Source organism: Chrysemys picta, chromosome 3 (genome assembly GCF_011386835.1).
Source record: "Chrysemys picta bellii isolate R12L10 chromosome 3, ASM1138683v2, whole genome shotgun sequence".
Classification (NCBI taxonomy): Eukaryota; Metazoa; Chordata; order Testudines; family Emydidae; genus Chrysemys; species Chrysemys picta.
The window spans coordinates 207,629,068-207,773,246 of NC_088793.1; the positions used below are offsets into that span (position 1 = coordinate 207,629,068).

General features: G+C 46.5%; 1 protein-coding gene across 1 annotated transcript; it reads left to right on the plus strand.

The window, feature by feature from the left end:
* Positions 1 to 29,822: 29,822 nt before the first annotated feature.
* On the plus strand, positions 29,823 to 79,179 carry BUB1 (BUB1 mitotic checkpoint serine/threonine kinase). The gene is made up of 25 exons (XM_008167055.4): positions 29,823 to 30,109; positions 30,612 to 30,671; positions 30,756 to 30,900; positions 33,197 to 33,393; positions 34,638 to 34,681; positions 36,269 to 36,372; positions 47,630 to 47,679; positions 47,791 to 47,981; positions 49,198 to 49,358; positions 49,720 to 50,075; positions 52,490 to 52,548; positions 52,930 to 53,067; positions 54,751 to 54,846; positions 56,331 to 56,421; positions 56,837 to 56,918; positions 57,809 to 57,989; positions 59,531 to 59,618; positions 67,937 to 68,175; positions 68,697 to 68,837; positions 74,468 to 74,583; positions 76,487 to 76,648; positions 76,887 to 77,044; positions 77,134 to 77,311; positions 78,018 to 78,124; positions 78,880 to 79,179. Exons 1-25 carry the CDS (start codon positions 30,087 to 30,089, stop codon positions 79,073 to 79,075), a joined length of 3,363 nt encoding a protein of 1,120 aa, XP_008165277.2. The 5' UTR covers positions 29,823 to 30,086; the 3' UTR covers positions 79,076 to 79,179.
* Positions 79,180 to 144,179: the final 65,000 nt, after the last annotated feature.

Here is a 144,179-nt window from a genome sequence, read left to right on the forward strand (position 1 = left end):
TTATCAGGGGTTCGACATGTGGTGATCAATGCATCAGTGGTCAATTTAGCAGGTCTAGTGAAGACCCGCTAAATCGACCGCCGATCACTCTTCTGTTGACTCCTGTACTCCATCTGAATGAGAAGTGCAAGGGGAGTCGACGGGAGATGCTCTCCCATCGATATCGCGTAGTGTGGACCCCAGGGTAAGTAGATCTAAGCTATATCGACTTTAGCTACATTATTCACGTAGCTGAAGTTGCATAACTTAGATCGATCTCCGCCCGTAGTGTAGACAAGACCTAAGAAATGTGTTACAGTTTTGTTTCATATGTAACTATTTCAGTTTCCATTAAGCAAATTCACTCTCTCTTAAACCGCAGCCTTTGATAATAAACGTAGGATTGTTTTCACTTTATTTCAGTGATGTGATGTTATAAAGGACCTGATCCTGAGTCAAGTGATGTGTATGCTGTTCCCTTGGGGCAGCAAACCTGGTAAGTTCTGTGACTGTTCAGGGACAGGGACTGGATACTACAGGGGATGCTTTCAGAGGGGATGGCTTTCACCTAGTGTTAACCTGCAAGGCAAAGTAAGGGCTGGAGCTCGGCGAAGATAGTTTGGGTGACTGAGAGTCTGGTGGTGTCAGGAAGCTGACATCCAGGTAAGCACAAGCAAATCTTCCTCTAGCTGGATGCAGGGAGTAACAAGATGACTCACAATCCTGTGCACCCCACGAAAGTGCCACAACCTACACACTTTGTTCCTAGATGTACGTTTACGTTTAGCTGTATTAGAATGCATATTGCTTGCTTGTGGCCAGTTTACAGAGCAATCTGGATCACTTGGTATCAGTGACCTGTCCTCTTCATTATTTACCACTCCAGTTTGTATGTCATCTGCAAACTTTATCTGTAATATTTTCATGTTTTCTTCCAGGTCATTGATAACAATGTTTAAATAGCCTATAGTGAAGAGCCGATCCCTGCAGGACCCCACTGGAAACACGCCTGCTCGATGATGACTCCCCGTTTACAATTACATTTTGAGACCTGTCAATTAGCTGTTTTTTAATCCATTTATGTGTGCCATGTTCATTTTGAATTGTTCTCGTTTTTTAATTAAAATGTCACATGCTACCAAGTCAAATGCCTTATAGAAGTCTAAATATATTTCATCAACACTGTCAACTTCATCAACCAAATCCGTAATCTCATCAAAAAAAGATATCAAGTTAGTCTGACAGGATCTATTTTCCATAATCCCATGTTGATTGGCATTAATTGTGTTACACTCCTTTAATTCTTTGTGGAGTCCCATACCATCTCGGCTGCTCCATTATCCTGCCTGAACTCAATGTCAGGCTGAGAGGCCTATGATTACTTGGGTCATCCCATTTACCCTTTTTAAATGTTGACACATCAATTTACTTCCAGTCTTCTGGAACATGCCCAGTATTCCAAGATTGACTGAAAATCAACATCAATGATCCAGTGACCTCCTCAGCCAGACCTTGTAAAACCTTTTATAAGCAACTGAAAACAGGCTCTTATCATAGAACGTGGCAGGCAGCCATCACCAGAGGCATTGCTACCAGCCCTGCCTAGATAACAAAGTCGCAGTTCCACACTCAATGTAAAAACCTATGTTGATGAGGATTAAAGAACTTTATCAAACCTTGTGTTGCTGGAGTTGGCCCATCACCACCTTAATCAATGACTCTCCCTAAGATGTAGGAGAGGGTCAAAATTCACTAAATATATCCCAGACTGCACTAAGTGTATATGGGGGGGAGAATCAGAACCACCAGGAGGCCGTGGACTCTATTGAGCTTGCCAACATTTTGGCCCCCACTTCGTCACGGGTTGAGCTGTGCTTGTTCCTGGAGGCCGTAGGCAGCTCTGGGAGAAAGGTGCAGCTTGCTCCCGATCAGCGGTGGGATTATGATCTTATCCTCACCTCTGTGAAGGCCTTTCTAGGGCAGGGCCCAGGGGCCAGGAGGTGGCAACGTAAGCAATGCCAGCGGGCTCGCACCTTCCATAGTGCTCTACTCAAATACAGGGTGGAGGGTGGGTTCTTGCATGGCATCGCTGGTGCAGGGGATGCCACCGTCTGTGAGGATCCTCAACCTCCTCTCTAATGAAGGGAACCTTCTTTGCCTCATTGAACATCCACAACTGTAAAGTGAGTCTCTGCAAGTGCCAGATCCTCTCCTACCTTTGGACGGAGAGTTGTTCTGTGATTTCCCTGCAGGAGACTCACATGGACCCGGACGCCAACACCAGCTGGCGGCTGGAGTGGGGTGACGGTGTATCTCAGCCATCTCATGATGTCATTGGGTGGGGTGCGACCCTGTTATCCCCAGACCTACTGCCGGTACCAGTATATAAACCAGGAAGCCACGATAGGGAGCTGTCTGAGCCACACCACGGACTGCCTGCCTGTCTCTGCTCCAGACCCTGCTGGCAATAGACCCTAGACTCCAGCTTCTGACGCTGGTATGTCCTTCTCTTTCCAATTCGATTGCTGTCTGCAACCTGGCGCTCAACCCCAATCTCCTTGTAACCTGACCCCGCCTGCCTCCTGACACCCGGCTCTCGGTCTGCCCTCTATCCTGTCTTGGACTCTGTTCTCCTGGTACCTCCCTCGGCCTGACACCCAACTCCTGCTCCAATCACTAGGTCCAACCACCCATGTCCTGATTGTGACAGAAAGACACAGCTATGGAGCAGCTGGAGTGGGAGGTCATGGAGGTGGAGAGGTGCCAAGAATCCATCCCTCTGCAGAAAGGGTTGGGAAAAGCAGGATGAGCTCTGGGCCCTTTACAACTATCAGGCCTGGGGCACATTTCTTAGGTCACATATCCAACTCCTTCAGGAGATGGATTCTGGCTCCTGCTTCTCCAAGGCTGTGGAGAAGAGGAGGAATGCCAAGAGACATATCATCTACCTCCTGATGGAGGCTGGCACCCCCCTTGCGGATCCGGAGCAGATGTGAGAAAGGGCGAAGGCTTTCTACACTGACCTTTATTCTCCAGATCCCACTGATGCCAATGCTTGCAAGGCCCTGTGGGATGAACTCCCAGTGCTAGCAACCAGGACTGGCTGGAGTTCCTCTCACTCTCACTGTTCTTGGAAGCCCTCCATCTGATGCTCACTAACAAGTCTCCAGGCATTGACAGGCTGATCGTGGAGTTCTACCGCAAGTCCTGGGGCATCCTCAGCCCAGACCGCGCCATTTTTATGGGCCGAGTCCCTGGGAGCGGGGTGCTCCCCTTGTCATGCAGGCAGGCTGTGCTTGCGCTGCTGCCAAAAAAGGGGAGGATGGGGCTTCCCCGGTGCCTTTCCCTTCAGGGGAGGGTGCTGGTTGTTAACCAGCTGGTTCTGTCCATATTCTGGCACCTGTTCAACACCCTTAACTCACCCCCAGGCACCCTGGCCAACCTCCAGAGGAAGGTCCTCGAGTTCTTCTGGCCGGGGAAGCACTGGGTCTCTGCAGGTGTCCTGAGCCTCTCCCTGAAAGAAGAGTGCAGGGAGCTGGTATGCATTCACAGCCTGGTCCATACTTTGTCTTCAGGCTCTGTGTAGTGTAGTGTAGACAAGACCTAGAAGAAGCTGAAGATACATTAACTACTTTCTCAATATTACTTTCTATATAAGTAATTCCTGTTTACAACCCTGATGAGAGAATGAGCCCCACCTGAGGGGAATCAAGCACTATCCCATAAACAGCAGAAGATGGCTGCAGGAAGGGGGAAGGGCAGGGGGCTGTAGTGAGACTGCAGAGAGGGAGAGAGGGTCCTGCAGGGAAGGCCTTGCAAGCAGGATAGGTTCCAGCTAGGAAGGACTGGGAGTTGCCTGATCAGATTGGGGGAGTGGAGGCTGTACCCAGCAGAAGGCTGGAGGGAAGACGTTTGTGTTTAGTTCTGAACTTTAAGTTAACCAATTTGATCCTAAGGAAGGCTGTTGTGATTGGACTGGAAAAACCTTGTGTGGAGTTTAGGTGGGAACCAAGAAGGGAAATGGAGGGAAGGGACTGCATACCAGGGTGCCCATTAGGCAGCCACTCCTCTACACTGTTGTTGCCGCAGAGATGTTTTGTGATTTCCCTCTTCAGTTTCCATGCTGTGAAAATGTTTGAGAACTCCTGCCACAGGGACCAGAGGACAGAAAACAATTCTGAGCACTGCTGCTCAAAACAAAAATCCCCACCTACAAGTCACATTCACTGACTGTGACAAGGCCCTCAAACTCCAGTCACTAACACAGCTCATATGAAAGCACGACACAGAATGCTTCTCTCCCCTCACTCCACCCCTTTCTGGGTTTCTCTCCCAAAGGAGATAAACTCCTGAAAAGATGAGCACATGGCATGCTTCCTGCCTGAGGACATGACTGTATCAGTCTACCTTGGAGGAATCGTAAGAGTCAGAAGGACAGGACTGGAAGGGACCACCACAGGTCATCTAGTCCAGTCCCCTGCACTGAGGCAGGACTATTATCTAGACCATCCCTGACAGGTATTTGTCCAAACTGCTCATAAAAATCTCCAATGCTGGAGATTCTACAACCTCCCTGGGCAATTTATTCCAGTGCTTAACCACCCTGACAGCTAGGAAATTTTTCTTAATGTCCAGCCTAAACCTCCCTTGCTGCAATTTAAGCCTATTGCTTCTTGTTCTGTCCTCAAGTCAAGGAGAACCATTTATGACCCTCCTCTTTATAACAACCTCGTACATACTTGAAGACTGTTGTCATGTTCCCCCTCATTCTTCTCTTCTCCAGACTGAACAAAACCATTTTTTTCACTCTTTCCTTACATGTCAGGTTTTCTATAACTTTAATCATTTTTGTTGCTCTCCTCTGGACTTTCTCCAATTTGTCCACATCTTTCCCAAAGCATGGTGCCCAGAACTGGACACAATACTCCAGCTGAGGTCTTATCAGTGCTGAGCAAAGTGGAAGAATTACTTCTCGTGTTTTGCTTACAAAGTTCCTGCTAATACATCCCAGAATGAGGTTTGCTTTTTTTTGCAAAAGTGTTACATTGTTGACTCATATTTAGTTTGTGACCCACTAAACTCCCCAGAATATTAAGTTAGCTCAGGGATCTCAAACTCAAATCACCACGAGGGTCACATGAGGACAAGTACATTGGCCCGAGGGCCGCATCACTGACACCTTTTCATATAAAGGTACAAAAGCCGCCCCCTCCATCCCCCTCTCCACCCCTACCATGAGGCTCTGCCCCTGCCCCACCTCTTCCCACTCCTGCCCCGCCCTCATTCCAACCCCTTCCCCAAACCCCCGCCCCGCCTCTTCTCCGCCTCCTCCCCTGAGCACGTGGCTCCCTGCTCCTCCCACCCACTCCTGGAAAGCACTAAACGCTGGCAAACAGCTGTTTGGCGGCAGGAAGCGCCTGGAGGTAGGCAGAGGAGTGGGGACACAGTGCGCTGGAGCGGAAGGGGGGGCAGTGGGTGAGGGGAACTTGGTGGCTGCAGGAAATAACTCCGCGTGCCGCGTGTTTGAGACCCCCTGAGGATGAAGAAAACAGCTCAGTGGTAGAAGCACTAACCTCTTGCCATCCTCACGGAGGCAGGGTTCATTGTTTCAGCTGAGTTTCTACTGGCAACTTGGTCTCGCAGAACTATGCCTGTTCCTAAAGTCAGACAATCTGGATAGCATGTAGGCACAATTTATCTTCCTTTGCCAAAACTTTTCAGGCAAGAAGTCAGCTGTCTGCCAAGGGAGTACAATATGAGGAAATTTCATTTCAACCATCTATATCATTATCCAGTCAGTAGTTTTTATCAGTAGATAAGAAACAGATTAATATAGTTTACAAAGCTACTTAACTATTACATTCCACTCCCCCAAATAAACCCTGTGACAACATACTATTTTACCTCAGACGGCATAGAACTGACAGCCACTAAATATTTGATTGCCCTAAACAACTGGGTGGTTTGCCTGTATGGCACAACTAACCCCTGAAGCAGCACCTTCTCCACCAGGGCATATGCCAGTTCTGTAGATCTGCAAGCTTCCCTTCGAGTGGGATCATCTGGCATGCCACCTCCTTCATTTCCATAGACAAGGCGCATGGTTATGGAGGGGACCTATATGCAGGAGCCTCCACAGAAGTTCATTTCCTTCACAGGAAAGAATAACTTCTACATGGCTAACTCAGCCAGTGTATTTGTGATTCTTCCTCTCAAGCTCTCACTTGCAGAGGTGTTCCATTCTAAACACGCAGGGAGAAATCTTGATCCCATTATAGTCTATAGCAGTTTTGCTATTTAGATCAACGGGGCCAGGATTTCACCCATGTTGCCTCCAAACTGACGTTCCATTAAACTATTAAAAATTAATTGTAATATACAATTCATTGCACCAACCTACACATTCTCACAACCAACACTTCCTTTATGCTAAATCAACCCACAAAAAGCCATACTATCTGTACTTTGACTAACAAAAAGCAAGTGTTTCCCTCCTTTTAAAACCTCAAAGTCTTGGCTTCAGCTCTGTTATCTGTCACAAGATATAACATTTGATAAATATCAAAGACACTGCATATGTTCTAAAGTGTGTGTCTGCCTTCAAATTTGGCAAGATTTCTACCAACATGCATACATAAGGCATTTCAAAAACTCCAGGCTCAACGTCTATTGCCAATAATTCTCCCCAGATGAAATGTAATGTTATCATTGCAACAGAATATTAGGGGAAATATATATGTGACTTTTTACATTAAAGATAACAACTGGAATGTCTGACAGCCAGTTAAATTGTTACCAGAAATCAATGGTGTGTCAGGAAATTAATGTACGGCTATCTGCCTGGCCCAGATTCTGCTTTTAAATACTGGAATACTTTGCTTTGTTTTTTGGCATGCACTCAGTTTGGAAATACATAAACTTGAAAACCAAACCCAAGTCCCATACAGTACACAGGAGCTACAATATAATGCAATTGTGCCTCTGTGAAACTGGCTGCATGATTTACCCATTTTGCCAAAAGACTCAACCGCTCGACCCTTCTGGATTTTACAGGACCCCAATCTCTGCTGTTGGAGTGCTGCCTGGATGATTTGAGCCGATGACTCTGGAGTTGAAAGTTCTATCTCCTCACAGAGTAGCCATTGGGTTCCCTTGATGCAGAGCACACAGCAGTCATGGGCTTCCAGTGTAATGCCAAGGGATGGTCTCTCCAGCAAGCCTCATCACAGTGATGCCAAGAAAGCGAACGGAGCTGAAGGCACGGTGCTGCCCTCTAGAATCCTAGGGTTTGTGGACAAATAGGTGTTTATGGCCAAGGAGCTAAGTGAGCAGTGGAAGGAGGCTACTGCTTTGTTCAAGTCTCTTTCACAGGCTCATCGCTAGGTCTGCAGATTCCTACAGGACAGGAGTAAAGCTGGAGAAACTATTCCACACCAGAAAGAACCTCTTAGTGTAGCAACTGGGGGTTTCTTTGCAGAAGGAGAAGACACAATCCATTCAACGTTCTCCCAAGTTCTGAGCCCCCTCCCTTGGTTCCTTCCCCTTGAGTATGGAAGGAATGGACTCCCTGTCACAGTAAGTCTCTTCTCTACTACAATGGCTTAGGGCAGGTCTTCACTACAGGGGGGGGGTCGATTTAAGATACGCAAATTCAGCTACGCGAATAGCATAGCTGAATTCAACATATCAGAGACGACTTACACCGCTGTGAGGACGGCGGCAAAATCGACCTCCGCGGCTCCCCGTCGACGGCGCTTACGCCCACCTCCACTGGTGGAGTAAGAGTGTCGATTCGGGGATCGATTGTCGCGTCCCGACGAGACGCGATAATTCGATCCCCGAGAGATCGATTTCTACCCGCCGATTCAGGTGGGTAGTGTAGACCTAGCCTTAGGCTCATTGAACATTAGTGCCTTTTTCATCCCAGGCCACCTTTTCTGAGGCAAGGTGGTGCTCTGCAACCTCCACAAATGCCCCTGATTTTGCCTGACTCTCACTCACCAGTCCACACCACTCTCAGAGTTTGGGGCAGAGGGTTCTGTTTCTGTTCTGCTGGAGATTCTACCTCCCTTAGCGGGGAACCTGGGGAGTAAAACTAAATTTCCAAAGGCTCACTGGTTTCAAGGAAGCAGTGTCCTCAGGGGTCAGGACTTATTCCACACTGAGTCACTGTGGTCTTGTCTCAGACAGCACACAGCCAGCCTTTGCTGAGAAACTAGCATAGACACATCCACTTACTGGTGCGCAGGACCTTTCCTGAGGTTGGAGGCGGGGCATTCACCAAGGTTACAGCTCTGTCCACTCCAAACAACGCTTATGGGCCGGAGCCCTCGGGAGAAGACTAGGAACTGAGAAAGGAGCAGCACAGGTGGCTGAGTGTCTGTGGGCATCTTATCCCTCTCACACCCCAGGTTGAGACATACACATCCCCCGTCGCCCCCCATCTGGCAGACTAGCCGAGCACTCAGGGATGCTTAACTGCAGTGGCCAGCTTGTGGGGGCAAGGAGCATTCCTTAGCGTGATCCATGGCTCCAATGCTGTCCTGTCTTTCTTTGGGGACCATGGCTCCCTCTCCTCTGTCCAGCCGAGGCACAGCCTCCGCAGAGGAGCCAGCCCACCCAGTCCACTTGCCCGTGTGCAACGCCTTCTCTGGCGCTGCTGACCACAGTCCTTAACCGTCGAAGGAGACAGACGCTGGCATGCAGTGGGGCTGCAGCACCATCCTCTCCAAATCACTCCACCCGCTGGATCCCGGAGGCTGGATCTGCCAGGGAGGGGAAGAACAGCTAGAGAAACAAGACATAAAGACCATCTGCCCACCAGGACCGGAAAGCCATATGGCTCCCAGAGGCTCTGACAGTGCAATGCCAGCTAGGCACACAGGCAGGGGATACCGTCACTGGACTTAGCTAGGCAGAGGTAGGGTCCCCCAAAACTCTTCACCTCTGTGAGCCCAGCTGGGCATGACCAGCCCAACCGAGCATTCCAGACTCACAGAGGGACTGCACAGGAGAAAGAACAATGCCCTGTGTGAAGAAAAGCATTTGCATTCACCCCAACCAGCAGAAAAAGCAGGAGAGAGCACTCCCAAGGAAGTCCCTGCAAGACTGTTTAAGTGACTTCTGGGAGGTGACACCTGCCTAGATTTAGCAGCTGGGACAGATCCACTGATCCCCTTCTCAAGTCAGGGAGGGGCTCATTCAATGCCTTGCCCCCTAGGAGCATGGAGGGACCTATTCCTCACAGCTCAGACTTGGGGAGAGCCTGATCCCCACACATGTGCTTCTCTCCCCTTCACACCAGCTGGGCTGGCTGGTTTTGCCTCTTTCAACCCCAGGGGCTGCTACAGATCTTGCCTTGCTCTGCTGCTGCCGCTTTGGGAAGAGGGTGAGCTGCTCTCCCCAGCAGAGGAGCTGAAGAGACCGGCTGGCTTTGTCGGCCATGGCTCTAGAAATCACCTCAGCCGCTGTCTTGCTCCAGTGGAGCCGTCTCTCCATGAGGGAAGCAGCAGCGCTTACAGCACCTTAGGGAAGCACTGCTGAGCAATTGCCCCCCATTAGCCTTCTGTGTTCGAGACACAAATGGGGCCAGTCGTGGCCAGGGGCCTTGTGTGTTACTCTGACCCAGGCAGTATTGAACTAGAGAACCACTGTAAAGTGGGAAAGTCCTGGATGCTGACTGGTCCTCATCCTGCCTGCCGGAGTGCTGACACAGATCCAGCCCCAGACACAAAGTTTTATAAACTCACAACACTTGAAAAATACCCCCCTTAAAAATCACCTTGGCATAGATCTCATTCTTAGCTACCTAAATTCAGGTCTGGTAAAAGCTTCTGCTTCTCAAACCCATTGTGACAACACCAACATTTCACTTGAGTCTATCTACGCAGATAAAATCAGTTTAAGCCACACGCCTTAAACAGGAGGTTTTAACTGATTCAGTTTTGAAACTTGACCTTTATTGTAGTGCAGCAGAGCAACACAGTTTAAGACAAATACTGTACCTTTTGACATGCAAGGGTATAAACAAATATACAGATCTCATGAATCATCTGAAATGCCTTAAGGATATCGCAGGAGCAAATATGAGTGTAAAAAAAATAAAGGAGATTGTTATCTGAAAGGAGGGCATTTTTCTGACATGTTTAAAGATGTGAGTGCTTTAGAAACTGAGAAAACTAATATGATGTGTGTGTGTGTGTGTCTGTGTGTGTGTGTGTGTGTGTGTGTGTAGATACACTTCCCACAGCAGCAGTCTGATGCAACAGTGCTTTTACTATCCTCCATAACCAAATGAAGTCAGCTGAAATCATAGGAAAAGCATATGTTTAAAATGTCTACTTGCTGCTTTTGGATGTTCTCGTTAAAAACACCCTCCACCTAAACTTTCTGGTTAATATCCTCTTCACAGTTGAGTACAGATGTGGCTAACAGTACCTTGTGAAATAAATGTTCAGCTGCAGGCCTCCACCACAAAGTTCAGACACCTGCAGATGACATCACCCATTATCTAGCTGACACCAGAGGTTGATTAACATGCTGGAACAGGTGCCACAAACCCCAAAACTCTTAGAAAGCGTATGCTACCTCTCCTTAATAAAATGATTTATACAGTTGATATAGATTCTGCAGGCCACTGTCTCCTTGACAGAATTTTACACGCCACTATTATATAAGCAAAAAATATAGAAAGTCTCCTTACTGAGACCACTGGGGTTTATTTCTATGTAAAATGTGTGTGCAAATGTATATGTACGTGTATGTACACAGGAGGGCCTGACTCTTACCCACTGCTCTGGAAGTAAATTCCATTTACACCCATTCGGAGGCCCTCTTTACATTGCCAGAACTGTGTAAATGGGAATCAGAACCATATGTGTACAGCAGAGGTAGAGGTGGAGATAGTATCAGCCTTTCTGATTCTTCTTAGCGTATGCACAGCGTGCCTCAGGTGGCACGTGACCAGGATTCATCCCGGAATTTGGTTCTCTGGTTGGATCATTAGCTTCCCCGGCCCAGGCCGGTACTGATGGGGAGTGTGATGTGAACGCTGATCCATGCCCCCAGCCTCTCTGATTGAGGGTGGGTGTCTGCCTTTGGTATCAGCGTGCCACAACTTAGGGATGATTTTAAAGCACACACACACACACAGCCACTGTTAGACTCTAGGATCTGCGCTGGCTTATGGGTCTCCAGATGGTGTTTATGGTGTTGGTTATAAGCGAGAAAGCCCTACATGGCCTGGAATGGGTGTACCTGCAGGATCACCTGTTTCTCAGGGCCACAGCTTTGGTCAGCAGAGGGGTGTAGGCTAGATCCCCCTTGTTATCAAAGAGAAGGGATCGTTGGTCCCTGTGAGGGCTCCAGCTTGCTGCCACTTTTGGTCTGAAATCGCCTGAATTTGATGAACTTCCAGGCACAGTGCTATCGATTTGATATGGTTTTAGGGGAAGGGATGAGATGTTCCACATGGGGAGGAGGGTGATAGGCAATTTTCTGTTGCTTTGATTTACTGAGGGGTTCCATTAATTTATCACTGGTTTCTGACAGTTTCCGGCTGGGTGAATTTGTTCTCTCTATCTGATTATTTAAGGCTGCTGTTGCCGATGTTAACATGTTACCTGTAGAGAAGAATTCAGTGCTGATAAGTGCTCATTGCTATGTTGTTGTGAGTCTAATAAACTGTTAGGGTGCATACAGCTTTGAGAATGGGCCTTTTTTATTATTGCTTATCTCTAAATAAATTCATACAGATGGAATCCATTGGGGTGTGGAAGAAAGATGTGGTTGGCGAGCAAGACTTTGGGATGTGTAAATTATTCACAAGTGGCAAAGCTACAAATGAATTATACAGGATAATACAAATGAGTACAACTATACCTTACTTATCACAGTATACCACTCTACAGACACAGTGTTACAGCAAACTACTAAAAAATGTGTAAACTTTGGCTTTGTGAAAAAAGAGACACCTACGCACCAGGAAATCTCTCCTCAGTGTGTAGGTGGTGGAGGCCCCGAGATAAGTTATCTCTAAAGGGCGACTCTGGGGATACCTAGATATCTTCACCAATGTGGATTCAGCTCACGCAGAGTGGTGGAAATTTTAACTCTGCCAATTTATTTTTAAATGATTTAACAAAAATAAATAAATATGAGACAAAAAGAATGGCCTCTCTGTTGTTCTGGTCCCAAAAAGTAGCAATTCTATCTAGCCCCACACATACTGGGACAGGCAACATGCAGTTGATTTTACCCACAAGTCACTCTTGCTTCCCCAAGAACCATATTTATTGTTTTTAAAGAACAACAAACTCACATGACCCCTGCTTACCACTTAACTGTTCATGATCACCTGACTATTACTGTGTGCTCCCCCAACCCACCTGTTGTCTTTCCTTCATACTTAGACTGTATCTGGGGCAGGGGCTGTCTTTGTGTTCTGTATTTGTATGGGGCTTAGCACTACAGGCCCTGACCGCTGATTGGGCCCTTCAGTGCCGTCATCTCTCACACACACACACCACAACAACATTAGGTTACAGCCAAATACACAAAACCAATTAGTTAAATTTAACTCCACTCTATGCAAACCAGATAATTAGCAAATACATAATCCACACACTGGGCCAGAGTTTTAAAACACAGATGCTAAAATTGCCCATCCCATGCTCTGCATGCCTCCCACCTCCCCAGTGATTCATAGGCCACAATAACGCATAGTTACTCTAAACTGCTACAATTCACTGTTGACCACCAATCAGAATTTTCTTCTGCCCTTTCACTCCACTATATTGCCATTAAGAACTGCTCCAGCCAACTATCTCCCATCCCTGCACCCATGCCTGAGGAAAGTGTTAGCCTCTCGATGTGTGTGGAAGGTTAACCTCCCGGGGCTCTGGCCCATTCCATGGTCAGGGCCTCATGGAAAAGGCCCTGCCTGCACATCTCTCCTGAGCTCAAACTGGGGCTTCTCTGCTCACTTTAACCCTAGGAGTAAGGAATGAGGTGTGGGTCAATCTCTCAACTGACCTGGACCCAGTCCTTTTAGGGCCTGATCCAAAGCCAACTGAAGTCAATGAGAGTTTTTCCATCAATATGATTAGGCTTTGGATCAAGCCCTCAGGCTTCGAAACATCACCTTGGATTCTCCTTGGAAGCCAACAAGGCAAGCACAGTTGCCCCTAGAACACTAGTGTTCTGTGCTCAAAACAAGAAGTTACATCTAAAAGATGGGCTGATTTTAACAGGCCATTTTGCCCAAATATTGTAGCATAGAAAATTGCCCAATTTTTCCAATGAACTTTGCACCACAGGCACAAAATAGGCCTGTTCTCATCATTATTTACCATTGTATTCAATCTTTGTGACCTGCAAAGCTGTAAAGTTCATCAGCAATGTGCGTGTATTTTCTACCAGGTCACCAATAACCAATGCCTGGGGGACCCACTTTAAACAGCCCCACTCAATGGAGACTCCCCATTAACAAAACCATTTTGAAACCTATCCGCTATCTGTGCACCTTTGAAAAATGCTTTAGGATCTAAAGGCAAAGTATGATTTATTATGATGATTATTAAAGTGGCACGAAAGCCTGAACTCCCCTCTCACTCCTAGGCTAGGCTATCACTGCACAGTTAACCCTGGTGATTGGCACTCAGGTCTGAGCACCCAGGTTAGCCTAGTGGGGGTGTGAACATCTCCACTGCAAAGCCCAACCGGTGTTACTGTGTCCTCACCATTTCTGCACTGGCCCATTTGTGTTTGGGGGCATAGCCAATGGTTCCTTAGGCTGAGACACCCTAGGATTCTTTCCCAGTCAATTGCAGGAAAACTTGTCTATCTTTGGGGGGAACTGTGGGAAGGCACTGGAGGACTATCAGCACTTGAGTGATTTAGTCTGTGTCCTTATTGCAAAGTGGATGGGTTCCAGTCTAATTTTAAATGGAGCCTGGGCTCTAACCCACATCCCCAGCTGGGTAAGCTAGCCCAGAGTTAAAGCACCTCCAAACCCAGGTCAGAGTTTTTCTGTAAGGACAGAAGGGCAGGTGGGCGTGAGAGGATTGGACTAAAAGCTGGGGAAAAGCCCAGGTTAATTGTCAGTGAAGACATACCCACAGATGCAGTCCCTGCCAGGTAAGGATTGATGCAGCAGTGTGTGGAAGCTTGTACTGCCACTATCTGCTCTACCTGATCTGTGTACAACAAATACCGGGTCAGCACTTGGGGTTGTCAAGTTGGCACCAGTTACAAAAACTTAGGCCCGGATCCTAAGTGTGCTTAACATCCCGCAACGTGAGCACTCCCGTTGACATGAACGCCTACAACAAGAAGACTAGTCACAGTGCGTAAAGTTAAGAATCTGTGTAAGTCTTGGCAGGACTGGGGCCTTACTCAATATTTTTACTTTTTCTTACTCAGTGGGTATATGAAGTTGGATTATGATTCAGGAGGCATGTGCTGAGTAACCAGTATGGCGAATATACTCTGCCTGGCAGACATTTTTGCCTGCATAAGGCACAGCTGGCTTTATCATAGAATCATAGAATCATAGAATATCAGAGTTGGAAGGGACCTCAAGAGGTCATCTAGTCCAACCCCCTGCTCAAAGCAGGACCAATTCGTATGAGAAAATTAAACTAAGAAGGAGAAAAACACTGAAGTTAATGTTTGCATTTCCACCAGCTACAAAAAGGTTTCTCTGGCCTCACAGTGCAACTTGGTGCAGCTGACTTGTTAACCAGATGTTTTAAATCAAGTCTGAAGGCTTTCCATATGACACAGAAAGCTTAGACAACAGGCAAACCTGACTGCATTAAAGGGTAATCTGAGAGTAATTTGTCATAAAAACATCCAGAAGAGCACCAGCTGCAGATAGATGCTTCCTACAAATCACAACATAGGCTTCATGGTTCTTTAAAAAAAATACTGCCTTAAGTTATCCTAAAAGTAAGGCAATAGTAATACACTGCTACTTTGTTTATAGTAGGCTGAGAACGTGGTGGCTGGATTTCCTGCACTACCAGCCAGGCCTACATTCAAATGCCAAGCCAAAACACATCGCACTGCTTCCTACTGGAGGAGATTCATCTTTGTCAAGGTTTGCTATCAAGAAGCGAGTGGACATAAGTGGAGAGAGCAAACATCTTGGAAGTGGCAGAGTCTAAGTTTTAATGTTCATGGGATCATAGCAACTGGTAGTAAAGTAACGGTATTTCCCTTTGATCCTGGAAGCAAAGTGCCAAGCCGAATGCTAACAACTTGCCATTCCCATTTAGATTCCATGCATTTTTCCTCTGCCTCCAAACTCTAACCTGTAAAGCATTATCTGAATATAGTAACTCTGAAAATGGCATCGGCACAAACAACTGGTTTAAGGATGAAGTTTACCTCAAATCTTAACTCTGTTGCTTTTAAGGTGTTAAAGCAACATCCTTCATATTACACCTCTACCCCGATATAACGCGACCCGATATAACACGAATTCGGATATAACGCAGTAAAGCAGCGCTCTGGGGGGGCAGGGCTGCGCACTCCGGTGGATCAAAGCAAGTTCGATATAACGCGGTTTCACCTATAACATGGTAAGATTTTTTGGCTCCCGAGGACAGCGTTATATCGGGGTAGAGGTGTATTTTAGAACCCTGTGGATTTCAAAGTGAAGGTTCATTTGGCTTCTTAACAACAATTATATAGTGAAGTTTTCAAAATAAGGACATATTGATCTGAGAGATGGTTTTGGGAACTTGAATGTCAGGGTGATGAAGAGACCAGTCTTGATCATTTTATTTGCTGTTCGATGGATCCCCTCACTCCCAGTCTAACTTATGTACTTCTCCTTTTCTTCCCTTTTAAGGAATAAAATTTTTGCCACTGCCACATTGCTCATCCTATCATTAGCCACAGGGGTGGTATTGGGTGTCTGAAGACAAATGCTTCCAGCTAAAATTTTCAAAAATGGGTAGCTGTAGTTAGGCTCCCAAGCACCTGTACAAATATTAGCACATGAGACCGAGGGCTGTACATGATAAATATACTAGGTTAGCCGTAAAGTCCAGAGAATAATACATGCTCTTCCATCAAGCACAGAACAAAAGCTCCATACACCTCTGCTGCACAATCTCCGTCTAAACTAGATACAAACACTTCAATAGCTGACAAAACTGACAACACCCTGCGTGACCTTCCTGCTAAACACAAAAAGACCAATAGCAGGCACTGAGGTGCTTTGAAAATCTGTTGTTTGCTACCCTCTTGTGGATAAATGCACAATTCAACTTTCTGGATTGGGAGATCTGTTGGCTCAGGAGATTGGTAGAGGGATGATGTGGAGATTTTCATTTCTAGGCCCTGGTCCCAGATGAAGTGTATGGTAATAGGGATGCCATCCCTTGGGTATTTGGTAGCCATGTGAAAGGAGCTGATGTGGCTGTTAGGGAAAGCATACAGAAAATGCCTATGCTCTATTTTATAGAGAGGAGTTAATTCTCCAGGATTGTCAATTTGAATGGACTGATTTCATGAGCACAGTGTGGCATGGATTTACAGGATCTGTGCTACCCCGGTCTTGAAACAGCCTCAATACCTGTCTCCTAGCACCCCTGTTTCTCACACTGAGCTCTGCCCTGAGAGTCCCACTGAAGGAGACTCCTGTTTAGAGACTTTTATTCCCTTCAGGGATCAATGCAATTCAGCAAGTATCTGCAGCAACTCCATGCAGCCTTTTCAAAACAGAACAGGCTTCATTAGTCAGCTGGAACACAGCGTTGGGAAAACCTCAGGTTAGCACAGAGAAGCAATAGAACCAGGTCTTTCCCTTCCTCTGTTGTTTCCAACTGATGAGACCCAGCTTATAGCAAAAATTAGTCCCTATGTGCATAACCTTGCATTTTATAGCATTACATTGCATCCCATTTCTATTACTCCAGTTCTTACTGCATAATATTGATCCTCCACTGTATCGACAATGCCTCCCAACTGAGTCATCAACAGATTTCATTAGCACTCTCCTAATTTTGTGCCAAGGTAATTAATGAAAATATTAAATAAGATTGGTCCAAGACATATCCTTGAGGACCCTCACTACTAACTTTCATCCAGTCCAGTAGTTCTCCTTTCAGAACAACCCACTGTCATCTCCCCTTTAGCCAGTTCCTTATGAGCCTTACAATTCTTGTACTAATCCCCATCTTCCGCAGTTTAACTAATAATTTCCCATGGGGTACCATATCAAATGCCTTACTGAAGTCTAGATAGATTAGATCTACTGCATTTCCTTTGCCACAGTGCAAATGCAGGGACCTCCAAACCATCACACATTGTGAAGAAGTGCCTCATTTCATTCCCAGGAGGTATAGCAAAGCTGCACTCTGCATCTCTTGAAGCCCTCAAATGGATTTCATACCTTTCGATTAACTTGTAAATGTTGATATTTCCACACAACAGAAGGCAGGCAAAATCTACCTGTGGTAAATCCAGGTTGCCTTTTATCCCATTTGCTATTTACCTCCATGTCATTTATAATGCTTTCCTTGAGACTTTGTTCTAGACCCTTGGATGCTATTGCAGTCTGTAGTCTGGTAGGCCTGTCTACCAGCCTGGGGACAAAACAGTCAGCCACACCCAAGCTCTGTTTTAGCCTTCAGGCAGACTCTTTTAGTCTTCAACCACACAAAAGCAAGAAATAAAAGGGACAGTCCTGAGCTGGGCTGGAACTGCAGTGGCCTCTGCCCCCCAGGGGCTCACGAGTCCCTTAGCCTCAGGGGGACCATAGCCCTGTTGCAGCCTTCCACCATTGCTTGGGAAAGGGTTTGTCTCTCCCAACCTCCCCACCATTACAGTGGTGGGTCCTTACTTGTATCTTCCAGCTTGGAACCAGAGCCAATCATTACTGCTGCTCAGCTGGGTCAGCTGGTTCCCCACACATGCCTGCTGGGCTTCTCCTTAGGCCAGGCCTTGCCGCTCCCTGGCTCTGTGGGCCTTTAAAGGGTCTGACCGCCCTGCTCCAAGGTCAAACTAACAGGTCTATAGTTGCCAAGAGCACTCGTTTCCCCTTTCTCACAAATATCTACTATGTTTGCTATTCTCCAGTCATACAGGACCCCCCCAATTTGATAGATTTAGTCAAAATCCTTGCTAGTGGACTTGCAATGCCATAAAGCAGTTCCTTCCGAATTCTGGAATGGAGATTATCCAGCTCTCTCTGATTTGAGCACATTAAACTCTAAGTTTTGCTTCCACCATGGATGTGGTCACTTAGATTTCTAGAAAAAAGAACGAGGAGTACTGGTGGCACCTTAGAGACTTATTTATTTGAGCATAATACTCATATAGATATGTAGATACTCATTTCCATCAGCCATCCTGCCTTTATTCCCCTCATTGAAAACTGAGGCAAAGTATTCATTTAGGTTTTGGGTCATACGTAGATTATCTTTAATCTCTATCCCATTTTCGCTGCACAGGAGCCCCACTTCTTTTCTTGTTCTCTTTTTATTTATGCGGCTATTTGTTCTAATTTCCTTTGCAAGGTCTAACTCAATTCTCACTTTGTCCCTATCCTTTCTGACCTCCAAGAGGTAGCATGCTTTGTTGATCAATTCCTTTTTCCATTTCTTGTAGGTTCCCTGCTTGCTCTAGACATCCTTTCTGAGGCAGTTATTAACCAAGTTAGGTCTGGAGCACCTTCCCTACAAATATTTCCCCCCCTTGCTTGGATGTTAATTCCAGATCATTTTTTTCTCCTCTGACTTAAAGAAATTCCAAGTCTTCTCCACATTTAAGACCCTGAACTCTTTAGTCCAGTTGACTTCACTAACTAGTTCCCTTAATTTCTCAAAGTTTGCCCTTTTAAAATAAAAAACCTTAGCTGATGACCAGGTTTTGTTTATCATTCCATTTAATTTAAACTCAATTCATGTTCACTTGATCCAAGGTTATTTCCTATGGCTAGCTCTTTTATAATGTCCTCATTATTTACCAAAACCAAGTGTAAAACCGTATCACCTCTTGTTGGTTCAGTAACTCTGGTGCAGAAATCTGTCCGTTATTACATCCAGGAATAATTTATCCCTACCCTTATTAGTGTCATCTGTTCTCCAATCTATACCTGGAAAGTTAAAGTTTCCCATAATGGCACAATTCTGATAGAATTTATCTTTCTAATGTAATTCACATACCTCTTGGGTGTGGTGCTCTGTCCCAGCTAATGGCACTGAGACCACTTAGAGGGAGATTAATGAGTCTGTTCTACAGCCTTAATTATGGGCCACATGTTTTTTTAGCTCAGAGAGTAGAGGCTCATGCATTTAGCTCCAGAGGTTCTAGGTTCGATCCCGCCCGCCCATGACCGGGGTCTGTCAGTGTTACACTAACAATATAAAAGAGCTCTCTGTCCTTATCCAAATCTGACCCTGCTGTATGGTCTACAGCAGACCCATAGAACCTCTTTTACAATCCTCTCAAGTGATTTTGACCCAAACTGATGCTGTTTTATCCACGTTGTCACTTCTATTTCTTTACGGTCAACTGCATCACTGATGAAATTTTGAGTTTCAGGGCCATATAATGCAACTGACCATGCCAGGAGATACAAGGACAAGACATCAACACTGAATGTTCTTAAGGCCATAGTGACTGAGACCGCTGTCAGTCACAGTAGGGCCAGGGAGCCTGGGCAAAGCTAGAGAAGGGAAAAAGTCTCCTGACGGGAGTGCGTCGCTGGAGGTGAGGACTCTATACAGGGTCTCAGATACCAGTGATCCCTCTCTAAGAGCTGAGCCAAGACAGCTTGTAAAGCTGCGGCAGTGGCAGCCGTGGCAGCTTCGAGGCGATGGACAGCGCTGAGAGGTGGTGGCTGGAGCAGAACTGGGCTAGCTTGATCTGAAGCCACAGAAGAAGCAGCAGTCAAAGGGACTGTGGGGTGGACCTCCCTACCTAGCAATTAAGGCTGGAATCATCTGAGCTGGGTCAGGTGGTTGAGTCCTCAGGGCAGCCCAGGCAGTGCTCACCTGCCAGCCTCCTTGGACTTCTCCAAGCCATGGCAGCTAACTGTAAGTGGGTAACTGGGGAGGAGGGAAGTGGCTAAATGCCCCAGCCATTCACTGTGGCCAGGAGGACTGAGGTTGGGACTATGGTTAAGGTACACTGGGGGGAGGAGGGGGGGAGTCTTACCTCACAGAATTTGTTTTTTAATAGCTGGTTTTCCAAAGTTTATTGTGTCGTCTCCCCCTTTCCCCCATAAATAAAGTTCTTGTGTTTTCAACCCCAGGACTCAGTACTTACGACCGGGGAAGAATTGCCTATTGGGGCACCCTGGGTGATGTACACAGTTTCTCAGGTTTCTGGGTGGGAGCTTGAGCCAGTATTAATTACATCTTTAAGAAAACCCCTCAGAAATTGAACCCAGGCTTTTTTGCTGCTGACAACACCTGACAGATGGGTTACGCTAGTATTATACTCTTCTTATCAGGCACGCCAGCCTTGATTCCTAGATGGTTAGTACCCCAGGTACTCAAATGGAATCCATCGGCCAAGAAGAGTCCACTCTCTGTGAATATCTCTGTCCTAGGGGGTGTAACCCCACACCCATCATGAAGGGGTTAACTGGGCGCTGAGAAGGAAGTGGTGAACACCTGAGAGCTCTATTAACCTCACTTGGCACACCTGGAGAGGATGTGGTTGGCTGAGCCAGGAGATTAAATACAGACAGTTCAGGCAGCCAGAGGAGAGAAGGCAGTGATAGGGGTGGAGGTGCTGGATCTACTCCGGGAGAAGAGAGCTGGCAGGAGCCAGGGATAAGGGGACTAGTGAAAGACCCCAAGAGGGGCAGAAGACATTCTGAGTTAAATTGATATGATTTAGTAGTTGTGGTGACTTTGGGGATTTTAAAGACAGTGTAACTCTGGAATGGAGGTGGGGAACTCTAGAAGATCAAGCTGGAAAGCAGGTCCCTAACACATAACAATGTCTGTGGGATGGGTTTGCCATAAGGGGGCCCTCCAGTACAGCAGCCACCCCAGTACAGCCTCCCAATGATCTTCATTGTCTTGTCAGACCTCCACCATACTCCTCTAGCAACCGGAAGAATTCCGCAAAGATCACCTGATCTTTGAGTGCTCATTCTTTGAGCATCTTCCCCACCTGTCCGCAGTCTGTTCCAATCGGAATCTGACAGTGTCATCTGTCCCAACATGAAGACTAATCAGTGGATTTTTCACCATTCGCATCAGGATCCTTTTCAGCCTCAGGTTAACATCTCGTATCCCCATTCGTGGTAGACAGTACACCCTCTGTCCTCTCAATTCTTCTTAGGCCTGGTCTACACTAGGCGTTTATGTCGAAGTTAGCGCCGTTACATCGAATTAACCCTGCACCCGTCCACACTGCGATGCTATTTAGTTCGACATAGAGGTCTCTTTAATTCGACTTCTGTACTCCTCCCCGACGAGGGGAGTAGCGCTAAATTCGACATGGCCATGTCGAATTAGGCTAGGTGTGGATGGAAATCGACGCTAATAGCTCCGGGAGCTATCCCACAGTGCACCACTGTGTTGACGCTCTGGACAGCAGTGCGAGCTCGGATGCTCTGACCAGCCACACAGGAAAAGCCCCGGGAAAATTTGAATTTGAATTCCTTTTCCTGTCTGGCCAGTTTGAATCTCATTTCCTGTCTGGACATCGTGGCGAGCACAGCAGCACTGGCAATGATGCAGAGCTCTCCAGCAGTGATGGCCGTGCAGTCTGTGAATAGAAAGAGAGCCCCAGCATGGACTGATCGTGAAGTCTTGGATCTCATCGCTGTGTGGGGCGATGAGTCCGTGCTTTCCGAGCTGCGATCCAAAAGAAGGAATGCAAAGATCTACGAGAAGATCTCTAAAGACATGGCAGAGAGAGGATACAGCCGGGATGCAACGCAGTGCCGCGTGAAAATCAAGGAGCTGAGACAAGGCTACCAGAAGACCAAAGAGGCAAACGGACGCTCCGGATCCCATCCCCAGACATCCCGTTTCTACGAGGCACTGCATTCCATCCTCGGTGCGGCCGCCACCACTACCCCACCAGTGACCGTGGACTCTGAGGATGGGATACTGTCCACGGCCGGTTCCTCGGACATGTTAGGGGACGGGGAAGATGAGGAGTCTCCAGTCACACAGACCTGCCTCTTCCTGATGTGATGTGAACCTCAGGTTCCCTCTCTCTGTTCTTCCTTCTGTCTGCAGACCATTCTCTCACAGTCCCCTGTATATTATCCTCCTTCTTCGCACGCACATACCTCCTTCTTCCTAGGGCTCCGGATCCATCGTCTCTTCCTCTTTTCTGCGAGAACTGGCTTCCCTTTTCTTCTTTCTTGCCACCCCATCTTCTACCTGCTTTTCCTCCCTGTTCTCCAGTGCAGCACACCTGTTCCTCAACTCTGTTCCTTCTCCATTAGCTGGTCTCTTCCTCTGCCTTGCCCTTGTGATCATGTTCTTCCATGGTTCCTCTCCTCGTCTAACCGTCTGCTGTCCAAGTCCTCTTTGTTGGCAGGTGTCTGTAAATTGTGAGTTGTCTGTGCAGCCTCCTCTCTCTTCTCTTGCATCAGACCTCAAATCCCTGACTGAACTCCACCATCGACGCCAGCTAGTCCTTGTATCTTCTCCGCCAGGAACTCTACCAGGAAATATTTCATTCATAAGTGTGTTGCCCCTCACTATGTGTAGCTGGCACAGTCCAGCCCATAGTCTTGGGTTGACAGGAGCAAACCTCACAGTTGAAGCTGGGTGCCTAGTTTACTGAGTAGCTCATGTTTTTAAAGGGAGTTAAACTTCTGCTGGAGTTTTTTGGCTTAGGGGCAGGCCAAAAAGCAAGACCAATAAGGGGTTAAATGAAGCTGGCACATTCAGTCTACAGAAAAGGGAGATGTAAGCAGTTGTACTTGCTGCCATAGCACCCTCTGGTGTCGGAGTATGGCACTGCGGGGATCTTCGCCTCTAGGACCCCCTGTTGACTGCCACTTTGGCCCAGCAATTACCTGTTTCTCTCCAACACTTAGTCAAAGGCTAAGTCACGTATGGCTCAGGACCCCTTCCAGGGTAACAACAGTCCAATTAGAAGCCCAAACACGCAATGCTTCTGCCCCTCAGGGGCTACTCCCCAACCCCATCCTCTGAGCTCAGTCCTGAGTCCCACCATGGGCTCAACAGTCCTTGTGTTGGGGCTTTATGCCCCTTCCTTGGGGCTAGTAGGGGAACCCTGACCCACCCTCTGTTCGGGTGTCCTCTGATCCTTTAGCTGTGCTGCTGTTTCCCTGGGCCATTTCCTACCTCCAAGCCCCTTGTGCTGTTTCCCATAAGCCTGTGGTTAGCACAGCCTCCCCTCTGGATCCCAAGCCTCTCCCTGGGTCCTCCCAGCTCCTTGCTCCAGCCCTGGGACACTGAGCCACAGGACTGCCTTTTCCAGTTCCAGGTGAAGTGGCCCTTGAAATACGTGTTAACTTCTTACACTAAAGAATTTGTTCCACATTGTATTTAGCTGCGACGCTCTGAGTAACATTTCCCAGATCTGAAGAAGAGCTCCATGTAGCCCGAGAGCTTGTCTCTCTCACCAATAGAAGTTGGTCCAATAAAAGATATTACCTCACCCACCATGTGTCTCTAATATTACAAAACCAACGTGGCTACAACAACACTATATTTTTAAATAAAATTTTCCCCAGAAATGGAGTTTGTGGGGAAGTTGGTGGCTGCTTTGTGCTACAGAAGCCTTCTCTCTCATTTCAGGCATTGCAGATTTTGGAGGCCATATCAGTTCTTGTGGTGCCCGACTGGCGAAGAGAAATGTCATTCCAAACTGCCGATGGGAAACCAGGTATGTATGTCACTGAAGTTTCTGAATGTATGGTGACTAAACAGTACATCTTACAAGTGGAGTGGATTGGTGAGCTAACAAGGTGGCCCCGAAATACATGCCCTTCCCTAAAATGTGACTCATAAAGCTGGAGTTCCTGCTACGGAAAAAGTTTGCAGCTATCGGCACCTGGGATTGGGTCAGAATAAACGAGGGAATCAACAGGATGCTGTGTTAGCATCCACATAGGTTAGTGCCTCCACGTGGCTTCCGACAGAGCCTGTTAGGACTGCATGCAAACATGCATAACCCCACTGTCAGCCCCCTTCTCCCCCTGGCAAATTTCTGGGCTGAATTCAAACCCCCAGTCATATTTGTGACTGATTTTGTTACCCATGGAATGCATGGACGACATTTAACAGAAATGAACTACATTTGAACCTCTTCCCCCTCCCTACCCCACATTGTTCAGTCTTTTCAGGCAGCTCGTTACACCGGGGATTTGTACGGAATGGCATACATACAGGGAAGATAATATAAGGTTCTTACTATAACATACTGGTCTGAACTAGCAAATATGTAAACCTTCCCAGGCTTGTAGATGCCTGTTTACCGATTGCATTTCCTGGTCTCCATTTTGAATTCCACGTTGTGGTGGGAGGTGATGTGAAGGCACTGGGATTCACTCCACCATTACTGGACACACGCTGCTAGCTGGGGCTTGTAATAACTTTTGCATTGGTTCATAGAGCAGAAATCCGTTCCATTCTTATATGAATAAACATAAAAATTGAGCCAGAAACTTACCAGGTTTTGGGACAGCTTCTCCCTCTTTTGTCTCTGCTGCCAGTTCCTCGGGGGGAGCGGGGAAAGGGGGGCATCAAAAAGCTCCTCCAAATATGGCATCAGGAGGTGCTGCAGCTGCCTCCTCTAGGACCAGTTTCATCAGTAGCGTCACTTCATTTGCCTCATTTGGCACCTGCTGCTGGCTCCCTTTGATTTCCATGCTGTCTTCTGGGGCCAGCAGAGCACCAGCCTGGCTGACCAGGTTATCATGCACCACCATGCTCGGTGCAGTTCCCAGCACTCGGTCGAACTCATCATAAAATAAGCATGATGTTGGCGAGCTGCCAGAGGTGTGGTGGTGGTCACTGGTTGTCCGGTGCTCGGTCTTGAGCCTCTTAATCTGTTCTCTGCACTGGTCACCGGTCTGCTACATTTCCAGCACCACTAGCTTCTTCGCTATTTGCTGGTATGCATGGTCATGCCTGGTACTCTTACTAAAATCAATTGTTTTGCTGGACTTGCACCAGAGATGAACCAAAAGCTGGCTGTGCTCCCATGACCACAGTGCAGCGCGCTTTGTAAAGGACTTCTGGTCGATATCTAGTGCAAATGTCAAAGGTTCTCCTAAGGTCTGTTTGCAGTTCTGCAGTCAGAATAAAATGGAAGGGTTAAACACCAAGCTGCTGTAGTAGAACAAGGTGAAGGGGGGTGCGTCAGTTTCCTGAGAGTTGATTGGAGAGTCCTGGGAGAGAGAGGACAAAGGAAGTCGGCCTGTAGCATTGTGGGATACTTTTATTGGACTCCAAGTACCCAAGTCTGGGGGCGGGAGTGAACTGCTTCTACACTGTAAAACGATAGGGCTTGAACCCTGGGTCCTGTCTTGACTCAGGCTCTGACTCTCCACCATCTGAGCCCAAGTCCAAAATATTTGTGTATAGATGGAAGCCAGGTTAGGGCTTGAGGCTGAGTCTCAGCCTGGGCTTACATCGCAGTGCAGATATAACCTGAGGCTCATCTGATGGGTATAAGAACAGCTAGTCCATCACTAAATATGTCACATTTCCTTGTCATGGGTGAATGATACTGTCCATCTGGAGCAACAGAGCCAAAACTGAAAGGAAAAAAATAGATCAAGAGCAATTTTATTGGTCAACGCAACGCAAGTTGGTTGGTGGGTTTTAGGTTTGGGGGCATTTTTTTGGTCATAGTTGCTTAGACCCCAGTTCTGCTAAACCTGACCCATGTGAGTAGACCCACCGAAGCATTACAGAAGACCCATTAAAAAAATCTTGTTATTTCTTGTAGTGGGCAAAAACTGAGAATTCCCAGCAGATAGAAGGTCAATGAGCCTAGTCATATACCTAAAGTTAAACACATGCATAAGTCTACAGAACAGGGCCTTGATTTGGAATGTCTCCACCCAATTTCAGAGTGCATATTCCTATAAAAATAAAATACATGGATTATTTTCATTTATGAAGAAATCCTATTTTTGTATTATGAGTAGTTTGAGTTGGCTAGATCTGACCACTTTTGTTATGTGTTGGGTTGGAGTGTTTATAACTTTGCTAACTATGGTAATAAGCTATTACAGAAGGTTTTTCCTAAATGTGAGTGTTGCAACCATGCACACTGGGGTTCCCAATCACAGTAATTTTAATAATACTGGTTCTGAACTTTGGACAAGAACCTACCAAATCTCAGAGAGCTAATTGGGAACTCTTAAAAAAGTTGAAATTCCGCTAAATTGTATGTATTTTTTTTAATAAAGGATGAAATGATAGTAGGAACTTTGGAGTAGGAACCAAGTATTTTATGGGGGGAATCATTATGTACTGAGCGTGATCAACAGATGTGCACGAACAACCTGATCAGCAAAAACGCACGCACATACCATCCACGTGGCTTGCACCTGGAGCCTGGCAGGCAAGCCAGCAACACCTAACAGTACAATTCTCAGCAACAAGCTAAGTGTTATTGTTACTTAAAAAGTCTCTGATACCATTTCTTATGTTGTAATAGCAAGTTGGCAACAGCTATTACAAATTCTTTATCTCTAAAACACTTCTCACTCTTTAACGTTTCAAGGAGCAGGGGTGCACTTTGTCTCAAGGTACTCTTAGGAATATGGTCCCTATTATTTCTAGTGTTTGATTTGACTGGGACTAGTTGGAAACATCAAAAGCAATTGCTTGAAGTTATTGTTTGAGGCTCTCTTACATCAATGCACTTGGACTTACATGGCCTTACAAAAGAGAAACATGCTGTGATGGGTGTACCAGTCGCCTTCCTGGCCTCCTGCTAAAGGCCCTGCAGTCCTGCTATACCCTCCTCCAGGACTGCCTAGAGAGGCCCTGTGGAAGCAGCCAATCAGAGCCCAGCAGTCTTAGCTAAAAGGAGCTGCAGGGCCATCCCTTGCTGGGACTGGGTTCCTCCCTCCCGCACAGGAGCTCAAGCCAGAGTTTGTCTCTGGCTGCAATTACTTAAGCTGGAGGAGAGAGGATCTGAGAACTGTAACCCTGAGCTAAGGGGTGACGATAAAGGGGCCAGGTGGGAAGAGGCCCAGGGAAGTACCAGTAATGAACTGATGTGAGCAGTACGTGACTGCTGTCTATAGGGTCCCTGGGTTGGAACCTGGAGCAGTGGGCAGGTCCAGGTTCCCCCACCTGCAAAGTGGTGTAAACCCTGAGAAGGTGACGAGGCCCGTTCGGAAGCCTAAGCGAAGGACTGAATTTAAAAGACCCAGAGCTGGGGCTGTAGACTGATGAGGGCAGTTAAACAGTTCGGTGGGATTTTTGTTACTTTGGAAGGGGTTTGTTTTGAGTGTGTGACCTGGCTGAAGGGCCAAGCTATGGAAAACCCACCAAGTGAAGTTGACACCCTATGGGATGCCAGGAGTGGGAAAGGGCCTGCAGTACTGCAAGTAGCAGCAGGAGGTGCTCAAGAGGTGAGTTTCCCCCATCACATGCTTATAGCATTGTTCAATTGAAAATATGGTTCCTGGAAGTCTCACTAGGTAACTTTCTGTTAGTGATTGTAGAGAACAAAGAGAAAAACAATCCTTGAGATGAAATCTCACCACTTCTTTTCAGCCCTGATAACCTTGGAGTAAGGGTGAGCTGTCCACAAGTCTGACAGCTCTTCTAGAGTCTACAGCTTCCATTGCATAGAATATCAGGGTTGGAAGGGACCTCGGGAGGTCATTTAGTCCAATCCCCTGCTCAAAGCAGGGCCAATCCCCAGACAGATTTTTACTCCAGTTCCCTAAATGGCCCCTTCAAGGATTGAACTTACAACCCTGGGTTTAGTAAGCCAATGCTCAAACCACTGAGCTATCCACTCAGCAAACTCTGAGATCTCAGTGATGACTTCAGGCATCATACACTGTTTTCAAGGATCTTTGGAAGGCAACACTTAGGGCTTGTCTACACTGGCACTTTACAGCGCTGCAACTTTCTTGCTCAGAGGTGTGAAAACACATATCCTTAGATGCTTGCCAATGGGATCTCAGATTCTTTGCTACCTCTATCAATATCCAGTAGGTGGCAGTAGTATATAGCAAATGTTGATCCTTAGAAGCAGAAGCTTTTTGTATTTTATTAATTTATTAATAGTTTCTTATTTACCTGGACTCTTAATTGGAATTCTCCCTCTTTTAAGCAACTTCTCTTAATATTTCAAAGTCGTACACTGGTTAGGTGTATCTTTCAGTATTCATTTTCCTTCCTGTACCATACATTTATGTCTCTTCTAGAATGCAATAATCACTTAAAAAGAAAGCAATCCTTTTGATAGTTTCCCTGCATTTAGTGGACATGGGCCCAGATTCACAAATGATTTAGGTGTTGCAGTGCTGAATATTGCAGGACCTAACTTTTATGCATCTAGAAAATCACAGGAACAATACTGTATGCAGTGTCTGTTGTAGTTGTGTTGGTCCCGTGATATTAGAGACAGGGTTGGTGAGGTAATATCAGTTACTGGACCAACTTCTGTTTGTGAAACAGACAAGCTTTTGAGCTTACACAGGAACAACACTGTGATCCACGAAGCTGAGCTCCGGGAGGACCCAGGTTCCCTATACAATGAACGGGGAAAGACTGGCGTCTAAGAATGGGTGCCACAAAAGCCAGGCCCTAGATAGGGAGCAGCCTAAACTAGCCAATGGGAGATGGGAACAACAGGTGTGTGTGCTAAGCCCTGCCCCTTTCTGCATGATGTATGTGTGTTTAAATCCTGGCTGGAGTGAGGCACTTATTTCTACACAGCTGTCCACAAATGAGCACCTGCAGTCGGGCAGCTTAGGCCATGTCCACACTACAAGAACAAAAAGAATGAGTACTTGTGGCACCTTAGAGACTAACACATTCATTTGAGCATAAGCTTTCGTGGGCTACAGCCCACTTCATCAGATGCACGCAGTGGAAAATACAGTAGGAAGATATATATATATATATGTATTTTCCACTGCGTGCATCCGATGAAGTGGGTTTTAGCCCACAAAAGCTTATGCTCAAATAAATTTGTTAGTCTCTGAGGTGCCACAAGGACTCCTCGTTCTTTCTGCTAATACAGACTAACACCGCTGCCACTCTGAAACCTGACTCCAAGAACAGTGCAACTTACATTGGCATACAGCTGCTGGAGCTTGTATACTGCTTGGGGGTGTGCATGGCTGGCTGCTTGTGTTGGCGCTGCCTGGAGCCACTAAGCATGCTGGTGTCGATGCAAAGTGGGGCTCACCCAGGGTTGGTAGCTCACTGTGCCACGTGCTGTTGTCTGGTGCCCAGCTTCGGGTGGGTGCCTGGCCTGGGGGTGGAGACTGGGGGGGCGGGTCTGGGCAGGTGCTAGGCTGGAGGGGACGGGACTGGGCCCTGGGGGAGGGGGTGCCAGGACTGGGCAGGTGCTAGGCTCTGGGGGGGGCGGGACGGGACTGGGCCCTGGGGGGGGAGGTGCCAAGACTGGGCAGGTGCTAGGCTCTGGGGGGGGGCAGAACTGGGCACTGGGCAGGTGCTAGGCTGGAGGGGGCGGGACTGGGCCCGGGGGGGGGGTGTGTGCCAGGACCGGGCAGGTGCTAGGCTCGGGGTTGGGGGGGCGGGACTGGGCCCGGGGGGGGGGGTACCAGGACTGGGCAGGTGCTAGGCTGGAGGGGGCGGGACTGGGCTCTGGGGGGGGGGGGGTGCCAGGACTGGGCAGGTGCTAGGCTGGAGGGGGCGGGGCCTGGTTGCCAAGAGGCGGGGCCCGCGCGCGCTCGCGCACCGCCCGGCGCGCTCAGAGTCCCGCCTCCCGCTGTGTGCTGGGCAATGGGAGCACTAACCCCGCTCCCTCTCCGTGGCCACCAGCGCTCCCTGGGATTGGCTGCCCGGCTGGAGGAGCCCAGCCAATCCGAAGGCGCCGTGGGCGGCACTGCGCCTGCGCGGGGGATTTGAAAAGTCCGGCCCGGGCCGTTGAGCACGGAGTTGGGAGGTGGCTCTCGCTGACTGTTCCGTGCGGCCATGGAGCTGGCGGCTCGCGCGCGGTGAGGGGCTGGCGGGGGCGCGCCCGGCCGGCGCTGGGGGGCCGGATCTCCCGGGGGGGCTGGAGCAGAGCTGCTGCCCGCCGGCCTCGGCCCCAGCGATGGGAGGGAGCGGGCCCGCCCGGGGAGGCTGCTGGGGGTCCTCTGAGGAGGGGAGGAGCTGAGGGGGAGGCTGCCTGGGGGGAGGGGCTGAGGGGGAGGCTGCCTGGGGGGAGGGGGGCTGTGGGAGTGGGGGAAGGGGACCGGCTTCCCTGGAGGGAGGGGCTGAGGGGGAGGGGGGCTGGCTGGCTGGGGGGAAGGAGCTGAGGGGGAGGGGGCAGGCTGCTGGGAGGTGGGGGGCTGAGGGGGAGGAGGTGGGGGGCTGTGGGGGAGGGGGGCTGTCTCTCTGTCTGGGGGGGGGAGGGTCTGTCACATCTCTTTGTGTTGTGGGTGCCTGACCCCCTGGGTTTTCCCTTGCCCCTCTCCTTAGTTGCTGCTCTGTGCCTAACTTTTGTGCATGTTGCAGGATGTTTGAAGCCCAGATACAGAGCTATCAAGGAGACGACCCCCTCGATCCCTGGGACAGGTTGGCATTTGCATTGCTTTCCTAATCGCGTGAATCCTAAAACACTGCAGGTGCCACATCAGTGACATGTTCCTCTTGTTCCAGATACCTGCAATGGGTGGAAAGTGCTTTCCCGCTACAAGGCGGACAGGGATGCTTGTCCGCTTCATTAGAGCAGCTTGTGAAAGTGTTTATCAGTGAGGAGAGGTACCACCAGGATCCGAGATTCGTTAAGTACTGCATTAAACTAGTAGGTACACTTAGATATGTACTAAGAAGTGAAAATATGTGGGGAATTTACCGGTGTCAGAAATAATTTGAATTAAGGCTGTTGATTAATTGCAGTTAACTCATGTAATTAACTCAAAATTAATTGGAATTAAAAAATTAATCTGTTTTAATTGCACTGTTAAACAATAGAATACCAACTTAAATGTATTATATATATTTTGGCTGTTTCTCCATGTTGATATATATATATATATATATATATATATTCTGTGTTGTAATTCAAATCAAAGTATATATTATTTTTTATTACAAATATTTGCACTGTGAAAATGATAAACAAAAGAGAGTATTTTTTAATTCACCTCATACAAAGACTGTAGTACAATCTGTCATGAAAGTGCAACTTACAAATGTAGATTTTCGTTGTTGCATAACTGCACTCAAAACCAAAACCACTTCAGAGCCTACAAGTCCACTCAGTCCTACTTCTTGTTCAGCCAATCACTAAGACAAATAAGTTTGTTTACATTTGCAGGAGAAAATGCTGCTAGCTTTGTATTAAACAAAGAGCATGAGTTAAGTGAGTTCAAGGAAATAAAGATAGACTATTTTGTTTTACTTGTAATCCTTTCCAATAGCTAAGACTTAACAAGCTACTATTTTGGTTCAAAATAAATTCCTTATCACGTTTCCCACAAGATGACTCAAAATGGCTAACCGTACTTTTTGACCAGGACCTCTTCCCAGAATAACAAAGGGTTGGCTTCCCATGTCTCCCCAAGTGAAAGATCTTAGGTGCTCTCTTTCCCTTACTGTATAGTCCAGTCCCAGAGACTCCAACTGTCCCCATGGTTGGGTTCAAGGACTCATCTTTCTCAGCTTGCAAAGCACTTCCCTCCTGCACTCGTCCAGTGATGGATGCCTAAAATGGCTCTCTGTCCTTGCGTATCTCTCAAAGTTTGATGACCTTGCTTCAGAAGGCAGGAACCCCTCCTCTGTACGCGGCTTGCTGTGTGCATGAGGAAGCTGAACTCAAGCTGTTCTTCCTTTTCTGTGGGCTTCCCATCCCCCTGTACGTAAATGGAGCTTCCATTATTTTGATTCCACCATGCTTAATTTACAGATGAGACCAGTAAATAGCTACCCACAATCCTGTCTGGGTGGGAATTGTTCCTTCTTGTGTTTGGCGTGCACAAATCTTAAAACAGAATATCAATGAGTATTAATGTCATTGTTCAATGTATGCATTAATAACCAATGTTACAGGCATTCATAATAGACCTTACATGATACACTAATATTGTATGCAATCAGGTTATTCAGTTGCTTATTATCTGAGGGTCAGACACCCTCCACCCCACGCCACCCCCACCTCCCTTATAGCTCAGGTAAAGTTTCTCATCCCTGCTGGAGTGTAGACACACTTTCTCTTCCTCCCATACTTATCAGATAAACAAAGCTAACATGTAAATGCATTCTCCTTGACTTACTTTCAAACTGCCTGGTGGATAAACCCTAATCCCTTTGTTTAGGGAGGGATAACTCCTGTTTGACTAGAAAATACACTTCTTCAGTTATGTCCATAGCTTTGCATCAGTTGCTTGCACCTACCTTACACAATATTAATAACAGTGAGCCATATGCTTTCCAATGAGCTATTACATGACACATCTGTACTCACAAATAAAACCTACAGAATTTTAACATTGTGTGCAGAATTCTTAATTTTTTGGCACACAATTCCTCAGGAGGAACATCTCAGATATAGATTATAATAGTGAGTTGGGGTACACTGGGCTAGTCAGGCCAGCTGAAACTCACTGCTAGATATCAGGGTGCCTCTTGCCCTGTGTCCTTGAGCTGTTCTTAATGTTGCACTAACATCGCATTTTTAAATCCTAGTGTAGATGAGGCCATCGGGGGGCAGGAGTCCACACAACAACACTGACTTCAAATGTTAGTCTGTCTTAATGAAGCTTGAGAGGGTTTTTCAGTTTTGTTCCGTTTATATGATTGGAGAAATACCCTTTCTACCCACCAAGTGCTTGAGAGGTGGGCTTCTGGGCAGCATGGCTTACTTCCTCCTTCCTCAAAGTTTTCCTCTGTATCAGAAAAGTGGCTCAATTGTGCTACTAGAAAAAAGGATAGTCTTTCATGTGTAATGTATGGGATTTCTAGGTATGCCATAGACTTAAGAAACAAACAGTTTTGTAATGGGGAAGGCTGAATTTATAGACAGGAAAAAGTGATGCGCTTTTTTTTTTTTTTTTTTGGTCTTTTAATGTGCCAATGGGTATGTATGTTATGTTCTGTAGGCAGAATTCATCAGTGCTCCTAGTCAATTTTTTGACTATATCTACAGCCAAGGAGTTGGTACTAGAACATCTGCTTTGTACATTGCTTGGGCTCAACAGCTTGAAACTGAAGGGAATATACAGCATGCTGGTGCTGTTCTTCAAAAGGGTATTCATAACCAGGCAGAACCAATGGAAAATCTGCAAGAACAATACAGGTAATTTTTATTATTTGCTCTTTCTTGGCGCGCACATCTTGCAAATAGGAACTGTTCAAAATGTGGTATTCAGTGAAATACTGAACCTGCCTAAATATACATCTTCCAGCAGGGTAAAGACAACTGAATTTCCTGTAAAAAGGTTCACATAAGCTAAATATCAACACTGCCTCACTGTTCAATATGTCTAGACTTGTGGGTTACCTTTTTCTACTGACACTGAAGAGAGTTGGACTGCAGTGTCTTATTTTTGAAGATACAAGGGGTCAGGAACTTAAGAACATAAGAACGGCCATACTGGTTCAGACCAAAGGTCCATCTAGCCCAGTATCCTGTCTTCCGATAGTGCCCAATGCCAGGTGCCCCAGAGGGAATGAACAGGTAATCATCAAGTGATCCATTCCCTGTTGCTCATTCCCAGCTTCTGGCAAACAGAGGCTAGGGACGCCGTTGATGGATCTATCCTCCATGAATTTATTTTGTTCTTTTTTGAACCCTGTTACAGTCTTGGCCTTCACAACGTCCTCTAGCAAAGAGTTCCACAGGTTGACTGTGCATTGTGTAAAGAAATACTTCCTTTTGTTTGTTTTACACCTGCTGCCTATTAATTTCATTTGGTGACCCCTAGTTCTTGTGTTATGAGAAGGCATAAATAACACTTTCTCCACCCCAGTCATGATTTTATAGATCTCAATCATATCCCCCCTTAGTCGTCTCTTTTCCAAGCTGAACAGTCCCAGTCTTATTAATCTCTCCTCAAATGGAAGCTGTTCCGTACACCTAATAATTTTTGTTGCACTTCTTTGAATGTTTTCCAGTTCCAATATAACTTGTCAAGGTTTTTGTTTCTCTTATTGTTGGCATGTGGCTGATCCACTGGTCTGCCCTGTATGGTGTCATTTTTACTGCATAGGTCCATTTTAAAGAACAAAATAGCCTGGTCCACTTCAATTAACAAGCTTTGGAAGTACTCTGTGGGACACTTCCGTTATAATGGAGACTCAACAATTGGCTAATCTAGTGACACATGACTTATCATGCTGTTACAGTCCAGCTTTTCCTTTACCATAATCTTGCTATGAAAGGCCTAGTTCATCACTACTATAAGCAGAGATACCTCTTGTGAAATCAAAGGTGTGGCGTCCACGTATGCTAGTGGTGAATTTGGCCCTTAATCTTTGATTTTTGGTCTATTAGTCTATTAAAAATCAACCTTAACTAACTTTCATCTCTCTTCAATCTAGACTGTTCCAGAGTCGTATCCCTCAAAGTCATCCATTGACGCAAGGTGAGGCTAATGCTGAACTATCCATGAACTACACTCACTTAAATGGAATATCTTGCCATAGTGTTTTTAATGTAGGTTTGGGTAAACCCCAAGATAGATTCAGCTTTTTGGAACTCTAAGGCTTATTTCCCTTATAAGATACCTGCATAAGATGTGTAGCCATGTTTGTGGCTTCTGCTTCTTCCTCCCCTAATTGTTTCATAATCTTAGGGAGTTTTGCTCCCCCCCCACCCCCCCCCCCAAAAAAGTGTGTGTGTGGCGGGGAATTACTGCAGGCTTCCTTAGTACCAACTCATCTGAGAGCAGGGCTATACTTCAAATTTACAATGGCACAGCTGCACCAGTGCAGCTGCGCTGCTAGAGTGTCTTCACCAGACAGAGAGAGAGCTCTCCCATTGGCTTAATAACCACCTCCGCAAGAGGCAGTAGCTATGTCTGTGAGAGAAGCTCTCCCCCTGACCTAGTGTTGTCTATGTGGGTGGGTTATGGTTGGTATAACTGTCACTCATGCAGTGAGGATTTTTCACAGTCCTGACCGACTTAGTTATGCTGAAGTAAGTATGTAGTGTAGACCAAGCCTGAGGCTTCCACTGGCAGGAACTCTTCAGTTACTAATGCTTTATGTGGAATACTGATTTGTATTGATTCTGTTCAATAAAACACCACATATTACAGCTGTAATAATAACATTGCAGAAGGTCAGCCTTCAGAAGCTTCCAGTGATGACCTAATGCAGTAAAGCACTAACTGGCTAGAGCACAGGTGGGCAAACTACAGCCCAGGGGCCACATCCAGCTCTCCAGACATTTTAATCCAGCCCTTGAGCTCCCGCTGGGAAGCAGGGTCTGGGGCTTGCCCCGCTCCAGCCAGGGAGCAGGGTCGGGGTCTTGCCCCACTCCACATGGCTCCCAGAAGCAGTAGCATGTCCCCACTCTGTCTCCTACACATAGGGGCAGCCAGGAGGTTCCTCATGCTGCCCCCACCCCAAGCGCTGCGCCCCCCCCCCCCGCAGCTCCCATTGGCCGGGAACCACAGCCAATGGGAGCTGTAGGGGTGGCACCTGAGCACAGGGCAGCGTGCAGAGCCTCCTGACCGCACCTCCGCATAGGCGCCGGAGGGGGGACATGCCGCTGTTGCTGGGAGCTGCTTGAGGTAAGCGCTGCCCGGAGTCTGCTCCCCCTGACTCCCTCCCGTGCCCCAACCCCTGCCCCAGCCCTGATCCCCCTCCGAACCCCTCAGTCCCAGCCCCAAGCACTCTCCTGCACCCCCAACTCCTCAGCCCGCACCCCCAGCTGGAGCCCTCCTGCACCCCAACCTCCAATTTTGTGAGCATTTGTGGCCCACCATACAATTTTTTCCATACCTAGATGTGGCCCTTGGGCCAAAAAGTTTGTTACTGTAGTCACTTGAGTATGTAAGGTTGTAGAAACTACATTGTCAATGTATTTTTCTGAGACCTCTATAGAGGTTCGTAGGTTTCAGACTGGGGATTTGATTCTTGCTATTGTTAATGGATAACAAAGACTTTTTTTTTATAGCTTAGTAATGTCCTTAAATATAAAATATCATCTATGTTGTCTGTTCTAGTTGCTGCCTTAAAACAACTTCACAATTTCCAGACTCCAAATCAAATGGCTCCTAGAAAAGATGTCTCAGAATCTGATGACCCAGCCTGTCTCTCCAAAAGTCAGGTATCTCTCAACTTCTAAAATCAAAGACTTGAGAAAAGATCATCTTGGTGATTCCCATGGCCAGTGCATGATCATGTTAATAAGAGCTGAACAACTGAAGTCTGGATCACAAACTATTTTAGAGGCCTACAGGATAAATTCAAGATGGTGAAATCTGAGTAAACGGACCACCCTCTGCCACCTCCAACAAACATGGTATTTAGGATACATGGGGAGCAATAGTGCCTTAACATAAATGTATAGACAAGCTAGTATCAGGACACAATTCCTAGCCACCTTTAACCCACAAATTTCCATATATTAGACGCAAACAGTGATCTAGCCAGTATACTTCAGTAGTAGGGCAGGTTACATAAATTGCAACAGCTACATAAATTTTGATTCTTGGTATAAAGATCAAATAAAAGTAATTCCATGTATTTCAAATATGAAAACTTCTGACAGGGTTAAGAAAATAGTCTTTGCCTTCACAACCACCTTTTGGCAAAGAGTTCCACAGGTTGACTGTGTTGTGTGAAGAAATACTTAATTTGTTTGTTTTTTTTAAACCTGCTGCCTATTAATTTCATTTGGTGACCCCCTAGTTCTTGTAAAGTAAAATCTAATTTATCCAATAAATGGTTGAGGTGACTCAACTATGTTCTACAAGTACCTATGTGGGAAGAAGACTTCTGATAGCAGAAGGCTCTTTAATCTAGCAGAGAAAGGTATAATAAGACCTGATGGCTGGAAACTGAAACTAGACACATCTTGTCTAGAAACAAGGTGTTATGAGGGCTTGTCTACACTTACCGGGGGATTGACGTGTGGCAATCAGTGCCCGCTAAATTGACCGCAGATCACTCTCCCGTCAACTCCTGTACTCCAGATCGAGAAGAGTAAGGGCAGTTGATGGGAGAACGTCTCCTGTCGACATCGCCTAGTGTGGACTCCGTGGTAAGTAGATCTAAGTTACGTCGAATTGAGTTACGCTATTCACGTAACTCAAATTGCGTAGCTTAGATCGACTTTTCCCTTTAGTGTAGACAAGGCCTTAGAAGTGGTGGATCACCATCACCTGGAATCATCATCACTACTTGGAATCTTTAAATCAAGGTTTGAGGTCTTTCTAAAAGATGCTGTAGCTTAATCACTAGGAATGGGCTTGATGTAGGGATCACTAAATGAGATTCTATGGGCTGACTTTGAAGGTCAGACTAGAAAGATGATCCTAATGCCCTTAAAATCCATGGGTTTGAAAAATGCCGAGGTCTTTCCTGAGTTCTATTTGATCTACAACCTACCTACCTAACCCAGTAATCAAAATTACTACCTTAGTTTACCTTGTATTGTCAACAGTGAATCTAATTTGCCATCATGCTTCCCATATTATCTAGCTTGGTTAGGTTCCTTTGGTCTTGACCAACCTAATTTTGTCCTTGGCAAGCTTTGCTCCCTCACTGGCTGCCCCTGCTTCCAGATCACTGCTGATCCTAAAACAGAACTTTGTGCACCCTGCTGTTAGCCTCTTGCATAATGAAAACTTGACCTGTTTTCCTACTTCGTTTCTTAGATTGGTATTGGATTCATGACAGTACTTTACTTGTCAGGTGCTGACTAGTTCTCTTCACAGCCTCTTGTGAATGACTCCATCAATTGGTTTTCCATAATCCACTATTAAGTCCTTTCTGCATGCACTACAAAACCGAGTTGGTTATATTTTCAACCTTTCTCTGTGGTAGGGGAAGACTCTGGCAGCAGGACACTATGCAGAGTAGACTGGGGAGGCAGTGCATGGGTGTGTGGGGAGCCATATCTGGTACATACTCTAAGGGTTGAGATGTATCTTTACTTGCCTAAGCAGTGCCTCACTGTCTGCACGGCTACTTATAATCTTGCCTGGAGGGCCGTGTAGTGCACATACTCAATACCTTGCTGTAAGGAGTGTTCAGTGTAGATATACCCTTATATTAAATCTTTATTTGCTATTACAAGCTTCTGTGAACTGTAAAATGATCATACTCTTAACTGAAATAATCGCATGCTATTTGTGTGTCCCGGTTGGGTCACAAGAAAGGACTCCGTGTAGTAACTGTGGCCCTGGCACTAGCACCTGCTGCAACTGTGGTGCAGCAGAGTAGAATGCTGTCTGGGGGTGGGGAGCCAGTGAGGGGACAGCTCGAGCTGAGGGGTAGGAGGCAGCTTGGAACGTACTCCAAGGGGGCAGTTGGAAGGTGGTTGGAGAAGGGGTGAAGAGAGGCTGGGCTGGGGTGAAAAGAGGATTGGCTAGAGGAAGCTGGACCATGAAGGGCACTGTGAAAGGAGCTCAGCCGGGAAGGGCACAAAGCCTAGGGCCAGTATACAAATCCCCCTCTTTGCACACTGAAGCTATAAGTTCTGGAACTGGTGCATAACCAACTATATCCAGATTTTCAGCAGCTTACTTTCTAGGCATCCAGAATACCATTGCCAATGTCCTCAGCAGACACTTGTCCCACATCTACAAAGGAGACTTGGACACTCGGGTCCTCCAAGACATATTCTAGAGATGGGGATGGCTACAGATCAATCTCTTCACCACCTCTGAAAACACTATGTCCTCTTCTGTTGGGGGGAGCTGGGTCACCACTCCTTGGGGATGCCTTCCCTTTATTGTGGACGAGGAGTATGTTCTATGCCTTTCCTCCAGTGCCCTTAATTCTAAGGGTGATGAACAAAATCAGGCAGGCCAAAGCTAGAGTTATTCTCCTAGGACCTACCTGGCCAAGCTTGGCACCGTCCGTTACATGCTTAAACTTTGTATCCAGTCATCAACTAAGCTCCTGACCATTCCTCATCTCCTGTCTCAGGAGGTGGGGTGTCTCCTTAACCCCCAGCCTGGTGGTTTTGTCTCTCAGAGCCTAGGTCCTGGATGGACCTCCACTATAGAAATTCCCTGCTCTATGGAGATGCTGCAGGTGTTACTAGACAGTAGAAAAACATCAATCCACGCTACTTAAGTGCAAAAACGGAAGCTATTCACCCTCTCATGCGGTCATTACAATTTCTGGCCTGAATTGGTTCCCCTTTCTGGATTACTTGTCAGAGCTGAAGACATCTGGTTTATCCCTCAGGTTGGTCAATATACACCTGGCTACCATATTAGCCTTTCATCCCCCAGTCAAGAGATTCTCTACTTTTGCTCATTTGGTATTGAGAATTATTAAGGGTCTGAGTAATCTTTCCTCACATTAGACAGCCCCCTCAATCCTGGGACTTCAATGTGGTTCTCAGCCACCTGACAAGACCTCTGTTTGAATCAATGGCTACTTGCTCCCTTAATTTATTTATGAAGTTGGCCTTCCTAGTTGCCATCATGTCAACCATTGGGTCGGGGAGATTAGTTAAGATGAACATCTGCTGTAACCTTAGGTAGGAACCTGGGCTGTGGACATAGAGACCTTAAGAACAATGGGGGGGAGGTTAGGCGGGGGGAGGAGGAATCTGCCATCAAAGCTCCAATCTGTCCATCTACTGGGGGTGTGGGGGGGAAGTTCTCCCCAAAACCTCACTGTTCTCAGCAGGAATCCTATATCTATACACTGGGTTTTAGAATGGCCTCAGCCTTCTACTTGGATAGGACTAAGCAGTTTAGGAGATCAGCTAGACAGGTCTAAGGGGACTCCCGTTTCTGCTCAGACTTTTGAAATGGGTATCTACATCTGTTATGAGTGCAGGTGCTCAGCCCTCCAGGGCAGCAGTACATGCAACCAGATCGCAAGTGACCTCAACTGCAATTTTTGAAGAATATTCTAGTTTGAGAGATGTAGACCCCCCTACCTATTCTTCAGTCCATACGTTTTGGAAGCACTACACCCTGCTCCATATCCGATCTGCTGCAGCACTTGGATTTGCAGTACTGTCTTCAGTTTTGGATCTCGTTCTGAAGTCTCCTTGGGATACTGCTCAGAAGTCAACTGAAGTGGAGCACCCACGGGGACACTACAATATTACTCCCCCTGTGCAGGAGCTGTAGTTTCTTCAAGATGTGTTCCTGTGGGTGCTCCACTCCTGCCCTTCTTTCTCTCTGCTTTGGTTGTGTGTCACAGCACACTATTACTGAAAATTGCTTACTTTCTCATTTTTACCATATAATAAAATCAATTGGAATATTTAACATTGTACTTACCTTTCAGTATATAGAGCAGTATCAACAAGTCAGGGTGTCTGTATGAAATTTTAGTTTGTGCTGACTTTGCTAGTGTTTTTTATGTAGCCTGTTGTAAAACTAGGCAAATATATAGATGAGTTGATGTATCCCCTGGAAGAACTCTACATCCCCCCAGGGCTATGGGTACCCCTGCTTGAGAACCATTAGTTTAAAACCAACAGCCAGTTGTGGTGGTAGATTACTCATTTGCCACACAGTTGTTCTGGAGGTGTTGAAAACCTGACTTTCACTCAAGTACATGAGGCTTTGTGATCAAATGGCAGACTTGTGCTCCACTTGCTTACAGTCCTGCTTGCTGGTGCTGAAGTCACTATGCCCCCAAAACACCACTTAAAGAAGTACAGGCCACATGGGGTTTGGGGTGTGTGGTTTGGGGTGGTGTGGTTTTTTTTTTTTTTTTATTTTTTTTTTATTTTTTTATTTTAAAGGTTTGGCAGCAGCTAGGAATCCCTGAAATTCTGTATTGCAGGACACAATGCTTGCCATTATTAATAATAATAATAAAAAAAGGCAGCTACCACCAGTCATCTTATGATGTTGACATCCATGCTTTCTTCTGATTTGATAGTGCTGTATCTTTTGAATTATTTTTTTTAAGGATATGTGCTGTACCGGTCTGTCGCACCTTACGCTGAGGTTACGTTCTGCAGTCAGTGCGTAAAGTGAAAATTGCGTAGTCAAAATTGCATTGAGTGTAATTGTGGGCGGAATCACCCGCACTACGGGTACAGTATTAAAATTGTTGTTTTTCTTTGTTTTTTTGTTTTTGTTTTTTGCCGCCCGCGTAAAGCTGAAATCGTGCATGTTAAATGCACGTAAGATGCGACAGACCTGTAATTCACTTCTGGGGATAGGACTGCTTAAAAACTGCCTGTATCCCCCAGTTCATCTTTAGTAAGTGCTTTAAGAGCCTTTCCGTTAACCATTTGTTCCTCTTCAATCCCATTCAAAACTCTGCATTCGCCATTGCCACCACTTTCCCAACCATTAGAGCCTCTGTGAAGTAGTTTATGAATGCCAGCTGAGTTGCATTGTTTGCAGTAATAAAATCATTTGTTTCTGTTGCTTTTACCATTAGACGCATCATTGTACGTACATATATTTTTGGTGTAGTACTCACTGTGATAGTGTCATGTGCGCAAGTGTCTTTTGGGCTAATGCACCTACTTTACTTTCCATGCAACATTCTCACTAAGTGACTGCTTCATACAGTTTCTCACCAGTCTCATATGTGAAAACTGCTTACGGGATGCCCTTGGGCTTCCGGCTTACCACAGAAGAAGCAGCTGTTCTTGAAAAATGTATCATGGGACCTAGTATAAGGGGAGTCTTGCCCACAGCTGGCACTTGTCCCAGCATCTTCACATTTTTTTTCTTATGCTCCATGTACTTCTTCTCCAGTCTTGCCCAATTCAGTTTATGGGTGCAGTTCTTATAGCATGTAAGGCACCACCAAGTGTTTGGTTAACCAGGCCCTCCGTGGTGGTATTCTCCAAAGATTCAGCTCCTAATCAGTATTCTTTGTCTCCCCAGTTGATGCCTAAGAACAATGACCAAAGTAAATGGATTTTGTTATAATTACGATCCCCATTTAATTTTTACGTAAGGATGTGCATGGATTCCAGTAACTGCTGTGGCGTGCTGATGTCTTAACCATTGCCTCATTACAACTTTTTGGCATAATAAACAAAACCAATAATTAGGGCTGTCAAGCAATTAAAAAAATTAATTGTGCTGTTAAACAATAATTAGAATACCATTTATTTAAATATTTTTGGATGTTTTCCACTTTTTCAAATATACTAATTTCATTTACAACACAGAATACAAAGTGTATAGTGCTCACTTTATATTTTTGATTACAAATATTTGCACTGTAAAAAAAGAAACAAAAGAAATAGTATTTCAATTCACCTAATACAAATACTGTAATGCAGTCTCTTTATCATGAAAGTTGAACTTACAAATGTAGAATTATGTACAAAAAACATGCACTTTAAAAACAAAACCATGTAAAACTTTAGAGCCTACAAGTCCACTCAGTCCTACTTCTTGTTCAGCCAATCGCTTCAGCCACTATTCCAAAGGATGAGTGTCCATGCTGATGACGGGTTCTGCTTGACAACAATCCAAAGCAGTGCAGACAGACACATGTTCATTTTCATTATCTGAGTCAGATGCAGAAGGTTGATTTTCTTTTTTTGGTGGTTCAGGTTCTGTAGTTTTCTGCATCGTAGTGTTGCTCTTTTAAGACTTCTGAAAGTATACTCCACACCTCATCCCTCTCAGATTTTGGAAGGTACTTTAGCTTCTTAAACATTGGGTTGAGTGCTGTAGCTATCTTTAGAAATCTCACGTTGGTACCTTCTTTGTGTTTTGTTAAATCTGCAGTGAAAGTGTTCTTAAAATGAACAACATGTGCTGGGTCATCATCTGAGCCTGCTATAACATGAAATATATGGCAGAATGTGGGTAAAACAGAGGAGGAGACATACAATTCTCTCCGAAGGAGTTCAGTCACAAATTTAATTAATGCATTATTTTTTAATGAGCATCATCAGCAGGGAAGCATGTCCTCTGGCATGGTGGCCAAAGCATGATGGGGTATATGAATGTTTAGTGTATCTGGCATGTAAATACCTTGAAATGCTGGCTACAAAAGTGCCATGTGAACGCCTGTTCTAAATATCAGGTGACATTGTAAATAAGAAGCGGGTAGCATTAACTACTGAGTGGATTTGTAGGCTCTAAAGTTTTATATGGTCTTGTTTTTGAGTGCAGTTATATAATTAAAAAAAAAAACCCTTATGTTACTAAGTTGAACTTTCACAATAAAGAGATCGCACTACAATACTTGTGTGAGGTGAATTGAAAAATACTATTTCTTTTGTTTATCGTTTTTAATGTAATCAAAAATAATACTAAGTGAGCACTGTACACTTTGTATTCTCTGTAATTGAAATCAATATATTTGAAAACTTAGAAAAGAGCTTTTCCATGATACCCAGCTTGCCCCCTTTGTCACATTATATTATCAAAATTTCCACCCTTTGGTGGAGGAACTGGCAGCTGGGGCCTGGAGGCATCAAGTCCTCCCTGAGTTACCCCTTCTCCCTGTGATTGCACAGAGGGGGACACCATTGATTAAAATTATGATTCTGTAGATTTTTATCAACCAAATGATACTTTCCTTACCTTTCTATCGTTAACCAACCCATGAAATTACACATGTTCCCAGACTAAGAAGGTTTGTGACTGAATCTCAAGTGGAGTTAGGTACTCAGCTCTCTTTGAGAGGTGGGGCTTAGGCCACACCCCTCCCCTCAGCATTTACTATTAACTAGCTTAACCAGCTCCCTGTGCTCAGTATGCTGGCTTTTATGAATCCCATTCTTAGGCACCTGACTCTTCCCATGCATTGCATAGGGAGCCTGGGTGCCTAACTTGGGGGTTGTGAATTACACTAAGGTCTGGTCTGCACTTAAAATTTAGATTAACATAGCTACAGCGCTCAGAGGGGTGAAAAATCCAACCCCCCTGAGCAAGGTAGCTGTCACGTCTACACAGGGAATTAGGTCACAGCTAGCTTGATGGAAGAATGCTTCCTCGTGACCTGACATTGTACGGGGAGGTGGTGTTCCTACAGTGACTGAAAAACCCCTTCTAGCGGTAGCATTGCATCTGCATTATAGGGTTCTGCCAGTATAGATATGACACCATCGTTCTGCTGGGATAGTGTAGACATAAGCGGTGCAGTGCTAAAGTGTCCCTTGTGAATCCCACCCTCTGTATGATAAGTAACTGTAGCTGTTCTTAACTAATGACTCGGGCAGGTCTGAGCCCTTCTCCCTACCCCCCACGTGTGCCAGGATCTGGGGAAGTCTTGCTCCTCTGGGTGTGAAGCTAAGTAGCATACCGCGTGGAGTTGAGGGTGGTATGTAGCATGCACATAGCAACTGTGTGGTCTAGTGGAGAGAACAGTGGACTGGGACTCAGCAAACCTGGGCTCTATTTCTGGCTCGGCCACTGATCTGATGACTTTGGCCCAGGCATTTTAACCCCTGTGTGCCTCAGTTTTCCCCATTGGTACATTGCAGATAATGTTTCTCTCCTTGAGATCTACTGATGCAAAGTGCTAAGTAAGAGTCAGGTAGTATCATTACCCGGCCACAGTAGCATCTGAAGTGCACACTTACATGATGATTACACCTGCCTAAATGATCACCGCCTCCTATGGATGTTACTTTCTGTTTTAAAAAAAAAAAAAAACGCTGAGTAAACTAAATGACAAATCTTTAACACAGAGTTACGGTTGCTGGGTGGTATTTTGTGTCCTTCAAGGATGTCAAGTTCAGCAAATTCAAACTTGTGAAAACCAGGAAATAGAGAATTACGGTACATACTCATGCCCTCTTTGAGCAGTGTCCCATTATGCTCATAAAACATACTCCTACTCTGCCTTTGCAATGGTCTGAACAGAAGTTACCTAAACCTGCTCTTCATTGAATTTGGGGAAGGGGAAGGGAACGTATAGTGTTAAATGGTGCATAAGGGGGAAGGATTTGTAACGGGTTTAAAACTTAGTAGATGTGGTGTTGGTGTTGGCTAAGTGCAAGTCACACTCCTTTTCCACCTAACTGCTGACAGTCCCTAGGGCAAGAAGTCACCTGTACCCTGCTAGTGACACATCCTACACAACACAGCGCTGAAATGAAGTGTACTGGATCTCTCAAGGTTTGCATGCACTGCTTTTTCCTTTGATCTCTCCCACACGCAGGGCTCAGAGGAGGTGCTCATATATTACTCCTGAAGGCATTCTGTGCAAAAAAATAAATCTGTGCACAATGTTTTAAAATTCTGCAAATTTTATTTGTCAAAATAACACTCCATAATCACACCAGTTTCAATGATTTTGGTAATTTATTTCAAAATATCTGTTAGCAAGTATGTCTGTAACAATACAGAGACACACAAAAATTCCCCCAGGACTCAGAGTTTTAAAGAAACCGCTATGACTACCCTTTCCTGTTTCTCTGCCCCTTCCCCCCAAGACAAGCTGGGGGGCCAGACACCCACAACCCCTCCCGCACAGAGCGCAGCCACAGTGCCACTCCCCCAATACATCCAAAATCCCTGCCCCCTAGAGCCCAATTGTCCGGGGGGGGGCGGGGGGCAGCCCGGATACCTGCACCCTCTCCCCAAGTCCAGCCATGGGGCCCCCCCTTGCCCAGATACCCTCTCCCCCCGAACCCAGACCACCTGTCCCTTCTCCCTCTCTCCCCCCCCCCCCCCCCCCCGAGCGCAGCTGTTTTCTCCCCAGACCAGACACCCGAGCCCAGGGACCCAGAGGGAGAAACAGCTTGATGCTTGGTCTCATGCTTTCATGGAGTTTCCTGCGTGCTGCCGTCTCCTTCCCTCACGGTGTGCTGGGAACTGCAGCTGCCAGGAACCCTCTAGCTCTCTCCCCCTCCTCCTGACAGTATCTTCTATGTGGGAATTTGGGCTCTGCCGGGCCCAGCAGCCCCTAGTGGTGGCCAGCAGCACTGCAGCCCATTTCTGTGCGGGAAAGGATATTCTGCGTGCACAACGTCAATTTCTGCAAAATTCTGCATTATGCAGTGGCTCAGAATTCCCCCAGGAGTAACAAATGCCCCCAGAGAGCTACAGCTCCCCACTTTGCCTCATATCACAATCACAGCTCTTCCAAACTGCTCTAATTAATCCATCCACCATTCAATACAGCTACACCTAACAGGGAAAGCTGCTAGAGGGCACGGAGATAATTCCCAATGGCTATTGCCAACTCCATGGGGGTTGTGGGCATGTACCCTAACGCTATATTTCCTGTTTTTCACCAATTTGAGGTTTGCTAACTTGACTTCTGGAAGGGTATGGCAATCTTAACTGTTAACTAAGTTTTTTTTTCCTTTCATTTAATGAAGTTCTGCATAGTTGTAGCTAATCAGTATTGGAATTGTCTTGGCCTATTCACACTTGTCAGCTAGACCGTTATAACTGAGGTTCCATCCATATTATGGGGGGGCTATGGTTATACTACACTCTGTCCCTAAAAAAGAAACCTCTAGATATGCATATAAATTGGATATGCTCTTCAGCTCAGTCATGCATGCTACACTCTTGCACTTCAATGGTTCAGCATGGGAACATGGTTAAAAGATGACTTGCTTCCACCTGCAGTGAAAAGCTTATGGACTACTTTGTGTTGAACTCCATTGTCGTAAATGGCTGCTGCAGCATGATGTAGTGGTTGTGAATGGCGCTCGAGACTAAATTTTGCAACACGGTAAATCTCTGAAGGCCAGTGTAGGTGGGGGGTCCTCTCTCCACAGGGAGGAATAATGGTAGTGTGGTCAATCATCACTGTCTCACATCACTTGATAATGACCTTTGTGTCTCATAGGAGCAGAGTTGACTGGTTCTAAAAAGGAATCCGGTCTGGCTGGAAGACTGATGTGTGATGTAGAACCCTGAATGTAGTAATATAGAGGAGAAGCTGTGCAGTGGCAATCCTCTGCTCTGTCAGACCCATGTGCATTTCCAGTGTAGGGAGGGGATGAGGGAGCCATCACACTACCACACGGGGGCAATGAGAGGTAAACAAAATACAAGAGTGAGATTTGAGATTAAATGATCGAGGAGAAGAGACTGAGGAGGCTTCTGCTGCCCCCACAAGTCCCTCACTTAAACTAAGGTTACTAATCAAACTTGAGGCTCTGGTGAGGGGAACAAACCATGAGTCTGTTTTCTAGGTATCATGCTGTCCATTCACTGATGGAATGAACCCCTTAATAGCTGGTATTGCTTTAATAACATGGCTAATTTTATAGCTCTACCTATGTCTGTTATGGGTCTTCAACTAGCTCAGAGTCATCAAAATTTGTAGCTTGGGAAGGTGGGGAGATCAATATGTCTTACATCTTTCAGGTTTTGTATTCTGGGCATCACAAAGTGTTCAACAGTGAAAAAGTGGATTTCCTGAATTCTTGGCTGAACAAAATAGGTGGACATTTTAAGACTAGGCTCTCAAAGCTTCTTTCTACCTTTTAGGATCCAACTCTTTCTGCAGCTCAGTCCTCTCAGGATGGTGCGGGAAAAGTGTAAGTAGCATTAATACACACTCAATTGTGCTAGACAAATGTGCTTTAAAAAAATATTCAAAGTTCTTCATAGTGAACTTGAATGCATCTTTCACACTTTTTTCTCCACAGAGAGTATCTTACCTACATTTCAAAGTCAGCAGTTCTTCCAAAGCTATCTTCGACCTCCAATGAATTTGAGCAAGTGGCGATGTACAATAAAAGTATGCTCATCTGTGAAGGCTCAGAGCTTTCATTTGAGGAAGTGAGAGCGAAGATTGTTTACCGAAAACAAAAAAGATTGAGACGACAAAAAGAATGGGGTACTCTATCTACTTCCCTTCAGAAATGTCCTTGTCCTTATCTCCAGGGAAAACTAGTTGGTTAAAGTAACTCTTCATCGCTGTCCCTATTTAGAGGCCTGCATACACTCCCTAGGCCAAATCTGGCATCCCCTCTCCTCTCCAAAGAGTAGAAAAGACATGTATGGGACCCTGTAAACATCAGTGAATGTGTCAGATGAATTCCTCTGTGACTTGAACTTTCTGGGAGGCAGTGCCATTCAGCCCGCCTGCTAAGAGAGCAAGAGAATGGGACTAGGGTAAAACCCAGGATTCCCTAAACTAACTTCAGTGGCAGTGTCCAGTCAATCTTCTCAAACCCAGTCTTTCCAATATAGTACAGCACGCTCTCTCCCTTCTCCCCTGAGGGGGGGAAGGAGTGGCACTTGAGAGGCCAAGCGCAGCCTATCCCACTGTGATCTAGCAGCTGATTACCTTCTCACAAACCACAGGAGGCTCGACTTTCCCAGATTTACTGGAGACAGTGAAGGGAGCCAGGAGGTATTTGTGAACAGCTTTAAACTTGACACTCACTCTCTCTACATCTCTCACATGGCCATTTTAAAATATTTGAATTTTCCTTTCTAAATTGAAAATTAAGAACAAATTCCACTCAGCACCAGAAAAGTCATACAACTGCATATATCACCTCACACCTACGCCATCCTTATCGCAAACAAATCCGTGCTCAATGACAGTAATGGAAACGACACCCAGACAACCTTAATTCTTCCTTCTGCCATGCAAAACACACACATGTACTGTACCTTTGCCTAGCAAACAATAACTACTCTACAAACCATGCAACAAACATAGTTCACAAATCAAATTTAGAGAAATACAGAATCCTAAAAGGGAAAACACCTAAATAAAATCACAAGCAAGGAAACAGTCACCCAGTACAAACATTTACCCCGAGAAGGTAGAGTTCTGTGACACTGGTTGTCTATTGTTGACTAGCTCAAAGTAGGGCTGTTGGGAATGTGAGAAGCTGATGTATGTAGCTGTATGGTTTTATTCTTTTTCCTGATTAATTTAGTTTTGAACACATTATTTTCCTGTAGCAACCTAAATTGTAACAGCTTTTTATGTATCTGCATTTTATTTAAACTAAAGCACTCATATCTGGGGTGGGGAGAGAAAAGCCTAAATGGACATTCATTGCCTGTTTTGCTTATTATGGTCTTACCACCTTCAGAAGAGGAAGAGAGGAACTATGCAAAGAGAAAAGAATCTGCCATCCTTGAAATGCAGTTCTTGCAGCAGAAGCTGGAACAGCTTAGTCAGCTGACCAAAGACTATCCAGAAGCTAAGCTGGAAGAGGCGTCCGTGCTACAGTCTGTTCCAGATAGAATGGTGGTAAGTCTATACTGTGAGCAGCAGCAGCACTTTTGTATCAAGTAGTAAAGTTTAACCTTTTTGCTATGGGTGTCTAACTTCAACCCACATGTTTTGCTAATTTAACTTAGAAAACAAGATTCACTGACGTACCTATTTTCCTGTTTTGTATTTGTCTGACATGGCTTTCAATATGCATTTTTTAAAACACTCTTTGTAACTATTAAACCAAAAACCTACTTAGACCACCAAGGGTTTATTTTTAGCTACACATGAAAGTTACCATTGTATGGTAAGACTGATTTCTTTTTTGTTTCTGGATGGCTACAAGAGCAGTTTAGCAATGATACAAGAGTTTGCCTGTATGTTTTTTCTTGCAAAGGTTGATCCATGTGTGAAACCAGTTCCTGCTCTACAGCAAGATTGGACAGCACCTTCTCAGACGACAAATCTGCAAACCTCATGGTGCCTGGGGCCAGACCAGCTGCAATCAAGGGCTGCAGCAAGTACTTCAACAGCAGATAATTCTGTACCAAAGCCTGTTGAAGCTGCTAGCCATCAGTCTGTGTCCGCGTCACTATCAATGGTAACATATGAAAAGGTCACAGGCAAAGCTAATCTAGATCTTAGAGAACTCCAGAACACTCTATCACAACTTGAGCTCAACAGTGGTGATGCTGTGTCTCAGCCTATTAAGGAACATTCCACATTCAGTCATGGCCACTCCACTGGACAGCAGTAAGTACAAATAGCCTTTCTAATTCTTGTTTCAGATGTTGTTTAGACTCTTTATAATTAGACTACATTACTTTAGCTGTGTATTTTTGCTCCTATCCTTGGTAGGTTGAAACTCTGCAGCTAGTCCCACTGTGAAACTATTGACAGCACTAAAGGAAGTCAGCTGGTCTGAATTAAGTGTTAAATATCCAATTGGCCTCTTTTATAACCCAACTTCTTGTCATATGTCTCACCCAAATTCCCTAGTGAGGATTCTTTTTGTGGGACTAATACCCACAATACTGAATATTACTACAAAGGATCTATCAAGGATAGAAAACTGTGACATCAATGCTTTATAGAGATCCATTTTAGAAAATGCAATTATGCTAATATGTATAATATAGTCATTGAAATATCTAACTCTTCCAAGTCTCAATTTTAACTTGAAGTACTACTTCTACTTCCTCTCTGCCACAGTCTGTATCTAAGTTGTGGTAATCAAAATGCTAGAGTAATCTTCAAGTACACCGTTAACTAATTATTCAGCCCCAATATCCCTAGCATGTCTAAAATACACCAATTTGGGGACAAACAGGGACAAGCTGGGTGAGTAAGCAATGCCCTCCTGCTGTACAGCTCTGAGGAGGAAAAAACCTCCATTGTTCTCACAATCCTGTCTTCACTTATGGTATGCCAAAGAATTAATTATTGGCTCATGTAGCGTTGAGTAGAAGCTTAAGTATGCAACTGAATTAAAAGAAGAAGGAAAAATGAGCTGGAGAAGTAAGGTGGCCCACCACAATGCAACGAGAAAAATTAGAAAGACTTGCATGGGATGGTGACAGACTGAACCTAACCATATTGCAGAATTGTCGTTGGATTCAAGCTACATCTAATAAAACTTAATAACTGGTCACACTCCCATGTAAACATCCCATAAGGCATCAAAATGCCTTAGAATCATAGAAGATTAGGATTGGAAGAGACCTCAGGAGGTCATCAGGTCCAATCCCCTGTTCAAAGCAGGACCAATCCCAAATAAATCATCCCAGACATGGCTTTGTCAAGCTGGGCCTTAAGAACCTCTAAGGATGGAGGAAGAGCAACCTGTTGGAGCTAGCTAGAGGGGGCTTGGAACCAGGGTGGTCTGGCAGCCCCCCTATCAGCTCTCCTAAATTCCCTGTGCAGCAGCTGTCCAGCAGGCTATCAATTGCTGGGCAGTCCAGGTGTCCCTCCCCCCACTGCCGTGTGCTGCTCCTGCCCTCTGCCTTGGAGCTGCTCCCAGGAGCCTCCTGCTTGCTGTGCAGGGGGTGGGAGGGAAGAGGGCTACTGATGTCAGGGTGTCCCCATCCCCTCGCTCCTGTACCCCATCTCCACAGAGCGGGGGACACATGACAGGTCTCAGGATAGAGGGAGCTTGCTGGCAGCAGCTGCTGTCTCAACTTGCGGATCTACTTAAAAAGGCAATGTGCTTAGAGTGGGGTCAGCAAACTTAAAGGGTCAGTGTGTGTGTGTGTCTGTCTGTCTCTCTCTCTCTCTCTCACACACACACACAGTGTGTGTCTCTCTCACACACATGCACCCCCGGCACTTTCCAAAGTGGGAGTGGTACATGCCAGTGAGATAGCGTGGGTTCATCATCATGTTCAGTTTCGGCAGGGAATGTTTGCAACCACTGCCATGCATCTATTGTGTCTCCTCCCTCCATGCTGCCTTGTAGAGTGTGAGGCTACATTAACAACAGCGTGTTAACCCTTGAGAGCTCAGCCAAGTGCTAGTTCATCATTTAGCAGCAAGGCATTCCCTGGGAAATATCCCTCCCTCTGACGCCACCACCTCAACCAAGCTTCATGATCATCATTGCTGTGTACAGTATTAAACTGTTTGTTTAAAACGTATACTGTGTGTGTATGTGTGTGTGTGTGTGTATATATATATATATATATAAAATGTATTTTGTCTGGCAAAAAAAAAAAATTCCGTGGAACCTAACCCCCCACCCCAATTTACATTAATTCTTATGGGGAAATTGGATTAGTTTTACATTGTTTTGCTGAAAGTAGCGTTTTTCAAGAACATAACTACAACGTTAAGCGAGGAGTTACTGTACAGTAGTCTGGAAAGGTTGAGAGCTACTGTCTTAGTGGATCTACTTGTTTGACTGCAGCTTTCCTGAAGAAAGCACACTTATAGTGTGAGCATGGGGATATCACTGTCTGGGAACAGCCCATCATGAAACCACTACAATTCTTATTTATCAGAAACTCTCCTCGGGGAAAGACAAACATCTCTTAGTTCACACAAGCTGGAAGAGATGATGCTCAAAAAGCTGAAGTGTGTTACTGGAAGTGTCTGAAATGAAACTAGAATTCATTTAAAGAGGTTTTTTTTATTAACCTCTCAGACTAACACTCTTACCCTTTCCTTTGAAGGCACTCAAATGTGAGCACTCCTGGTCTCAAATTAGATCACTGCACAGCGATGAAAGAAGGTAATTACTGAGCAGTTTCAAAAACAGTGATCCCATTGCATGTGTCTTATTTATTCTGTCTGCAGATGCATACTATGTAGCTCTTCAAGTGTCAATGAGTCAAGTCTTCTTATTTGGAAGTTACCAATATTTAATATAGATATTTAGAGGTCAGTTTATGTTGCAGCTATACATAATGCCACTGTATGCACTTGAGACAAGTTTAATTGATTGACATGCATAGAACAGCACTGTACTCCAATCTTTGTGTCTGCAGATCATAATGCTAGTTGCACTAAATAGTATTAGAACGTTGGTGCTTACCACCAAACCATGGGAAATCATAAGCTCCAGAATCTGCTTTCACATACTCAAAAGTTGTTTAAACTCTTCTGTTTTTAGCACCTAGAATTGGAAATGCTTCTGTCAGCTTTGGAAATGCTTCTCAAGCCACCCCGAATACCTCCCTGGGAGGAGTGATGCAGGCAACTCCGTTCAAAGTGCAGCCCTCACCCACTGTTCATACTAAAGAAGCACTGGGTAAGTATGTAGGGTAAAATCCTAGCTCCACTGGGCTCCTTTGACATAGACTCCAATGGAGCCAAGATTGCACGATAGCCTCTTAAAAACAAACCTACGTACTAGAAACTGGCGTTAGGATACCTATGCCTTTGTTGGCAAAGAGAAACCATATGACTACTAGCACAATATGAATTCTTTCCCATTTGGATGATGATTTGGAACAACACGATATGTCCCTTTTTAATGTTTTGTGTTGGGGGATGGTACAAAGCTCTCCACTTACTGAGCAGCCTAAGGACCGAAAGAAATGCCCATGATCTTAATAGAAACACTCTCTGGATCTAAATTACTGTTGTTATCCTGCTGTGGTTCTGTCTGCAACAAAGCCTGAGATCCTTTGTGTCTAATGCTGTTGCCAAGCAGTTTCTGTTTCCAAGTCAAGAGGAGCTATAACAGACTAGTAGAGTGGAGAGCTAAGGAATGGATCATTGAGCTGTGTAAATGGTCGCCTTTGGTCTTCAGCAGCTCCTTGTGACAAAACTGGGCAACAGCAAGTGTGCCTTGGATTTTAGCCATCTCTGGTGGAGCATTGGCTGCCTAGCTCGCTTCTTGGTCCTTTGTCACAACCTCAGCCCTCCGGCTGGGTTGTTGGTAGTCCTGTCCCCTTTCAGGGTGCTAAAAGGTCCAGTGCCTCAGGAGGCTAGCCTTCATAGCTAGGCAATGCAGCTCTTGGCCACTGAGTGGGGCTCACTTACTCAAGGCCTTAATAAACCTTCTTGTTGGGTTTAATAGGGGGACCAAGTCTTACCCACTCTCTGGGTTCCAGGCCAGGCCCCTGTATAAAGCAGTTGGTACCAATCTCTCCCAATTCTGCTGTTTCCCTGGCCTGCTTCCTACTATGTTCATACTGTAGACTATTCTTCTGGTTCACCCCTATGGTCCTCTCCTCCCAGACATTAAATATTTATAATCAGTAAACAAAGAAATACTGATCAGCCTATTGTCATACGTAGAGCAATACAATCCTGATCCCACTGTATCCCTTTGAAAACTTACTTGTCACCAGTTTTTGTCTTTCAATATTAAAGCATCTTAACCACTGACCAAAAGTAGTCTGCAGTTTAATTCAAATTGTATATATCTCAGAGAAATGAAAATTGTTCATTGGCTCAAAATGTCTTAATCTCTGCAGGTATTAGAGGGATCCACTAGGAAATAAAACTATTACAGGTCTGTCGCATTTTACGCGCATTTAACATGCGCGATTTCAGCTTTACGTGGTCGGCAAAAACAAAACAAAAAAAGAAAAATAACAATTTTAATACTGTACCTGTAGTGCGGGCGATTCTGCCCACCATTGAACTCAATCTAATTTTGACAAAACGCGGTTTTCGCTTTACACGCTAACTGCGGAACGGAACCCCTGCGTAAGTTGAGACAGACCTGTAACTACACTTTAAGCCTCATTAAAACACTAAGTAACTTCATGGTACTCAATAAGGTATAAAAGTCCACTCTTGTTTTCATTATTTGTTGTTCTATTCAACACCTGCTGAAGGTGTTTAAATACAGAGTCCTGAAAGACAGTCCAATGATTAGTGCTCTCTTTCATACCTTTGACTTTTGTTCATAATGAAAAATCCTATAACTTTTGAAAGGTGCTTCTGCAGCTGTTTTGACGTGTTTATTTGCTCTTGTTAGGATTTTTAATGGACATGTTTCAGACACCTATCCTGCCTGAAATGCCTTCTCTTCAAGAAAATCAGGAGAAATTTGAGGCCTATTGTAGAAAAAGTGGTATGTATAATTGGGCTTTTATCCACAATCACACTGCAACCCAAAATAAACATTTGTGCCCTATTTAGTTTTGGTGCAGGAGGAGAGCAGTCCTTTGGATATGCATGGGAAATGGAAGAAGCTTAATCCCACAGAATTTCTTATCATTAATCTGATTTACTGGAAGGCTCTAAATCAGGGATCGGCAACCTTTCAGAAGTGCTGTGCCAAGTCTTCATTTATTCACTCTAATTTAAGGTTTCGCGTGCCAGTCATACATTGTAACGTTTTTAGAAGATCTCTTTCTATAAGACTATAATATATAACTAAACTATTGTTGTATGTAAAGTAAATAAGGTTTTAAAAAATGTTTAAGAAACTTCATTTAAAATTAAAATAAAATGCAGAGCCCCTGGAGCGGTGGCCAGGACCTCGGCAGTGTGAGTGCCACTGAAAATCGGCTTGCGTGCTGCCTTTGGCACGCGTGCCATAGGTTGCCTACCCCTGCTCTAAATTCTTGTACAAAGGATTAGGAAAAGTAAAAGCACACTTACGTTGGCTACAAAATGCTGTGGAAGAGTGTGCATTAAATTGGGTTTAAATAATTTGTTGCTTCTTTGTAACTGTTTCTCTAGCACTTGAAACACAATTCCAGAAAAGACCTAGTTAATACTCTGTACTGATCTGCAAAATTTCAGCCTGAAGAAAGGTCTGCCTCACCCTAACTCTTCCTCCTCTCATTACTCTGAAGTTCCTGTGCAAGTCAGTTTAGCATTTTTGTGTTGGGTCGGGGAAGGAGCACATCTAGACTATGATGTGTATAGTGTTCTTCGTCAAATGTTAGTATCCTAACTGCAAGCCTTCATTAACTATATAGGTAACCTGGCAATTTAGCAGTAGCACAATGCATTGGCAAGCTGAGATTGGTATGGAGACTGATTTCCTCCAGTCCTGTACCTCTGAGCCAGCATGCTCTCAATTCCTAGTGGGGTTACAGTTCTCTGCACAATAAGCCCCTGTTTGTGGAAGAAGCTCCATTAATAAACTCCTGTAGTCTCCAGTATAGCAAAGACTAGACTGATTTGTTCTACTGGGTGCAAACTCTGAGGACACTTCTGGTAGATGGCTGAGATGTGAAGAGGCAGGACCATGTGGCCTTTCATTTTTCTTCCTTCCCACCCCAACCCCTTGCTGACCCTGTTAGCTTGCCCTTTCTTATGGCAGACAGGGATCTTCTTTAGAACCTATCAGGTTTGTCCCTTACAGCTGTCTCAGGCTGAGAGAGACCCTCTTTTGCTGCGTCCCCACCCTGGGACTGAGAATAGTCTTCTGCCTAAAGGATGCATATGTAATATGCTACTGGAACATGCTTTATGCTAGAGTAGCTAGCATTTCCATTCCCATCAGTTCTCTGATTGTGTAGGGGTGAGGATGTAGCCATTTATTATGATGCTTTTTAGGTAAAGCTGAAACAATATTGACTTAATTCTTTCTTTGTCGTCTAGAGCCTGGTAAAAGCATGAAAGCTAATGACACTGCTCCTGTTGTGTCTGCTTTTTCCATTTTTGAAGATGAGAATGAAAAAGAAAACAACAGGTAAAGAGAAGCTAGTCACAGATTGAATCTTTTGTCCCTGGGATATCATGTGGGGTCAGTAGTGCCATTCCATTTAGTCCTGCTGTGACTGCATCAGCACTATCAGTCAGTTTAGATCTTCAATTTAGGAAGTGTACAGAGGAAATAAGGTCTCCAAAGATTTGGGGAAATGCCACATGAGAAGGCCTTGGCTGCTTCTCCATGAAATGGCTGAAGTCTTCCTGAGCATAGTTACTGTGATCATGGTTCTTGTGAGGCTTGCCTGATAAGTGTGAGCAGCTTATTTTCTGAGACCATGACAGGTATCTCGGACTTTTGCAGACCAATTTTCTAGAAAGCTAATACCAGCTCTGGCCTCTTAACTTTTGTGTAGGTTGTTCTGCTAAAACGACTTCTAAACAGCAGTTTCTGTTAGGTTCCCACAGCAAAAAAACAAGCTTGCCCAGGCCAGAGCCTTCGGAGAACATCCCTTACTCAGATGTGCTGAGCAATCAAAAGTAAGTGTGTGTGTGTGTGTGCTTATTTCTAGCAAAGCTTAGCCTAGTAGAGTAATGTGGAATTGGAGGGCCTTGAAGTGGTTGCCTTTAGTGCTAACCTGTAGTGATCTGCAATTCTATTACAGCATTGCAAAATCGCTAATCTGTATCTGCACAAAGAATCCCTGGCATATTAACTTTTGTCTCCTAGAAATTTCATGGGCAGGTCACTGGACATCTGCAAAACCTTGAAGCCCCGGGGTATATTTCCAGGAGTGTGACTTCCCCATCCCATAAACACAACTTCCCTCTACTGAAATGTGTTTAGAAATGGGAAAAGTATGGTAACACATGGCCCAGATGTTACATTTAGTGGAATTAAATGTTGTCCGGTCCAAACGTCACATAGCTGGAAATGTGAATTGGAGGCCAAGACCAACAAAATTAATCCGAGGAGAGAAGTTTGTCCCTTGAAGAACGGAGCTTCACTCCTCTGAGTGGTTGGGAGCCAAGCACGGGTCTGCATGTGGATATCATGTGCATCTGTGTGGGTGGGGAGGTGAAAAAGGGGGCTTCAGTATTACGACTAGAGTAGTCGGGGTGGCTGTAGTGCCTTACTAGTCCTGCTCCTTGGCCTCTGGCCTGGGGTTATAGGTTAAGCTTTGGAATTTGGCAAAGTCCAAGTGTGCAGAGGTGGCCATGATGGCTTATTTTTGCTAGCAATGGGGAGACTATATTTCTGCCTGGAGAAGGTCAGACCAGAATACATTGGTTCTCTCATTTGTGTCAACATGTTGAGGGTATCAATGACTGTTGGCTGGGGAAAAGCACTGTGAGGTTCTGCTTGAACCGCAGGTATCACAGACTTATTGTTAGCTCCCTGGTGAACACTGCTTGATTCTTCTGTGTAGGAAGGAACTCGGACAACAGAGTTCTTGATGGATGACTCCACTGTGTGGGCTCTGCAGTGTAATAACAAAACACTGGCACCCAGTCCCAACAGCACAAGAGACTTTGCACGTGCTACACAGCTTGCTTCAACCCCATTTAACTACCTGTCAGCGCATTCATGGCAACCCATGGAGGACAAAGGTAAAGGGTATCATTATAAAATGATGTGTATTTGAGAACATGGCATCTGATTCAGCTCTGCTTTACTCCGGTCCTGTGCCAGCATCACTTCCCATATCTCAGCAGCTACTTGGAGTTCATGACACCCAACATTACAGTATGTGGGTGCTAATTAATTTCAGGAAAAAGAATAGCAGGGAGCATCAGCCTACATAGCACCAAAGCTCCTCCGGGAGTTGTAATTTGGTGGGGGAGAAGGTAGCAGTTTCCCCTTCTGCAAGGATTCTCTGATAAGCAGTTCCTAAAAACCTCCTAAACTACTGTTTCCCCTATGAATACCTTCATGGTTGCTTCCATACTTTTCTCTTGTGTGGAATGCCCTCCCTCAAACCATAAAGCTACCACGCCTTCCAAATCCCTCCTTAAGAACTGCTCCTACCATAGTGCTTACAGAGCACTGGCAACTGACTGGGTAGGCAGGCAGTGACCTGAGCCTGTTGCCACTGATTGTATGTCTCATTAACAAAACGTAGCTGTACCTACTAATTGTATACACAGCTGTTCTAAAGGAAATACAAGCTTGGATTACTGTTGCCCCTTCCCCTCGTCTTTCCACTCTGCTCTGTCTTTGTCTTTAAACTGAATTGAGGTCAAGAACTCTGTACAAACAATAAGTGAGAGCATGTCAATAACTTAAGGGTAAAAAATTTAGAGCTTGTAGTTACCAAAATCATTAGCAAGCCAAGAAATTCAGAGTTGCATTCAAACTTGAACAAAAGACATTTGGAAATGCATCTAAGATTGCCCAAAGAATCCTCTGTACCCCTGTCTAGATGCCAGCTTCCTTGTTCCCTCGATATCTGCTTTTAGATGTTGTTTTGGGGTCAAGAAACCTGTAGAGGGGCTCTAAAAACATCTCTCAGCAGGATATTAACATCTGTTGTGTCAAGTGCTGAAAAATGTTTGCAATTAACGTTCTGTGCTAAATAATAGAGAAGAAGTGTTCCTCTCACTTTTTAACTTTAGGAATGAAGAAAACTTAAACCCATGGGCTTGTACTTTGTTACTGTAAGAGCAGAAGCAGAACACTTTTCAAAATGGGTTTGGTGCCTATTTGAAAAGCTTCTCTGATTCAGTGTGCAATCAACATTCCGGAGACTCTAACACTGTCCACAGCAACATTTTTAAATTAAATGTTTAACAGTGACTTCTAGTGCACGTAGGCCACAATCGTCAATCCTGACAGCTAAAGTTAGTCATGTAAATGAATGACTTGAATTTCAGCTTTTTGAGCTTGAATTTCAGCTTTTTGCTCAGAACTCATTGAAGTTGAGGGGAAACACATTGGGTTGGGAGTTCTCACTACTTTGTTGAATGGGTTAATGTGTTCCAGTACTTCTGTCCCAAAATTTACTAAAATCTCCAATGAACTTCTTGCTAGCTAATCACACAATCCATAGCAAATCTTTGTGCTGAGTTATACTGGATTTTATTGTAATCACTTATAGTTCACAAACTGCTCTTTAGCAGAGAGACAAACTTGTCATGCACTTTTTATTCAGAAAATACAGTCCACAACAATGATGGTAAGATGGTTCTGGATTCTTCTGAGGAGCAGTACATGGAGGTGTCCAAAACCAGGAAGCTAAGGTACAGTGTGACTTGTTCAGATGTTTGAGATTGCAAATGCCTATATGAAGACTTCTTGAATGATAACAAATTCGTCACCTCACAGATGCATTTTTCTACATGCTCTAGAATCCACATGATTACTCAAATTGTCTCAGAATTTTTCTGTGCCTCATGAGGGGTCTGGGTAGGATTAGTTAAGCTTAGGGCTAGAGAGATAAAGCTCCCCGTAAATCATGTTATCAAAGTCCTGTGCACACACTATTTCTTTTTGTGCACACCTGTGGCTCAAACTGTCACTCTAATCCTTCTCAAATTAATATTGCCCACTTGGAATTGATCTAAGTTAGTACACAGTACCCACTGCCCTTTGGGAAAGCAATATTTCAGAAATTATGAGGGTAAAGTTGGGGACCGTAACATGGGTTGACCCAAACTGACCTGCCAAAGAGTGAAATGTATTTGTTCAACAAGACATCTGAGTAACTGAAGGTACATCTACACTGCAAAAAAACCAACCTTGCGGCACTAAGTCTCTGAGCCCGGGTCATCTGAGGTAAGGGAAAGGATTAATTAAGGAACTGCTGAAAGGGTCCTGAAGGAAGCAGCTGGAGAAGATTCTAGAACTGCTGTGAGCAGGAGTCACACAGGTCTATTGTAAGACCTTTTAGCATGGGAAAAAGTTGGGGTTGGAAAGCCAGAGCCAGAAGGGTGAGGGCCTGGGAGAGCAAACTCCATGGAAGTAGAGAAGATTCCAGCTAGGAAGGGCTGAGAGTAGCCTGCCAAGGCCAAGAAGAGATCCAGAGACCAGACTCAAGGGATAGAAGAGACAAGCCCCAGGGCTGAGCATTATTTTGTGTTTTATGCCAATAAATTAGGCCCTGGGAAGAAGAGGTATTAATGGACAAAAATAAAGCTTCTTCTTCGAGTGCTTGCTCATATCCATTCCATTAGGTGTGTGTGCGCGCCGCGTGCACGATCGTCGGAAGATTTTCTACCCTAGCAACACCGGCGGGTCGGCTGTGGAGCCCCCTAGAGTGGCGCCTTCATGGCGCTGAATATATACCCCAGCCGACCCGGCGCCCCCTCAGTTCCTTCTTACCGCCCCTGACGGTCGTTGGAACTGTGGAGCGCGGCATAGCTGTTCTCCACTCTCCCTAGCTTAGTTAGTCATTCGCAGTTATAGTTATAGTTGTAGTTCTAGTGTTTATAGTTAAATAGTTAAATAGTTTTAAAAGTTGTTCTAGTTGTTATTGTAGTTCAGGGGATTAAGGGGGTCGTCTCCCCCTTTCTCCCCCGGCCGCGGGGCCGGGCTCATGCCCAACGCTCCCGGCTTCAAGCAGTGCGCCTCCTGCGCTAAGCCTATGCCCACGAGCGACCCGCACGACTCCTGTCTGAAGTGCCTGGGAGAGTCCCATCAAACAGATAAGTGCAAGATCTGTAAGGCCTTCAGACCAAGGACCAAGAAGGAGCGGGACTTTCGGCTCCGGCAACTCCTGATGGAGGCGGCACTTAGTCCGGACGCTCCATCTACAAGCCAGGCCCCGGCACCTAGCGCCTCGGTGCGCAGTGCCCTGGCGGCACCGGCCATGCCGACCACGCGAGTGGCGTCGGACAAGCCTCCCCGGCACCGGACCTCGTCGGCACCGCAAGCACAGCAAGTGCCTCGGCGCCGGTCATTATCCCCGGGGCATAAAAAAGCCCATAAGACGGGGACCTCCGTGCCGAAGACGCCGGCTCCCCCAGTGCCGGGGGTAGAGCCGCGTCTGCCGATGGAGCACCGGAAACAGGTGCCTCCAGCACCGTCGACTCCGGCGCCGAGGCCGTTGAGTCCGGTGCAGATAGCGTCTCCACCGAGGCCGGCGGTGATACAGTGCCTCCCGTCGACTCCAGAGACCTTCGCGGCGGCGAGAGACTTAATAGCTCTCACGGAGCCGGCACCGCCCCAACCACCGGCACCGACGGCACCGTTGACTCGCCCGGTCCAGTCGAGGGGGAAACCTGCCTTGATGCGCCCTCCATCGCAAGGGCTGGAACCTCGGCACCGATCCAGGTCCCGAAGCAGGTCCCCACGCCGCTTGCAGTCCCGGCGCCGAATATCACCTCGGCACCGGTCGTACTCGCGGCCAAGATCTTCGTCGCGGCACCGCTCTACGTCTCGGCACCGCTATGATCGTCGGCACCGATCAACGTCGAGACGTAGTTCTCGGCACCGCTACGGTCGACGCTCGACGTCGAGAGGCCGCTCCCGGCACCGGGCATACTCCAGGTCCTCGTCGAGGTCCAGATCCGACTCCCGGCACCGACGAGGTCATCGGCACCGGTCGCGGTCCCGGCACCGATCGCCGGCACCGCGTAGAGATAGATCATCTCCGGACCGGCACCGTGCGGCACCGCAGCCCACGGGAATCGTCTCGACGCTCTCGGCACCGCCGTGGCCATCGAGATCGGTGTCTCGCTCCTCGGAGGACCTCTCGAGATCGGCATACCCCCCTCAGGGGCAAGCCGAGGAACAGGACTTGGGCCATTGGCAGGACATAACAGAGGACCATTCTCATGGCCCATCTCACTGGTCGTTTTGGACCCCGTGGGCGTACCATCAGGCGCAAGGGGCTCCAATTGCTTCGACCTCTCGCTCCGGTCACTCCGCTAGAAGGGCCCCGGAGTCCACCATCTCTCGGCCTCCGCCAGGGGGCATGGAGGCTTCTGTGTCCGCACCACCTGACGCCCTGGACCCAAGCGCAGGTGATGCTCCGGCCCAGGAACAGGGAGACCAGGACCATCCCTTGGATCCTGTTCCACCGGAGGCATCTTCCTCTTCTTCTCCGGATGAGGCAGTGGCGGGCACATCGTGCACAGGTCCACCTCCAATAGATCTTCGGGCTCACCAGGATCTTCTGCGTAGGATGGCCCGTAATATGGACCTGCAGGCGGAGGAGATAGTGGAGGTGCACGACCCGATCGTGAATATCCTCGGAGCGGATGCCCCATCGAGGGTGGCGTTACCCCTGATCCGCACGATACAAGCCAATGCATCTACGATATGGCAGACTCCTGCCTCTATCCCACCCACAGCGAGAGGGGTGGAAAGGAAATACTTCGTCCCGTCTAAAGACTACGGGTACTTGTATACCCACCCCCAGCCGTGTTCACTGGTGGTGGCATCAGTGAACGCAAGGGAGCGCCACGGTCAGCAGGCCGCAGCGCCCAAATCAAAGGAGGCTAAGCGCCTCGATTTATTCGGCCGTAAAGTTTACTCAGCCGGAGGGCTGCAACTTAGAGCGGCTAACCAGCAGGCGCTCTTGAGCCGCTATAGCTTTAACTCCTGGAACTCTATGGGGAAGTTCAAGGAGTTGGTTCCCCAAGAGTCCAGGGAGGAGTTTGGAGCCCTGGTAGAGGAGGGTAAGAAGGTGGCTCGGACCTCCTTACAGGCCTCCTTAGACATAGCGGACTCTGCTGCGAGAACCCTGGCCTCAGGTATCGCTATGCGGAGGATCTCCTGGCTCCAGGTTTCGGGTCTGCCTCAGGAACTGCAGCAAACCCTGCAGGATCTACCCTTCGAAGGACAAGGGTTGTTTTCAGAAAAGACGGACTCTCGCCTGCAGAGCCTCAAGGACTCCAGGACGATCATGCGTTCCTTGGGGATGCATGTTGTGGGCCCTCAGCGCAGGCCATTTAGACCGCAGCCTCAGCGCTTCTACCCCCCCCCCCCCCCCGCCTCGTCAGAGACAGGACTCGGCCCGGAGGCGAGGGCGAGGTGGTAGAAGAAGGTGGACCGGCCCTCAACCCGGTCAGAACCAGGGGCCACCTAGACCACCTTCAGGCCCCAGGCAGAACTTTTGAAGGTGCGGTCGAGGACGGCGCCCCAGTCATCCCCCAGGATCCAGCCCCCTCCTTTCGGGATCGCCTTTCCCATTTCCACCATGCCTGGTCCCTTATAACCTCGGACCGTTGGGTCCTTCGCACGGTGGACAGGGGATATGCTATCCAGTTTTCTTCAATTCCCCTCTCCTCCCCCCCTTCCCCGTCCCTCTTCAGGGACCCTTCTCACGAGCAACTTCTTATACAGGAAGTTTCCACGCTCCTTGCTATGGGGGCCATAGAGGAGGTTCCAGTGGAGTTAAGGGGCAGGGGATTCTATTCCCGTTACTTCCTCATTCCCAAGTCCAAAGGAGGTCTGCGACCTATCTTGGACTTGCGCGGACTCAACAAATTCGTAGTAAAGTTGAAGTTCCGCATGGTCTCTCTGGGGGCCATTATCCCTTCCCTCGATCCTGGAGACTGGTTCGCCGCCCTCGACATGAAAGACGCATACTTTCACATTGCAATTTACCCGCCTCGCAGACGCTTCCTGCGATTCGTGGTAAGCAGGGTGCACTACCAATTTGCAGTCCTTCCCTTCGGCCTATCCTCGGCCCCAAGAGTGTTCACGAAATGTATGGCTGTCGTGGCAGCGTACCTTCGTCGGCAAGGGATACAGGTGTTCCCGTACCTAGACGACTGGCTGGTACGCGGTCGCACCAAAGAGCAAGTTCGAGCTCACGTCCACATAATAGTGCACACATTCAACAAGTTGGGTATCCTACTCAACAAGGACAAATCCACTCTAGAACCTACCCAGAGAATAGAATTCATCGGCGCAGTTCTAGACTCCAGACGTGCACAAGCCATCCTGCCAGACAATCGCTTTTGCACCATCACGAGCCTCATTCAAGGACTCAAGGCCTTCCCAACTACCACGGTGAGGTCGTGCCTTACCCTACTAGGTCACATGGCTTCCTGCACGTATGTAACCAGGCATGCCAGACTTCGGCTTCGCCCACTCCAGACCTGGGTGTCATCAATATACCGCCCACATCGGGACAGCCTGAACATGGTGGTCACGGTCCCGAACTCGGTCCTGACCTCCCTCACCTGGTGGCTAGATCACAGTGTGGTTTGCGAGGGGATGCCGTTTCACGCCCCACAACCCTCTCTGCACCTGGTCACAGATGCTTCATCTCTGGGTTGGGGCGCCCATCTCAACGAGCACCATACCCAGGGCCTGTGGACTGCACCCCAGCTAGCCCTGCACATCAATGTTCGGGAACTGATGGCGGTGCGCCTGGCGTGCCAGGCATTTCTCAATCTCCTACGTGGCCGCTGTGTGTTAGTTCTCATCGACAACACCACGGCCATGTTTTACATCAACAAGCAAGGAGGAGCGCGTTCGTCAATTCTATGCCAAGAGGCCATTCGCCTGTGGGACTTCTGCATCGCCCACTCAATCCATCTCACGGCATCGTTCCTCCCTGGAGTCCAGAACACTCTGGCGGACCGACTCAGCAGGTCCTTTCAAACACACGAGTGGTCTATCCGTCCGGACATCATACATTCCGTTTTCCAGAAGTGGGGGTTTCCCCAGATAGACCTGTTTGCATCTCGAGACAACAGGAAGTGCCACATGTTCTGCTCCCTGCAAGGTCGAGCTCCGGGCTCCCTCTCGGATGCGTTCCTCCTTCCCTGGAAAGACCACCTGTTTTATGCCTTCCCTCCGTTTCCTCTGGTCCACAAGGTACTGCTCAAATTGCGCAGAGACCAGGCACAGGTGATTCTGATCGCCCCAGCGTGGCCGAGACAACATTGGTACACCACACTGTTGGAGCTCTCGGTCCAGACACCGATCCCGCTTCCATTATGCCCAGATCTCATCTCTCAGGACCACGGCCGCCTGCGTCACCCCGACCTGCAATCACTCCACCTCACGGCGTGGCTGCTCCATGGTTCACCCAGGCAGAGCAGCAGTGCTCGCACTCTGTCCAACAGATTCTGCTGAGCAGTAGGAAGCCCTCAACACGGACCACATACCTGGCCAAGTGGAAGCGGTTCTCCTGTTGGTGCGAACAACGAGCCACGTCCCCGTTGCACGCACCTATTCCTCTCATTTTGGAATATCTCCTCTCCCTAAAACAGCAGGGGTTGGCGATATCTTCAATTAGAGTTCACCTGGCCGCCATATCGGCCTTTCACCCAGGGGAACTCGCGTCCTCGGTATTCTCTAACCCGATGGTCGTTAGATTCCTCAAGGGCTTAGACCGGATGTACCCACAACAACGTCAGCCCGTTCCGACGTGGGACCTCAACCTGGTTCTCTCCAAGCTCACAGGTCCTCCATTCGAGCCACTGGCCACCTGTTCACTTCTGTACCTATCCTGGAAGACAGCCTTCCTCGTAGCCATCACCTCAGCAAGGCGCGTTTCTGAACTCAGGGCGCTTACATCCGAGCCCCCTTACACAGTTTTCCATAAGGATAAAGTGCAGCTTCGTCCACATCCTGCCTTTCTTCCTAAGGTGGTTTCTCCTTTTCATATCAACCAGGATATATTTCTCCCGGTCTTTCATCCTAAACCACATGCTACTCGCCAGGATCAACGTTTGCATTCTCTGGACGTACGCAGAGCCCTGGCCTTCTATATTGACCGCACAAGGCACTTTAGAAAGACGACGCAACTCTTCGTTGCAGTGGCCGACCGAATGAAAGGCTCACCGGTCTCCTCACAACGCCTATCCTCCTGGATTACGTCTTGCATCCGGACTTGCTATGACCTGGCAGGTGTCTCAGCACCGCACCTCACCGCTCACTCCACGAGGGCCCAAGCTTCCTCGACTGCTTTCCTGGCGCAAGTTCCGATCCAGGACATTTGTAGAGCGGCGGTTTGGTCATCAGTCCACACGTTTACAGCTCACTACGCACTAGTGCAGCAGTCCAGGGACGATGCTGCTTTCGGATCAGCGGTTTTGCACACAGCAATGTCTCACTCCGACCCCACCACCTAAGTTGGGCTTGGGAGTCACCTAATGGAATGGATATGAGCAAGCACTCGAAGAAGAAAAGACGGTTACTCACCGTTGTAACTGTTGTTCTTTGAGATGTGTTGCTCATATCCATTCCAAACCCGCCCCCCGTCCCCACTGTCGGAGTAGCCGGCAAGAAGGAACTGAGGGGGCGCCGGGTCGGCTGGGGTATATATTCAGCGCCATGAAGGCGCCACTCTAGGGGGCTCCACAGCCGACCCGCCGGTGTTGCTAGGGTAGAAAATCTTCCGACGATCGTGCACGCGGCGCGCACACACACCTAATGGAATGGATATGAGCAACACATCTCGAAGAACAACAGTTACAACGGTGAGTAACCGTCTTTTTTGTGGAGTTGGGAAACAGAGGCAGGGCCGCTGCAGAGCTATACCTGGCCAGAGGGTACTGTAGGACAGGCATGCCCATTGAAAAGATCAAATATGTCTTTGCTTGGAGTCCTGTAGTTGTCAGAGGTGCACAAGGGTGTCTTCTTGCAATGGGGATTGTCAGTAATCGGTAGGCATACTCAATAATGGTCTCCAGGTGTTGGTGAGAGGTGGGTGAAGGCAGTGTCTCAGAGGAATTCTCAAGGTAAGAGTGAAGGGGTGGTACCATTTTGCAAGTTGGGGGTGGCTTGGGCTAGGCTCAGTGTTTGAGTGTAGGCCAGGTGCAGGTCATTGCTCTCTGCTGTACCTAAAATAAACCAAAGTTTTGCCGTGACAAAGCAGGTGCTGGACACTGGGAAGGGAGCACTGTAGGTCAGTGTTCTGTATCATTTGTAAATGTTGAGTGCTTGCTAGTATGTGTTGTGGTGGGGCATTGCTCAAAGAAGGTAGGGAAGGTTGCATTACAGAAGTAGCATGTATATACCTTAACTTTATTTCCTGGGTTTTCAGATATATGACTTTAGCTACTCTCCATATTCTGTAAGGACATGAGGCAACACTAGGCAAAATTTCAACTGTATATTAAAGCCCTTTTGGGCAATTAATTAGGGCTTCCACACAACACTAGTATCCCAAATAGCTACATGGGGAACCCTGTGGATGGCAGAGGAGCATCTTGCAAAAGCTCTTGCTTTTTTCTCTTTCAGTATGAATATGCTGTCCTTCACTCTCTGGGGTTGTCCTTGCGTCTGGATAAGTGATGCTTGTTTGTTTTAAATGAAGTAGATATTCTGGACCACAACTCTGCAGCAAGGGATGGAATCTATGGCTGGGGAATCAGAGTACATGTTGGGAAAGTTCTCCTGAATCCTAGGCATTAAAGTAGTTGACTCAAGCCCTGAAGCGTGAGGATTTGTTTCACATCATTTTTTTCAAGAACATACAAAAATGCAGTGACATTCATTTAAAGGAATACCGATACATGCCATTATTGACATTGGGGCAAATGAATGCAAGCATAAGTTTATTGCTTTAAATATTTTTATCTTTTTTGGGACATCGGGAGGGCCAGTTCATTATTGACAAGTAACTTAATGTTTTTTGTGTTTAAATATGTAGCCCAGTTTTGGAGCAGAGCCCAGAACAAGGATCTCTGCCAGGAAATGCACCCTCTGCAGCTGCTTCTGTAGTATTAAACCAGCAACTAGCTCCTGAGAAGGCTGTGTTGGAGACTTTGCAAGCAGCCAGGGGATATTCAGATGAGGAAACGGTGCTAACTGTATGTAAAGAGTCAGTCAGTACTCCACAGATTCTCGTGTGTGCAGAGGACAGGACATACCAGAATGTTAACACTCCAGGTACTAAGGGTCAACAGTATCATTTCTCTGTTAAAGCTCGGATTTAGGTAGCTGTCTATACTTAGTGTTTCCTTCCAGTGTGCAGTTGGTCTGAAGCAAGCGACTATGAATCTATGAAATGTCTTGCAATTTCTCTAAAAAGTGTTGCTTATGAGTAGTGATCCAACAGCATGTGGAGGGATAAGGCTGCATATTTCCTGCATCTTGTGAGGTGCTGAGTGCCCTCAATTCCACTGAATTTATTGGAACCTGAGGATTCTCTCTGCTCCTCTGTCAGCTCAGGTCCAATGGTTTGGCTTTATTAATGCCTGTGTTTTCAGGTAACAAAAGCTTTTATATTCCTTTTATTAAACTGTTTCACCCACTCAGCCAAATCTTGGATCATCAAAGCCAAGACATACATAAGGGTTCATGGTAGGGATAATCTGTCATTCGTGCTTAGCACTAGATTGTAGACTTCTGTTCCTCTATTTACTCACATTTTACATACTGCCTACATATTCTCTCTCCCTTCCATGAAGTCATTGTTGAAAACCCTTGGGACGAGGGCTTAATTCGCAAACTTCTATCAAGGCTATCTAAGCCGCTGAGTACCTACTCCAATACATTTGAATGGAAATCCAGTCTTCCCACTATCAAACTAAAGACTGAACTTACACTGGGTAAGAACCACCATTTTGACATATCAATTGCACTCTGTCTGAAAATTGCTTTAGATACACTAGGCAGTAAAAAAATAAATTCTTAAATTCTTTTACGTTTATTCAGAAAACCTTCCAAAAATGGCTCCCAGATTGTTTAAAGATTAAAGAACTTAGGGTTCAACAGTGGACCCATTTAAAAATTCCTGTATTTGGATATTATCTGCCTCTCTGTCTCTGAGAGGGAACCAATAAAGTACTTGACATGGAATTCTGAGGCTTGTATGGAACCACAATAGTCCTATTTCAACATAGATGTTGTATGTTATAGTAATTACATCATAGCTGCATGACTTAAGTGTTGGTGTTCCCACTAATGGAATACGCTTTAGACTCTGACTACTCACATGCAGTTGTAGGCAAGCAGCAGACACCACCAGTTTGGTCAACATAATATACCCTCTCTACATACCCACTCGTCATTTGAAAGCTTATTATGTCTACTTTGAGATGAGGTCTGATGTGGAGCTGTCAAATGGTGCTGTTAAGCAGGGATAAACAATGACACCAATATGTTAAAATGACCACTTTGAAATGTTTTCATTTGTTTCTGTTAGTTTACTGACTATGTATTATTTCAAGACTTAAAATTGGATTTCTTTGTGGCCACAAAGCATCACAATAACAATCTAAATGGTAAAAACAAATCTGATGATAAATTTGTACAGGTGGTATTGAAATGTAATAGCACTGGTGACGTTTCTAGTCAACTTCATTATCATCTTGTTCATTGTTATTGTCTCTGTCAAGAATGCTTGGGTTCCCACAGTGTTCATTGCCTTAGCATGTACACATTTCTGTGCAAGTAGGATTGTTCTGACTACAGATGCAGTTGATTGTGCAGTGGCCCCTACTGGTACAGGAACAAATAAGGTCTTCTAGAAGCTCAGATGACTTTGGGCCTGGAAGAATACAGGAAGTAGTTTGTCATCTACACTTTTCCATCTGTGTTGCAATGATGATCCAATATCAGGTTTACCTATGTGCGAAGACATCCAAATCTTTGTTTTCCAAGATGCTCTTTTGACATGCTGTTCAAAACCGTCCTTGCATGGTGGAAGTTAGGCCAGTGACTTGTCCTTGTTGATGGGTAGATTGCGGTGCAAGCAATTCAAGTCTCTGTGGGTCTCCTTTTCTTTCTCAGTCTGATCATACAGCACTGCTACCAACTTCCTTGCTGCAGAAATTGCAGCTTGTCCATCACTCCCAGTTTGTCAAGATCTCTGAAGTGGTAAGCTCCTTTTGTTTTGACAGCATATTAAAACACAGATTTCCCCCCTTCATACCCTATTAATGAGTATACAGTAGGAACTATGTTGCAGAAGTCATGAGTGAGTGTATCCCAAATTGCATACATAGGTATGAAGCGATGCTTGTTAAATGTGCTGCTAATGGTGCATGTTTTCAATCCATTTGTTCTCTATATGTTCCATTTTTGGAAAATAGTGAGCAGCGAAGACCAACATATCTGTATCGGGAGACCTAATTATTATGATATCTTTGATACCAAGAGACCCAAAAGCCATATTGAGGCACACAGCATGCAGAAGCATCCTTGTATCCGTTTCATCTTGAGTACTGTACAAATCTTGGGCTTCTTCGGTGCCTGTTCTGGAGATGGACTTTGCTACTTCGCCACTAAAAAAGCCTCCAGCAAGGAGTATTTGTGTTTGATTGTGCTCCTACACTCTGTTGCCTTTTGAGCCATATATTCACAGAAGAATTTTACACGCGATTGCTTGTTAGATACCATGTTTAGAAACTTTTTTCCATGAAGGCACAGGGCATTTCTTGTGTCCAACCTTAAATCCTGTCCAGCACTGTCTTTCTCTAGTTTTCAGTTACTGTTGTCATATCTGTCAAAGACTTTGATTGTGGAATTAGCTTTCTGAAATCCTGGTAGGACCTGCCTCAAGTATTCAACAGCCAATTCTTTTAATGCAGAGGCAGATTAAGGTTTCTTGGGCCCCTGCCCCTCCCCAGTGCTTCCGCCTGCAGCCCCGCCCCTGTTCCTTCTGCCTTCCTGTGGCCCTGCCCACAGCTCCACCCCTTTCTGCCCCTTCCCCTGGGCCCCAGCCCTGTTCCACCCAGCGTCCGTCCCCTCACAGCCCCACAACCCCTTTTGCTCCTTTCTGCCCCCACTGTGGCCACAAGACGGGAGAAACTCTGTCCCTGTGCCATGGCCCCGGGCCACAGTGGGGAGTGAGAGCTCCTCCAGTCCCAGGGCCATGTCCGGGCACTGGGGGTTTCCCTGGCGCTCCACGGCTTCTTCCCGGAATGGGTGGGGGTTGCTGGAGAGTCCTCCGCCCAGTAGCTTCCAACGGGGTCAGGAGCCGGGGGGCCTTCAGCTGGCAGTAGCAGATTTTTTTCGGGGCTCCCCAGTTGGCCAAGGCATGAGCCCCCATTGGCCCAGTGGCTAATCCACCACTGATCTAATGTATGACATTTGTCTCCAGCCATCGTTTGTATGGCAGCCCTGGCACCTCTGATCTATGCTGTGGTTTCTCTGTTACATACTCTTAGCTTATGGATTCTTTCAGCTTGAGCTTCCAGCAGAGGGCCTAATTCAGCTTTGTTCTTCTCATTGTTCCATCAGCATGGAAAAGGGACAAAGGGATGGGTCCCGTTGGGTGACTAAGGCTATGTCTACACTATGAATTTCTTCGGTATAACTTGTGTCGTTCAGGGGTGTGAATGTAAGCTAGACCGACCTAAGCGCCGGTGTAGACAGCGCTGTGTCAGCAGGAGAGCTTTTCCTGCCAAGACTGCCTCTCGCAGAGGCAAGAGTTATTACGTCGACGGAAGAGGTCTCCCCCATCAGCTTAGAGTGTCTTCACTGGAAGACTACCCTGATTTAGCTGCGACACTGTAAATGAGGTAGTGTAGATTTTTTTCAATATTTGTGGAGAGTCTTTTCTCTTTGATGTAAGCTTCAAGGGGCTTGTATCCTCCATGTCTATGTGGAAGTTACACCATATGAAGTAAAATTCCCAAAGTATATTGTTAGAATTACCACCACCATTTTTCATTGTGCACAAGTATGATGGAATCCCCAGGGTATAACCTGGGACTGTGGGACCCCTGTGCCTCCTTAACTCTCCCTGTCCCACACAGTGCTTTGCTAGTGACAAGCATCAAACCCTTCCCGCCCTGTTATCACTCAATACAACAGCATGGGGAGCTCCATACCCAGCTAGATTGCATGAATGCTCCCTGAGCCATTCACGAATCACACAGAGAAAGGCAGCAGCAAATCTCCCAAGCCTCCAGCCTTGTACCCCAGGGCTGTACCGTCTTGCCCTGGTCAGAAGCCTGACCAGTGTAAGTTTATTACCCAGTCCACCCCTCCCTCAAATGTGGAGAGGACACACACCAGCCTTTGTAAACTGAGCTGAGATTTCTCAAGCACTTCAAGCAAAACACACTATTTTAGGTAAAATGTAAAACAGATTTATTAACTACAGAAAGATAGATTATAAGTGATAGGCACAAAAGGTCAGAGATAATTACCAAAGAAAATAAAAAGTAAGTGTACAATCTAAATCTGAAGCCTTATTAGACTAGGCAATATTTGGATCAAGCAATTATTCTCAACTCACTCAATGCTGCGGGTAGATTATAGTTCTTAGTACACAAGCTTCCCCTTTGAGCCTGGGACCAGTCTCAAGTCTTTGTCTTCCCAGCGTTCTTGTTGCTTCCAGTGTAAGTGGGGAAGGAGAATGGCAAAAGCGTGATGCCACTGTCCCCTATTTTATATCCTCAGCCCATGTGCCTGGACGACACCAGCCCAGACCAGTCCTGGTGGGCTTTGCTGAGTCAGAGTTGAGCCATCCTCCTTTTGTATGATGCTTGCCCAGTCCTCTTACAGCATTGTAAATCCCTTGATCACAATTCCCCTGCTGATTAATGGTCATTTAACACCCTCCGGGGAGTGGATCATCTCCTTTGTTGTCACTGGAGAACTAGCAGTGGAGACTCTCAAACTTACAACATATTTCAGTAACAACCATACAGCAAAATCTCATCACTTCATATATACTAACGATATACATATTTTGGACTATGCAATACAATTTGCTGCTACTGGTGCACAACTTTCAGTGCCAGACTGATCTTGTTAACAAACTTCAGCTGCAAATATGGATAACTTATAATCACTAGTGAGACACTTCAACAATTAAGAATATGCCACGTGAAAATATTTCATGTTGGTATACTGCAAAATGCTGCTATTTGCCATTTTTTGCCACATGCTAAACAGGTGCATTATTTCGGGGGTGGGGTCGGGGGGAGAATACTTGTCCATGCAAAACCAGTAAAAAAAATCTCTTCATACATTGTCATATGGTAGCTTTGACCAATAAAACACCACCTTAAGGTGTTGAAATTAAGCAGTAAAAACTGTAGACATAGTCACATTGCAATATTTCTGGAACTGCAAACAATGAAACTCATTTTGGATACCATTGTTTCACCTTGTTTACAGCACCCCTTGACAGCTCCGCATCATACTGTCTCTAAACATACATAAAATAAGCTTGCAAGTGATATATGATGTGGATGTGTGTAGGGTTGGACTCACCCCTGTGGCGCCTCCTGCTGGCCATCCTCTGGAATTAGCTCATTTTCCAGCCAGGAGCGCCCTTTGCAGGCCGGTGATCTGCCTTACCTCACTCTGGCCCCTGTGTCCCTCCCAGGACCCCGGTGCCCCTTCACTGGGTTTCTGCCCCCCCTTGCAGAATCCCTCAGTCTCAGGGTCTCCCGCCCACAGGGGAACCCCCACCTACTAACCCCACCTCGCCTCCGTGTACGGCTACTGCCAGTCACCATCTAGCCCCACTCCCTGGGGCAGACTGTAGTACATGCCACTCATCACAGGTAAGATTGGATTGGACCTACTGCCTCTCTCTATAGCTGGGCTGCCCCGCCGCAGCCCCAGTACTGGTCTTAGGCCCGCAGCTAGGCCCGCAGCCTGGGGGTTTTCCAGGCTGGAGCTCCTCAGCTTCTCTGGCCTTCCCCCAGCCCTGCTCCACTCCCAGTACCCTGCTCAGCTCCCTTGCAGCCAGGCCCTTCTCTCTCTACAAGCAGAGAGAGACTGTTGAGCTCCTGGCTCCCAGCCTCTTATACAGGCCAGCTGTGCCCTGACTGGGGCATGGCCCCTACTGAGCCTGCTTCCCACTCAGCCTGGGCTGTTCTCCCAGCCCTCCTCTCCCCAGGCTAGTTTTAACCCTGTCAGGGCTGGAGCGGGTGGCCATCCCGCTACAGGCGGGTACACTAAACTCCAAAATTATGGCCTTTTTTTGGAGAAAATTGCCACACACCTACTAGAAAGCATGATAGTGATTGCAATATGAGGGTGCCATGGAGCTTCTGAGATTTTAAACTTATTTAATACCTGTTTGTTACACAGCCTGAGGGTCACCGAGTACGACAGTAAAGGTGTTTATAACACACCAAAGCAATAACGTACAGTGCTGTTGTAATGTGCTTGGCCAGTTCATTCTGTCTAGAAAGCTTTGCTGAAGAGGAAGCTTTGTAACTAGAACTCATTAATTTATTGTATCTTTCATCTCCTTCCTAAACTGCCAAAGGTCCTAACTCATTCCATGTGGAGTGCTTACTTGGAGAAGGGGCTTTTGCTCATGTCTATCAGGCTTCTGTCCTGGATACAAATAACCCTAAAAATAACCAGAAAGTAATATTAAAGGTAAGTGGCTTTGGTTCTGAATAGCTTGTCATATAACTTTTAGAGCTGGCTTCGCTGAGGTCCCTTAGTAATTCAACCAGTAGTCTGAGATGTGTAACTAAGTGGATTCCTTAAAGTGCCTAACCTCTAAGGCAGTGGTTCTCAACCAGGGGTACACGTACCCCTCAGGGTATGCAGAGGTCTTCCAGGGGGTACATCAACTCATCTAGATATTTGTCTAATTTTACAACAGGCTCCATAAAAAGCACTAGCGAAGTCAGCACAAACTGAAATTTCATATAAACGACTTGATTATACTGCTCTATATACTATACACTGACATGTAAATACAATATTTATATTCCAATTGGTTTATTTTATAATTATACGATAAAAATGGAAGGGTAAGCAATTGTTCAGTAATAGTGTGCTGTGACACTTTTGTATTTTTAAGCAAGTAGTTTTTAAGTGAGGTGAAACTTGGGGGGTACACAAGACAAATCAGACTCCTGAAAGGGGTACAGTAGTCTGCAAAGGTTGAGAACAATTGCTCTAAATGGACTTTGTCTGTCTTCAGTTTCCCGCCATTGGTTCTTGTTATGCCTTTCACCACGAAGTTAAAGAGCCCTCCAATACCTGGTATTTTTTCCCTGTGAATATACTTAGGTGCTAATCAAGACAGCTCTCAATCTTTCTGATAAATGAAAACAATTGAGTTCCCGTAATTCACTGTAAGGCATTTTTCCAGCCCTTGAATACTTTTTTGTTTTGTTTGTTTAGCTCTTCTCTGTACCGTCTACTTCAAAGAATGAGAAAACCAAGTTTTTAAATGTGATTATTTTTTTTACCTGATAGTGGTTTAAGTACATAGATTCCTTGGCTCTAGTACTCAATGTGAAGTGGAAATTGGGTTTCTAGTGTTGTACTAGCCTCCTCTATGGCTGTTTGTCATAAATTGTCACTTTAAGCAAGATGTGTACTGCCTGCAGTAGGCTTAAATGCCAATTTTAATCTTATTTTAAATAAAAGACAATCTATATAGAAATAAGCTTCTAACCATATAGGCAATCATATTGCTGTGAGCTGAATGGTTGGAGCACTTTTTCAAGATCAGTCATAGAGTTCAAGGCTGGAAAGTTCTAGATCACCTAGTCTGACATGCTGTATATCACAGGCCACCAACACCACCAGGCAGAGAATGGAAGGACTAAGGTGCACCAAGATCCTGCCATCGCAGGGCATTAAATCTCAGCAAGGTGGAAGTAGTGAATTAGCCTAAACAAACATTCTTCTTTGAGCAGTGTCCCTATGGGTGCTCCACTGTAGGTGTGTCTGTGTCCCTGCACTGCTAATCAGAGCACTTCAGTAGCAGTGTCCCTTCGCCCCGCGCATGTGCTGCAACCCCTCATGCTCTGCCACGAGGCTATCCAGTGCTGTGCACACAAACCCGTCCCAACCGTCCCTGGCTAGAGGTGCAGCTTTAGCTGTCCATTAGTGGATTGTTAACTTCTTTAGAATTGTTAGTTTTTAGCTACCTTTTGGAGCTTTGCTTTAACAAAAAGAAAGAAAGGGATAAAGAGATTACTTCTAAAAAACCCCAACCCTTTATTTTAGATTTTGTTCTTTTCTTTGGGCCCCTGTCTGGGGATTTCCCATGACAGGGTATATCCTAAGTACACTTAACAGCAAGGGTATTCAGGTTTTTCCCGCCCAACTACGAAGAGGTTTCTCAAAGGCATAACAGGCCTCTTTCCCCACCCCAGACTTCCCACGCCACAACGGGATCTCAATCTAGTGTGAAAAGAAAAATGCACAAGCATTCAGGTCACTGTAATTATATGGGAAGATTTTCCCATCTTCCTTCAATTTACTAGATAAACCTATTGGATTATATCACCATTTAATATGGAGTGTTTGATTACAGGTGCAGAAGCCTGCAAGCCCTTGGGAGTTCTATATAGCATCTCAGCTGATGGAGAGGCTTAAACCAAGTGTGCGACATCTCTACATCCAGTTTTATTCTGCTCACTTCTTCCAAAATGGAAGTATATTAGTTGGTGAGCTATACAACTATGGCACTTTACTGGTAGGTGCACTAAGACTTGTGGTCTGAAGAGGTATATTTGTAACCTTTTAGGAACTGAAATACATTGCAATGCATAGTAATCCATTGTTCCTCTTTGCTTTACAAAAACACTTGTTGTAGGTTTATTTTCCACTACTCTGTTTTGCAAATATGGAGCTACAATGTATATTATGTAAAGCTATCTTTCGGTGTGGTTGACATTCTGTCTCTTTTCCTTTCCCCATATCTTTGTTTACAGAATACCATAAATATTTACAAAAAGCTTCCTGAAAAATTGATGCCTCAAGCACTAGTAATCTATTTTGCTGTAAAAATTCTATACATGGTGGAAGAGCTCCATAACTGTGGAATCATTCATGGTGACATTAAACCTGATAACTTCATACTTGGAGAAAGGCAAGTATTTCCCTTTAGCACCAAAACTACTATCCTTTTGTATTGTGGTTTTAATAATTACGTGGCAATCATTTACTCATTTACTGCAGGCTTTTGGATAATGACACCTGTGACATAGACAGTCTCTCTCATGGTCTGACAGTCATTGACTTGGGTCAAAGTATAGACCTGAAACTCTTTCCTGAAGGAACTGCGTTTACAGGAAAGTGTGAGACATCTGGATTTCAGTGCATTGAAATGCTGACACAGAAACCATGGAACTACCAGGTATGAGATTACATAGATGTAATAATCTGAGCACTTGGGCCCCAATCCACAAAGGTACATAGGCTCCTAAATCACAGATTTAGGAGTCTAAGTCCCAGTTTTAGGCTCCCTGCAATCCACAAAACCCCTGCCAAACCCTGTTGGTGCCTAAACTCACTCAGCTCTACGTTTCTGCCTCTGAGCATGTGCACTTCCACCCCATTGTAGGCGTCGGGATGCCTTGTATAGGGAGCCTAGATGCTAAACTCAGGTTTCGTGGATTGTAATGTTTATGTGGGATTTTGGATTTGTTTGAGGTTTTTTAACCCCCCTCTCTAGGTGCCTAAACATTAGGTGCCATGATGCTCAATGTTGCGATGCCTAAGTCTCTTTGTGGATCCAGGCCTAGGTGATTAAATTCTGGCCATCTGATATGAGTCCAGCACTTAAACTTGATAGGCAGGATTCTGCATGGACGTAGCAAAACAGGTTTGCATTTCTTTCTGCTGTAACTTCCACTGATAACTAAGATCACAACTATTGTTATATGAAGGCCTGATCCTGCAACTTCTGCTCACATGACTTGTCCAGCTGAAATCATAAGGTATCAAGAAAATATGTTCCACAAAATACTTGAGCAGCATGAGTTTTCAGATCACCTTTTAAGTAATAATGCTAAATCATTAATCTGGACTTCTTCACAATAGACACATCTCTCTCTTTTTAGACTGATTACTTTGGAATTGCTGGAACAATATACTGCATGCTCTTTGGCACCTACATGAGGGTGAGAAATGAAGAAGGGATCTGGAAAACTGAAGGAGTCTTCAGAAGGTTGGTCTCACTGCATCTTAAGGGGAGCTCCTCAGGAGAACCTTTTTATAAAATGCAGCTAAAACTACTCGTTTTAGATGGCTAGAGAGATTTATCTTCTACACCCAGTTCTGGGGAAGCTGATAACATAGAATTAGCTTTTAAAGTGTCTTAGTTACCCTCCTGATGATTTAAAACCCACGATTCCAAGCTGAAGTGTGGCAAGTTCATACGCACACATGCTGCTGGAGGAGGCATTGTACTTGATGCAGGAAGCCTTTCTGGCACAAACTGCTTTTCAGCAGTGGACGTGCCAGATTCCAAGAAGTTAAGGAAAATTTACAACAAATAGGCTTAACACATGACAGTACATTAGTCAGCAAGTTTGACTGGCTCCTTTGTAACATGTTGCTTAGTTAAATTGCATTATCTTGTCTAAGGAGTAAGGTCCACAAATGCCCTGGGTTGGAAGTTCCTGGGGGGATGAAAACATTGGCCTATTTAAGAAGGCAATACACTCTATGGGGAGAGGGGGGCTAGAAAGAAATTCAACTACATAGTCAAGTACGATAACAGAACAGTTGTACTTGTTGCCACTGAATGACTAGACAATACACTTGTTTCTTCCTATTACAATGGGTTTCTCTATGTATAGGTAACTTACTTGTTTGCTGTAACTGGAATAAGTGTACTGAGCAGGTCAACTGAAACTAAATATATTGAGAACAGTCTTGATATGCTGATGCTGTAATGAAGTGCTTGTTTTTCTCTTCTAGGATTCCTAATGCAGAATTGTGGAATGAGTTCTTCTGCAGCCTCCTGAACATACCGGACTGCCATCACCTTCCATCTTTGGGAGCTTTACGCAAAAAGCTAAGAGACTTATTCCAAAAGTCGTATGCTAAGGAAATAAAGTTCCTTCGTAACCGGCTTGTGGTGTTGCTCATAGAAAACAAACGTTCACGAAAATAAGCCTTGAATTTAAAGACTTCTGTTTCTCTTACTATGGAGAGAAGCTTTCTACATATACTTTTTAAATGTCATGTCTTTTCAAAATACACTTGGTTTGCTACTGATCTTTGAGTGAACTTTGTCCTTGACAACTTGAATATTTGCCTCTACTGTCATGAAGAAACTAATCTACACAAGCTACATGACTTTTTAGGAAATTCTAACTTGAATGTTTAAAGTTACTTTGGCGGACTTCAATGTGGGAGACCAGCTGGAGGTCTCATGCAGCAGTAGTAAAACCTCCTCTGCTTTCAAAAACAATGATTTTTTTTTCTACCACAAGGTATATTTTCCATAATAGTTACATCATATTGGGTACATGATGCATAAAGATGAACTGATAAACAGATGGAAGGTAGTGGCTGCTTTGAGACCAGTCATCATGACTAGTTGGGTTCATTATGGACAAATGGAAGAAAGGCCCAACCAGTTCATAGATTCCATGGCCAGAAGAGACCATTGTGATCATCAACTGACCTCCATAACATAGGCCAGAGAACTACTTTGACCTGAAACAAAATGTTTCCTATTTGGAATCCCTTTTAGAGTGTCTGACAAGGCTGTAATGCCCATTCAAATAGCTTAAAATAGGCCTTTTTTTATAAAGAAAGCAAATCTGACCTGAAAAACTGTGGCGTGCAACATAATAACTGGATTTAATATCATCTCTGACAATGCAGGAATTTATCCAGAATAGATTAACGTCTATCCTCGTGTGAAGTTAAGGCTTCTGGTCAGAACTGCTTAGAATTCTGGACCAGCTCTCTGCACAGGAATTGTAATTGTGCCTGTGAAGCTTAGTGAAGAGGCCAAGATTCTTTATCTGGTAGCTGCTGCTCAGAGGCAGAGACATTAGGTGTTACCATTGCCACTTTAGGAACAAAAAAAGAATTGTACTTCCATCATGCTTGGAGATGTAATTAAACGCTGTGTTCTTTTGTAGAAGGTCACGTGTTTCCAAACCTGAGCTCACCAGAAACACAGCATCTCCAGCCGTCAGAACACTTGTTTACTGAAAGGAATGGTATGCAAAGTAGTGACACTGCTGCTCCCTAATAGGCTGGATGCCAGTGAATAGAGGCTACACCATAACCCAGAAGACTGGCAAGCTTAGACAGACCCTGCTTTACAATTAACTCTGAAAGAGTTACTATTTAATGTAGCTTTCCTCAGGAGCTTGAGACAATAGTGCACGCAACATGCTGATGCAGACCTTCTGCTTCCTTTTGTTTGCTCAGCCTCAGAGACCTGTAGGACCTGAAGCAGGCGGTAAGCTTTCTGACCTATGTCATACAGGGCTTGAAATAAGAAGAAAGTGTTCCCTGCTACTGTAGCATAAAGGTTTAAACAATGAGAACACCCTGCTTTCCGGCTGGAATCTGTGCTGATCTTTATACACTGCTGGGAGACTGAAACAGTGTCCAGGACACCATGTGCTGCACATTATCACTTCTGTGCTTCAGAGTAGAACAGTGACCTCGAGGGAGGGCATTGCCCAGTCAGTGACTGGCTGGGTTAAGAGCACTTGATTCTCCAGCTAGCCATTCACCTACAGACAATGACCGGTGTAGAGACAATCACTACTTTACCCCAGCACACTTTCTTGTCCAGAAGCTTTATGGTGAGTTCCCGTTACAGGTGCTGTGACAGGGAAATGGATTTGTGACAGTTTGGGATGCCCATCCTGTTCATCAGACCACCCTTTCCCTGCTTTTAGACTTATACTGCCATCTGATACCCAGCTCCAGCTCCCACATCACACAGAACCAAGAGAGGTAGAGTTCAGAAAGCCAGTGGCAGCTCCAGGTAGAAGTCTCCTGTTCCAGGGCTGACAGCACTACTGGGCTGAAGACAAATTGTGGCAAGCAGAAGGCTTCCTACAATTTTAGAGGGAAGTAGGATGGAGCCGATATGGCCTGGGGAGAGGAGAACATAACTGACACAGGCTACTAATTGATAACTTAGAATGTTATGGGAATTTTAGTCACATTTGTAACTATTATGCAGCAACATGACTCAAATTGCACGCTTATTCTAGCAATCTTGCCTCGCCAAACTCACAGAAAGCCTGAGGGAAAAAAAGTAAAGTCAGTCACTAGAATCTTAATTAGATATGTGAAGGGTAACCTATTTCACATCTAGCCCAACCTCTGCCAGCAAAGGGAGAACAAAGTTTTATGGGCACCACCTTCCCTTTCAACACTGCAGCCCTCCATTGCTTGCTTTGTTCAAAACGCTCGATTCTACTGACAGAAGAACCACTGACCTACAGTATTTTGCTAGCTCTTCAGCAGGTCTAGTCTCAAATGCCTCCAGAAAGGAGGCTTTCACTGTTTTCGTAGGAGACTGTTCAAAGGATGTGCATTCCCTCCTCACCACTATTTATCTTTTGTCCTTCTGTTTGTCTCGTCTATTTCATTTCTGTTTTGTACCTTAACGGCTGTAGCCCCTCCTCTATTTAGGAGCCTCTCTACCCGCCTCATTTTCCACTGTATTGTGGAGTTTGCAAATTGAAACTTAATTAGTTGTAGTAAGAATTCCCTTGCAGCCTGTAATTAGAACATAGAATTTAGAAGAGAAATTATTGCTTCACTAAAGGGCAAATTACAAAGATTACCAATTTGCTAGCACACAACACAAATGCAGCCTGCTGGCAGAGGGCTTGCACTGAGGTTACCAAGGCATCACCCTCTGGAATGTAAAAATATGCAGAATGCTTTGTGGACTCTTGCATTGGATTCTTAAATCATTATGCTCCCGCATAAGATATTGATGCTTTCTTAGTACATTTTACAGAGCTTGTTGCCTGGAATACATTTCCAGCATAAGGAGTGACACCTTTTGTCCTATGTCAATAGAAAGGAGTTAGGGTAGTCATTTTTACCTTCATGGGGAGCAAGAATTTTTGGAAAGATTGTTCTACATTTTTGCTTCTGCAATAAGTGAAAATGTGGCTGCAGTATGTAACTGGAATAAGTATCTAAAGCACCCACATGCACTTTGCGTTATATGTAAGAGTATCTTAATTATAAATACAAAAACGGGCCTGGTCTTTTAAATAAACAGGAAGCTCAAAAAATCCAACTATAGCAAAACATGCATGCCCAGAGACCTCAAATTTAAGACTTAAAAAACAAGCGAAAAAGATCAAAAGCAATTAAAAATAATCTGTGCTTATTTTGCAATATTGTCTACACTCTGACATACTGCGGTCAGAATTTGTGTCATGGGAAAAGTCTGAAGAAGAGTTTAAGGAATACCTGCTTGTATTGTTATATTCTCTTGCAGAGGCAGGTTCGCTGTCCCATCAGGAGTAGCAGTAACTTCTTCTGCAACCTCTGCATTTATTGTTTTCATATCAGTCTCAATCTACAAAGGCAAAGACAAGATTTTGACAGAATGGATATAGTCTTCTAACTAACGAAAGACAATTGACAACTGAACACTAGCATTACCAAATCTGAGCCATCCACTTGGCTTGATGTGGAAAGTTAGAGATGCTTTCACTAGCAATGTAGTATTCTAAAATACACTTGAACAATCTAATCTGACTACGAAAGAAATCTGCTAGTTAGGCCGTCTACCAGTGTCTGCCAAATGCCATGCAGTTCAGCGGGAGCCATGTGGCATGTCTGAAGCCACAGGCAAAGCACATTTGGCACTATTTTAATCGCTAGTGGCTAATCTTTGTAAATCTGTTACTCCATGATTTCTGCGCCAGGAGAGTTGAGCATACGGGGAAGCTGTGCTTTCTGAAATAAGAACTTCAATAAAGAGCTATGTACACTGAGGTAAATGAAGCATTATTGAGCATTTAATCCAAGACAATTCAATTCATCTGCATTTTTCTGTATTCACCTCTTGTTATTTGCAAGTGTGAGGGAACTTAAGTGTGAGGTGGAATCACTTACGATTCCGTCTCTGCCCACCGCCAACCTCCTGCTTGACCCTGCACTGAATTCATAATCCTGTATTTATAACATTCTGCAGTTCTTGGAAAGTGGGATGGCACAGCTGCCCTCATGGCAAGCTGGAGCAAGGAGGGGATGAGCTGGGAGGGAAAAAACTTGGGCACAACAAACAGAATCCTCTCCCTCTTATTCTGACTGGAAAGATAATCTTGTGAACACTGAGTTTGAGAGGGTTTGTATGCAAAATAGTTGTCTAATGTATCATTCATCTTCCCCTGAAACTCAGCTTAACAGCATCTATTCTGCACCAGAAAGCTACATTTATATATTAAATATTAACCTTTATAGACTTTAGTAGATAAAGAATGGCAATACACAGGAAAAAAGTCTCTAAAATGAGTGAAAATACTATATTATAACTGTACTTAAACAAAATTAAAGCATTCACCAATTTTTTGTATAGATTAGATCCCCCCCGAGGAGACCTACTAAAAATCAATGGTATTTACAGGAGTAAGGCTTTGGAAGTTTCTGAATAGCCAATATGCTAAAGTGTCACAGACACTTTAAAACCAGGTGATAGGACAGTTTTTAAGATATATTCTTGAGTCCAGCCTAATTCTTAAAAAGTGCCATAGAACATGGTGAGAAACTCAGCGTTTGCTCACTTCCTAAATAAGATTTTGTTAAACGCCAGTCCCTCAAACTTACCCAGGCTGTGACATTCATGATTTCTTCCCATCTCATGCAGATCCAGAGATTATGATAACTGCTCTGCAATTTGGAGGTTCTGAAAACCAAATTAGGCCCTCACGATATCGGTGCAATTTGGTCGTGGGTTAGCACAGGTATAGCTCAGGGTCTAATGGGGCCTACAAAAATCTATTAAGGGTGATTATGCATGACATGCAAAGAACCCAGCTTCACAGTCAACACCTTCCAGCTGGTATGTTTAGCCTTCTGATTAGTGAGAGCCTGATAAATGTTTCAAGTTTCAGAATGCAATTAGCAGTCAGGCTCTGGCCCAAACACCGTCTGTTGTGAGGAAACGTGGGATCTCAGGAGCAAACTTCCCAGTATGAACACACACTAATAGTTTTGGGGAAAGCATAAGTGTAAATAAAATTAAGAAGAACTGAAGAAAGGAATGCGTTAAGTTATGCAAGCTGGGAAATTCCAAAACCGCCAACAGAGTGGGAAGATGTCTGGTAGAATGTTAGAAATACCTCCTCTCTCTGCTTTTCTTTCAAAGAAAATAGAAATTGTATTGGATCACTAATTTGAAGGATAGTTTCAGTGCATGGCAGGGTAGGGGGATGTCAGAGTTATCAAAATTAATCTCACATTTTGTCATATGTGTTAGAGAATTCTTGGAGCAAACTTGTAAAATATAGTTCAAGATGCTAAATGCCAAGGTGGCGTAAGCCTGGACATTGTCCAATTCCAAAGCAGCAGTTCACAATGCAAGGTGGAAATCTGGCATCCTTGCCAGTTTACAGTGTTGCAGCTGTATTGGTCCAGGATGACTTGATGTAGCTCGAAAGCTTGTCTCTCACCAACAGAAGTTGGTCCAATAGAAGATATTACCTTCCCCACCTTGCTTCTAATAGCCTACCAGTTTACACAGATGAGTTAAGAGCACCACAGTACAGAACTTACGGAGAAGTCATGGCATAGGTGATTAGAGTCATTTAAGTTAAGTTAATACATAAGCATTTAGTTTTATTCTTTCTGAATCACCTACATTCTTATTAGGAAAATCATTACCCTCTGTTTGTCAGCAAGAGCCCTGTAATTATCATGTGTATGCACATTATAATCATCCACTTTACAGAGATGAGCGATAAAAGTTTCTTCCTCCCCCGCCATCTTGCCCTCTGAAAATCCAGATTTTCAGGTCAAATATGGCTCAGAATTAAGGGTTTGTACAAATAAGATTACAAAAATTATGGCCAATAAAATCTTATTGATTTTATTCTAATGAAGATGGTTTAGCTATTAAAACCTTCACCTACAGCATTTGCAAGCCAAACGTTGCAACATTTCTCATGTGCATTTTAATTGGAAAGTTAGAACATAGGTTCAGTTAGAAACTGAACTGGCCAAGGTGTTTCCCTCATCCTAGCTGAGAGAAATACTAAAGTTATGTTTTTAACCCGACAGTGTCTTTTATAAAGTTAAGAAGTCCTTGCCATGGTTTAGAACTGAGCAGCAACAACTCCAGATAGAGTGAATGGGGGACACTTCCCTCACACACTTCTTTTTCCTTTGGTTAATCCTCCTTCTGACCATTCTACTGAGAGACAGACAACCCTGCAGTGTTCATAATCTTTATAGTTGCACTCTGAGTTATGCCTAAGAAGTGAAGGGAAATTTACATTTCATCAGGTCATTCCATACAAAACACTTGTTCTCAGCAAGAGTCAAGTCCCCCAATTTAGCTCTGGAATACCAATTCAAGACGGATGGTAAATTCCTCTCAGATTAAGTAGTCCTCTACTGTACGTCAAAAGCTAGGAGCGATTGTTAAAATCTGTGGGTGTGGCATCCGTACTATAAATATTGAGTAAACATTCAACACTATAGGTAATGAGCACAAAAACTGAGCAGGTCTCTGCTGAGCACTAGCCGTTTCCTGCGGGTACCAATACTCTGGAGTTTGTGGCTGGCCAAAGGAATGCCGTAGCAAAAGAACATTGTTAGCTTCGAGATCACATTCCTGTCAGGAGAGTTTTATGGCTATTTTGAGAGCTCTGACACTGAAAGACTTCTGATTTACTTGGCTTGTTTTGGCAGCAATTTGTGTGTGGTTTCCCATTTGTATGGGATTTTCCTACACAGCTCCTGGAGACAGGCCTGTAAAATGCCACAGAGATTGTCAGGGGAGTTGAAGGGCAGGTGTAGGACCAGAAACTCCTTTCAATATTATTGAAATGTCTGCTAGACTTGAAATCCTACAGCATTCCCTCATTTCCTGTCTCCTTAGGAAGGGAAAGACAGCACCTTATATACCCTACGTCACTGGGAAATTTAATTAATAATGGCAACAAATATAGCCATGTCTGTAAAGGGGAATTTATTTTCAGTTTCCTAGAGGGTGAAGCAAACAGCAAGCGCAGAAGCAGCCAAAGGCAAGAGTGAGGCTAGGATGGGCAGGCATCTGAGTTAAACTGGTAGAGAATCTACAGGCAAAGGAGCAATGCCACTCTCTGGCAATTGTCCTAACACCCCGTTCTTCCTTGTGGGGTGGACCCCCCCAACAAACGGTATCACCGCTCCTCTCTGAAGGCAGCAGCTCCAATCTACGCCGTCTCTCCTTCCTTTACAGCAGCATCTCTTGCGGGTTTGTAGCCTGGGTTCCATCACCAGTGCTGAATGCGTGTGATTCAGCTGTCAATCATTGCTTGCAGCCACAGACGTGTTACAGAAAGAATATGGGAGTGTCCATCTCAAACCCTCTGAGCTGAGTTTGAATGTAATACTTGGCAATCTGTGTTTCTGTCATTAAGGTTAATAATGAGCCCAGCACACAGTGTGCATTACGAGTTTTGGGAAACCCTGAAGGATGAGGTTTGGCTAAAGCTTGACAGCAATTTGATCAGGAATGCTTCTATAACACAGGAATGGTCATTCAAGAGCTCAGAGAAGCAGTGACCGTTCAGCTGCTCTCAGAAACTGGGGCAAAGCTCCACTCGGGAAAAGACATAAAAGTGAAATAAATCTGCCGACATCCTAGTTCTGCGTGCCATTCACAGCCGTGAACTTAATAGTAGAGGGCTCCATGTCAGGTGAAGGATCCAACCAGAGGCCAGTGGTGCAGTGCTCCTAACTGCATAGTGCACATTCCACAGGGATGGTCCAAAATGGCAGCACTTTATGGACCTGAACTTCTCTTAAGCTGCTGGCCACCGAAGACAAATCAGGGCATCGCACAGCTCATAAAGGTTGCATTGGTGCACCACAGCAGAGGAGCAGTGGTACTGTAAAGATGAGTGTATGATACACGGGCTCTCTTAAATGAGAAAGATTTACCAAAGAAAACAACTACAAGTTCTTCTTCGAGTGCTTGCTCATATCCATTCCATTAGGTGTGTGCGCGCCGCGTGCACGATCGTCGGAAGATTTTTACCCTAGCAACACCGGCGGGTCGGCTGTGGAGCCCCCTAGAGTGGCGCCTTCATGGCGCTGAATATATACCCCAGCCGACCCGGCGCCCCCTCAGTTCCTTCTTACCGCCCCTGACGGTCGTTGGAACTGTGGAGCGCTGCTTAGCTGTTCTCCACTTTCCCTAGCTTTTCTTGTTGTATCATAGTTGTAGTTATAGTTATAGTCTTAGAGTTTGTTGTAAGTTAGTTAAGTAGTTGTAAAGTTGTTCTAAATAGTCCAGGGGGTTAAGGGGGTCGTCTCCCCCCTTTTCTCCCCCGGCCGCGGGGCCGGGCTCATGCCCAACGCTCCCGGCTTCAAGCTGTGCGCCTCCTGCGCTAAACCTATGCCCACGAGCGACCCGCACGAATCTTGTCTGAAGTGCCTGGGAGAGTCACACCAGACAGACAAGTGTAAAATCTGTAAGGCCTTTCGTCCGAGAACGAAGAAGGAGCGGGACTTTCGGCTCAGGCAACTTCTGATGGAGGCGGCTCTTAGCCCGGACGCTCCTTCCACGAGCAAGGCCCCGGCACCTAGCACCTCGGTGCGCAGTGCCCCGGCGGCACCGGCTGCGACGACCACGCGAGTGGCGTCAGACAAGCCTCCCCGGCACCGGACCTCGTCGGCACCGCAGACACAGCAAGTGCCTCGGCGCTGGTCCTTATCCCCAGGGCATAAAAAAGCCCATAAGACGGGGACATCAGTGCCGAAGACGCCAGCTCCCCCAGTGTCGGGGGTAGAGCCGCGTCCACCGGTGGAGCAACGGAAACAGTTGCCTCCGGCACCGTCGACTCCGGCGCCGAGGCCGTTGAGTCCGGTGCAAATAGCGTCTCCCCCCAGGCCGGCGGTGATACAGTGCCTCCCGTCGACTCCAGAGACCTTCGCGGCGGCGAGAGACTTAATAGCTCTCACGGAGCCGGCACCGCCTCAGCCACCGGCACCGACTGCACCGTTGACTCGCCCGGTCCAGTCGAGGGGGAAACCTGCTTTGATGCGCCCACCATCACAAGGGCTGGAACCTCGGCACCGGTCCAGGTCCCGAAGCAGGTCCCCACGCCGCTCGCAGTCCCGGCGCCGAATATCGTCTCGGCACCGGTCGTACTCGCGGCCAAGATCTACTTCGCGGCACCGCTCCACGTCTCGGCACCGCTATGATCGTCGGCACCGATCAACGTCGAGACGTAGTTCTCGGCACCGCTACGGTCGGCGCTCGACGTCGAGGGGTCGCTCCCGGCACCGGGCATACTCCAGGTCCTCGTCGAGGTCCAGATCCGACTCCCGGCACCGACGAGGTCATCGGCACCGGTCGCGGTCCCGGCACCGATCGCCGGCACCGCGCGGAGATAGATCATCTCCGGACCGGCACCGTGCGGCACCGCAGCCCACCGGGATGGTTTCATCTCTCTCGGCACCGCCATGGCCGTCTAGATCGGTGTCTCGCTCCTCGGAGGACTTGTCGAGATCGGCATACCCCCCTCAAGGGCGCGCCGATGAACAAAATTTCGGCCACTGGCAGGAGATGGCAGAGGACCAATCTCATGGACCATCTCACTGGTCGTTTTGGACCCCGTGGGCATATCACCAAGAACAAGGGGCTCCAATACCATCGACCTCTCGCTCGGGTCACTCGGTTAGAAGGGCCCCAGAATCCACCATCTCTCGGCCTCCGCCAGGAGGCATGGAGGCTTCGGTGTCCACGCCACCCGACACCAGGGACCCAAGTGCAGGTGATGCCCCGGCCCAAGAGCAAGGGGATCAGGACCCCCCCTTGGATCCGGTACCACCGGAGGCATCCTCTTCCTCCTCTCCGGACGAGGCAGTGGCGGGCACTTCATGTACGGGTCCCCCTCCGATAGATCTTCGGGCTCACCAGGATCTCCTGCGTAGGATGGCCCGTAATATGGACCTGCAGGCGGAGGAGATAGTGGAGGTGCACGACCCGATCGTGAACATCCTTGGAGCAGATGCCCCATCGAGGGTGGCGTTACCTCTGATCCGCACGATCCAATCGAATGCGGATACGATATGGCAAACTCCTGCCTCCATTCCACCCACAGCGAGAGGGGTGGAAAGAAAATACTTTGTCCCCTCTAAGGACTATGGGTACTTGTACACCCACCCCCAACCGTGCTCACTGGTGGTGGAATCAGTGAATGCACGAGAGCGCCACGGCCAGCAGGCTGCAGCGCCTAAATCAAAAGAGGCTAAGCGGCTCGACCTGTTTGGCCGTAAGGTCTACTCAGCCGGAGGGCTACAACTGAGAGCGGCGAACCAACAGGCGTTACTGAGCCGCTACAATTTCAACTCCTGGAACTCTATGGGGAAGTTTAAGGAGTTGATTCCCCAAGAGTCCAGGGAAGAGTTTGGAGCCATGGTAGAGGAGGGCAAGAAGGTGGCTCGGACCTCCTTGCAGGCCTCCTTGGACATTGCAGACTCAGCGGCGAGGACCCTGGCTTCGGGCATCGCTATGCGCAGGATCTCCTGGCTTCAGGTTTCGGGTTTGCCTCCGGAGCTGCAGCAAACCCTACAAGATCTGCCTTTTGAGGGGCATGGATTGTTCTCGGATAAGACGGACTCCCGCCTGCAGAGCCTCAAGGACTCGAGAACAATCATGCGCTCCCTGGGGATGCATGTTGTGGGCCCCCAGCGCAGGCCATTTAGGCCGCAACCTCAGCGCTTCTACCCCCCCCCGCCTCGTCAGAGACAAGACTCGGCCCGGAGGCGAGGGCGAGGTGGTAGAAGAAGGTGGACCGGCCCTCAACCCGGCCAGAACCAGGGGCCACCTCGACCACCTTCAGGCCCCAGGCAGAACTTTTGAAGGTGCGGTCGAGGACGGCGCCCCAGTCATCCCCCAGGATCCAGCCCCCTCCTTTCGGGATCGCCTCTCCCACTTCCACCGTGCTTGGTCCCTTATAACTTCGGACCGTTGGGTCCTCCGCACGGTGGAGAGGGGATACGCTATCCAGTTTTCTTCTATCCCCCCCTCCTCCCCCCCTTCCCCGTCCCTCTTCAGGGACCCTTCTCACGAGCAACTTCTTATACAGGAAGTTTCTACGCTCCTCGCTATGGGGGCCATAGAGGAGGTTCCAGTGGAATTAAGGGGCAGGGGATTCTACTCCCGTTATTTCCTCATCCCCAAGTCCAAAGGAGGTCTGCGACCCATCTTGGACTTGCGCGGACTCAACAAATTCGTAGTAAAGTTGAAGTTCCGCATGGTCTCTCTGGGGGCCATTATCCCTTCCCTCGATCCTGGAGACTGGTTTGCCGCCCTCGACATGAAAGACGCATACTTTCACATCGCAATTTACCCGCCTCACAGACGCTTCCTGCGATTCCTAGTAAGCAAAGTGCACTATCAATTTGCAGTCCTTCCCTTCGGCCTATCCTCGGCCCCAAGAGTGTTCACGAAATGTATGGCTGTTGTGGCAGCGTACCTTCGTCGGCAAGGGATACAGGTGTTCCCGTACCTAGACGACTGGCTGGTACGCGGTCGTACCAAGGAACAAGTTCGCGCTCACGTCCACATAATAGTGCGCACATTCAACAAGTTGGGTATCCTACTCAACAAGGACAAATCCACTCTAGAACCTACCCAGAGAATAGAATTCATCGGTGCGGTTCTAGACTCCAGACGCGCACAAGCCGTCCTGCCAGACAATCGCTTTTGCACCATCACGAGCCTCATCCAGGGACTCAAGGCCTTCCCAACTACCACGGTGAGGTCGTGCCTTACCCTCCTGGGTCACATGGCTTCATGCACGTACGTAACCAGGCATGCCAGACTTCGGCTTCGCCCACTCCAGACCTGGGTGTCATCAATATACCGCCCACATCGGGACAGCCTGAATATGGTGGTCACAATCCCGAACTCGGTCCTGACCTCCCTCACATGGTGGCTAGATCACAATGTGGTTTGCGAGGGGATGCCGTTTCACGCCCCACAACCCTCTCTGCACCTGGTCACAGACGCTTCATCTCTGGGTTGGGGCGCCCATCTCAACGAGCACCATACCCAGGGCCTGTGGACTGCACCTCAGCTAGCCCTACACATCAATGTTCGGGAACTGATGGCGGTGCGCCTGGCGTGCCAGGCATTTCTCAATCTCCTACGTGGCCGCTGTGTGTTAGTTCTCACCGACAACACCACGGCCATGTTTTACATCAACAAGCAAGGAGGAGCACGTTCGTCAATTCTATGCCAAGAGGCCATTCGCCTGTGGGACTTCTGCATCGCCCACTCAATCCATCTCACGGCATCGTTCCTCCCTGGAGTCCAGAACACTCTGGCGGACCGGCTCAGCAGGTCCTTTCAAACGCACGAGTGGTCTATCCGTCCGGACATTATACATTCCGTCTTCCAGAAGTGGGGGTTTCCCCACATAGACCTGTTTGCATCTCGAGACAACAGGAAGTGCCACGTGTTCTGCTCCCTGCAGGGTCGAGCTCCGGGCTCCCTCTCGGATGCGTTTCTCCTTCCCTGGAAAGACCACCTGTTTTATGCCTTCCCTCCGTTTCCTCTGGTCCACAAGGTACTGCTCAAATTGCGCAGAGACCAGGCACAGGTAATTCTGATCGCTCCAGCGTGGCCGAGACAACATTGGTACACCACGCTGTTGGAACTCTCGGTTCGGACACCGATCCCGCTTCCGTTGTATCCGGATCTCATCACGCAGAACCACGGCCGGCTGCGTCACCCCGACCTGCAATCACTCCACCTCACGGCGTGGCTGCTCCATGGTTCACCCAGGCAGAGCAACAGTGTTCTCACTCTGTCCAACAGATTCTGCTGAGCAGTAGGAAGCCCTCAACACGGACCACATACTTGGCCAAGTGGAAGCGGTTCTCCTGTTGGTGCGAACAGCGAGCCACGTCCCCGTTGCACGCACCTATCCCTCTCATTTTGGAATATCTCCTCTCCCTAAAACAGCAAGGGTTGGCGATATCTTCAATTAGAGTTCACCTGGCCGCTATATCGGCCTTCCATCCAGGGGAACTCGCGTCCTCGGTATTCTCTAACCCGATGGTCGTTAGATTCCTCAAGGGCTTAGACCGGATGTACCCACAACAACGTCACCCCGTTCCGACGTGGGACCTCAACCTGGTTCTCTCCAAGCTCACAGGTCCTCCATTCGAGCCACTGGCCACCTGTTCACTTCTGTACCTGTCCTGGAAGACAGCCTTCCTCGTAGCCATCACCTCAGCAAGGCGCGTTTCTGAACTCAGGGCGCTTACATCCGAGCCCCCTTACACAGTTTTCCACAAGGATAAAGTGCAGCTTCGTCCACATCCTGCCTTTCTCCCTAAAGTGGTTTCTCCATTTCATATCAACCAGGATATATTTCTCCCGGTTTTTCACCCTAAACCACATGCTACTCGCCAGGATCAACGTTTGCATTCCCTGGACGTGCGAAGGGCCCTGGCCTTCTATATTGACCGCACAAAGCACTTTAGAAAGACGACGCAACTCTTCGTTGCAGTGGCCGACCGAATGAAAGGCTCACCGGTCTCCTCACAACGCCTATCCTCCTGGATTACGTCTTGCATCCGGACTTGCTACGACCTGGCAGGTGTCTCAGTACCACACCTCACCGCTCACTCCACGAGGGCCCAAGCTTCCTCGACGGCTTTCCTGGCGCAAGTTCCGATCCAGGACATTTGTAGAGCTGCGGTTTGGTCGTCAGTCCACACGTTTACAGCTCACTATGCACTAGTGCAGCAGTCCAGGGACGATGCTGCCTTCGGATCAGCAGTTTTGCACACAGCAATGTCTCACTCCGACCCCACCGCCTAAGTTGGGCTTGGGAGTCACCTAATGGAATGGATATGAGCAAGCACTCGAAGAAGAAAAGACGGTTACTCACCGTTGTAACTGTTGTTCTTCGAGATGTGTTGCTCATATCCATTCCAAACCCGCCCTCCGTCCCCACTGTCGGAGTAGCCGGCAAGAAGGAACTGAGGGGGCGCCGGGTCGGCTGGGGTATATATTCAGCGCCATGAAGGCGCCACTCTAGGGGGCTCCACAGCCGACCCGCCGGTGTTGCTAGGGTAAAAATCTTCCGACGATCGTGCACGCGGCGCGCACACACCTAATGGAATGGATATGAGCAACACATCTCGAAGAACAACAGTTACAACGGTGAGTAACCGTCTTCTATCGACCCAAACAAACAGGCTTCCACAAACCTTGAGCTCCAGCTTTATCTTTTTTTGTTTACCAAGGTACAAATTCTGTCTAGTACGCTGTACAGCAGACAAACACTTCTAGGGATAAATCCACAAAGGTATTTAGGCAACTAACTGCCATTTTAGGCATCTAAGTCCAAAAATTGGATCCTCAAAAGCCCCACTCAGCTGCTACCTAACCCTGTCGGAACCTGTAGTTCCTAGATACCTACATTTCCACTGGCGGGAGTCCTAGGTGCTTACATTTCTGACAGCAGGCATGCAGAAAGCTACCGAAGTTCTGACGCTGTTGAGGTACTCAGTAGAAGCCTCGAATTAACCCTTTCCCCACCTGCTGGGCCTAATGCCATCATAGCACAGTGGTTGGAGCACTCCTTTAGAAGGTATGAAACCTGAGTTCAAATCCCCCCACTCTGGTGAGGAGTAGGGGCTTAACATAGGAGGCCTGCTTCCTCATGGGTCTGTTGGATATTCTGGTGTGTAGATTTCCCAGTCTCTTATATTGAAGCTGTTCCACTTTATATCAAATATGTAAACATTCATCGGGTCAGAGAGAGAGAACATGGCTGATTGTCTAGCCCAGTGGTTAGAGCCGCTCTCCTGACAGACCCAGGCTCCGGTCCCTGCTCCAATGGATATTTAAGTACTTCATACAGTGGAACAGCTCCACTAGCCGTGATTGAGAGAGATGGGAGACCTGCATTCATGCCTAGCTCTGAATTAGGCAGAGGTAGGCTATGAACTGTTGTCTCCTGCCTGAGAGCTGTAACCACTGGGCTATGACTTTGTAAGAGTGGTGGTGGCACAGCCACCTTGGCTTTTCTGGGAAAATGGACTGAGTTGGTTTAGGCACCTGCTCCAGGAGAGGGTTCACAGCTGTGAATCCCAGTTGGAGCTAGGCGCCTCCCTCTGACCTGGACTTGGGCACCATTCTCTCTTTGATGGGCGGGGCTTAAGCCCCAGCCCCTCCTCCAAATTTCCTACTGGCTGGCTTAGGTGGCTTCTGGCTCAGTGTGCTGGCTTCTGTGAATCCCATTCATAGCCGCTTAGCTCTCCGACTGCATTGTCTAGGCGGGGGCTGGGGCGCCTAGCTCGGGGCTGTGAATTCCACGGGGGGGCACTGTGCCTCAGGTTAGCTGTTGTAATACTGAGCCTTGGTCCCCTTTGTGTATCTAGCCCTTAGTGGTGGCACACTACATTGCAAGTAAGTGTACCATTGCAAAGCCAAATGCTTGATGTTTGCTGTTTTATTGTACCTAGGGATGGCCCACAACTATTTTGGAATCACTGGAATTGTTTCATAGATTCATAAATTCTAGGACTGGAAGGGACCTCGAGAGGTCATCGAGTCCAGTCCCCTGCCCGCATGGCAGGACCAAATACTGTCTAGACCATCCCTGAGAGACATTTATCTAACCTACTCTTAAATATCTCCAGAGATGGACATTCTACAACCTCCCTAGGCAATTTATTCCAGTGTTTAACCACCCTGACAGTTAGGAACTTTTTCCTAATGTCCAACCTAAACCTCCCTTGCTGCAGTTTAAGCCCATTGCTTCTTGTTCCATACTTAGAGGCTAAGGTGAACAAGTTTTCTCCCTCCTCCTTATGACACCCTTTTAGATACCTGAAAACTGCTATCATGTCCCCTCTCAGTCTTCTCTTTTCCAAACTAAACAAACCCAATTCTTTCAGCCTTCCTTCATAGGTCATGTTCTCAAGACCTTTAATCATTCTTGTTGCTCTTCTCTGGACCCTTTCCAATTTCTCCACATCTTTTTTAAAATGCGGTGCCCAGAACTGGACACAATACTCCAGCTGAGGCCTAACCAGAGCAGAGTACAGCGGAAGAATGACTTCTTGTGTCTTGCTCACAACACACCTGTTAATACATCCCAGAATCAAATTTGCTTTTTTTGCAACAGCATCACACTGTTGACTCATATTTAGCTTGTGGTCCACTATAACCCCTAGATCCCTTTCTGCTGTACTCCTTCCTAGACAGTCTTTTCCCATTCTGTATGGGTGAAACTGATTTTTCCTTCCTAAGTGGAGCACTTTGCATTTGTCTTTGTTAAACTTCATCCCGTTTAACTCAGACCATTTCTCCAATTTGTCCAGATCATTTTGAATTATGACCCTGTCCTCCAAAGCAGTTGCAATCCCTCCCAGTTTGGTATCATCCGCAAACTTAATAAGCGTACTTTCTATGCCAATATCTAAGTCTTTTTTTTTTTTTAAATGGAGATATCCTATCTCCTAGAACTGGAAGGGACCTTAAAAGGTCATCAAGTCCAGCCCCCTGCCTTCACTAGCAGGACCAAGTACTGATTTTGCCCCAGATCCGCAAGTGGCCCCCTCAAGGATTGAGCTTACAACCCTGGGTTTAGCAGGCCAATGCTCAAACCACTGAGCTATCCCTCCCCTCGTTAATGAAGATCGTGAACAGAGCCGGTCCCAAAACAGACCCCTGCGGAACCCCACTTGTTATGCCTTTCCAGCAGGATTGGGAACCATTAATAACAACTCTCTGAGTACAGTTATCCAGCCAGTTATGCACCCACCTTATAGTAGCCCCATCTAAATTGTATTTGCCTAGTTTATCAATAAGAATAAACCCCTTTATCCCCCAGGGAAAGCACGAAGTCCTCTTTGTTCCTATAGAATCGTTCATGTAATTGCTCCATTTGAAAAGCAACCTCCAAAAACTTACGTTTTATTAAGAAAGCACTCTTCAGAAAGCTCCTTCCCAAGCATAACATTGTTCTGTATTTTATTCTTTGAAGGTTAAATTAATGTTATTTTCTTTCTGCCCTGGGCGACCTCTATCAATCTGTAGGCCTTGTTCACAATGAACTATCTGTACCAGATCCCCAGACGCATGTAAAGATTCTTTTAAGTTATCTAATTTTGTTCTAATTCTCTTCACACAGGAACAAGGACCGATGGCATATATCTTTGTAATACAGTTATCAGTCAGGTTTGACATTACTTCTGCCCTGATGTATTTTACTGTCTCTTCTTTACAGCACAAAGAAGAGACTATGCTGAACAAAGAGCCATGCTAATATAGAATTGAAAGGAGTGATACAAGTTGGGCATCAGTTCTGAGAGGTGGGTACCCCGACAGGGAGGACCGGACAGGTCTGTATACTCTGCTATATCATTCTAATGACACAGTCGTGTAGCAGAACCAGAGAGCTGCGTTACTCTCCAGTTTTTTCAGTAATGGGCTACGGTTTGATCTACACTTAAAAGTAGGTTGGCATAGCTACATTGGACCACGGTGTGAAGAAAACCACACCCCAGTGCAGACACAGCTATGTCAGTGGTAGCTGGCTTCCATCAGCGTAGCTACCGTGTTTGGGGTGGTTTCTACACTGACACAAAACCTCTTCGGTTGGCGTAGGCAGCGTCTACACTATGTTTATGCCAGCATAGTTACTGTGATGTAGCTATGCTGGGGTAGGGTAGACATACCCTAAATTTTTACTTCTTATCCCTCCTCCCTCCCAAACACAGTCAAATAGGAGCTGATTCTGCTCCCATTAAATCAATAGCAAAACTCCCATTAATGTCAATGGTGTAGGATAAGGCCTATAATTAGGAATATATTGTTAATAATAATAATTAATAATTGTATTTCTATTATCATAGTGCTGGAAGTCCCAATCATTGGCTAGGACCCCATGGTGCCCGGTGCTGTACAAACACAGAACAAAAAGGCAGTTCCTATCCCAAAAAGTATACAACTTAAATATAAGACACGAAACCACAGGTGTATAGAGATAGACAGGGGAGTACAAAGAACAATGAAACGAGTGGTTGACGTGATTGGCCGTGGTCTCAGCACACCGGCAGCCTAACTGTTGTCAAGTTTTTTGTAGGCATCCTGGCAAAGGAGTGTTAGTTTGAAGGTGGATAATGAGATCGTTTTGCAGGTGTTTATAGGAGCTCCAGCCAAGCACGAGGGGCAGGCTGGGAGAGAGCACAAAGGGGCTTGTTTGCAAATGTAACAAGTAGGTGATGGAGACTGGCATGATGGGTCAATTGGAGGCTGAAGTTTACCTCTGGATAGTGATAGGTAGGGTAGAGATATGCCTTGCCAGTGGCTCAGACCACTGGGCCATCTAGTTTGATGGCCTGTCTCCAGCAGTGACATGATGCACCCCAATGGCCCATAGGGAAATTCCTTCTATTAGGGCCTGACTTATGCCTGAAAGCACGAAATCTTATATCCCTTAGGATAAAAAGTTACATTTTGGATGTTCACATTCTCTGTAAAAATGCCTAAGGCTGTTCTGAACCCTGCTAAATTCTCAGCCTCCATGATATCTTGTGGCAGTGAGTTACACAGGCCAATTGTGCATTAAGTCAAAAGTACTTCCTTGGGTCATTTTTCAGCTTGCTTCCATTTAATTTCATTGACTGTCCCCTGGCTCTTGTATTCTGAGAGACTGAATATTGACTTTGGCTGGATCTGCTGGGCATTCAGTCCTTGTGAAAAACAGATTACTCTATTAGGTGCTTCAGTTAGGGAAAGACAGGCCAAATTTGAGTGGTGTTGCGACCCTGTGTGCCAGGTCGCTGTTTCCTGTGAGAAAGATTGATTCCCCTCCTGCCCCACCCTGGTTGAGAACCTCTGCGTTATCACAGTGCAATGGGAGCTGATTGCACGGGGGCAAATAATCACACCAACTGCAAGGATGTTGAGAATCAAGCCCTGAGTTTCATTCCCCAAGCTAACCTCAGCCTCTCATGTGACCCACTTGTAACAGGGACAGGTTGTCACATCAGCTGCAGAAATGGAACAAGCGAAATAAACAGTGCAGGATTCTGTGGTGGAAAATGATCCAAAGCAAAAGGGTTCTTTAATTTAAGTCAGGGCCTGATTAACTGCTGGATTACTCCTGTTTCATGCTCATATAATTCCAATGACTGCGAAGGAGTTACTCCTGATTTACATCAGCAGGCATGAGATGATCAGTCAGGATAACCATTTTCCCATGACATTACACAGGTGTTAACGAGCGACCCAAAGGACCCTCTTGAACTGGGTTTTACCCTGGTGTAATCTCATCAATTAAAATGGAGTGACTCCTGATTTACACTATTGTTTAGTAAGAGATAAATCAGGCCCATGGCCATTCTAGCTAGCAGGGTTCGGTCGTGAAATCATACACATAACATGACTGTGTGAAACCAAGCTTGAAGCATGAGAATGCGTCCCCTGCTGCTGTTCATTGTTTTTATCATCAGATTCATTAATCAAGGTCTCCTCGACACCCAAAGCTATTCCACACTTAATGGTAGATGTTATATATGTAGCAAAAGCAACATGTCATGAATATTTCATGGCCCTTTCAAGGCTACACTGTACAAGCAGTTCCACCCGACCCATCCAGGCATACCAAACGTGCACCTGTTTTCAGCACACACCATAATTTATCACAGGCTCGGGAGAGACACGTAAATCATTACAATCCTCCTGCTATGAAAATTAGGGGAAGGAAATTGGCATAATAGAACCACACATTTTCAGATGTTTCTACCATCTGGAGAAGCAAAAGTGGAAAAACACAGCCAAGATCTGCCATTGACTGAAAAATACTTATTACTATTACAGTACGCACCATCCAGCCAAGAGCAGGGCCCCGTGATGCTAGGTGTTGGAAGAGATAGTCCCTACCCTGAGGAACAGACAAGGCAGACATGAGGTAGGAGGGGAAACCGAGGCACAGAAGGGGGAAATTACTTGCGCGGCATCACCCAGCAGGTCAGATGGACTCGCTCGTACATGTTATCGTGACATATCTCCCCCTAATGGACAAGGTGGACCACGCTGTTGGCACGTCACTCCTAGAGCAGGAGTAGGCAATGCGTGTCCCACCCGTATCCCAGGAGCAGCCAGGGGGCCAGTCATGTTTGACTGGAGGGGTTTGTCAGTCCCTGGAGAGAGGGTGCAGTGTGGTCACCCTTAGGCACCACCACGCTAGCGTCCGGTTTGCAGAGCAGCATTGCCGGATGCTGGGCACCAGGTGGCGTCATGCTTTTGGAGATCGAGACAGGGAGCCTCTCTGACCAGCACCCAAAGGAGAGATGTGCACAGCCCTAAGGCTGTGGTGGTGGCTATACAACAGCAATGCTCGTGCTCAGCAGAGCAGAGAGCACTGCCCTCCCCCACCCGGGACTCAAACTCACAGCCCATTTATCTAGACACTAGTGGGGCCAGGACTCGGCCCTTAACATCTGCCTCTGAGAAGCCAGGGCCACTTGGCACACTGAGCAATGGCAGAGTCCTGATTTCCAGATGGGTCCATTTCCTGGGGCATGAGAGGAAGTGGATAGAATGGGCATAGGAAAGCAATGGCATTGCCAACAATGGCTGCTAGAGCCCCACCAAAACCATTAGCTACAGCTCTTGCGTGGGAGCTATTGAGGCAGTGAGCTTTATACCAGGTGCCCCAGATCTGCCTGTCGGCAGAGGGCCAGATTCTGCCACTCTCACCGAATAGTTATAACCTTGCAAATAGCCCCTCTGACATCACTGGGGCTAATCCCAGAGTAAGGTCCTGCCAGCATGAGTAAAGAGCCAGGCCCATCAAAAGTGTTTGCCAGATCCAATTTACGCCAGCACTGGGGTAAATCAGCATCGCTCCATTTGGGTCAGTGGGCCAGATCTCCAGTTGGTGTCAATCAGAGTAGCTAGATTCAAGTCAATGAAGCTAAGCTGATTTGTACCAGATGAGGCTCTGGACCCATCTGTAAGCCTGAATCAGCAGTTTATATTTTGTGCATAGCTATTAGAGTCCAGCATCAATTAGCCACTGTGCTTCCTAAAACGCTTTCAGGTGGAAAAAAGCTTCTTCTTCAAATGCGCTCTTTATATTCTGTTTTTGCACAAAGCTATCTGGACAGCAATTAAACTGCATTGTACCCAAGTAAAAGAAAATGATTTCTGTTGGCCGTGTAATCAGAAGAGTGGGGTGATAAGTCATACTGCATGCACACTGTTTCTGGTTACGATTCAGGGCTCTCATTAGAGAGATTTCATTTGGCCTTTCATTAGTGACATTTCCAGCTTTCCCTGATAAGTCTTAAATCAGCCTTTCTCCATACTCATACTGATGCCTGCCTCTAGGACCTGCTCGATGCCCTATCGTCCATAGCCATCGAACTCCTAGCGGAGAAGTGGGAGATGTGAAATAATGGGAGCTTTAATCATTCATGCACCGGACTCCAAAATATGAAAACCGGCAGCTGGTTAATGAATGGTGATGAGACAAAAGCTTTGACAAAATGGTCTTGCATCTCAGAGAATTTTGGCTCAATTAATAGTGCAGTGACGTGGATAGACTGATACTCCAGAGACAACGTTAGTCCGTTGCTCGATGGTTGCCTGGTTGTTCATTGTTTACGTGGTCTGTACGTTGTCTAATCCTGACCTTTTCTTCTTTCTTCTGGAGAAATCTGCCAAACCAACAGCTCTATTTTGGAGCTCTCAGCTGATGTCTCTGTAGGGCTTTGGTGGCCCCTGTCCATCTATGCTGTGGAGACCTGGCTCAACCACCACAGAGTGCAGGAGGCTCTGGGTGATCAGAGCCTGCTGGGGAACTTTCCCCAAGGCCTGGGAGGTGAGGAGAGTGCAGGAGTCATGGGGCCAAATTCAGAAGTGATGCCTAAGGGGGTATAAGTTAGAACTTCTTGCATTCTCCCAGGCCCTCTTATAGTCACCCAGACCCAGCACCAACTTTAGGGGCCAACTTCAGAGGGGACACCAACATGTGAGGGTACCACATCATCACATGTGATTAGGTTTGGGGTATGTGCTGAAAATGTCTTCCACCCTGCACAGCAAAACACCTACAGCTGACCCTGCTCTGACCCCCTTCCACATTCCCTGGCTGCCTTACCTACCCAAAATCACTTAGGTGCTTTCGCAGTTCTCCTGCTCCCCAGACAGCGAGCTGTGCCAGGTAGGCACCACATGTGTTGTATGTGCAGCACAGAAAACCCTGGCGTCGGTTAACTGCTAACGTAAGATAGTAACAAAGCATGAAATGGGACCCCTGAAGCTGAACGTCTATATTTTATCTCGCACACCGGGCTAGGCTAAGCAGGCCTATGCCATGCATGTACACCTTGCAGTGTTGACGGCAGCCTTGCTACTGTGTCCTTTCCCTGTTCTGCCCCTGGATGTTGCATTCGCCTTCTGGGAGCTCAAAATCCCAATGTCTGAGTTACAAACCATTTCGTCCCGATACGTATTCAGCCTGGAGAAAATCGCTGCTGTTCTCAAGCCTCACGAGGATAGGCTGAAGTATATCAGTCGTGCATCTCCTTTCCAAGGGATCAGCATGCACCTCACTCAGAAGAGAATAGTAAATATGGGGGTGATTGAATCCTCATCTACCTGCCAGAGGTCCTGCCTGTGAGCGACCTGTGGATGTCCACACACTTCGCCTGCACACAGTCACTAGTCAGCCAAGAGCTAGCCCATGTAACTAGGAATAGATTTTTGTTCTTGCAGATTAACTCAGACCTGGCTGCTTATTCCCTCCTCATCTGGGTACAGCCAGCACTCGGGATGGCTGATCTGCAAAGCATGCATCTATCTGGGTGTGATGGGTTATCTCCCATTCCGGGGTGCCACCTGATGTACTGGGGTACCCCTGAGCAAGCCTATTCCACCAGCCTGGGCTCCCTCACCCTGTCCTGCTGAGCCAGGCACTCAAGCGTCCTCCAGCACATGCAGGTAGGGACACACCCAGCTGCAGAAAGACACAGACACTGAGATCAGCTCTGCATGGGAGGACTCAGCTCGGGGATTGCCCTACACTCAAGTGCACTCCCCCTCTGGAGTGTAAACTCAAAGTTGTCTTGTCTTGCGCTGCACAGAGAACTGTACAGCTGGAAGCTCATTGAAATTTGCTCCCTCCCTCACTGTGGAGGAAGATCTGCACAGCTTCTTGCCCCCCAGTTATGAATTCCACAAACTGGTTTAGAGAAAACAAAAACAAGTTTATTAACTACAAAAGACAGATTTTAAGTGATTATAAGGGATTGCAAACAGATCGAAGACGATTACTGAACAAATAAAACAAACACGCAAACTAAGCTTAATACATTAAAGAAACTGGTTACAAGCAATAATTCTTCTTCGAGATGTGTTGCTCACGTCGATTCCAAGTAGGTGTGTGCGTGCCGCGTGCACAGTTGTCAGAAGGTTTTTCCCCTAACAGCCCCCGTTGGGTCGGCTGTGGAGCCCCCTGGAGTGGTGCCTTTATGGCAGTTGAATATAGGTCCCTGCCGACGCGCCGTCTCCCCAGTTCCTTATTACCACCAGTGACGGTCGTTGGAACTGCGATCACTTGCCTTCGTAAGTGCTTCGCCATGTCTTGTAGTTAGCCTTTGTAAAAAGTTTTCTAGTTATAGTGGTTAGTAGTTAGTTAGTTAGATAGGAATGGGTTTTTTTTCCCCACACCAATTTGGTCCCCCTTTGGGGTTCGACCCCCTCAATCCCAAGGGTTTAAGCCCTGCGGGACCTGCAACAAACCCATGCCAACAGGCAACCCCCACGACTCTTGTCTCAAGGGTCTGGGAGAAGAGCACCAGACAACGGTGCAGGATTTGTAAAAGGTTCTGACCAAGAACCAGACAAGAGTGGGACTTCAGGCTCAAACAGATCCTGGTGGAGGCAGCTGTCTGCCCCCAACCTGCTCCAGCTGACAGGATCCGGCACCGAGCATCTCAGTGCAGAGTGCTCCGGCCTCCATGCATGAAATGATGTTGTGGAAGCACTCTGGCCAAAGAGACCCTCGGCACCGGCGCTTCCCGGCACCGAAACCTGTGGAGGCGGTATGGCACCGTTCGCACTCCCCGGTGCCACACAAGTGGCATAAGAAGGTGGACAAGGGGCGCTTGCCTGCACTGAGAGCGACCGGGTTGGACAGCGTGGCTGGAGTGCGTGGCAGTTGCGGACCGGATGAAAGGCCTTCTGGTCTCATCCAGAGGATTTCATCATGGATCACGTCTTGCATCCGCGCATGCTATGACAAAAGTACTGCCCCTGCATTCCACACGAGCCCAGGCCTCCTGGGCAGCATTCCTGGCCCAGATCCTGATCCAGGAGATCTGCAGAGCAGCGACGTGGTCCTCGTTCACCCTTTTACCTCTCATTATGCAATTACCCAGCACACCAGGGACGATGTAGCATTCGGCAGAGCGGTGCTCCGGTCAGCGTTTCCATAACTCCGCCCCCACCTCCTGGGGAGGGCTTGGGAGTCACCGAATTGGAATTGACCCGAGCAGCACTTGAAGAATAAAAACGATTACTCACTTCTCGTAACTGGTGTTCTTCGAGATGCGTTGCTCATATCCATTCCAAAACCCACCCGCCTTCCTCTCCGTTGAAGTAACCGGCAAGAAGGAACTGAGGAGGTGCCGGGTGGTCAGGCACCTATATACACCGCCATGAAGGTGCCACCCAATGGGTGCTGCTAGGGGAAAAACCTTTCGATGACTGTGCATGCGGCGCGCACACACCTAATTGGAATAGACATGAGCAACACATCTCGAAGAACAAGAGTTACAAGAAGGTGAGTAACTGTTTTTTTTTCCAGCCAGTCCTACTGCTCGGGCACGCAGTGGAGCAGTCCAATGGCAATAGACACGCTCAGTATTATGGCGTACAAAGGATTTCGAGATCTGTCTAGCTGAGCTGCTATTATTATTAAAGAAGGATCTAGAGGCTCCAGTGGGCTGGGCACTTTATAGATCCATAGTAAGAGACAGTCTCTGCCCCAGTCTGAATAGACAAGGCAGACAAAGGGTGGGGAAAAGGAAGCATTCTCCCTCGTTAACAGCATGGAGAGATGAAGTAACTTGCCCAAGGTCACACACGAAGCCTGTGGCAGAGCTAAGAATCACTGAGTGGTGCCCCGTCAGCATTGTGGATCTGAAATTCTGAAAAGTGTTTATTAATAAAAAGACAATGTTGGCAGTACATCACCTGGAGGAGGGGGAAAATTAAAATAAAACTTGTGATTGCAACACTAACCGACAGGGACAAACCAGTAACACTGTCTGATCAGACTGCATATGAAACCCAGATGTTTCCCCTGCATAAGGCTTAACAAAAAAGGCACTGAAAGAAAACTATCCTCTGATATTTTCCCTGTGAGGTGGATTTAATAATAGAGGTGAAAGAGCAAGCACACTTGGGTTAGCATTTCGGACCGGCATCATTTTTCTTATGAAATAGGTCTAGCCGGAAAATGTCAAGTTAAGGATTTCTTGACGCTGTTCTCTGGGAGAATGCATGCAGGAGAACAGCTGGAGAGTTGGTCACAGATTGAGGAAAATCAGGTTAAAAGAATATTGGGAATAGCTCTTGCGTGAAGAGGGCATCAGCTCCTCTTGGGGTGGGTGTTGGCATTGCTCTGTTGATGGGAATGTGAGTGTCGTCAGCACAGCCATACCCGTTTGCACCAGCTGGGGATCTGGTCCGTTTCTTTTTAATTTGGGGGGATGTAATGGGGTGTGTACCCCGCCCTGGAGGGGTTAATACAGGCAAGAGAGGCCAGTTAGCCATAGGCTGCACCTACAGGGGAGCTAGGACGCAGTGAGGCTGAATTGGGGATGAAGCAGAGGGCGTGTCTATAAAGCAGGGAGCTGGCAGCAGGGAAGGGGCCCGCAGTGAGGAAGCTGCAGACACATTCCCTGGTACGAGGGGGGAGAGCAGGAACCTGTCCCAGGAGTGTGGGGAGCAGTCCAGGGAAGGAGCAGTAAGGGCTGGGAGAGGAAAGACCTGAGCTGCTGGGGGAAGGTCCCTGGATTGGAAGCTGGTGTAGATGGCAGGCCCAGGTGGTTTCCCTACAAGGCAGTGCAGCAGTGGCACACTGGGGCAGCCTACCTGGGGACTGCCAGGGATGGTTTGGAAGGAGACAGATAACACCCGAGGAGAGGGGGTCTAGAGTGGGACTTGGCTGGAAGGCTAAGCTATGAAGAGGAAAGTGCTGCAGCTCCTGGAGCACAAGGCCACCGAGTGAGTGATGGGACAACAGGCTGAGCAACCGCAGGCAGGGGGGTCGAGCATGTGGCGAGCTAATCCATAAATGCAGGAACTGGGGGTGCTGCCGCACCCCCTGGCTAGCAGTGGTTTCCATCATATCCAGGGTTAACAGCACCCCCACTATCCACATTGTTCCAGCCCCCCTGAGCTAGTCCTCAGATGGGCCCGTAGGAGGAAAGAGCCCCCTGTTACAGGGGCCCATAGCAACCCACCCCAGCCTATGAGCACAGCGCAGTTCACTTCCTATGCCACTGCAAATGCTGAGTCAAGTGGAAACCCCTCCACTAAAGAGCACCGGAAAGCTCTTAGCAACTCTACAGTCCATTTGCATAGATATTAAACACAGGAGAAGCTCAATTATCTGCCTGAGATGGTGGGAGGTGGGACCAGTGAATAAACCTGGGTAATCAAGAGTTTTCTGTGGATGGTCATTGAGTGACATGACCCCGTTTCACATAACTGAGACATAATCTAATACAGAAACAAGAGCTGGAGTTTCAGACTGTTTGTACATAGGGCTAGAGTGTGACTTTGGTCAGAAGGCAATAAGGGAGTATAATTCCCCTGCTTCCCCACCCCCCATATGCCTGTGCAGGCTCCCCAGACCTAGGGCATGAACGTGCATCGAAAGGCAACTCATTTAAAACTTGGGAACGCTATTATACACGACCAATCCCCCAGTCTAAGCGAGAAGCAGGGAGCAACTTGTGCCCTTCAAAGGCACAATTCCTTTCCTGTGCTGATGCTGGGGTGTTGCAGCTATGCACTGCCTCACACACACAGCTTCTGACAAGCCTTAACCTCTCTGCCTCAGTGTCTGAGCTGTACAGTGGGGCTATTACTTGCTTGCCTACCTGCAGGGAGGGTGGCTTCATTAGTGATAACTTTTACAGGTGAAAAGTGCTAAGGTGTAAGTGTAACTGGTAGTGCGGACAGTGCCTTTAAGGGCTGAGCTTCCCAGCCCTTGTTCTTATGCAGAGCCAGGTGGAACCTGGTACAGAATAAAGCCAAGCTCTTGCAAGCAGCATAAGCCCTGAGCACTCACCAAACCCCACAGTTATTAGATGCTTCTTCCTACTCGGTGAGCCCTCTCTACATTCTAAAAGCTCCTAACCTGGCCGTGGTGACGATATAGAGCTGCTGTGTATCTGTAGCCAAGGCGGACACTCGAGACGGGTCGGAACACACAGAAGGATGCACGGAATCGTTTATTTTATTACGATCAGAAGTACCGGCGCACCATTTTAGCTCCCCAAAAGAGGGCCAGAATGGCAGTGTGGAGTGTTCCAGTACGACTCGAGCGCTGAGAGACAAACTCTTTCCTGTAGCATTTTTAATAACCATCCTAGCTACTAAACTCCGAACGATACCGAGCTGCATCCCCCCGGCAGAACAATAAACTGTTAAATGGAGGGGATGGTGCTCACTCAGTCTCTGTCTTTGGTTCCCTACAGCCTGTGGACCATTGTAAATTCATCACCCTAATTACTGAAGCACTCTGCAATCCGCCTACAGGTGCTAGGTTGCACTCTCCGAGGACAGGTAAATCAGAGTAATGAAGGGCAGGCTGAGCTGAACCTCCCACCCCACGCGCTAGGTTATTGATCTGAAATGACAGTATCTCAGTCCTGAAACCCAAGTCGAGAGCTCCGCCACAGCGATGACTTCCGTTCAGAGAGAGGGATGGAACGAACGAAGCAGGGGAATGACAACGAAAGAACCTCAGCGACGTGTGAGCTTCTCCAGACACAGGCGGCCTGGCTCTTAGTTCTACACCGTGGGCTGGCTCTGCAAAGGGGCGTAGGTCCAGCATTGCAGCACCCTGCCATCGAATAGACTCCACAACCCTGAGCTGCCCAGGCTCCCGATGCCGCGGGGAGTTAGGTGCCTGAGAGTGGGATTCAAGGGAGCGGGGAGCCCAGCGAAGCTCACCAGGGAGCAGCCCAACCCCTCCTCTCAAAGGGAGTTAGGCACCGAAGGCTGGGTCAGAGGGAGGCGCCTCGTTCCACTCAGGCGTCACAGTGGCGAGCCCTCTGCTGGCGCTAGGGGCCGACAGCCAGGGCAGTGTGTTTTCAGGGAACACTGAGGAAGAGGAAGTGGTGGTGCCCTCTAGCCCAGCGGTTAAAGCACTCGCCCAGGAGGTGAGACCCAGTGCTCAGTTGCCCCTTCTGCCTGAGGTACAGCCTGGATTGAATCCAGGCTGCTGAGAGGGTCAAGAAGCAGGGGCTTGTGTGCATGCCTTCTTCCTCTTATTTTGGAACTGGGCAGCTCCTGTCAAGTACACTGAGTTTCCTTTCTGTGTCCGTCACCCAGAAGCATTCCCGGACCAGTTCCTTTCATGCATACCAGGTTCTTCTTTTCTTTACAGCACTTCATGACTGCCTTCTCAGGGCAGATTATATCAGACACTCCTGTCGCCAGGCTCCTCTCTCCTTGCAGCTCCTCTCCGCCCAGTCCCACATACACTCCCTTGTTCACACTCCCTCGTTCACACTCTCTCTGAGGGATGGGATATTACAAAGCTTGGAAGTTCATACAAGTGGTAACTTGAAAAGGTTGCAGAGCTTGCAAAGGCTTAAAAGGCTATCCTAACAATCACTGAAGTTACAAAGTCTGCAAAAAGGTTACAGAACTTAAAGATACAAGTTACAGATCTTACAATTGCATTTGAGCGGAGGCTTTACATAACAATTTCCATGGGTAATAGAAAGTTGCAGGCAGGCAAAGCAAGACAATTGCAGCTTGAGATCAAACAGGAGTTGGATGGAAGGACAATTGCTTTGGATACTTTGACACGTGGTGTTGACAATTAGCTTTTTAGCGGTTCTAAAGCATTAACTTTTTGCGTCTCAGTGTCTACTGTCATTAAGGAATTGTTGTTTGAGGCCCCCGCGTTGTTTGACCTTCCCTATAATTATGCACAACAGTGAAAATTTAAATGGATAAAAATTGAAATAATTCGTAAAAATAAACAACGTCAAAATTATAGCGCAATAAAAATCGAATTCTGCTGACCCTCCCCAGAGCCCAGCGACTACGGCACATGCCTCACGGGCGGGAGCTGTGGGTTCAATCCCTGCTCCATGCCAAGCAGAGGGGGAGGAGTTGAATGAGGGTCTCCCATGTCGTTGAATGCGCTAGCTACTGAGATCAAGGCTGCAAGTGGAGGCAGGTTCCTTTCCTTTGGCATTTTGTACAGGCCCAGTCTGTGAGGTGCCTTTGAGAATACCCCCAGGGTCAGAGAGCGAGGGGGAGCAGAGTCTGAGCATCCTGCCGGGGCTTGGGCGTGAGCTAGGCGCCGGGTTTGGGGAGGGATAGCTACTGTGGAGTTTCAGATCAGCCTGTGCACCTGCCCAGCAGCAGACTTGTAGGCATCTAGGAAACTTTATTGGCAGAACTGAAGATGTTGAGGGATTTTAGGGTTTGTCACCAGGCTGGAGACTGTTAGACTAGCAGACTTCCTAGCAGGGTGTTCCATGGCAGAGAACCTAGCATCAAACCTGGCTTGTTTTTAGCTCTGCCCTGAGTCTTATTCTGGGTATCTTTGTGGTTGCTGTGTCCCACCTGGTGAACGGAGGAGCTTGGACAGACACAGACGCAGATGCAGCCTAGTCCTGACCCATTAAGGGCTGGATGTTAGATTGGGCTTGGTCCTGAAGGAGGAGTGAGAGGTTGGGGTCAGGCAGGTCATTTGCAAGATTGTTAAAGCAGGTTTCTTAAGAATTGGCCGAACCATTGCGTACATCAGAGATTTGGGTCCAGGGCCTCCACTGAAGAATGCAGTACAAATATCAGCCAACAGGGGTCCCAGCTGACCTTCACTAGATTTCAACAACCAGCGAGGGGCATCTAACTCATATATGCATCTGAAGAAGTGGGCTGTAGTCCACGAAAGCTTATGCTCTAATAAATCTGTTAGTCTCTAAGGTGCCACAAGTACTCCTGTTCTTCATATAGGATGGGTAGTTGTCCCCCAGAGTCTATTATTATGTTAGCGAGAGAGGCTCAAATTCTGCAATGAGGGTGGAGATTCATCTGCTTTTTGCTGTCCTTTGTCCCTGACAAGTTCTCCTTTAGCTCCATGATTTGTTCAGAAAAGCGAGACATGAGCTGGGAGTAGGACTTGGGTCTGGGAATTGGTCAAGGCTGCCTGGGTTTATAACTGGTTGCCTGTTTGGAATGATTTCTTCTGGCCATATAAAATGGCAGCATTTATAGGGAGGAAAGTAAGGTTCTCTTGGCTTCTGTTATGGCTGTGTGGTGTCTTTCTGCCGAAAATCCTTGTGTTGCTGCCATAAAGTCTTGCACCAATGGTATCTTAGTCAGCTGCCCTCATGAGGCTGGTTTGTTGGGGCGACTGGCATTCACGGCTCCGGGTACCAAACGTTGATCCTTGAGATGTACTTTTATACCACTGCTGAAAAGAAGTCATTGTAATCTGAATTTTAACACACCTCACACTTTGTTAGACATTTTTAAAGCCTTAAATATAATACCTAGTTCTTATATAGCACTCTTCATCTGTAGGTCTCCAAGCACTTGATAAAGGTCCCAGCTAGTTAGCAGGGCACTCTGCTTTCAGGGGATTGTATATTGTAACTAAGCTGCCTATAACTATATTACATTGTCCATTGAACAAAACCATTATTATTTAACATTACACACGCAAAGCTATGTTCAGGTTACACGTTATTAAGGTTGCAAAGTCAAGCACTCTAAAGCTAGGAAATGCCAAAATTAAGGTTGCCTGTGCAATCTTAATTTGGCCACCTTGTGCATATGAATTTAAGATACAGTCTTTAAGTGTATGATCACATACCAGTTTTTCAAGCTCCACTTATAATATTTAGGCTTTGAATTGTACCAGCTGGTACTAAATCATCAGAGCCTGTTATTGTTTAAATATTCTATAGTGAAGGTTTCCAAATGTGTTCTTCATCTGCTCTTGCTAGCAGGGTGCAGAACGCTGTTTTAATGGGATTAGTTCTTTTGCCAGCGAGAGAATAAATGATCATACAATTCCCTGCAGATTAGATAAAGTCCTGGCTTGTATCAACACAAAATGCTCTTACTGTGTTACTTATTGCATTGTTGCTATTGGTCTCTTTCCGCATTAGAGAATGCTAGCATTTCTCTCTCTCAATCTGCATGTGTGTGTGTGTGTGTGTGTAAAATATATATTCAGTTTTCATGCTGAGATTGTAAGGATGATATCTAGCTTCAAAAGAACGGCCAATTACTTTTTGCAAGGAATTTCAATGTTTTCCCACTTTTTAAAACACATTTCCTGCAAAACTTTTTTGGTTTTTTTTTGACCCCCCAAATTTCCCCCCCCCAAAATTTAAAATAGAAATGTTTTCAGTTTTTGTTTTTGATGGAAAAGCTAAAAAAAAATTGATCAAACTGCCATTATTTAGAAAAAAAATGGGGGGGGGGAGGGGGAACCTCCCAGCCAGCCAGCCAGCCAGCTCTACTATACATACACTTATCTTAGTCTTGCAGAATCTGCATGGACATTTACTACCCCAAGTACAGTGGTTAAAATTTCAATGTGCCTAAATGAATGAAGCACTTAAGTCCCATGTTCAGAAGTGACTTAGGGCTGGATGCACAAAGGTCGTTAGACATCTAAGTCCAACATTTAGGTGCCATTGACATTCTCCAAACCACCACTCCGCTGCCACCCGACGTCAGAGAAGCCTAAACTCTCCAGGGCACCTAGGTTTGTGCAAAGCTGCCTCGGTTCTAATGGCCACACCCCAGTTCCTGAGCTGCTCAGGGGGGCCCTTGCTCTTGACTAAGCCCCAGCTGCATTCTCAGACTAGGTATTCCCAGGTTTCAGAGTAGCAGCCGTGTTAGTCTGTATCCGCAAAAAGAAGAACAGGAGTACTTGTGGCACCTTAGAGACTAACAAATTTATTAGAGCATAAGCTTTCGTGGACTACAGCCCACTTCTTCGGATGCATATATGCACGAAAGCTTATGCTCTAATAAATTTGTTAGTCTCTAAGGTGCCACAAGTACTCCTGTTCTTCTTTTTAGGTATTCCCAGGCTCTCTTCCCCGTGGGGCCTGAGCCAGCTGGTGTTCTCAGAGCACGCCCACCGGATCGAGCCGTGCAAAAAGACAGCCAGAGGTGAGCAGGCTCAGGCACATGTCTGTCTCCTGACTTCCCAAAGCCTGGTGGTTCGGGCACTCGTCTGGAATGTGGCGGATGAAGGGTTAAGTCTGTGCTCCACTCACTAGTTAGTTATGTGTACAAAGGGGAACAGCTGCAAGAGGAGAGAATGGGAGGACACCCAATTGCCTGGTGGTTTGGGGATTTGATTCTGGGTCTCCCACGGCCCGGGTGAGTGTTCTGACTGCTGGGCTATTGACTGCAATGGGGAACCTCTCTCCCTCTCTGACTTCATGAAGAAGGGCTGGCCTGGCTGATGTGCCTAGCTCCAGGAGAGGGCTCGCGGCTGGGAATCCCACACAGAGGTCGGAGGGGCCCACGGCCCAGGTCAACGGGGGGTAGGTACCTTTGTGAATCTGGGCCCTAAGCTCTGCCCCTTTCCTCTGAATCTCACTAGCACCTCAAATGCCACAGCAGTGGCAGCATAGGTAACCCACCTCCCCGAGGGGCAGTAGCTAAGAATTCTTCCATTGACCTAGCACCGTCTACACGGGGGTTAGGTTGGCGTAGCTACGTCTCTCAGGGGGTGGATTTCACACCCTGGAGGGACATCGCTATACCAAGGTAAGTGTCTGGTTTTGTTAAGCTGGGTGCCCGTGTAAACAGCGCTAGAATTCTTCCATCCACCTAGCTACCACCTTTTGGGGAGGTGGATTACCTGGGCTGATGGGAGAACCTGGCCCTACCTACCTACCTCCACTTGCAAGGCCCGCTATTAACATATGCACGCACACATACCCATCTGGGCCACATTGCTTGCAGGCATTGAGTTCAATGGAGTTCTGCCAGCCGAGAATTTGACTCATAAAGATCCCATCAGCAGACAGGTGCTGCGCAAAACGAAGCAAGCGTGACTCCCCTCACTACATCCAGCTATCTGCTAAATGCATAGTCTGAAACTCTCCTCTTCCAGGCACGCTTCACTGCAGATGGGAGGGCAGGGGCAAAGGCTTCCGAAATCTAAATTGAAACCCTTAATGACTCGATGAAAGAGCAGTGGAAATGAAGTTCTCTACAGGGGCAGCAAAGTGTTTCATTCTCTCAGCTGCTGCCTACCGAGCTAAGCTCGCTTGTCTCCTTAATAACGTCATTCCAGCCCCGCCACAGGATGCAGCTACCTCCGGGTCTGGGGCTGATGTGTTCGGAGCTGGGCAAGGATGTGAGAATCAGGTTTCCGGCACGGAGACTGAACCTGACGATGAAGTGCCATTTGCCGCCCATCTTTTAAGACGAAAGAGCAGGGCAGAAATTTGCTGGTCTTTTTTATGCGCCGCAGCATCTTCTGGTCTCAGTCTGACGGCCGGGGGAAGGGCGAGAGCAGGGGTTGAGCTGCACTTTACAGGCATTGCTGTTGCGTGCTCAGGATCGATACAGCATGAACAAGCCTTTGTTTGGAAGGCCGGCATTTCATTCCCCGATAGCGCTACAGCGAGTCCTTCCACAGGACAGCGGCTCTCAGCCTTTCCGGATGACTGTACCGCTTTCAGGAGGCTGGTTTGTCTTGTGTACCCCCAAGTTTAACCTCACTTAAAAACTACTTGCTTACAAAATCAGACATAAAAATACAAAAGGCATAAAAATACACGGCACGCTATTACTGAAAAATAGCTCACTTTCTCCTTTTTACCATAGCAGTATAAAATAAATCCATTGGACTATAAATATTGTCCTTACATTTCAGTGTATAGTATATAGAGCGCTATAAGGAAGTCAGTGTCTGTATGAAATGTTAGTTTGAACTGACTTCGCTAGTGCTTTTATGTAGCCTGTTGTAAAACTAGGCAAATATCTAGATGAGGTGATGTACCCCCGGCAGACCTTTGTGTACCCCAGGGATATGTGTTCTCAACCAGGGCACCACTGCCATAGGACACCCTACCCTTGCATTTGGTAAATCCGATATAGTAGACCACCCTGCAGAGGGAGATCTCTCTCTCAACTAGTGAATTTAGGGCCCAATCCTGCAAACCCCCCATTGCTGTCACTGGGAGCAGGAGGAAGGGCTGCAGCATTGGGTCTCTTCTAGGGAGCTGCTTCTAAAAAACATAAAGGGAGAAAACCTTGGTTTCCTGACTGATTTTTGCAGCCTTTCATGGCTACATTCATTCCTCCAGACATCAGGATACAACATACAGCTGTGTTATTTGATTTAAGGTGCCACAAGTACTCCTGTTCTTTTTGCGGATACAGACTAACACGGCTTCTACTCTGAAACCTGTGTTATTTGAGACATTCAGAGGTTTTGAAATATACCCTGTCTTGCATTATAGTCAGAAAGCTTTTAGGAAAATGCTAACCGACTTCAGGTTTACAACTAAATTATCACTCCCCTTCCCGGGAAGAAAAAAATATATTGGAGACCCATGTTTCATCCCTGTCCACAGTCATTAGACAATTTGCAATCATGAAACATAAGAAACTGGCCTTCTCTTTGCTCCTTTTCTTTGCAATTGAGAAATCTTGTGATGTGTTTATGCACACTGGGCCAGATCCTCATCTGATGGAAATTAGCATAATGCCATTGGCTTCAATAGAGCTACACCAACATATATTGCCTGGCCAGAATTACATGTGCTTACACCAGGTTTGAATTTAGCTCATTGTCATAAATGCTAGTGTTCAAGTAAATAGGTGAACCAGATGGTATGTCTGCTAGGGACTGGCAAACAAGCTAACTGTCCCACCTCTAGTTCTGTTTGAACAGCTGATGACACCTGGGGATGGGGAAGTAACAAAAGACTGCAGAGAAGTCAGTGAAGCATTAGTCTTCTAAAAAGCAAAGAAGAGTGATCCTGGTAATTACCATTCCTTACGTCTAACATCCATCAGCAGTAAAATAATGCAATGACCTACAAAAGAAAGCACTTTCAATATTAAGGGCTTGATTCTCCTTAGGCCACTTTACACCGCTCTGGTCATGTAAATGGGTCATTAGTGGGAACAAGGCCCCAAGGGTCAAATCTTGAAGTCTTCACACAGAACCAGGTTCTGACCCCCTTACTCATGTTGCATAGTATCTTACTTCATGGCCTATAACAGGCGTAGGCAACCTATGGCACGCGTGCCAAAGGCGGCACGCGAGCTGATTTTCAGTGGCACTCTCACTGCCCGGGTCCTGGCCACCAGTCCAGGGGGCTCTGCATTTTAATTTAATTTTAAATGAAGCTTCTTAAACATTTTAAAAACCTTATTTACTTTACATACAACAATAGTTTAGTTCTATATTAAAGACTTATAGAAAGAGACCTTCTAAAAACGTTAAAATGTATTACTGGCACGCGAAACCTTAAATCAGAGTGAATAAATGAAGACTCGGCACACCACTTCTGAAAGGTTGCCAACCCCTGGCCTATAATGTACTGGGAATATAATACAGTTTATCGTAAACTCTTGCTCTCCACATTTATTCAAATCTGCAGGTCTGCCCAAGCCTCACACACCACTTAGGCCTTCAACATAGGAAGAATAGCTTCATGTATGCATTAAAAGGAAGAAAATAATAAGATGAAAGGTATTGGCCCCATTCCACTCTCTTTGCACCGTCCAGCTGATGCAAAGGTAGTGGAGACCTCCTGCAAGTTGGGCATGCCCCTGAGGCAGAGTGGAAAATGCCAGGTCCTACGCCTCCCTCCCTGCAGCCCACGACGCAGACCAAGCTCTGAGCGAGATCCATCCTGCTTAGCTCACGATAGTTAGCAACTCCCTAGCCCGGAAGTGCCAGGCCTGGAGGCCAGCAGTAACAGCCATGCCTATGTTCTACAGGACTTTCTTCGTGCCAAGCATGAGTCTCTTTCTCTCCTGCTTCTCACAGTCTGATTCCTGTGCACTTTAGCTAAGTATTAATTTGCCTGCATCTAGAATTGCTTCCTTACTGGCCTCGTAGGTGGATGTGCCTGAAATTTCATTCAAACGGATTGTCTCCAAGCTGCTAATCAGACTAACAGGTCTATTGTCTCAGTGATCGATGACTAGGTCAGGCAGCAGAAATAATCATTGGGGGATGGCTCTGATAGTCTGGGCTCTTTGATCTGCCAGCTGCAATAGGCTGGAGAACTATAATGGAACGGAAGGCCCACCATGGAGACCCATTTCTCCATGTGCTCCTGGCAAACATCCAACTGTAGCTTTTGCAAGCAGAGGAGAGCTGGGGGAGGGGAAACCTAACAACATGTTTTTCTCAGGAACTGCTGAAAGTGAATCAAGGTGGGCAAGATGCCATTCCTACACTACTGCCAGATAAAGTCTCTACACTTCATATTAAAGCCATCAGACCAGAATTCTGCTCTCAGAGATGGGTGAATCAGGCAGCCTGTAGGGTGACTCTGGATTTATATCTGTGAGAACAGTGCCTAACCTGGGCTATCCCTGGAGCAATACATTTTCATTTCAGACACAGGTATGTTGCAGTGGGTAACCTCTATTGGCCCTGATTCAGCAAAGTATGGAAGCACGCGTTTAACTTTAAGCACATGAATGGTCCCATAAAAATTCAATGGGACGGCTCAGGTGCAAAAAGCTAAGGTGGTGCTGAAGTGCTTTGTAAGCCAGAGTCATTGTCCTGTTGATGTTGATGCTGTTACTGCATGTAGCCACCTAGGACTTGAAGGGAGGAGCATAGGTTGCCATGGGGGGAACAGTTTGGAGGAGGCACCAGGAAGTCGGTCTGTGTGCACATGGCTAGAATGCTGGCTGCAGCTGCAAGTAGTTCTCTTACAAAAGAGCCAGTTTCGTTGTACAAGCATGGAGCCCTCTCGTGTTGTTACCAAGCATGTGATACATGAAATACTTCGTTGTTACTAGCTAGACTACACGTATGCCACCCAGAGCCTTTGGTTCCAAAGACACAGGACTCTGCTGCCTGCTGTTTTCCTTTGTGCTAGGGCTTTTACTACTCTGGTGTCTATGAATAGAATGCAAGTAAGAGACAGAAAGTGCAGATGGGGGATACGAAGTCTGGAGATCTCAGGGTAACTAGCTTGCATACTGAAGTTCCTCTGTAGTAGCATACCCCTGAGCAGCCCAGCTTCTATAACCCTGTATTCCCGGGGGTCTCTGATGGGGTGGATTAATCTCAAGTGTCGCTGGTGTTTTTTCTTATTTGGTCATGTAGCCAGTAGGCATTGGGCAGATACCACCATTTAAGGTGTGCTATTAGGATACACTGGCTGGTAACAACGTGTAGTCAAGACAGCTTTGATTTGAATGAGTTATCTGAAGTTGACGATCTCCTGTATCCCTGTTCCATCCCCTCCAGTCGCTTGTGGAGCAAAGCACCATTCAGTTTGAATGAAAGGATCAGAATATGACTGTTGTTTATGGATTTTTTTTCAGCGTGCTGACTTCAGTGCAGTGATAATTAATGGCTGCAGTTTTTCTTTACATATCGGGCCAGATTCTGATTAACTTCATACATCAGCACAGAGGAGTAAGGGGCCACAGTGACCAGTGTCTTCCATGCTACGTTACCTTGCTCCTCTGCCCCGGCTACTTCTATCACGGGTCCAGGCAGAACAGCTTCCATGGGGCTTCTGCTTTGCCAGCTGTCCAGGGGGTGGCAGGGCAGGGGCAGGAAGTGGGCAGAGCCATTCCTGCAATGCACCAACTAGCCTGACTGTCAGAGGGGAGAAATCTGTGCCAGGGATAGGGGTGGTGCAGATTTCTGTTCTTAAGAACAAGGAGGGATATGGGGACCAAGAGTCGCCGTCTCTTTTCTGCTCTGCACAGGGGCAGGACAACTATGCGCTGCCCTTTGCTCAGGGCTTAGGGCGATGCTTCAATGCAGACCTTAATGAAATAGCTGATCGGACTTGTTGCCTGGTGGCTTGATTCTAATTTGCTAGCCCTATTAGTTTAAAAGTATCTGAACGGGGAAGTACACTAAAGTGGGACTAAAGGGGCCTTGGTGTACACGAGAATGAGGACTAGTGTTTCTAGTTCCATTCACTGTATTCGTACCCTCACTTGTGTATGTTGGTTTGTTCTGTGTCTGAATATCTTAAAACAATACCACCGTCGAGTGTGTACGTTATGCCAAAGCACCTCTTTGCCTAAAGCGAATTGTGCGGTAATGCAGGCAGGTCATGGTGCTGTGCTCTCTTGGTATGCCTGCGTACAGAGAGTGATTAGTGCTTCATTAGTGCACATCCCAAATGTTCAGTGGGAATGGTAGCTAGGGCTGTTAGGCTTTCATTAGTCTAATTGTGGGTATAGAATGGTGCGGCCATAGGGGATCTAACAGGCCATTTGCTTCTGACAACCGCTGGGATTTTGAGTTTTAAAGTTTGTTTTACTGATAACTATATCAGAATTTGGAGCTACTACAGAGGCGAGCGAACTAAAATGTGGTTTGTTGTTGCTCTGCATCTAGGGTCCTTAAGGGCTGGTCTACACTGAAAGCACTCCAGCGAGACAGCTGCACCGCTGTAGCACTTTGGTGTAGACCCTACCTACACCAATGGGAGGGGTTCTCCCATCAACGGAGGTAATCCACCTCTCCGAGAGGCGGCAGTTCAGTTGATGGAAGAATTCTTCTGTTGACCCGGCGCTGTCTACACAGTGACCTAAGTTGGCTTAACACTAGTTGGGGTGTATGTGGATTTTTCACATCCCTGATTAAACAGACCTAATTTTCTAGTGTAGACCAGAAACGTATTCCCACTAACATCTCTTATCACACTCCTGGAGCCATAGAGATGTAGCTATGCCGACCTAACCCATGATGTAGACAGCGCTAGGTGGCTGGAAGAATTCTTCCATCTGCATCTCAAGGAGGTCGATTACCTATGCCACGTTACAGACCTGAAGAAGAGCTCTGTGTAGCTGGAAAGCTTGTGTCTCTCACCAACAGAAGTTGGTCCAGTAAAAGATATTACCTCACCCGCCTTGTGTCTTTTGTTTACCAAAGACAGGACATAGAGACATCTAGTGGCTGAATAATAGACTTCCAGTAAACATAATCATTATGTCAAGTGCTCTGGAAACGTATTAAAATTGCCAAGGAGAGGAAAAAGACCCTGCCCCCACACATGGTAAAAATGAAATCAATGAAGGCAGCAACATTTATTTAACCACAGAATCCTCCATAACCAGCAACCACTTGAACGTTAATCATTTAACTGCAGCAGTCCAGGAAGAATGCTTCTGATCACTTTCCGGTGGGCAAATGAGCCTGCCAACGTGGCTGTGTCACACGAAATGAATTTGTAGGAAATGCTGTTGCAGCCGTGATTGTCTGAAGACATTTCTCCATGTACTGGTTTGCTTTGGCTGACAGTTGTACGGCTGTAACAAGGAATGAGAGAGAGAGGCCATTTCTCTCCTAAAATCAAATCAAATTGTGTTTTGCAGCAGCAAGTAATTTTACTCCAAAGCCTACTTTGATTTGACTGGCAAATTAAACTATCACATGCCCTTCTGGCCAATATAACTGCCTTTGAATGCTCTGACTGCAGCCTGTAATTTAAAAGCTTTATTCCCTTCATAAAATCAAAACAATCCGTGTCTTGCAACTGCTGCTGTGAAATTTGCCAGGCTCTGAGAGTTGCAACGCAGTCTATTCTGGCTTGGCTGAAAAGTGAAGTTGTTTGCTGTTCTGATACAGATAGATACAAGCTCAGACCCAGTCTCTCCCAATTCTGTATTAAATTGATATTTCGGAGTGCTTTATTCAAACAGTTTTCCATATGTTGTTCTTCGTGTGGCATGTTGGTTAACTGGATTTTTCTTTTATTTCACTTCAGGAATCACTAGTAGGGTAATTTACAGGCTGGCTGGACATGCAAATTCAGCTGACATTTCTTTCTGGTTGCTTTAATTAGTGTGAAATGCTAGCTGCAGGATACCTAGCTTACTATGGGTAATAGACCATTCTGCAAAAATGGTCTTTTGCATTTTGTCCAACTGCCACAAGCACTTTGGAGAATAGAGATTTGAAAAAAAAAACAGATTCCCTTTCTGTGGATAGAGAGACAATTAAAGTTCCTGTTGTTCACTCTCTCTATGTAGCCTGTTATCAGGAACAATACAAATAACTAAGGCCCTCGGGCCCCTGTCCTGGAATGGGCCCCGGAGAATCTCTTCCAGCCTCAGCAACTGAGTGTTCTTACCACACCTGTGCTGTATGCTATCCCTTCAGCCGGCTGCTGCCGTGAGTGTTACTGACAGCCAGTAGCCAGCTTCCCCCACTTGCTTCTGGGAACTGTTCTTGGTGAGGATGTCACCTCATTACACGGTGTGGAAGAATGGGCTCCCTGCTTGAGCGCCTCCCTTCTTTCGGGGCCGGGACTCTCACGCCCTCCCCTGGAATCCCCTAACAAACTCCCAATCCATCAAATGTAAACATAAACCCACTCTGCCCTCCTGGGGCCGGACCGTATGTCCCTCCTAACTGGGCCACGCTCTGTTCCCTGACTGAACGCCTCCCCCCAGTGAGATCGCCCTAGAGGTTCAGTTCCCAGCCTTTTTTGTCAGGGCTTTCTACCGAGCCTGCCCCACTCTGGTGACTCCTGAGTGTCTCCCCTGGCATCCTGCTAGACTACTCAGGAGAGAACCCAAGGCCAACTCTCTCCTGGGCCTGCTCCTTGACCCTGCTGGTCTCTCCAGGCCCAGAGAGTGACTGCAGAGTTTGTTCCCTCTCTCTGTGCATCTGGGCTTCCTCTCCCATCCAGCTCCTTCCCCAGCAGGGTTTCATCATTAATTAATCTTGGCCCACCCTCCAGGTTCAGCCAGGTAACCTAGCTGGCCTTTCAGGCCCACATTAACCCTTTTCTTGCCCGTGTGGGGTACACACCCCATCACACCAGGCCTATTTGATAGATTATGGGTGGAAAACTATGAGCATTAGGCCTAAATCTTCACCTTGGTAGCCATAGTCAGTAGTTGACATTGGGGTTGTTTGGAGGGGGCATTTGAAAACAGAACGGGACAGATCCTCAGCTGGGGTCAATGGGCGTTGCTCCTTTTAATAGCCTGGTGCCAATTGACCCCAGCAAAGGATCTGATGATTTCAAGTATAACAAACTCTAGGTCAAGCACTCTTTCGCGCTCACCCCTCAGAACATTGCTGACTTCTGGGACCGGACGCAAGCGGAACCTCTTTGGAGTCAATGGAACGACTTGGAGCCGGTCAGACGCTAGAGCACCAGAACATTTGTTCTGTATTTCGCTCTCGTTGTAGTTAGTGAATCATTTCGCTGCCAGTTGTGAATTCTGCAAACGCAGGTGTTCTGTAACTTATTCTCTGAACGGTTTGACCTTGTTGTGCAATGTGAGCATGCTTCCTGTTGTCCGCTCTAGGCTGAGACTTGAATGCTGAGGGAGAACATGGGCAATCGCTGGAAGACAAGCCGAAGAAGAAAGGAGCAGGTGATTCTGGGCATCACGCTGAAAGACAGGAGAAGCAGCACTCGGCTTTGACAATAGACTAAGACAGCTGATGAAATCCACAAAAAAGCGGCAGGCTGCTGGCTGCCTGGTACCACGAACAAAGCAGAGGGCAGCTGTGAGCTGTGAGCATAAGCAAGCGGGGGTTGCTTGGCTGAGAAGTCTGAAGAAAGTGCTGCTTATCAAGAGAGACCTCATCCCGCACTGGACTGAACATGGCTGCTGACCACAGAACGCTTTGCTCCTTGGCAGCAGTGATTGAACCTGGGACCTCAGGGTCTTAAAGCACAAGCCTCCACTGCTGGGGTCTTTTAGCTCCGTTAGCCAAGCTCATCTCTCTGTATCTGTGGCCCAGCCACCACTAGAGGGGGACAGAGCACCACGCTGAGTGGGGCGAGTAACTGTTCTCAGCGTATGGTTTGTATGTGACCGTTCACTACAGCGACTCGAGGTCCATTATCTAAGGTGCTGTGTCCCCTTCTTTTCCTTCACACTACTAGATCTGTGCTGTTCATCGTTTGTGATATGTATCCATTCCTATGGCCTCCATGGATGAAGATGCCCTGTTGTATGACCACTTCCCGGGGGGAACCAGCGTCCTGCTGAAAAACAGACATTGACACAATGCATATCCCAACTTCATCGAACTCGCACGTCAACACAAAATAGTGAGCTTTGCCGTGCTAAGGCAGAGTCACTTCCCAGAGGCCTGGCACGTGGGACAGTCAGAGCTGCTGATCTGTCGATATAGCTGATATAAAAGCCTGTGGGGTCACCGCTAAGGTTTTGCGTTAGATGCAAGTTTGATGAAGTTGGGGTACGTATTTTGTGGGGTATCTGCTGGAGGTGGAAGTGAAAACCGGATGTGGGCTTGAAGTGTGTTGTGACCGCCTGGGAGGCCATCTGAAGGAATGCACAAGCCTTTCCCCCTAGCGTCTTTTTTCCATGCTGTTGTTAGTACTGCAGCGTTGTTAATGATACTAGTGCTGCTGTTCTTGGAGCTCCGGTGTTAGCTGAACGCGCAGAGAGAGCAGTGTGCTGGTTCCGCAGACGTCGGTGTTATTCATAAAGAAAGACCACAGGGTCGGTTCGGTGGCAAAGGTGCTCGGCCAGGTTTATTGTTGACTATTCTTGGGGCTAGTGCCCTGGCTCAGTGGTTACAGATACAGTAATACATGTATGCTTGTGACAATGGTACCCATTCAATCAACACACCAGGATGCTGTTCCCTAGACTAGTACAAAGACACCCCTCCTATGACTTCTCCTTCTATGGGTGATACAAACAAGTTACGTAGCACACTCCAGATGTTGCTACCACTCTTGTACCTGCTAATTCAAATCGAACAAAACATTCTCATCCATTATCCTGTCATCCCCTCCTTCTCTTACGAGGGGTCAGTGTGTTCTTGTACCATCTCTTGAGAATTTATTTATATAGTTACTTGAGAACTCTGGGTGTTTTTGTACCATTCTCTGTGGTCAGGAATGTGCTGACTTGGTTAGCTGTCACCTAGTGTGTTACTGTTCTGCCAAGCCCAGGCCAACTCTGGTTCACAGCCTTTGGTTCATACTGTTAGTTAAGCCCAGGGCTCCAGCAAGGCCTATACATGCTTTTGGATAGATGGCTTTGCTGCGAACTTGTCTGTCCCTAAACATAGTTATGGGTTGTTCATCTATATTGTTAATATCGATCATTGATCTCGATAGCCATCTAGATCTATTGGTATATCTGAGACAGATTGTGTGTGTGTGTGTGTGTGTGTGTGTGTGTGTGTGTGTGTGTGTGTGTGTGTGTGTGTGAGAAAACCCAGTGGAAACAAAATACAAACAAGATACAGTAAGAAAGACCTACTGAAATACACACTGGGCTCAGCTTGGCTTCCCTTCTCTAAAGTGGTTCAGGTTACGCTGACAAAGAGTGTGCATCAAAAATGGAGATTTTTGTGGTCAGCGATGTGCAGGTGGCAGATTGTGCATCAAAGCGCCTAGCGCTGTTCAGAGTGTGAATCTCCCAGCTGGACGTCTGCACTGGTTAACAATGGATGCATCTGTACCAAGTGTCAGGAGAAGCCAACAGGGCAGAGAGGACACATATAGGACCACCAGGCATGTGCCATGAATGCACTGGACACATTTACAACAAACACCCAAAGCAGCGAGCTGGACACCAACAATGCTGGTGGCTAGTTGTTCTGCTGTCTGCAATATCCCTCTACTGCTCTTGCTAGATAGCTCAAGACAGACAGGAAGATCTTATGTGCACAGTCAGGGGCTTGTTATCTGAAAATGACATTCTTTTTCCTGGTCCTCAGAGGCAAAATGCAAGGCAAAGGGCTCCCTCTGAACTGGCTGGTCCTGCCCAGAAGCACAACATGAACCGAGGCTCAGGATTTCTTGAATATCCCGGGAAGATTTAAACCTTCTAAGGGAACCAAGAACCAGAACAAAGACATGAACAGAGCAGGATGCAGAAGCTAGAGATCCTAAAAGCTTGATTCTTCCAAGTGCTGCGCACTCTCTGGCCCCCATCCAGCAAAACATCTACGCCCATGCTGAGCACGGAGCGTACAAGTAGCTCCATTGCCGTGGGTGCTGCGCCACTCACGTGCTCAAAGTTAAGCCCTTGAGTGCTTTGCAGGACTGAGCCCGAATTGTGCCAGCTATTAGCGCTCCTCCTCACTGCAAACCATTTGTTTGTACCGGGCTGTGACCAAACCTGCTCCTTAGACTGGCAGCAGGAGCTGCCAATGTCACCTCACCCACTTGGTCTCTCTCATATCCTGGGAGTAACACGGATACGACAACACTGCAGATTGTGAGTTTGTGTCGGTTTTACTGAATCGCTCGTTCTGGAAATAAAACAAAACCAAATTCCTAAAAAATTTAAATGTTTCATTTTGACATTTTTGAAATGAAGTGTTTTGATTTTTCTGTTTTGAAACAAATTTTCATTTCAGAATTTCCTTTAGTTTTATTTTAAACAATTCAAATATGTTTAAAATATTTTAATATTTGTCTAGACAAAACTGAACTAGTTGACCCAAAGCAATATTTTTTCCATTCACCCAAAAAAATTTTAAATTATCTTTTTATCTGACTTCACTTTTTTTTTTTACTTTTCAAAATTGCCAATGAACCAAAAAATCCATTATTCACATTGCTCTACTCACAGCAGCCCTGTGTGGTAAGCAGTCATAAGTATTATTATCCCCACTTCACATGTGGGGAAACTGAGGCTGTACTTTAGCACTAGTGGGAGAAGAGAGACAGCTTCTGAACTTTACACTGTTAATTCTGCTAGTGCCACTGCAGCTCCCTTAGCAACCTCATAGTGTGAAAGAGCTGATACTTACTTATTTTTATGTGAAGAATCAGCATTTCACAGCAGCTCCTTCCCAGTTGTTTCAGGCATTTGGTGATGGGGTGGGAGGAGCAGAGTGATAAATAAATGGAGAGGGGGATCTTTAGCGTGCATGTGTTTAGGGTTTATTCACTTAAATTAAAAAAACTCTTAGTGGATCTAGAAAGTGTAGCATAAAAATAGTTGTTCTGTATTAGGCTGCGTTGAATTATATTGGCAAATGGACTCATTTATTAGCTAGCATCTCTAGTACCCCACCTGCTTTAATGTCTGTTGCGGTGACTCTGTGAAAGATATATTATATTAATATGTATGATCCACACCATATATATATCAGTACTCATTAAGCACCAATAACATTAAGCACAAATATTGTAACAGTGATTTAGCCTATACAATAATCCTGTTCATTTATGCTAAGTATCCCATAACTCCTTGCATTTGCTGAAATCAGCATTTGGCATAAGCAGATACATTCGTTCCATGTCTTAGTACAAGCTAGGTAAGGACCTTCACCTGGAATGCTCGTGTCCAAAACGAAGATAAGGAAGGAACAGCACAAGAAGTTGGGGGATTGGGACAAACTGATGGGTTGGATTTTAGTGATGTGTAAAGAGCTGTGTCGCTTATAAAATCATCCTAGAAATGCTGCTAGTGAAGCATGTAACTTGGGGCGCACACCTTCTGCGTAAGGTGGATGTAACAGTGCTGCACAAGTGGCTTCCCAGAGACTGGGATCGTATTGAACCTTTCCCCTGTACTATACATTCTTCTTGGCGTTTACCAATACACTTGGCCAACACTGGTTATTGGTCAAGTATCAGAGGGTTAGCCGTGTTAGTCTGGATCTGTAAAAAGCAACAGAGGGTCCTGTGGCACCTTTAAGACTAACAGATATATTGGAGCATAAGCTTTCATGGGTGAATGCCCACTTCGTCGGATGCATTTGGTTTCTTGATTATATTTCATAACGAACCAAAATGTGGTCAAGCCATTGACGATATGCAATTTATCAACAGCACATGACGGTGTCACCTGGAGGCTCTGAGCAAGGTCAGAGCCCTTTTGTGCTGGGTGCTGCACAGACGCAGAGTAGAGCGCTTCCAATCTAGACAGAGTGGGGGAAGGAAGTGTTTACTCAGGCCAAGCCCACACTATGAGGACAGTAGTGGCATAGTTATGGGGCGGCACCCCTGTTGGCATAGCACTGCAGTTTAGATGCAGCCTTCGGCGATGGAAGGGGCTTTTCCGTTGCTGTAGGATCACCACCTCCATGAGCGATGTTCCATCAACCTAGCTGTGTCAACTCTGGGGCTTAGGTCAGCATAGCTGCAGCACTCAGAAGGTGGATTTTTCAAACCCTGAGCACCGTAGCTTTGTTGTGCAGTGCAAACCAGACCTTAGATTGTAACAAGCTCTCTGGGGCAGGGACTGTCTTCTTGTTCTGTTCATACAGTGCCTTGCCCCATGGGGACCTGGCCCATGACTGGGGCTCTGAGCTGCTACCACAGTGCAAATAATCATTTTTAAAGCATTGCTATCCCTAATTTTCATGGGAAAGCTTTGCTGAAAATTTTTGCTCCACTTTAGTGCGTCACAGTAGTTTTCAGCATGCCCTGCTAAGACAGATGGCGATGCTTTTGGTATTTAAAGGGATCTTTCCTCTTGCAGCTCTTGCTTGGAATTCGGGGATTTAAACTCTCACATTCTGGAAGGGCACTAAGAGTGCAGGGCAGAACACTTGTGCGAGTAACTCGGACACGTGTGGTGAGCCCAGTGAATTCAGTGGGACTGCTTGCATATGTAAAGTTACTTAGGTTTGCAGGGTCAGGGCATTAGTCGGCAGTGGATTTGTGGGGCGAGATCCCTGATTCAGCAAAGCATGTCAGCATGTGCTTGACTTTAAACACGGGCTTCGGTCTTATTGAAGTCAATGGAGCTTGAGCATACACGTCAGTGTGTTGCTGCATCATGGTCTCAAAGAACTAACACAGTACACTGCACTTCTTGGAATAAGAGTTTTAAAAGTCAATACTCCTCTGTATTCAGTGGTGGGACAAGATCAGAAATGAGGGTATTCAAAGCCCACCCCAGCAATCGCCTCCATCAGCATGGTTTGGTTTTGCAGCTTTCTTGGGACAGACTCATATTTGTACGATGGAAGCCCAATGACCTGTCCAACGCATGTATCCAAAGGAATGTAGCTACATGGCTGGCAATCGTATGGGTGCCAAAAGTTTTGGTGGTGTGATAAGATCAGCAGGGATGGACATAAACTGAATATCCAGCCAGAGCATGGTAAGGACCCAGCTAGAGATCAGTGCAGGTGGCGCTCTGTTAGCCAGGAGGCTATGCCCCTTTGGGATTTGCCGTGATGATGATCCACCACTCTGCAGTCCAGAAGCCAAAGGTTTCTCCAAACACATTCTAAGATATATAACCTGTGATGTGATCACAAGTGGTTCAGATGTGGTCTTCCACACCACTTCAGAGTGGGAATTTAACTCGAGGATGTTAGATTTAGGGGGCAAAACAAAAAGGGGCATCGTTCATTTAGAGTCAGCAACCTTGATGTGCTTGTCCTTTGCATTGCAAATCAGCTCGAGTGGCAATGGCACACTACCAAAAACATTGCTATAAATAATTATGTTAAAAGAATCATTCCTACGAGCAATGAAAGAATTTGCCTTTTCTGTAAATAATTTGCAGGCATTCATGGTAATTTCTAGCAGTAAAATACCAGGTAAATGAATTACTTAGCATTATTTTTTCTAAACTGAATTACTGTAATTGAAAATACTAAGTAAATCAATTACTTAGTAAAAACGAATGAAGTAATCAATTACTTCCTGTTTAATGAGCATTGCTAGATATTACTACAAATTACAGAAGGACCAAATCCTTTTATTACATCAATATAATTTGATCTGTGTCTTTAAAATGGTTTAAATGCAATACCACATCTCCCTAGTATGGCTGGGCTTGGCAGAATTTGATTTTTATATGTTTATTTTTAGCACTTTTAAAGATTTGTATCAATTCTAAATTTTCACAGTTTTGCAAAATTATCATTTTTAAGCATTTTCTCCCCAATGTTTATCAACTTCAAATTTCACAGTTGTGAGAAATTATGGGGAAGTCAGACATTAATGACAGTTGACTTTGAGATTCAAACTGTTAAAGCTTTATAACCGTTTAAACCCAAACTAGCCGCATCACGTGTCAAAATACACAAAGTAAATATCCTTAAAGTATAATACATTTCTCAAGTGCACGTTTCTTACTTTGCCTGTCTGTACGTCTTGGTTATTATTGATGGAAATATCTTTTCATCAGTTTGGGTGTGTGCGGTGAAGTCTGTTTGCCAACATCTACCAATAAAAATTGAAACCTTCCAAGCCTACGTATGACTTACTAGATGATGTACCATAATTGTGAGAAAATAACACAGTCATCAGCCACTACTAACCGCCATATACAACAAATAGAGTCCACAACAATAGACTTGGATCTTGCATGTATAATACCACTGGGGCTCAGTTCAATAAGATCATGATTAGCTCAAGGTGCCTCTAAGCTGCTTCTCTCATTGCCACTATGACAACTGACCTACTTTTCAATTCAGTTGCTTTAGTGGATGAAACATCCTTCTAGAATCGCAAAATGTTAGACATTTTCCCGAGCTAATGTCAAAACATGGTTTTTAGGACACTTTCCAACTCGAGAGGTGGGGACCAAATAAGTATTAGCTGGATATGGGAATCATTTTAAAAGGCTGAGGTTTTTATTCATTCCTTGTGTGACATTATCATTTCTTTGTATGACACTAGCACTAAGAGACCCAAGCTAAGGTTGAGGCCCCAGCTACAGACTGTACGTGAACCCCCAGACATAATTCATAATGTAATACACACAAAACACCAACATTAAAAGAACCTTATTAAGGTAGCAAAGTCAGTCTCTCAAAAGTTAGGAAATGCCAGGGTTAAGGTTGCCTGTGCATCCTTAATTCAGCCCCTTTGTGCCTGTGAATGCTGATATAGTCCTTAATCACCTGATTGCATACTATATTTTCCACAGTCTCTCTGCCCAGCCAGTCCCAGTTCTCCCTCCGCACCTTGGCTCTTCATCAGATCTGTTTTCCCTCCCACTCACCTCCTTCTCCTTCTCCCTGCCTCACTGTTGCCCAGTCCCAGTCTCCTTGCCCAGCCCATCTTAGGCTCAGTTGCCCCTTGACCATCACTTGTTCCCAGTCCCCTCAACCAATCCCAGTTTCCTCTGCATCCTTCCAGCTCCCAGTCTCACCACTCTCCACCTCCAATGTGCAATCCCAGACTAGTTTCCCTTCCCCCAGCAACCAGTCCCAGTCTCCTCCCAGCTCTTTGTCCCAAGCTACTCCCTCCAGGTCCAGCTCTTCTCCCCTCTGCGTTTGCTTCAAGCAGTTTCCTCCTTCACGCTGCCTGGGCCCTGTGGGGAGATGGGTGGCATTGAGAACACAGTAGAGATGGGATCCACGCTCTCAGTTCAGGCCAGAGCAGCTGGGAATTGCGGTTGCAGGGAAATTCCTGGTCAGCCCCCTGCTGGAGCACACTCAGTGTGGACGGAAGTGACAGAATTCAGCTGAGAAGCTCTAGAAATAGAAATTAATGGAGATATCCCATCTCCTAGAACTAGAAGGGACCTTGAAAGGTCATCGAGTCCAGCCCCCTGCCTTCACTAGCAGGACCAAGTACTGATTTTGCCCCAGATCCCCAAGTGGTCCCCTCAAGGATTGAACTCACAACCCTGGGTTTAGCAGGCCAATGCTCAAACCACTGAGCTATCCCTCCCCCCTCTAGCAAGCCTCTACTGAGCATGTGCAAACGGTGACTTTTCAGAGGCCTATAACTTGGCCAGATTGAGGCAGATTTTCACACTCCTGCCCCATTTCAAGTCCTTTCTCCAAAGTCTGGGGATGCTAAGGCTTCTCAAAGCAAAGGTTGTCTGAAATATTTAACCCTGTATTTCTCCATAGCCTCCTTCTTGGAAACAACTGAACCATCTTGGCTGAAATTTTCCAAAAAATTATTCATCCTGGGTCAGTTGCCCCATGTGAAATATTTTCAGCCCAAATGGTTAACATCTGGCACAGTTAAGAGTAACTAAAAACAGGGTCTTATAATGGGAAGAGTTGGGCAACCTTAATAATTGGCTGAGCTACTAGCCCTACCTATAATAAGACCTCTATTATTCTATGTAATAATTATGAATGACAGTTGTGCCTAGGGGCCCCAGCTGAGATTGGGGTCCCATTGTGCTAGGTGATGTACATACTCATAGTGAGAGAGAGCCCTGACAAAGGGTGGGAGGCTAATAGAGCCACCCCGAGGGCAAGGTCTGGGTCCTCAAAGGTGTGGCACGGGGAGTTGGTGCCTGCATGCTTTGAGGCTCTCGGCCAAAATGACATGCCCCACATCACGGCTGCTGCAGTCAAACCCAGGTCTTCTGGTCCCTAAGCTACCTCCCGAGCCATAGACCATACTGCCACCTTAACCCCAGAGCCATGGGAACACTGTGTCATCCAAATCCTGCTAGAGGCAACACCTGGGACCCCAGGCACACCTGTGACGCTCAGTGATAAATTACAGCTACTAACAGTCCCTGCCTGGCTCTGGTTTTAATGCAGAGAGATAGGAATGGTCCCAACAGACCTGGTAGAGGCCACTTGTTCCCTCCGCAACACAGACTTCCCAGGGAACGAGAGTCACTTCTGCAGCTTTTATTGAAGCGCTGTCAGAAAATATCCCATTGCAGTTGCTAAACATTTAATACACGTCTCCCTGTATCCATTAGTGCGTCGTCTGAGCGCTCTCCCGCAAATCAGCCTGCCATCAGGTCAGGGCGAGAAGGGGGCAAGGACACAAGATACTGTCCTGTGTTAAAAATAGCCTCCACCCCCCAAGTCACAAAGGCGATAGGTTAAGATGAGTCCTGTGGTTTTGCAGTAGCAGGAGAGGGCCCGAGTAGGTTACAAAGGCCAATTGACTGTATAGCCTGCAGCTGGAGGAGAGGCAGGGCTAATAAGGTTGAGTGGATGATGAAGGCTGAGCTGGTATAAAACCAGGAAGTAGAGAGCAAGAAGGGGTAGCAGGGAGGACCTCTGCAGTCACTCCCTAGCGAGGAGGCAAGAGACCAGGGGGGTTGAACTTGGGATACTGCCTTAGGCTATAGACTGGAATCACCACAGAGGGGGTGAAACAGACACAGGGAGTAGAGGCAGCTCCCAGGGTAATCAGAGGGGGGCCAGAAGACAGGGAAGAGCCCAGGGAAACTGCCCCAAGGTTGGAGCTGGAGCCGATTGTGGCTGTCGGGCAGAGGGACCCTGGGCTGGAACCCGGAGTTTGGCTTTGATACCCCACAAGGGGAGGTTTAGAGTGATTGGGCTGGAGGGCCGAGTCACGAAGAAGGAGTGTCCAAAGTCCAAAGAGAGAGAGAGAGAGAGAGAGGCCCCAGGGTGAGCAAGCAAAGCCGGGGGTATCAGACTGGTTGGAGCTAATCCCCGGAGGTGCCCCTGGGGTGAGCCCCAAGTGAGATCAGGGCCCCTGATCCGGGTGCGATTCACACAGGATATGTTTGTGCTGTAATCAGGAGGCGTGATGGCAGCATATGTAGACAACCCGCGCGAGCTTTGAGCAAGATCAAATCTCGCTCAAGGAATGATCATAATGATGCTGTGGGGGCTGTGTGGCAGCCCAGGGTCCTGAGTGGGCAGGGCCCATGCTACCTCCCATGTAGTCATAGCGACTGCTACTTTACCTACCTTTGATTTCGCTAGATTCCAAGGCCAGAAGGGACCATTGTCATCATCTGGCCTGACCTCCTGTATCGCCCAGGCCAGAGATCTGCCCCAGAACAATTCCTAGAGCAGAGCTTTTCGAACAACATCCAGTCTGGATTAGAAAATTGCCAGTGATGGAGAATCCACCTTGATAAATTGATAAATTGTTCCAATGGATAATAACTCTCAATGTTAAAAATGTACACCTTATTTCCAGGCATCTCTAGACACCGGACATCTCTTGAGAAGTTCGTCTGTCATACTCCAATGTGTGAAGGTAGAGCCCCACAGCCTGCTGCACATAATGTTCCCTTTTTGCTGCTTATGCATAAGGCCAACGTATCTTTTCCAATTTGCATAGGGTCGATTTAGGTTGTTCCCCAAAGCTCCTGAACGTGGTTCAATGTGTAATTGCCTGTCTGTAAAGAGATGTCGTCTCTGAGGGTTATTTTCTTCCTGGAAATATCAGTACAGCTCATATTTGGGTGTAGGAGTGAAAACCAGCCAAAACTACCTCCTAGAAGGGCCACAGGAAGCAAGCGCATTTTAACCATATATTGCTAAAATACACAACAAACACAAAGGAAACAAGCTCTGAACAAAGGAAAGAAATAGCCTCATTATTTAACGACACAGAGCAGCCCCTCAGCTGCTCTATGCTGAAACGCTATAAGGAACACTGCTGATTGACACCAGCTGAGGATATGACCGACACATCCGACTTTCTTGTGGTGCTTACAAAATATATACCCAATGAATATAATTTTACAGTACTGATTTTAATAATGGAAAACAGGACCTATGCAGTATCCATTGGAAAGGAGGCAATGTTCAGAAAGATTGTATAAATACTGGGTGAAAGAAAAACATCCACGGCTTAATTTCCATCTACGTTTTCAAAGACATTATAAACCAGCCAAACTTGTTCTTTAATAATTCTCAGTATTTCACACACTGTGGGCTTCAAACACCAAGAGACGACCCATACTTTAATTAATTTGTCTCTTGCAGTCAAGGAGACATCACTATGGAAAAAAAATTTAAGAGAGAGAAATAATGAATATGATTATCATAGGGAGAAAAACATAGTAAGTACAACTCAAGAGGAGAACAAGGTTATTATGATCTGAAAGTCAGTAAAGGAATCATTTGAGCAACAATAAAGTTGTCATCATAAGCAATATTTTGTATGAAGGGCAAAGAAAAATGTGATTCAAAGGTATTTGAAAATCTGATTTGAAAAATATAAGCTGTAGGCACAATGGGCATTAGAGCCACACATCATATTTGGATCTGGTATAAATGTCATATGCTTGTTTGTTTTTTAAATATTTGTGGGAATTAATCTCAGCATTGTTTGCTATTGGCACCCACACAGGAATCCCGTCCAAATCTGAGCTCAATACAAAGGAGTTTGTGAGGTGAAAGAGTCCCGCAATACTGGCAGAATCATTTACATGTGGAACAAACAAGAGAAAAATCCCACAGAATGTTTCTTTACAGTTTTAATAATTACTGTAATCAGGATTATATTTAATATTTTATAGCCTTTTTCATCTTCAGGGTGCTTGACGTTAGCTAATTAATTCATCATGTTCTTATTTTAAAGCCCCTCTCTTTATCTGCCAAGCTACGGCTGCATGAACAACTGAAATACAGGAATCATAAAAGGATTTAGTCATCGTCATAAAATACACAGTGTAAATGCCAAACTCGGCCTGGCCATAATCCAGTGGCCATGGAAGTTAATGAAAAGCCTCCCATTGACCTCACCTGGCCTTGGACAGGGCCCTTCCTTAGCAGGAAGAAGATGCAAGGCTAATAAGCAGCTAACCAATCCATTCTGGGAATGAAGACAATGGGTTCTGTGTTTGTTGCATGGGGTGGCAGCAGCTCCCAATGGGTGGCCTACAAAAGTTCCAGGAGCCCCCAGAGGAATTAATTCAGGGCCATTCTCTGCTTGTGTTCTACAAGTCAAACTAGATGACCCCAGTGGTCCCTTGTTGCCTTAGATGGATTAATCTATCTGTCGGCAACCAGCTTCATTGCCTCTCACAGACAGCCATGCTCTGCTTTCTGGGAGATTCAAAGATCTGCAGCCTCATAAGACTTAGCGCTGGGTATCCAGGTATTGTGTGTGCTCCTTTTCCTCCAGATGCTGTTGTGAAAGCTGCAGCTTCTCTGCTTGCCTTTCTGCTGCTGCTTGCATTGCCACTCCTTCCTATCCTAGGCTGACAATGCAGGGACGGTGTCAGCATCTCTTACCTTTTCCAAACAACGGTGTTCTCCCCACGAACAAAAAACAAAGAGGAATTTTCCGGGGACGGGGGTCACCTTCTGTATTTTAATTTTTTGCCATTTTATACTCATGCAGAATTCTAAGAAGCCCTTCTTGATTCTGCAGCTGCTCAGAGATATTTTTTGCTAATATATCATCTGGCTGCATTTTACAGACTAGGGTGCTCAAGAAGAGAGCTGATCTTGTGGTTAAGGCACTAGACTGGGTCTCAGGAGATCTGAGTTCAATTCCTAGCTCTCCAGCTACCTCCCTGCATCTACTTCGGAAAAGCACTTTGGGCTTGTCTGTGTGAACAGTTAGTTTGCTGCAAGCTGGGTGTCAAACCAGCCAGTTGTAGTCTAACTACATGGATTATATGCATTAGCACTTCATTAATGTCCTTTGAGCTAGTCCCATTTCAAAGAGGACTGGATCACAGCAGCGTTCACACAGACAGGCAGCTCAAAATAAGAACACCCCCGCCCCCACCGACCGACCGACAATAGCACTGGTATTTACAACGCTATGTCGGTGGGAGACGCTCTCCTGCCGACATCGCTACCGCCGCTCGTTAGGGTGGTTTAATTATGCTGATGGGAGAGCTCTCTCCAGACGGCATAGAGCGGCTACACAGGAGATCTTACAGCGAGGCAGCTCCAGAGATACAGCTGTGCCACTGTAAGGTCTGTAGTGTAGACACAGCTTTACTCTCTCGGTGCCTCCTTTCCCCATACGAAATGATACTACATCTTGCATCTGGTCTGCCTACTTAGATTGTAAAGCTCTTTGATTTAGGGGCTGTCTTTTACTAGGAGTATATATGCCCCCTAACAACAGGGTATGATTTTGTGTGGTCACATGGATACTACTGAACTATACATTATTATTCTTTGATTATTATTAAATACACATTGAAAATAGGCCCTTGGTGATATATCCATCGCAAATAAGTGAAAATAAAAATATGGGGAAAGGGACACTTAACTATCATTTCCTTGCAAGTATATATTTATTCAGGAGGATATTTTCAAGTTAAGAAAAAATGATGTTTAAATTCCATGCTGGAGAACAGGGGAGAATCTAAAAAATGGTGAACTGGAGATGACAGTTGGTCAGAAAATGGATTTTTTTTTCTGTGAAAAAAAATCACTGTTTCAACCAAAATACCCCCAAAACTGAAAAATTTCAGCTCAAACCCCAACATTTTGATTAAATAATGCTACTCCATGTTGCCACATGAGGCTTGTAGTTCAGGTGCCCTTAATCTTACCTATGCGCCAGACTCTCTAAGTGGTGCATTATGGGAGTCCCTGGGTATGGTGCATCATGGGAGATATAGTCCAGCTGGGGAACCTGGTCCATAAAGGGGAATGGGGGTGTGAATCACCTGAACAACAACTTCCTTGAGGCACCACAGCGCATTTCTGAATCAAAACTTTGGGGTTTTGAGTGTTTGAGGGGCAGGGATAGCTCAGTGGTTTGTGCATTGGCCTGCTAAATCCAGGGTTGTGAGTTCAATCCTTGAGGGGGCCACTTAGGGATCTGGGGCAAAATTAGTACTTGGTTCTGCTAGTGAAGGCAGGGGGCTGGACTTGATGACCTTTCAAGGTCCCTTCCAGTTCTAGGAGATAGGATAGAATTTGATTTTTTGGGGGGGGACAAAAACTCAACATTGACAAACTGGGTAGACAGAACATTTTCAACCAGACTCACTAGAAAGTTTGGTTTTTTTCATTATTCAGAAGTAAAATAAGCCTGTTTGGTATTTTCTTTTCAAAGATGAAGCCAATCATTGGAGCTGTAAGTGAACAATTTGTAGTGAATAATTTATCCAATGAATTTAGCCTCCTTTGATTCTCATGGAATGTCTGCAAACCAGGTGGAATTCCCTTCTCTTTATCTGCTACTCAGACATACTCGATTAATTTCTCTGCAAGGTTTTTTTAGCTGTGGATTGATCGCAAACAAAACTAGTGACTACTTAAGACTAAAGATTTGAACGATGAGCTCTGTTTGTTACTTGTGATTGGTGAGGTAAATCACTTGGCATTACTTCTGTTTTCTGATTGGATGAATGAAATTCTCATTGGCCCCGATCCAATGCACATTGAAATCAATGGAATTCAATTTATTGCTTTCAATGGGCATTAGAACTAGACCATAATAAGAAGGTTTTGAAGAAGCTACAGGGACTTTAAAACTTTTAGGGAAGGGAGCAGATAAATAAGATTAGAATAATTTAGAATATGATAATCTTTCTTCTTTTTCATTTACATAAAACTTGCCTTGAGGTATCATTCCCAGAAAGATTAGGCCCATGTAAGATTTATTACCTGGTTCAAATTTAATTTTCTGTCATCCGTCACACAAAATAACGCATGTTCACACTCCTAGCTGCATTAACAACAAGCAGGAAGGAACACAAGCCAAAATGGGGAAAGAACACGTTAAAGAATATTTAGATAAGTTAGATATTTTCAAGTTGGCAGTGTCTAATGAAATTCATCTTAGGGTACTTAAGAAACTAACTGAAGCAATCTTGGAACCATTAGATATTATCTTTGAGAATTCATGGAGGATGGGTGAGGTCCTGGAGGATTGGAGAAGGGCAAACGTGATACCTAGCTTTAAAAGGGGGATCAAAGAGGACCTGGAGAAGAATTATAGACCAGGAAAGATACTAGAACAAGTTCTTGATACCTGGAAAGATACTAGAACAAGTTCTTAATCAATTTGTAAGTACCTAGACTATCATAGGGTTAGAAGGAATAGCCAGTGTGGATTTGTCAGGAACCAATGATGCCAAACCAACCTAATTTCCTTCTTTGACAGGGTTGTTCGCTTAGTGGATGGGGTGGGGAAGCAGTAAATGTGATGTATCTTGATTTTAGTAAGGCTCTTGAAACAGTCTCATATGACATTCTCATAAGTAAACTAGGGAAATATGGTCTAGATGAAATTACTATAAGGTATGTGAACAACCTGCACTCAAAGAATAGTTATCAATGGTCCACTGTCAAACAGAGAGGCTGTATCTAGTGGGGTCCTGCAGGGGTCAGTCCTGGGTCCAGTGCTAGTCAATATTTTCATTAATGACTTGGATCCCCTCGACGTCAATTGTGAGGACACACTTGACCAGGGCGCAGGCCTCGTCGGCTGCCTTTTTAGCCCATGTTCCCATGTCCCCATTCAGGACATTTGCAAAGGGCTGCCACATGGTCTTCAGTTCACATGTTCATCTCGCATTATGCGATCATCTCCCAGACCAGGGAAGATGCCCGGTTCAGCAGGGCTATGCTCGTCCCAAGAGTTTGTGAATTCCTACCCACCTCCAATAGATATAGCTTGGAATCACCTATTGTGGAATACACATGAACAATCACTCAAAGAAGAAAAGACAGTTACCTTTTTCGTAACTGGTGTTCTTCGAGATGTGTTGCTCATGTCTATTCCACATCCTGCCCTCCTTCCCCTCTGTCGGAGTTGTCTGGCAAGAAGGATCTGAGGTGGGGGGAGCGCGCAGCGTCCCTTATACCACGCCGAGGAGGCGCCACTCCAGGGGTCGCTAGGGCACTCTCCTACGGGTACTGCTAGGGGAAAAACTTCTGGCACCAGTGCATATGGCGAGCACACACACCTATTGGGGAATAGACATGAGCAACACATCTTGAAGAACACCAGTTACAGAAAAGGTAGCTGTCTTCTCTACTCAGCCCTTGTGAAGCCCCAACTGGAGTACTGTGTCCAGTTCTGGGCATCACACTCTGGGAAAGGTGTGGTCAAACTGGAGAGAGTCCAGAGGAGAGCAACAAAGATGATCAAAGGTTTAGAACACTTGAGCTATGAGGAAAGGTTAAGAAAACTGGGCAAGTTTAGTCTTTAGAAAAGAAGACTGCGAGATGCGGGTGGGGGAACCTGACAACAGTCTTCCAGTTTGTTAACGGCTGTCATAAAGAGGACGGTGACCAATTGTTCTCCATAGCCACTGAAGGTAGGAGAGGAAGAAATGGGTTTAATCTGCAGCAAGGGAGATCTAGGTTAGCGATTAGGGAAAAACTTTCTAACTCTCAGGGCAGTTATGCTCTGGAACAGGCTTCCAAGGGTGGTTGTAGAATCCCCGTCATTGGACATTTTTAAGAACAGGTTGGACAAACCCCCAGGGCTGGTCTGGGTTTACTTGGTCCTGCCTTAGCACAGGGGGCTAGAGTTGATAACTTCTCAAGGTCCCTTCCAGCCTGACATTTCTATGATCAGATCCTTGTGGCTCATTTCATTGCTTCTGCGCCATGTGGTGTTGGGATGGATCTCAGCCCTTCGGCGGGCTGCCTTATGCAGCGTCCCACCCCATATAAACATGCCGTTGGCTCTGTAAAGAGTTGGATGCAGGTTTAAAATGGACTTTTCTCCATTGTTCGTGCCAATACAAGGCGATTGTTTGCAGAGTGGGAACACAAAAAGGCATGGGTGCAAAAAGAATCACTTTTCAATTCCAGCTCCTCCTCCTGGAAGATGAATAATGAGCATGCACAGCAACTATTTAGCCTATGTACGAAATCTGGAGTGAAATGTGCTGTGACGAACATTTCTTCTGCATGCTGTGACGAGGCACCTGCACAGCTGTGCTACAGACAATATGCCCACAAATAGGTAAAAGGTAACAGAGCATAATCAGCAGCCGAGATAAAAGAGCTAAATCAGACATGGGCATCAGGTAAGCACAGAACAGAAGAGAGCGCTAACGGCCCTTCTTTATGTTCGCTTCACTAGACTGCTCTGCGTTTCTATGCTCAACCATCAATCTTACCTCTGCCAGGCTGCAGAAAGAGCTGTGGCTCTGAGTTCTCCAGAAGCGGTTGCAGCACTGAAGCCGGAACCTTGCAGTAAATAGGACACTTGTTCTGGTATCCCCTGACGGCACAGCATCCACAGTAGATAATGTACTGGTTATATTACGGTCGCTAAAGAGCCCCGGTGAGCTCAGGGCCCCAGCGTGCTAAGCACCCCCTGGTACATAACGAGAGACAGACCCTGCCCCAGATACCCTACAATCTAAATAGCTGAGCCAGACAAAGGACGGATTATCATTTCCACTGGACAGAGAATGAGGAACTGAGGCGCAGAGAAATTAAATGCTGGGCCATGCAGCCCGAGGTAATGGAAACATTGACACTGACTTCAGTGGGAGCAGGAGCAGACCTGAGGGGACTTATCTAAGGTTGCACGGGGGCCTGTGGCAGAGCCAGGAAATGAACTCTGATTTCCTGAGTTCTAGGCTAGTGCCTCAGCCATAGCTTTAAATGATATGTGCCTCTAAATAGCCTTTATATGCTATTGCATGCAATAGTGAAGTAGGAATCTATTAAGAATCATAGGTAAAGCTTGAAAGATTGAAAAAAACCTCAGGTTAAATTTCTAGTGCCAGCTGCTTCGCTGGTGCAAATGGACGGCGGTCCATGGACATCAGTGGAGCTGTACCGCTTTGTACCACCTGAGGCTCTGGCTCAGATGATCTGGTGGCTTTAAAGGTGATGTGAGAGCTGAGTGCTACCTCGGTGCTCGCACTGAAGCCAGTAGCTATCAGGGTAAGGTGGAGGACAGGCACTTCCAGCAGAGAGAAGTGAAATGAAATTCTTGGAAACATGTCCAAGGGAAATGTAACAAGCCTCTTGCAGGACCCAAAGCGTTTCGCATTCTCGTTGCTATACGGTTGCACAGGGGAGTTGTGAATTTGTTTTCATCGGACAGTTCTAGCAAAGGCAGAGATAGTCGTGCCTGCGCCAGTGAGATGAAGCAGAAATCTCTCCATCCACTTTAATGTTCTTCCCGGTGACTGGACGGGATTAGTTCCTACCTTCCGCAAGGACGGTTTTGCTAATCATTTGAGGAGAGGCCTCGGACAGAGCCGAGAAGGAATTTCAGAATTTCAAAGGGGGCCCATTCACCCAGCTCTTGCAACCCAGAGGTCATCCTTAGCCCTCAGAAGAGGCAACTGAAGAACATGACTCCCTCCTCGTGACAAAGACTGATGGAAATTGGGAAACTAAATCTACACCTGTTGCAGCCTAAGGGCTAGACTATGCGTTGATGTCTAGCCCAGTGCACGGCAGGGGAGAGCTGTGACCACACAGCCCAGGGGAAGAATTCTGTCTCTGACCTTGCTCATACCCCTTTCCTCCCTCCCAGGAAGAACAGGGGCCCCTGCGTGGCTCATTACGCTCCCCTGTCCATCCCTGAGTGCAAACGCTCAGCGCACCCTGCGGCCCTGATCCCCCAGCCACTAAACTCAACAGGGCTCTTTCTGTGGAAGCGGGGTGTGCTGGGAAATCAAGGCCTGCTGCAAAGGGAACGGGATACAGGCATTTGTGTTTCCAGCCATGTGAGGCTGCCAGAGAAGCCATGTGTCCAGGAGCTGGCTTGGCGTCATTTCTGACAAAGACAAGGACATCAGCAGATGAATATGTATCTCCGATCCTCACCCTTTGAGTTCTTCTGGCGAGACAGAATGAAAACGGCTGGGGCGGGGTCGGGGGGGGTTTAAAAAAAATAGACTTAGAGCCAGCTCCCCCGCTGGCATAAATTGGCATCGCTGCATTGACGTCAGTGATGCTACACTGATTTACATTGGCCATCTGTACGTCTGAACACCGGCTTCCAAACAAACCCTTCCCCTGACTTGGGACATTTCATCGAGTGCGCCAGTTTCAGGACATAGCAGGCCCACGGCTGATACAACCGGGGAGTCCCGGGTCAGGACTCAGGGGCTTACGCAGAGCTCTGATGCGCACAGGGCCGGCTCCAGGGTTTTGGCCGCCCCAAGCAGCCAAAAAAAAAAAAAAAGCCGCGATCGCGATCTGCGGCGGCAATTCAGCGGGAGGTCCTTCGCTCCAAGCAGGAGTGAGGGACTATCCACCGAATTGCCGCCGAATAGCTGGACCTGCCGCCCCTCTCCGGAGTGGCCGCCCCAAGCACCTGTTTGCCAAGCTGGTGCCCGGAGCCAGCCCTGGATGCACAACACCTGACTTCTCTACCTCCAAGTGCAATTAGTGGTTGTAGCTCCTCACTTCCCTGGGTGCTAATTTCACTACAATTTGTAAGGAAAGAAATGGTGTGTAAAGTAAGTGAAAGCGTCACTTTAAAAACAGAGTTTTCAGACTTACACCTTCGATTCAACAGCCCTATGTCCTGATGCTAGTTGCTGCTAGAATGCTCAACTGTTTGGGTCAGGGACTGTCTTTTTGTTCAGTGTTTGTACAGCACCCAGCACAGCAGGGTCCTGGTTCATGGCTGGAGCTCCCAGCAGCTACTGTAATGGACATGATAATAATTTTAAAAATGTATTTCCATTTAATAGTTCATTAGGCTTAAAGCCTCTAAATTCAATCAAATAAGGGCTTTAATATTAACGAAAACTATACAAAAACTTGAAAAAATTGGAAGACATGCTACTGTTAAAGGGCAACACAGCAGAGCAGAAGTATAAAGGAGCTACCGAAAGGGGTGTTCGGCCCATACCTTAAAGTAAGTTCTGGAACTCCTCAAGGTCTCTATAACTTGTGGCGCTTTAAGACCTGTGGGAGTTGTGTGTATAGTTACTACTCCTTTAAGACCAGGAACATTCTGAATATAGAACTGTAAAAGACTTCCAGGTAACAGCTGTTGCAATTGGAGTTGGTTGGAGAATGCACCCAAGAATGAAGGAGACTGTGATAACTTGATTCATTTTGCTGTCCCTTTATTTTCTTGTGATTCTTACCCAGTATAGGCCAGGCTGGCTTACTGAGACATAACTTTAATGATTAAAGCTGGCTGAAAAGGAGGAGGGGGAGGAAACTGCAAACATTTTAGCAAACAAATTGTCCCTTTTGCTTGTTGAAAAGTTTTGAAATGTTTTGACCAGCCCTCCTGAAGATATTTAATTGCAAGTCATGCTGCACAGCCGTTAGCTATTGCTGGATTGCACTGAAAGTTCCCCAAAAGGGTGTGATTTCTAGTAACTGACAGAAGATGGAAACCTGCCTATTTGTTCATCGCCTGTTGCTGTCTTGCTAAGGAGAGGTGTGGTTCCATATATTATGATACCAGTCTCAGAAGAGTAACCATCAACCCCCTGTCCTTTCTATGATACTTATATAGACCCTATTACTGGAGCATCTGAGCACCGTACAATCTGTAATGTATTTATCCTCACAACACCTCCTTAGGTAGGACAGTTCTATAATCCCCATTCTGCAGATGGGGAAACCGAGGCATGGAGACTTGCCCAGGGCCATGTAGGACATCTGTGGCAAAGCATGGAATTGAACAGAGTTCTCCTAAATACTCGGCTCATGCCCTAGCCACTAGACCCTCCTTCCTCTACTATCTGTTTGCCATTTCTCTTCCCTTTCCAGTGCACACAGTCCAATGCATGGGGTCTCATCCTGCCTTGCCTTGTGTAGTGAGTTACACCTATATAATTTGTGTGTAAAGTGTCACCAACTTCCACAAGCAGGAATATCTCCATAAAGGCTGAGTATAGTAGAATGTTATGAGACTTTCTGCTTTGAATGAATTTTGAACCATGCTAATGTGATCTCGGCAATAATAAATACAGCAATTAGAAATAATTAGTGCAATTACAAGGACTGTGTAATTTGATAAGATTACAGCACCAGGATTCTAATTCTTGCCTGGTTATCTTGTTGGATTAAAAAGGATCTTCCCTCATCGGAGGGAAGGGAGAATGGCAACTTCATTGGCTCTTGTCTTAGAATATAGGAAGAGAGGTCCAAAAGCGCCCAAGGGAGGTTTTTGACCCATTGACTTTTGGTGAGATTTTTTCTTCAAATTCCATTAGGCACTTTGGAAAATCCATCCCAGATGTTTTTTAAAAAAATCTGTTCCTACCTTTTAAAAATATTTAATTAAAATACAATTGTAGCTAAGCATCTTATATACTCATTAAATTGTGTTATCTATCGTTGTGGTTAGTCCATGTGCACTCAAGGTATGATGAGTAGATTTGAGTTGTGGGTATAAGTGTGGGAATATGTAAGATAGTAGTAGAGGGGGATAGGATTGATAAGCATATATTATTGGTAAGTGTGTGTTAGGTACATAGGTACGGTTGTAAAGCAAGGTCTGAGGCCTGTCAAATTTCAACTTAGCCATGTCGGGCCTTAGGCCTGAAAAGTTGACGTGACTGGTTGACCCTGTACCAGTAAAGTTGCAAGACTATTGTAAAAGATGTGTTAATGGGTGATGTTTGGGAAGATATGCCACAGTGTGCCCATTACTACCCCAAGATGCTCAATTGTAAAATCATGGGGAATTCTGCAATGACCACAAGTTACAATGGGGACTTGTTGACATAACTGTTCACGAAGCTACGGGGAATTAAGAGGATAGCCTGTGAAAAGTGGGGCACACCAACTTACGGGGTGTGGAAGTCAAGCTATGGAAAAGGGGGTTGAAATGGGTATGAGTATGACACGGGATCAAAGGGGTTCGCCTAGTATGAATAAGGAAGGAATGATACATCAGGAGACCCTTCACAAATGCCAACCCTGTTGAGAGATACACCCATCGCTGTGGCACCTTTGGGGATTTGAGTGTGAAATCATTGATGCTAGATGCTGTAGGGTATGTCTCTGTCTCAGGAGTTGTGGCTTTCTTCATCTGGTTAATGACATTGTGAATGTTATTGTGATCATTGCTATCATTCCTCAGCTGCTCCTAGAGTTTCCAAACCTACTGATATGTCTAGTCGTGGTCCTCACCCTGCTAATTCTGATACTGTAGCCCTTTGGACGGGGGAGCCTTTGGCACAGGTCACTGTGGTTTGAGATACCATTGGTAATACCATCCCATCGATATTATAAAGGCTACACAATGCATTATCACTGGGATTCTTTGATGTCTGACCTGATTAATTTCTTTCATTATGACTGTGAGTTGTTTAAAGGAGTGTCAAAGGAATTTTAGTTCCTTCCACCCTGGCAGAATGCTTCATTGCTTTATTTACAGGGTTTGGGAAGTCTCTGCATACAGTGCTGCTGAAAAGGCTAAACAATACTGATTAAAAAAGAAACCTTATCGTAATTTCAAAGGATCCCGTATAGTTTCTATCATGATCAACATCATCAAATGCGTTTTGTCTACTGGGGACTGTTGCACCAGCCAGAGTAACCATGTTGAAGGCATCGCAACAGGTCTCATGCAGTGAAGTTCCCAGATCTGGCTCAATCCTGTAAATCCATGAATCTCTGGAGCAGCCCCACAGCTGGCGCCAGGAGAGGGTCAGGATGTGCATCGCTTTGCCCATGGATGGAGAGCTCGAAAGCATGGTGTGCTGGGGTGGTTTTGTCCATCATGATGACATGGCCGAAGAGCATGCCATGCCGCTTTGGAATGTGGTGAGCTGAGGAAGGCTGGATCTCTGCAACATTATGGCATTTTGCACAAAGTCAAACCGCTTTACGCTCAGGGTTTGGCACAGACAACACATATGGAATGCCTCTAGCTGCTCCAAGTCCATCTGTAAGAGGGTCCAGGTTTCTGACCTGTATAGCAATAGGTCTGATAGATCCTGAGCGTTGTCTCAGTGCAGACGTTTCTGCGTCCATAAGCGAGACATAGGCTTCATGCAGGAGGCACTGAGACCTGTTGCTTGGAGGAGGTCTGATTTGCTGCAGCAATTTGAACTCTGCTTGCAGCCTAGGTAGATAAACTTGCCAACACTCTCCACGGTGCATGACCTC

What these genes read in the sequence shown, in the direction of transcription:
- BUB1 (XM_008167055.4), top strand. Translation starts at nt 30,087, where the DNA reads ATGGAGCTGGCGGCTCGCGCGCG. An exon ending in TCCAAAACCAGGAAGCTAAG is followed by an intron (nt 59,619 to 67,936) that starts GTACAGTGTGAC and finishes TTAAATATGTAG; the next exon opens with CCCAGTTTTGGAGCAGAGCC. An exon ending in ACCAGAAAGTAATATTAAAG is followed by an intron (nt 74,584 to 76,486) that starts GTAAGTGGCTTT and finishes GTTTGATTACAG; the next exon opens with GTGCAGAAGCCTGCAAGCCC.